This window comes from Mesoplodon bidens, assembly GCF_964165515.1.
Source record: "Mesoplodon bidens genome assembly, chromosome: 4".
NCBI classification, from domain to species: domain Eukaryota; kingdom Metazoa; phylum Chordata; class Mammalia; order Artiodactyla; family Ziphiidae; genus Mesoplodon; species Mesoplodon bidens.
Genome location: NC_138160.1, coordinates 5,820,541 through 5,963,842, shown reverse-complemented (window position 1 = coordinate 5,963,842; position 143,302 = coordinate 5,820,541). Strand labels below are relative to the sequence as shown.

The following is a 143,302-nucleotide window of genomic DNA, read 5'->3' as shown; positions in this document are numbered from 1 at the left end:
ATCTTAAAAATATTTAGGACTAGTGGGTGTTCTGAGACCTCAAGATGTTTGGAAACAGGAAAGGAACCATTTCAACTGTCAAAGCTTTGCTTTGTCTTTGTGGCCGTGTCTTCTCGGTTCTTCTGTAGATAAATTCGTCCACTTGTGCATTCATTATGCAATGACTGAACAGACCTATGTGGAGTCCTTTTGCCCCCATGGGATGGGTACAGGGTGGACAGCAGGGAATCCGCAGCGATCATCCTCCCCTAAGAAAGTCAGAATGAGGACTCGGGGGTCAAACACCTTCCTCAGTCCCGGGGAAGGTCCCACCCACCATGAGCAAAAGGCAAATGCCTGGGAGAAGGAGGTAACAGTTCTGGGTAGAAAGTCTCAGTGTGACCGACCCTGTGCACAGGGGATGGGCCATGAGCCATGTCAGAGTGAGGTGACCTTGGTGACGTTCCCTTCTGCTGCCCCGGCTGGGGACAGGGATAGTGCCAACCTGCGCACCCTTTGGCACAGCTCAGCGGGGTGTCCCATACACAGTTGTCAACAGAATAAAGGAACCGGCATTCAAGATCCTCCCAACCGGACCTCAATCTCCAGACCAGCCTTCCCTCCAGCCACTCTGCCACCTGCTGGTGCCCAGGGTCTCAGAGTTCTTTGCTCACAGCTCCTGAGCTTAGCGAGCCGCAGTCTTTCTTGTCTCTGACTTGTGTTCAGGGTGCACCAATTTTCTGGAAGTTTCTCTCAACCTCATCTTTGCCTCTCCCAGTACAGCTCAAACCTCCCAGACCCAGGTCCAGCCAAAACCTTTGCAAGGCTTTCCTGGCCACATTAACCTAAAGTGATGGAATTAGGAAGTGGAGATTTACAGTCATTCTGAACGTTACTGTAGTGATTTTGAAACGGAGTGATGGGCTTCTCCCACTGCCTGGAATTTGGCAACTGTGGGATCCCTTGATTTTTCACCCTTTTACTCGGTGTCCCAGGTGGACCATAGGCTTCATCACAGCAGGAGTCTTACCTCCTGAGCATCTGAGCCCTGCAGTGGCCCCAGCCCCTCAGCTGGCCAGCAGGAAGAGCTCAATCTACGCCGGTGTGACGTGTTTCCAGCTGCTTCTCTGCTCCTTTGTAATTCACAGGACAGGCACGGGTCCTTCTGACACTGCCTGGGATAACCCAGTATCACAGGGGAGGAAATGTCCTTAACCGCAATTGGGTACAGATCTTTTAAAAGAACTACAAAAGTTTCAAATTAACAGAAGACAGACACCATTCATCTCCAAGTGCTCCAGGCAGCAAAAGGGGGATTCTGAGGACAGAAACACACTTGAATCTGTAAGTATTTAAGGATTGACCACCGCACATCAGGGTGCCGGGCTCTGAGCTGCCCACTATCCGGAAGACCTCAACTTCATGGACAAGACAGAAGTTTTCCCACACTGGTTTGAAAACATAAGCTCTTATTAAGCAAAAATCAAAAGATTGAAACGGGTCGCTTGTAGGATTCAGTGAACTCAGCACAACTGCTGACATGGATTATCTGGGTGCTAAAATTTCAAAAAATTGTCCCAGAGTAAAAGGAGATATTCAATTTATTTTGTTTTCATCCTTAGGTCAATCAAATAATATTGCTAATATTCACTTCCAGAAGCCAGACAAAGATAAATATATGATATTACTTATATGTGGAAACCAAAAAAAAAAAAAAAAAAACCCAAAAAAGATACAAATGAACTTATTTCCAAAACAGGAAGAGACTCACAGACATAGAAAACAAACTTACGGTTACCCGAAGGGCAAAGGGGCATGGGGGGAGGGATAAATTAGGAGTTTGGGATTAACAGATACACACTATTATATATAAAATAGATAACCAACAAGGACCTACTGTATAGCACAGGGAACTATACTTAATATTTTGTAATAACCTATAAGGGAAAAGAATCTGAAAAAGAATATATAGGGGCTTCTCTGGTGGCGCAGTGGTTGAGAATCTGCCTGCTAATGCAGGGGACATGGGTTCGAGCCCTGGTCTGGGAGGATCCCACATGCCGCGGAGCAACTAGGCCCGTGAGCCCCAACTACTGAGCCTGCGTGTCTGGAGCCTGTGCTCCGCAACAGGAGAGGCCACGATAGTGAGAGGCCCGCGCACCGCGACGAAGAGTGGCCCCCGCTTGCCACAACTAGAGCAAGCCCTCGCACAGAAAGGAAGACGCAACACAGCCAAAATAAATAAATTAATTAATAAACTCCTACCCCCAACATCTTCTAAAATATATATATATATATGTATAACTGAATCATTGTGCTGTATACCTGAAACTAACACGATATTGTAAATCAACTATAGAACAATAAATTTTTTTGAAAAAATTTCCTTCCCATCCTTTTGAAACGGAATATGTGCTTTATAATGAAACACTACATTTTATCATAAAGTTAGCAAGTGATCTTGGCTAAGTTTTTTCCCAAAGAAGCTGGCTCTTTTTCAGGACAACGCACTCAGCATATTTTAGAGACACAGACCAGAGCACGTGTTTTCCATCAGGCACACAGCTATTGGAGGGAGATGGGAGAAACGTTCACCTCGTTTCTTTACCACTAATTTCTAAGAATGAGTTTGTGAAAATGTGAAGTGTCATAGAAAATATATGCACGAATCCTGTAATTAGGTCATTACTTAGTAAAGGCCTGTCTAGTAACGGACAGGTGAGTGCATTTCATGTCCAAACAATAAAATGACAAATCAATTTTTTTTTCCAGGGGAGTTAGAAAGTTTTATTCCAAAAGCATCTTGTTTGCAAAATGTCTAAAGCAAAACAAACATGCTGTGGAGACAAAGACATTTCCGGAATTCAAAAATTTTAAATTGCTGTGAAGAATTATTGCCATCACTGGCACATTACTTACAGATGTTAGTTAAAATTTTTGAAAGCTAGACATGTTTAAATCCAAATGGTGACCCCTTAGGACCCAGTCTCCTGACGTCTAAAATGTGACGTATAATTTCATGGGAGAAAAAATACTTAGGGTAAAGTTAAGCCCAGTACTGAAAAATATCTTCTACATTTGTGAATTTTTTATGAGAAAATAATTTGAGAGAAGCACATGTATACTGTTTTCAACTGGTGGATCATGAAAATAAAACAAGGGTTCAATGGGTTAGTATAATATTTTGAGAATAAGGATCAACCACAGTGAAGGGATGAACTATTCATAGAATACTTTTTCTGACTGTGAGTCACACTTAGAATTTCTTCACCCATTCAAATACATATATTTATTTCCACCATATATGTATGCGTTTATATGATGCATACACAATGGAAATAAATATATGCGTTTATATTTCACATTTAAAACTTTAATGCATTTGAATTGATTTGTGTGTAAACTGTGAGATAGGAAATCTGATTTAGTTTTTCCAGATAATTAGTCATTCAATCCAATATTTCTCTGACTACTCTGATTGTGACACACTACATTTTTACAAACACTCGAGTCCGTTTCTAAAGTTTCTTTCTGTATTGATAATTAGTCTGTCCATTCTTCAACCAGAAAAATACCGCTTTAATTATTAGATTGCACATTGGTATGTCTAATGTCTGGTAAGGGGGGCGGTTCCTCTCCAAAGTTTTATGTTACTTTACAAGAAAAAAAGTATCTTGTATGTTTCACTAAAGGTATTGTTCCAGGTAAATCTTAGAATAATTTTGTCAAGGTCAAAAAAAGACCCAATAGAGTTCTATAAATTCAAATGTATTAAATTATATTACATTTTTAGATCCTATAAATTAATTCTATTACATTGTATTAAATATATATAAGAATTAATGTAAGTCTTCCCACCCTGAAAAATGTTATGTCTCTTCACTTATTCAAGAATTTTATATCTTGGGACTTCTCTGGCGGTCCAGTGGTTAAGACTCTGTGCTTCCAATGTTCCAGCGCAGGAGGTGCAGCTTCTATCCCTGGTTGGGGAACTAAGATCTCTCATGATGCGAGGCGGGCCAAAAAAAAAAAAAAAAGAATTTTATGTCTTGAAGTAAAGAACTAGTAGTGCCTTGACAGGGACTCTGCACGTTCTGTTTGTTGCTAGTATCTTTATTTTCTTAATTGAAAATATGTAGATGATTGTTTAACTTTACTGCTGTTGCTGCTATTTCAGAAAGATATTGATCTCTGTGTATTGGATTGCTAACCAACCACTCAGTTTGAGTTTGTCATTAATTAAAATAGTTTTAATAAGTTGATTCCCTTGGGCTTTTCAGGCAGACAGTCAAATTGCCTGTAAAAAGAGATAACATTGTCTCCTACTTTGCAATACGCAGCTTCGTGTTTTTTTCATCTTATTTCATTGTCTAAAATTTTCAAATCAATGATTAACCATAGCAGTGATTGTAGGCATTTTTCTTGTTCTTGATTTTAATGGGAGTGCCCATATTTTTTCACTGCTAAATAAATTTACCTGCTTATTTCCAATAGGTTGTTAGATTTTTAAGAAAATGACATTCTATTTCTAGTTCTAGAAGCTTTTTTTTAATTCAGAAGTGAATATTATCAAACACCTTTTTTATATTTAACAAAAAATCATAAAGCCTTTCTACTTTGACCTATTTATTCATTCAAGAATTATAGAACAAGGACTTCCCTGGTGGTGCAGTGGTTAAGAATCCACCTGCCAGTGCAGGCGAGAGGGGTTCAAGCCCTGGTCCGGGAAGATCCCACATGGCACGGAGTAACTAAGCCCGTGTGCCACAACTACTGAGCCTGCATGCTGCAACTACTGACGTTCACACACCTAGAGCCCATGCTCCGCAGCAAGAGAAGCCACCGCAATGAGAAGCCCGCGCACCACAATGAAGAGTAGCTCCCGGTCGCTGCAACTAGAGAAAGCCCGCGTGCAGCAATGAAGACCCAACGCAGACAAAGAAAAAAAAAAAGAATTGTAGAACAACTTAATTTATATTAAATCATTCTTACATTCCAGCAATAAAATATACTTAGACATGGTGGATTATTACTGGAATAGACCACTAGACAATAGACATTAATATTTTATTAAAGTTTTTGCATCTGTGAGACTCACATGTAGTTTAAATAGTGACATTTGTTCCTTAAGGATTTCATGACAATGATTTGTAAAATTATCTTGTGACAGCAATGTTATTGAAGACAGATTTTTGATAACTTTTAAAATTTCCAGAGTTCTTTCCTGGCTTTCTATTTCTTATCAAATCCATCTGAGTTATCTGCATCTTTCTAGTAAAACATCAGTTTTCACATTTACATAGCATAAAGTTGTGTTTCTATCAATTTTTCCAAATAGTTGTTGCCTTTTTTAAGCTCTGTTGTTTGGTCACTGAAGAGTCATTAAAGTTATATATTTGTTCTGAACTGTATAATCTAACAATGTAAAATGACACCCCTGTGCTCCATTCAATCCGCTTCTTCTCGCTGGTGAGTCAGCATTCTATCAGGATAACAGAGCCACTGTGAGCATTATGAGAATGAGGGACTTATTTTAGGACCCAGGGCTGACAGGTGTGGGAGAGGCTCGGGCAGTGAAGGTCTGTGAAGGGAGATGGAGGATCTGAGAAGCAGTCACCAGCTCATCTGAAGCTGGTGGACATACGGGGGCTTGCAGGTCTTGCTTCCAAAGTGAAACCACAAAGGACGAGCCCTTGGTGAGGGCCAGGGATACTTCTGCCTCAAGGGAGGCACTGCCTCTGAGTACAGCCATCTGTACAGGTCTACAACCAATTGCCTGGTGGTGGCCTGGGGACATGGTTTCTCAGCAGGACCAGGAGTCAGGAGCACAAGTTGGACCCAGAGCCAAAATTTAGCAACATATAAACATGATGATATGTCAGATCAAGTTTGGGTTAATTACAATAGAAGGTTTAACATTTGAAATCAATCTACCTAGTTTACCATATTAGCATAAAAAGAAGAAAAAGCATATGATCATCTAGATAGATTCAGGGAAAAATCATTTTATGAGATTTAACACCCATTCATAATTATAAAAAAAAAAAAACCAAAAAACTAAACTCTTGAAAACCAGGTATATAATGGGCCATCTTTAATCTAATAAGAAACATCAACAAAAACCTTGAAGTAAACCTCTTAATGATAAAATATTGGGCTTCCTTGGTGGCGCAGTGGTTGAGAGTCCGCCTGCCGATGCAGGGGACACGGGTTCGTGCCCCAGTCTGGGAAGATCCCACATGCCGCGGAGCGGCTGGGCCCATGAGCCATGGCCGCTGAGCCTGCGCGTCCAGAGCCTGTGCTTCGCAACGGGAGAGGCCACAATAGTGAGAGGCCCACGTACTGCAAAAAAAAAAAAAAAAAAAAAAAAAATATATATATATATATATATATATATATATATATATATATTCAAACTCCCCCCATAAAATCAGGAATGAGACAAGGACGTCCATTGTTGCACATTCCTCATTATATGGTAGGTCTTCTGTTTGTGACAAGCCAAGCAAAAAAAGGCAAAAGAATTATAAAGAAATAAATAAAACTCATTATCTGCTGATGGCATCATTGTGTACATAGATAAGCCAAAGCAATCTACAAAGTATTCAAATTAATAATCAAATGGAGCAGAGAGACTGAATACAAAACCAACACGCACACAAAAATCAACTGTATTTCTATATGCCAGCAATAAAGAAGCAGAATAAGAATTTTTAAAAATGTATCATTGACCATAACATAAAAATAAAATACCTAGAAGTAGATGTATCAGAATATATGCAGGAATTTTACATTGAAAGTGATGAAGCATTTTTGAGGGAAATTAAAGCAGACCTATGTGAGTGGAAAGGTACATCATTTCCATAGATGGGGAAACCCAATATGCTAAGGATGCCAGTCCTCTCAAATTGATCTGCAGGTTGAATCCAACCCTAAGTAAAATTCCAGCATGTCTACTATTGTGAAACTTGGCGAGCTGATTCTGAAATGCATATGGAAATGCATAATGCTGAAACAGCAAGAAAATCTTGAATCAGAACAAAGCTGGAGTCCTTCTCTGCTTAGTTTCTTCCTTTAACTCTCAGTCTGCTAATATCAGATTTTGTAAGCATGACTCTCATGAATGGTACGCACTTACATTTTCAGAACTTTCTGAAAATTTTCTTTCTGATTCTGGGTTATTACACAAGTTATATTTTTTATTCTAGTTGATAAATAATTGCTTGCTTCTGTCTTCTTGTTCTTTGCATTTATCTTCTATGTCTTTGTTCTTTCTCCTCGCCTTAAATTTTTTTTTTCTTGATGGTATGGAGAGGAAGCTTTATATTTCGAAGTTAGATATCCTGACTTTTAATTCTGGAAATGGTTATATTGTTGATTTTTAATATAAGCTCATGAGCTAGCCTTCCCTAATTCTCAGAGTAAAGATCTAAATGTTACTTTTTGATTTACTATCTATTGCTCCATCTCACCCAATCCCCAGATACACACATGCACACATACACACATGGACACATGCACACACATACACATACACAAACACACACCACACTGATTTTCATCCTATCTTCTCCCGTCCATGTCTCCACATTTTAAATATAATCTGGTATCTTATATCCACTCATTTAATTTCACCATTTGTCACTTTCTAAAACTTCTCTATTGAGAATAAACTCATTATTTACATTTCAAGAGTCCTGTGCTCACTACATCTCGTCTGCAATTTTCTCGTTCTCAGGCCCCAGCTTTGGCTGTATGTCCCAGACAGCAGGAGCCCATCTTCCTGTAGCTCACTTCAGTGTCCTGCACTGAGAAAACCTGAGTATTTACTACACACTGGTAAAGTGCATTATGGGGTGTTTTTGGCTCTTCCATTGGCTAAAAATTAAAGTGGGATCAACTTAAAATGACATGAAATAATAGAAAGAATAAATTTATGGAAGCATTGTTTTTAATTTTAAAGAAAAACATTTTTAAAGAAAAATAATTACAGGGGACTTGTCCTTCCAGACATCAAACAACACTGTAAGAGTATAGTCTTCCAAGAAATCTTGTATCTAGTAAATTAATAAGCAAAGTAGAGAAGGCCAGAACAGACCCTGGTAGATTCGGAATCTAGGAAATGAAAAGAAGTGGTATTTCAAAAACCTGAGGAAAAGATGAAATATTGGCCTTTCCCAGGAAAAAAAAGATACCAACGAGGCCCTGAGGCAGCGGGTTCTCAAACCTCAAACACTTTGATCTCAGACTTCCAGGCTGCAGAATTGTGAGAGCATGAATTTCTGCTGTTTAAGCCGCCCCGTATGTAGTGTTTTGCAAGGCAGTCCCAGCTGACTAAGGCAGTCAGTCCTACCTATTATTCCACTGCTGGTCCCGGGAGCTTCAGCCCTGCCTGAATCAGACATTTGTGCAAACCACACATCTGTTTACGTGTGTACTGACTCATTAACAACTCCCTGTGAACGGGGCCTCCGCTGACTCAGCAAAGAAGGCTCTCAACGGATGACAGTTACATAGTGACGACTCATTAATTCTCCCTCGAGTATAAAGGCTCAAACCTGAAATATACAAAGAAATCCCGGTGGGTTCTTCAGTTCTCTGATTCCTAAACATGTCTCGATTGCTTTTTTATTTATTTTATTTTATTTTTTTACATCTTTATTGGAGTATAATTGCTTTACAATGGTGTGTTAGTTTCTGCTGTATAACAAAGTGAATCAGTTATACATATACATATGTTCCCATATCTCTCCCCTCTTGTGTCTCCCTCCTCGATTGCTTTTTTAAAAGACACTCAGCGAATTCAGGTGGCGTTGGACCCGCTCTACATCTGTAATGGTGACTTTCATCCTTTTTGGAAATGTTAAATGCCATGTTGCTTGATTTTTAATCACTTCCCCCAACTTGCTCAATTTTAAGTGCCCTCATACTATTACCATGAAATGAGTTTAAATTCCTCTGAAGAGATTTCTATGACCTTCCTAAAGATAATGTCTGATAACTCCAAGTCAAAAACACAAGAATGGAGAAATTCCCTGGCAGTTCAGTGTTTAGGACTTGGCACTTTCACTGCTGTGGCCCAGGTTCGATCCCTGATTGGAGAACTAAGATCCCACAAGCTGTATGGCCAAAAAAAGAAAAAAAAAAAAAGCACAGAAATGGGAAAAGGGTAAGCAACTGGGATTGGAAATTGTGACACTCAGCTGGGACTATTTATGTGACCATGTTATAGAAAAATTCTTAGGTCTTTCCTGCAATCGTTTTGAACCTTAGCAAACAGACGCAGGTCATTTGTGGTTTGTTCTTTACAAAATTGATGGAGGATTCTCAAGACTGTCCAGGTGTCACCTCCTCCGAGAAGACTTACATGATCCTGAGGTGTAGGAACATCCCTCCCCCCCTAACTCTGGAGCTTCCACAGCACCCTGAGGCTACCCTAACTCCACCATCACTGCCTGGCAGCCTCCCCCTTCTGACTGTGGGTTCAGGCTTCCTGGTCCTCACATCCCCAGGGCCCACTGCAGGCCCGGCCTCAGCAGGTGCTCGATGAATATGAAGGATGGAATAATCCACCGTGAAAGGAAGAGTGACACAGGTGGGGTTTAGAGAGCAGGAATCTGCCATCCTAACTGTTGGCGCCCCTCTGGTCCGACCCCAAGTACGTGGCAGCTGGCGGAAACCCAGTGAGCCTGTGTGATGATGACAGCCTCCCAGTGGGGATGGGGGGTGAAGAAAGCAGAGCAGGAGCAGGCCCTGTGCCCCGTGCCCCTGGCTCTTCCCTCCGAAGCGCCCCTGCTTTTCCGGGCCGCCTGCACCACCCTTAGCTCAGCCTCTGCACAATTCCCGAAGCCTCAGATCTGCCCAGGACTGTTATAAACTCTTATTATGAATTACTCTCCATTAAAGTTTGGTGTTATTTTAAGGACTTCCCTGCGGTCCAGTGGTTAAGACTCCGTGCTTCCACTGTAGGGGGCATGGGTTCGATCCCTGGTTGGGGAGCTAAGATCCCGTGTGGGGAGCTAAGATCCCGTGTGGGGAGCTAAGATCCCTGGTTAGGGAGTTAAGATCCCTAGCTGCAGAGCGGCTGGGCCCGTGAGCCATGGCCGCTGAGCCTGAGTGTCCGGAGCCTGTGCTCCGCAACGGGAGAGGCCACAACAGTGAGAGGCCCGCGTACCGCAAAAAAAAAAAAAAAAAAAAAAAAAAAAAAAAAAATATATATATATATATATATATATATATATATATATATATATATATATATATATATAAAATGCAGGTTTCCAAACAAGTGCACCTGTACAAGGCAAAGACTTTCTGGTGGAACTGTCTGGTTGACTTTCTCTCTCAATTGAATAAAACGTACCGGGAAATTGCTTTACTTTCTGCTTTACTTATACCTCAGAAAACCTGGCTGAGATTAAATCAAGTTGCTAGTATGTAGCTGATGCTTCTTGGCTACATGTTATAAAAAGTTTTGACAGACAATATTAAACTATGACTTTTAACTTTTTATTGCTTATGCATATGACATCGTGGTTACAACTTTCATTACTAAATCCTGTAATTTTATGGGGAAAAGTAGTATCCTTCCCTTGTTATTGGAGAGGGGTCTGCAGACCGGAGGATAAAGTCACTCTCTGAGAGGGAATCTAGGCAGAGTCATGAAAAGCAGAGGGGACCAGCTATGAGTAGATACTTCAGATCCAACATGCTTAAATCTGAAGCTGCAGCACTGTTCACAACAGCCAGGACACGGACATAACCTAAGTGTCCATCGGCAGAGGAGTGGATCAAGAAGATGTGGCACATATATACAGTGGAATATTACTCAGCCGTACAAAAGAATGAAATACTGCCATTTGCAGCAACATGGGTGGACCTAGAGATTATCACATTAAGTGAAGTAAGTCAGACAGAGAAAGACAAATATCATATGATATCACTTATATGTGGAATCTAAAAAAAATGTGATACAAATGAACTTATTTACAAAACAGAAACAGACTCACAGACATAGAAAACAAATTTATGGTGACGAAAGGAGGAGGGGGGAGGGATCAATTAGGAGTTTGGGATTAGCAGATACAAACTACTACATATAATATAGATAACAACAAGGTCCTACTGTAGAGCACAGGGAACTATATTCAATATCTTGTAATGAACTATAATGGAAATGAATCTGAAAAAGAATATATATACATACATATACATACATATGAATCACTGTGCTATACACCAGGATCTACTGTGTAGCACAGGGAACTATACTCAATATCCTCTGATAACTTATAATGGAAAAGAAGCTGAAAAAGAATATATGTATAACTGAATCACTTTGCTGTACACTTGAGACATAATATTGTAAATTAACTATACTTAAAAAAAATCGGAAGCTGCTGCTCCTCCCCAGAAAGCCCCCATTCCTTTAGCCCCCATCTTTGCTAGCAATGGCACCTCCATCTTTCCAGTTGCTCAGATCAAAAACCTTGGAGTCATCCTTTCTTCTCCTTCTGTTTCACTCTGGCCCTTCCTTCCCTGTGCACCCAGGACCCGCCCCCTTTCAGCATCCCTGCTGTGAGCACCTCAGTCCCAGCCACCGTCACCTCTGCCTTGAGTTCAGCTATAACAGCCTTGTTACATACAGACTGAATCTGTGCATCCCCCAAAATTCATATGTTGAGCACCTGATGCCCAAAGTGATCCTATTAGGAGGTGGGACCTTTGGAGATGATTCAGCCATAAGGGTGGAACCTTCATGAATGTGCCCAGGGCCCTTGAAAGAGGTGCCGGAGAGCTCCCTGGCCCTTTCTGCCATTGGAGGATGTGGGAAGTCTATGACCCAGAAGAGGACTGTCAGCCGACCACGTTGGTACCCTGATCTCGGGCTTCCAGCCTCCAGAATGGTGAGCAGTAAATTTCCGCTGTTTATAAGCCCCCCTAGGGGTGGTGTATTGGTACGGCGGCTGGCCCAGCTCCCCCTGCCCTCCCCTCCTCCTCTCCCCAGCTCTCGAGGCTCTGGCCACATTGGCTTCCTCTCCCTTCCCAAGCCCTCCAGGTTCCCACCTTAGATCTCTGCCACGGCCCCTCCCTCCGTCCACAACCTTCCTCCATATACTCCCTTGGCTCCTTGCCTCCCCTCCGTCTCAGCCAAGCCTGCCTTGGTAGCCCTGATCAGTACGTCCTTCTCTTCTCCACGACCCTGATGCCCCCAGTCCTGCCTGAGTCTGTCATTCTTTTCCCTACAGCACTTTGCAACTCCCAGCTGTGGAATTCACTTCTTTACTGGGTTGATTGTTTCTGTTCTGTCTTCTTCCACAAATGTGAGCTTTGTTCACTGATGTTTGCACAATGCCCGGAACACACACACAGTAGGCCTTCACTAACTACTGGTTGAGTGAATAAATGAAGGGTGAGTAAACGTACTTTGTACTTGGCACGGGCCTGGGGCAAACAGGGACTGTTCCTACAGCCACGTGTGATGGGTAATCAAGGATGCACTGGTCAACCAGGCCAGGAGCCAACAGGAAGAAAGGATGGCTCCAAGAGATGAAGAAGTTGGCACTGACCAAGGGAAAAGGAAGCTCCCTGGCAACCAGCCTCTCAAAGGCCAAGCGATGTCTCCTTGGAGAACACCTTCTCCCCTTTGCGCTTATTTCACATCCAACCAAGGCAGCTCTGACCACTAGCAGAGGCTTCTGGGTACCAGAAAGGGTGCTGGGACAGGAGGCCTAGTTATTTTGGCTGATGGACAGAAAGATCCCAAGTCGGATGTCTCTCGGTGGCGCTCTGACTGGTACATTGTCCCCGTGGCTGGTCCTGCACTTCCCCTAAGCAGACCTGTGGTTGTGAAATATTGCACCCCACCCTCTGCCTGCCCAACAGCCTGTGGCCTCCTCTCCACAGTGCCCGGTGGTCGGGGAAGAGCAGACACTTTGGGAGAGCAGTTCTTGAGCCCAAGCCTCTGCCACTGACCCCCTGAGCCCCTTGGGTCAACAAAGTACAAAGGGAAGCAACCACAAAGCCCAGCATCGGCCTGCATGCTAGGTTCCCTGCAGGAAGGGAGGACAGTCCAGTCCCCAGCTCCAGAGAGTTCGAAGAGCCGTTCCTTCCTTGGGCCAGATGAGGTCCCTGCAGAGCTGCAGGGGGCTGTTTGTGTGGACGGAGGGTAGCACCAGACCTGAGGTGGGCAGCCTGAGTTGTCACAGCTGAGGCCAGAACCCATTGTGCCACTGCCCTGTGTCCAAAAAGGTGGAAGGAAGGAAAGAGGAAAGAGGGGAGGAAGGAAGGAAGGATGGGAGGAAGGCAAATAATTGCTCATCTCCCTGAAATAAAAATAAGTATCAATATCTGTTACCAGTATTGAATATGAAACTAACAGCTGTTCTGTGCATGTAACTGCTGCAAACACAGAAGTGCGTGGCACGGCCCTTACAGTCACTTTTCTCTTAGGGGGAGAACATGAGAAACAACCATAGAAGAACTCACTGAATCACTCTGTGCAAATGACAAGTGTGACTTTGAAGAAGGCTAGTGAGGAGAGGTCAAGTTCACTGAAGAAGGCTTAATAAATATCAGAAGCAGGGCTTCCCTGGTGGCGCAGTGGTTGAAAGTCCGCCTGCCGATGCAGGGGACACGGGTTCGTGCCCCGGTCTGGGAAGATCCCACATGCCGCGGAGCGGCTGGGCCCGTGAGCCATGGCCGCTGAGCCTGCGCGTCCGGAGCCTGTGCTCCGCAACGGGGGAGGCCACAACAATGAGAGGCCCGCGAACCCCCACAAAAAAAAACCAGAAGCAGACCCTGAACTGGGCTGAGACCCGCCTTGCCTGCGGGGTGTCCCTGTTTTGGCTGCTCAGATACTGTCTCATTTAATCATAACAACAGCTCTGCAACGGAACTACTATCGTTCCCACTTTACAGACGAGGAAACCGAGGTGCAGAGCATTAAGGGATGTGAGGAATCCCGTGGCTGGTGAGGTGTGGGGCTGGGAGTCTGTGCAGAGCTCCTGGCTCTTACTGTAGCACCACACTGGCCTCAACCAGTGGAGGGCAAGATGTGAGAAAGGGTTTCTAACCTGGTCTTGAGGGGAGATGCTATGGCAGGCGTGCACCCCTCCCCAGGGCCTCTGATGTCCTTGCCCAAGGCATGGCCTGCAGCAGTGGCCAAGGCCAGCTCCAGGACAGTGGTGGCTACACAGTCGGTAGAGGGAGGAAAAGAGGGTGGACACACACACACACACACACACACACACACACACACACACACACACACACACACACACACACACACACACACACACACACACACACACACACACACACACACACACACACACACACACACACACACACACACACACACACACCCCGAGCAGCTCAAGGCCCAGAGAAGCCCCGCTGTTCCGTTGGTTCTCTCTCTTCCCATTTTGAAATAAATTAACTATAATGCATCAGGTTAAAAATGTTCCCCTACCCACTTACGCCCTCTATTGGAAATTACAGTTGCCAGATCCAACTCAGTGAATTCAGGCAGGGATATAAATATTTAAAGAAATTCAAAAGGAATGTCTTTGAAAAGCAAAGAATTACTTGAGAACGATCACTACTGCATTGATTATGGGGGTCACAGATTAAGTTATTTTATACTAAAATATGTCTTAAGGGCATTTTTATTTATTTGTTTAAGAAAACCTATTTCCTTTAAAATTTTTATTATTTATTTATTTATTTATTTTTGGCTGTGTTGGGTCTTTGTTGCTGTGCGTGGGCTTTCTCTAGCTGTGGCGAACGAGGACTACTCTTCGTTGCGGTGCGCGGGCTTCTCATTGCGGGTGGCTCCTCTTCTTGCAGAGCACATGCTCTAGGTGTGTCTCTAGCTTCAGTAGCTGGGGCTTGCGGGCTCAGTAGTTGTGGTGCACGGGCTTAGTTGTTCTGCAGCATGTGGGATCTTCCCAGACCAGGGCTCAAACCCGTGTCCCCTGCATTGGCAGATGGATTCTTAACCACTGCAACACCAGAGAAGTCCGTTAAGAGTATTTTTAAATCCTCTTAGAAATGAAGAGTAAATTTAAGATTTCCTTTTAAATGCAGTTAAGAAATAATTCATAGCACATGGATGCCTCAGGCATATGTCAAATCTCAAAATGGTTTTTAATATTCTCAGAGAGGTTATGGAGAGCCTTTGATGGCCAGTGACTCATCTTATTCATCAATCATTTCATTGTCTGTCTCCCATGGATAGGGGCTCAAGAATTATGGACTGTGGGCCAGTTCCAGCCTGCTGCCTGTCTTTATAAATAAAGTTTTATTGGGACATAGCCATGTGTATTTGGGCCATATTGTCTCTGGCTGCTTTTGTATTAGGACATCAGAGTTGAGCACTTGTGCCTGGGACTCCCCTGACTGGGCTGGCATCCCCATCAAGGGTTTCTCCACGTTGTGTAGAACCAACTATAAAGCAGGCATGAGGGCTTCTCCCCAGTCAACTAGACATAACAAATCTCCCACGAGGAAAATGAGGCAACTCAGCAGGGACAGAGGTCAGAGTCTGAACGACATACTTGTGCAACTTCCTTGTGCCTTCTGTACCAGCCAGGGGCCAAGCACATAGACACAACATCTACTTGGTAATGAAATACTCATGCACCCACCCACACTTGGTAGCTTAGATAGCACCTAGTCCAGAATGAGGCATTCAGGTCTCAAGGACACCGATCCTGTGGTCAAAGTTCCATAGTTTCCAAGGCCTATTACCAAGCCAGCTGCTTTTATTCAAAGAGAAGTCTGTTGCTCTGCAGAAGAGAGGTCTTTGCTCCAAAAGTGTATGGTTCTGTCCCATGATCCTCTTGTTGGGGCTTCCCAGAGAGGCCACACACAGGGAACATCACTCATCTGCTCTGTCCTGAGGCTCAGGTGGCAGGGCAGTTTGGATTGTAATCTGCACCTGCTACCGAATCTTCTCTTCCTCTGAAACCCCACTGAAAACTGGTGGTCTTTCTGGTTGTCTGTAGATAGGTTGGACTAGCATACTCAAGCGTGGTATGTGTTGCCTCCAAATTCTGAAAGTGCCCCTAAGTATTGAATCTATTTTTAGTTTTAAGTAGAAGTTGTGTGCTCACTCACACCTTTGTCCCAAGTCATGTTATTTCACTCAGAAAGTTCACCAAAACTGAAAAGTCAGCTCAATTACATTTTATTCCCATATTTTACTGTTTGGGGACTAGAAACAGTTACCTTTTGCAGCCTTACAAGTTCCTGAATTCCTGGACTCTCTGTTACCTTTCATGTTCTGCTTAAAAACAGCCAACTATTGCCTGAGCTCATCTCTCCCTTGGATCGCCTTCCCAAACAGAGCCAAGTCCAATTAGAACACGCTTCTAACATTCCATTTTCCAGTACACCCCCTATCGTGATGGGGTCTGCCTTCCAAATCTCTGCAGGTGACCCTTTGGTCAGATGATTTGTCACTACATCACATAGATGTCCAGCCACCCAGCATGCTGTTTCTTCACCCTCTCTTGCCCAACTGCTAAGAAAATAGCCACCTATTTTTTGTCACCCAAACAGCCCACTGCAAAACAACAATTTCCGGGCTTCCCTGGTGGCGCAGTGGTTGAGAGTCCGCCTGCTGACGCAGGGGGACACGGGTTCGTGCCCCGGTCCGGAAAGATCCCACATGCTACGGAGCGGCTAGGCCCGTGAGCCATGGCTGCTGAGCCTGCGTGTCCGGAGCCTGTGCTCCGCAACGGGAGAGGCCACAACAGTGAGAGGCCTGCGTACCACAAAACAAAACAAAAACAAAAACAAAAAAAAAACCCCAGCAATTTCCATGGTGTTAATTAAGTTATGCTAGCTGTTGTAAACAACATCCAAATTTCAGTGGCTCGACAAAGTAAAAGTTTCTCATGCACTTGATACCCAATGCAGGTTTTCCAGTTGGGGCACCTCCCTCAGGCAGTGACTCAGCAATCGTGGCTCCTCTGTCTTGAGATGCTGCCATTTCTCACACGTGGCTCTAGATTTGCTCCAGGAGAAGAGGAGAAAGGATCAGGTGTGCAAGGTATTTTATGGGCCAGCCTAGAAGTATCATCTCTCATATCTGCCTACCTCCCACCGGCCGGAATTAGTTTCAGGGCCCCATTTGTGTAAATGGAGCTGGTACATGTCATCCTCCTGGTTGCACAGGAAGAGAATTAAATGGCTGATAACAATGAGAATTATTTCTGCCAAAGACTAGTCTGAAATGTTACCTGCTGTCTTTGCAGAATCAGACATTTCCCCCTCCAGTTACACGTGTCTTGAACATAATTTGTATCACATACCAGCCACCTTGTGTTAAAAATTTATTTTATTGACTCCTCAGGTAACGAGTGCCTCAAGGTTGAGAAGTGTCCTGTATTCATCTCTGTAGCACCTGAGCCTGAGCTCTGCCTGCCACTTGGCAAGAGCTGAATCAATGCTTGTCAGGAGGTTGTTGAGAGGGGAGGGAGGCGAGCGGAGGAGAGTGGACCTTGAATCTGTCCTCTCTGCAGGGCAGGATGGGTGTTCTCTATTATGTGAACCAAAAGTGCCGCCTGCCATATCAGTAAACAAAGTATGTAGCAGCCATTAAGCCACCCCATTACAGTCTCCTGACCGTGAGCCCTGAGGGCGCTCAGGATAGACACAGGATGCCCGCCATCAAGCCCTCAGTCACTGCAGCCCCCCACAGAGATGCACCCTGAGGAGACTCAGGATAGGAAAGCACAGGATGCTGGCCCCAGGGAGCTGAGGTGCCCGTCACAGGAATGACTTCAGTGCATCTTCCCACACAGAGAAAAGCACCAAGTTCCTGAACTTGAGATGTCTGGTTTTCTTTAATTAACAATAACCTTTTGACATTCCCACTACCCAGTCTTTGTTGCAAAAACTCCTCTATAACCTGGCTCCCCACCTTGTCTCTTCAGAGTGACCTGAGATTCTTTGTCCCCGGCTTACGTCCTCATTTTCGTCCACCGGATTAAACAACTCTCAACTTTTAGGTTCTGCATTTTTTTCAGTTGACAGTTTGAAAGAGAAAAATTGGGAGCTATTAGAAGACACATTTTCTCATAAAAATGAAAGTAGTGACCCCTGCGAACATGGCGCTACGAGCGGCGCGGAGTGCGCCAGCCGTGCTCTGCAGCCTGCACGCCATCTCTGTGCCCAACGTGCCCTGCCCGCCGTGGCCCTGGGGACTGAGGGTGGGCGCCGGCGGGGCGCTGCGCACCAGCCCCGCTCTGCTGTCAGTGCGTAAATTCACAGACAAACATGAATGGGTAACAACAGAAAACGGTGTTGGAACAGTGGGAATCAGCAATTTTGCACAAGAAGCTTTGGGAGATGTTGTTTACTGTAGGCTGCCTGAAGCTGGGACAAAATTGAACAAACAAGAGGAATTTGGTGCTTTGGAAAATGGGAAAGCTGCTAAGGAACTCCATTCTCCTCTATCAGGAGAAGTAACTGAAATGAATGAAGCTCTAGCAGAAAATCCAGGACTTGTCAACAAATCTTGTTATGAGGATGGTTGGCTGATCAAGATGACACAGAGTAACCCTTCAGCACTAGGTGAACTAATGAGTGAAGAAGCATATGAAAAATACATAAAATCTATTGAGGAGTGAAAATGGAACCCCTAAGTAAATACATGAAAAATACATAAAATCTATTGAGTGAAAATGGAACCCCTAAGTAAACTAGTTTGAAACAACTTAATCTAGCACAGTTGTCTTAAATTAGTAGCTGATAGATTTTTTAAAAGCAACTTTTAGCAAAAGAAACGACTTGCTACAATATTGCCTGAAGAAAATACCCCTTAACTTCCTAACGACGTCAGATAAACCCTATGCATCTTTTTCACAACAGCCTATGATTTTTAGGCTAGTCTCCAGTTATAACATTCAGAATTCCTGAAATTATCTGTGGCAAAACTAGTTATAAAAATTATGTAATTCAAGGATAACCTTGTTATCTTAACCTTATATAATATTATAACTTGCTTACAGCCATCCCTGGATTTGGATCAAAATACTCAATGATATTCCCACTGGAAATAAATGGCAGTGGAGAAAAGTTTGTTAGTTGTATAGTGTCCAATGAAGAGCATTACTATCTTAATATACTTAATATACTTAATATACTGTGTTTGCTGGTACTATTTTTGTACAGTGAAGCAACAGCCTTGTAGGAAAATAAGAAACCATTTAACAATAAAATATTCAACTTTTTAAAAAAATGAAAGTAGCAGTATGCTCCTTTTCATTTATTCAAGAGGGAAAATTGTCCCCGAGCCCCACCAGCCTTGGCGTTCACTTGCCAATCTTGCATCTCCCAGTGCTTTATTCTCACCACAGTGAACATTCTTAGTAGAGACTATTATTTATATGTCTTTGAATAACATCTCTTGTCCTGAATTAAATTGTTACTTATAATAGAAAAAACAGCTGTAAAGTATGGGCATCGGACATTCTCAGGACCCACGTTGCACTCAGTACTGGGAGGGTGATGTGCGGGGAGTCTGTCCTCTGAAGATGTAGGACGGCACCCCAAGGCTTCTCTTCTCAAGGAGCCCAAGAGAGAAAACCTTCTTATTCAGGCAGAACCAAGTCCAATCAACTGGTGGAAATAAATAGAAACGTGGAACCGTAGCCCATTTTTGTGCTATTAACCTAAGAAACAAAGGACTCCTGATGAAGTTGCATGAAGGGATTCTGAACATCGTCTGTGAGGTCTCCTGGTCCCTAAGCAGGGGCGAGTGAGTGTGGAAGAGGATGCTTCCTGGGGGACAGAGGGGACCAGCCACCGGGATGGATACTCCAGGAGCTGTCGGGTGGTTGGGGAGTGCGGAGGGGGGCACCAAATCTAGGAGGTGCCATCAGAAGTGTGGACAGTGCAGGTTTGTATTTATCTTGACAGTTTTCTAGCAAATGCAAGTGTCTTGCTCTAAAATAAGAACAAGACTGGTGGTCCAGGGGTTAAGACTCCGCGCTTCCACTGCAGAGGGTGCAGGTTCCATCCCTGGTCAGGGAACTAAGATGCCGCATGCCTGCAGGACGGCTAAATAAATAACTCAATAAGTAAATAAAACGTGTTGAGGGGCTTCCCTGGTGGCGCAGTGGTTGAGAGTCCGCCTGCCGATGCAGGGGAAACGGGTTCGTGCCCCGGTCTGGGAAGATCCCACGTGCCGCGGAGCGGCTGGGCCCGTGAGCCATGGCCCCTGGGCCTGTGCGTCCGGAGCCTGTGCTCCACAACGGGAGAGGCCACAACAGTGAGAGGCCCACATACCGCAAAAAAAAAAAAAAAAAAAAAAAAAAAAAAAAAAAAAACCATGTGTTGAGTAGATAGACTACACTTAAAAAGAATAGGTGACTATTATTGGTATATAAATTATAATAAATAAATACATAATCAGAACATTGTGACAATTTTCTGACAGGTAGACGTGAAGTGTCTTGAGGAAGGGCACATTTTTATAACTTGCCCAGCCCTGGCCATCCCTACCAGCCCTCCCTCCCCAGAGCCCAGCTTGGAAAGGGGATTAGCTGTGCAGATGGGGGGCACATGTGTCCAGCTCTGGAGAAGGCACTCCCTGGCTGGAGTTAGGCACCTGCCTCTGAGAAATTCATCCAGCAGAAAGCTCTGTGAAGCAGCTCATGAGTCACCTGTCCATTTTCCCTGGGCACCTTCAGCTGGAGGCAGTGGAGCTCAGCCCTGGGAGAACCAGAGCATCAGAAGCTCAGGGTGCGGGCAGCCTCTCTTACCTACCGCGGCTCCGCCCCAGGGCATCACACATCAATCGCACGTCTGAACGGTCTGTCCGAATGGGCAAAAGGCCCTCTCCTTCCACTTAGCTATTGTTTCTTTAATTAACTGACTTTACTTTTTAGAGCAGTTTTAGGTTTACAGAAAAAAATGGAGCGGAAAATGGAGTTTCCGTATCCTTCCCTCTCTCCACACAGTTTCCCCTATTATTAACATCCTGCATTAGTGTGGTGCATTTGTTACAATTAACGATATTAAAAATATAATTTAAATAAAGTAAAACCTAAATAGCATTTACATTTAACAATTAAATTATTATTTAAATGATGAATTAAAATAAATAATTATAATAAACTAATACATTATTATTAACTAAAGTCCATAGTTTACATTAGGGTTCCCTTGATGTTGTACATTCCATGGGTTTGGACAAATGCGTAATGACAGGAGTCCGTTAGTGTAGTGTCATACAGAATAGCTCTACGGCCCTAAAAATCCTCTGTGCTCCGCCTACTCAACGCTCCCCTCACTCCCAACCCCTGGCAAGCACTGATCTTTTTCCTGTCTCCATAGTTTGCCTTCTTCAAAATATCATATATAGTTGGAATCATACAATATGTAGACTTTTCAGATTGGCCTCACTTAGCAATATGCACTTACGTTTCCTCCACGTCTTTTTGTAGACTGAGAGCTTTTTATCTCTGAATAATATTCCATTGCATGGATGTACCATAATTTCCTTATTCATTTATCTTTTGAAAAACATCTTGGGGGCTTCCCTGGTGGCGCAGTGGTTAAGAATCCACCTGCCAATGTAGGGGACACGGGTTCGAGCCCATGTGCGGAAAGATGCCACGGGGCAACTAAGCCTGTGTGCCACAACCACTGAGTCTACGTGCCACAACTACTGAAGCCCACACGCCTAGAGCCCGTGCTCTGCAACAAGAGAAGCCACTGCAGTGAGAAGCCAGTGCACCGCAACAAAGAATAGCCCCAGCTCATCACAACTAGAGAAAGCCCGTGCACAGCAATGAAAACCCAACGCAGCCAAAAATAAATAAATTAAATAAATTAATTAAAAAAAAACTTGGCTGCTTCCAAGTTTAGGCAAATGTAAGTAAAGCTGTTATAAACATTCATGTTCAGGTTTTTGCGTGGACATAAATTTTCAGCTCATTTCAGCTAGGTTGGCAAACATCTAGGAGCATAGTTGCTGGATAGTATAGCAAGAGTACGTTCAGTTTTGTAAGAAACCACCAAGCTGTCTTCCAAAGTGGCTGCACCATTCTGCATTCCCTCCAGCGATGATGAGAGTTCCTTTTGCTCCATGTCCTCACCAGCATTTAGTTTTGTCAGTGGTTTGGACTTTGGCCATTTGAATAGGTATGCAGTAGTATCTCGTTTTAATTTGCAATTCCCTACTGACATATGATATCAAGCATTTTTTCTTATGCTTGTCACTCATTTTTTCCCTGTGGGCCTAAGGGAGATATTTGTAATTCAAAGCAGAAATAGTTGGCTTGTCATTATGGGAAAAGTACTGTTCTAGACTGATAGGGCCAAACACCCCCTTAACACATCTTTCAAAAGTGATGGGAAATTATACTAATGCCAAGTAACATTTTCTTTTTTAGATGCTTTCAAATTAGAGAGTACAATCAATGTTAAAACAATGGGGAATAATTGATGCCCTCTCCAGAGGATCCTAGCTGGGAATGGAGTTTTCTCAACCATGTGGAGCCTTTGAGACCAAATCTTGCTGATTTGCAATGTGCGGAAGCAACCAATCTAGGCTGTTGAATACTTTGCAAAGAGCTAGACACGACTTAACCTGAGATAGTTCTACAATACTGTCTCCCACTTGCGTATTTTAGGTCATGCAAGCTAGATTTTTAAAAAGAGAAAGGCAATTGTCACCTCATTGAGAGAATTGGCTTGTTTTCAATTCTATCAAACTGAAGAATTTAAATTTAGTGTCTGTGCTTGCTCCAGCAAATTCTCCATGAGCCAATATTTATTAAGACATTAACATTATCTCTTAAGGACGACCCTGTCAGCCACAGTGAGAGACGCAAGGAGCAAAGAGTGGTGGCTCCCTCGTCACCTTGATGGGAAGACGGGATTCATACACAGACAACAGCCCGGACAGCAAACATCTACAAACAGGAATGCAACTGCCAGAAGTTTCAACGCCCAGCTTGGCCATGAAGCTTGAGCTCTTTCTGTCTCTAGTTTGACATTGACGATGGGAGCTGTCTGCCCTGAAGCGTGCCACCCCAAAGAAGGACCTCCTCTTAGTGGGACTGAGCGACAGAGCCCAGTGGCTGTCTGTCTGAGATCCTCAATGTGCCCTTGCAATGGTCAGTGTGTGGGCACCGTGGTTCCTAGAGGCCCCCTACTCACAGCTTGAGTTTTCCTCCTTAAGCTTTGGGGAACAATGAACTTTCAGTTCTCTGGAATGTCTAAGTCAGTGTCTCCAGGAATCCAGGCCAGACTCTTCCCCAATGCATCCAAACTATGGAGCTCGACTGTGAGCTCCGTTGCTATTCATCTTCATCCTGGCCAAGCTCTGATGAGCATCACTCCATGAGGCAAGACGGGAAGTGAGATGTCTTTAACATCCAGGGGTCCTTCACTTACCATGGTTTTCACTCCGCTCTGGGTATTACATAAAACTTTTCCAAATATTCCCTCCAAAATATAGAGCTTTAACAATCTCATTCATTCATTCTTCCTCAACCAACTCATTCATAGATACCGAAGAACCCACTCTTCCAGTGTAATCTATATAAAGCAGCTGGGTTTCTAGTATCTTCATAGAGGAAATGCAAACTGAGGGAGGTACCCTGGCAAAAGGCCGATCTCTTTGACCAGAGGGCTTCATGTATACAGTCTTCAAGAGATACCACCACCCCTTTTCCATTTGGAGCAGAACAAATGCTCACCAGGGGACTAGCTGCATGGATGATGCAGACCCCTAGTCCTCAGCCTAATGCTAAGGCAGCCCTCCCCAGCACCCCATCAGCTCTCCGTGTTCCAGGCCTGTTGAATCCATCTTGTTTCATTTCTGGTGGGCTAGAGAGTCCCATCATCCTTCCTGAAAGCAGGAGAATAGTATTTAATCCTTCCTGTTCTTCCCTATAGACAGACACCTGTCCATTTGCCAACAGACATCTAGATAGACCACTAAAGGCTGAGGGATTTTTATATTGCTTCTTTAAACATGTCTTCATTTTATGTAAAAACTGACTGCTTTAGGAGACCCAGGAATGGATGAGGTAACAATCTAATATTTCATTCGTATTGTATTTGACAAAGCTGAGGTTTTTATAAATGAAGGTGAACATTCTGAAATATTACCTTTGAGTTCCGTTAGTCAATGGCAATATAAATATGATTTTCCAGCTGCATTTTCTTCAGGGAAAAGTGGAGAATGTCATTTAAAAAAAAAACCTGAGGAAGTGGTCTGCTTTCAGCAGTTTTTAAACTGGTTCATAGTTGAATGATAGTGTTAATTAGATTCCATCATCCTGTGGACAAGGTCCTAGAAGTTCAGAAAGACTATTTTACTGGGCTTCCCTGGTGGCGCAGTGGTTGAGAGTCCGCCTACCAATGCAGGGGACACGGGTTCGTGCCCCGGTCCGGGAAGATCCCACATGCCGCGGAGCGGCTGGGCCCGTGAGCCATGGCCGCTGAGCCTGTGCTCCGCAACGGGAGAGACCACGACGGTGAGAGGCCCGCGTGCCGCAAAAAAAAAAAAAAAGACTATTTTACTGACTTAACAGTTCCATTTACTATCTTCTGACAAGTTGGGTTTTGAAATGACTTAAAGCAGGAAGGACATTTTGACCAAACCTGATGCTAGCACTGGGGTTAGAACAAACAGACAAAAGGCAGTTTTACAAGATGTTCTGGTTCTTTGTGAGGTTAAGAGGGTGTCCTGATATGTGTATATTTGTCTTAGCTGTTCTGAAAAGTTTTCCATCCTCAGTCCATTGTGGTTTTCAAAAAAAAAGCAAACCATCATACTTTTTATAATTGTATTAGTTATCTATTGCTGCATAACAATTGTACCACAAACTTTAAGGTGTAAAACAACACATGTTTATGACCTCAGAGTTTCTGAGGGTTGGGACTCAGGGGCACAGCTTAGCAGGGCCCCCTGCACAGGGTCTCACCAAGCTGCAGTCAAGGTGTCAACTGGGTTGGGATCCTATCAGAGACTCTAATTGGAAAGAATCTGCTTCCAAGCTGGTGTGGTTGTTGACAGCCTTCAGTTCCTGTGGTTGTAGGACTGAGGGCTTCAGCATCTTGCTGTGAGTCATCTGGAGGCCATTTTTACCTCCTTGTCATGTGGACCTCTCATGGGGCAGATTCCACCATGGCAGCTGGCTTCTTCAAAGCAGAGAGAGCATCTCACAAGATGGGTGTTACAGTCCTATATGTCATAATTACACATAAAAGAAATTGAATCAGTAATCAAAACCTCCCAAGAAACAAAAGCCCAGGGCTTCCCTAGTGGCGCAGTGGTTAAGAATCTGCCTGCCAGTGCAGGGGATGTGGGTTTGAGCCCTGGTCTGGGAAGATCCAACATGCTGCGGAGCAACTAAACCCGTACACCACAACTACTGAGCCTGTGCTCTAGAGCCCACGAGCCACAACTACTGAAGCCCACATGCCTAGAGTCTGTGCTCTGCAACAAGAGAGGCCACCGCAGTGAGAAGCCCGCATACCAAAATGCAGAGTAGCCCCCACCCGCCGCAACTAGAGAAAGCCCGCGTGCAGCAGCAAAGACCCTATGCAGCCAAAAATAAATAAAAATAAAATAAATAAATTTATTAAAAAAATAAAAACACCAGGACCAAACAACTTCACTGATGAATTCTACCAAACATTCAAAGAAGAATTAATACTAATCCTTCCTAAACTCTTTAAAAAAACAGAAAAGGAAAGTAATCTTTCAAACTCATTTATGGGGCCAGAATTACTCTGATACCAAAACCAGGCAAGGATGCCACAAGAAAAGAAAATTACAGGCCAATTTCCCTGATAAACACAGATTGAAAAATTCTCAACAAAATATTAAAAAACCAAATTCAACAATGCATTAAAAGGATCATACATGGACTTCCCTGGTGGTGCAGTGGTTAAGAATCTGCCTGCTAATGCAGGGGACATGGGTTCAAGCCCTGGTCTAGGAAGATTCCACACGCCACGGAGCAACTAAGCCCATGCACCGCAACTACTGAGCCCGCATGCCACAACTACTGAAGCCCGCACACCTAGAGCCCATGCTCTGCAACAAGAGAAGCCACTGCAATGAGAAGACTGAGCACTGCAACAAAGAGTAGCCCTCACTCACCGCAACTAGAGAAAAGCCAGCGCACAACAATGAAGACCCAATGCAGCCAAAAATAAATAAATAAATAAGTTAATTTTAAAAATTAAAAAAAAAAGGATCATACACCATGAACAAGTGGGGTTTATTCCAGAGATGCAAAGATGGCTCAGTATCTTCAAGTCAGTCAATGTGATATACCACATTAAACAAATGAAGGGTAAAAACCATACAATCATTTCAATAGATGCAGAGAAAGCATTTGACAAAAGTAAACATCCTTTACGATAAAAATGTTCAACAAAGCAGGTATAGAGGGAACATACCTCAAGCCATATTTGACAAGCCTACAACTATCATCATACTCGGTGGTGACAGTCTTTTCCTCTAAGGTTAGGAATAAGACAAGAAATCCTACTCTCACCACTTTTATTCAACATATTATTGGAAGTCCTAGCCAGAGCAATTAGGCAAGAAAAAGAAATAAAAGGAATCAAAATTGGAAAGGAAGAAGTAAAACTGTCATTATTTGCAGATGACATAACATAAATATAGGAAACCCCTAAGACTCCGTCAAAAAACTGTTAGAATTAATAAACAAATTCAGTAAAATTGCAGGATAGAAAGTCAATACACAAAAATCTGTTGTGTTTCCATACACTGATAACAAACTATCAGAAAGAGAAATTTAGAAAATAATCCCATTTACAATCGCATCAAAAAGAATAAAAAACCTAGGAAGAAATTTAACCAAGGAGGTGAAAGACCTGTATATTGAAAACTACAAGATATCAGTGAAAGAAATTGAGGAAGAACGCAAATAAATTGAGAGATACTTTGTGCTCATGGATTGGAAGAATCAGTATTGAAATGTCCATACTACCCAAAGCAATCTACAAATAAATGCAATCCTTATGAAAATTTCAATGGCATTTTCACAGACATTGGACAAATAATCTCAAAATTTGTATGGCATCCCAAATAGCCAAAGAAGCCTTGAGAAAGAACAAAGTTGGGGGCATCATGCTCCCTGATTTTAAACTATATTACAAAGCTATAGTAATTATGGTATTGACATAAAACTATGGATTCGACTCTAAATTTTGTGGAAGCTTGATTCGAATGAGTGTTTTAGAGCTGAAAGTCTTGTCTCCAACTCCCAACAGTAACTGCAAATCTCAGAGTATGTGTTGTAAGTATGTATCAGAAGTGGGCTTGATCTGCAGGCAGTGTCCCCGATGCTGGGCTTACCAGGGGAAGGTGAGGTAGCCTGCTGGAGATGCCTTCTCCGTGAGCTGACCCCTTGGGTATCCATCCCCTTTGGCATTTCTCTTCTCCCTGAGATGTAATATCAAGAGGGTCCTACCCAATAAGACAGAGGTTCTAGAAATGGAATCCGTGGGCACAGTGATTCAAACTGCTGTGCTGTGGAACCCGGGGCAGACATTCTCTCCTGGATCCAGCAGAAATGGAAGTCACAGGAGGAAGCCTGGCCCTGGAGAAGCATCCCCTGAGGAGGGCAGGTATAGTAAGCTCTCTGCCTTGTTGGATTTCAGATTTAGCCAGGACAGCCAGTGGATTGCTTTCCCATAAATAGCAGCAGACTGCGTGGGTAGCCGATAGCAGATGACTGAGGCCTTGCACAGTCATGGGAGGGAGGAGCCTGGGACTCAGGTGGTTTGGATGAGAAGCAGGTAAAAGGCAGAGAGAGAAGTCCCTGCAAGGCAGAGTGCCAACTGCTGCCAGGTCGAGTGAGGAGAAGCTTGGCGCTGAGCCCTGGGGGTTGCTGCAGGGATTCTGAGTCAGTGAAGGGAAGGGAGCGTCTGCTGGGGCTGAGGGAAAAATCACTTGGGGTTAAAACGAATAAGGCAGCTGGCAATTGTACAAGATGACAGCTTCTGCAGTACCGCTTGACTGCAGCCCATTCACGCTAAACCAGTCCCGTTATGTCCCGCACCTTGTGCAGCCGCAAGGCTTAACCACAGAGCTGAAGGGCAGAAAGAAAGCCCAGCTAGGCAAGAGAGGACAGCGTGGGCAGCCTGCTCCTTCCAGACCTGGGCACAGTGAGGGGAGGAAGGAGGGGCTCTCTGAACCTGCCCCCCAGGGGAGAGGGGCGGACAAGCTGTGGGAAAGGGCTTGGGCCCCTGCTCCAGTCCCCGGGCTGCCACAGCAGAGTGATTTTGGCAGAGGGAGGCCAGGTATGGGAAAGCAGGCGGCTCATAGGAGACTGCAGATGCTGAGAGGCAGCTCAGAAGGCAGCAGGTCTGTGGGCAGGGCGGCCAGCGCCTCTCCATGCGGAATGAAGAGCTGTGGGTTGGACCCCTGGATGCACCTGGTTCCCCAAGGATCCTGAACGATGAGGGAAGACTGCCCTGGCCACTAGAGAGAGGCTGGGACGCTGGTCCCCGAGGAGAGGCTACAGCCTCAGCAGTAGCAGGGCAGTTTCCCTGCAGACCAGTCTCCTGCCTGGGATCGGGGGACAGCGCCGGGGTCCAACGTTGAATCTCAGCTAAGAGTTGGTCCCAGTGTGGGTGGGAGACACATGTTCTGGTGGGATAAACAAAGACAGCGGATCCTCCCCAGGGGCATAGCGGAAGGCTGGAGGAACCAGGGGCCCCTGAATCACGCTGGAGCTACAGGCTATTAAGTCACAACTTATTGGGCAATCTTGGACTTCATCATAGCGCAAGGATACCCCAAATCTCATCCTTAGTGATGCTAGTCAAGGTTGAGTCTGTGCTTTGAGAACAAGATCCAGATAACAAAGAGGCAGACGTGAGGGCCCCAAGCTGGCCCAGGGAGGGGTTTTAGCTTCTGGAAGTTGCTTCTGTGCAAGAGGGGTCGCCAGGGGACACCCCAAGAGCCATCAATCATGTGTACCCACTCACTCACTTTCAAGCATACAGGATTCCAAGACGATGATGGGTCTAAAAATACACAGGCCAGCTGTGTCTGGCAATACACTTGAATGACCTCCAGCCAGAGGCAGCGACAGGCACACTTGTCCAGACTGTCTGTGTGAAAGCCACCAACTCCCTACAGGACACTTATTTCAGGATCCAGACCCTCGGCCCAGGTTGTCCCGTCCTAAAGCATGGAGCTTTTCTACCTTGGTTTCCTTGTTGAGTGAGAAGCAGTGTGGGAGTCATTGTTTCATTCAATAAGTGTGTTTTGAGCCCTGACTATGCCCCAGGTTCCCTACCAGGTCTTCAGGTGGACCTCAATGGATGGGCCCTGGGACAGTGCTGTCCAGGGGGGATAAAGCATAAGCTGCGGGGGCCATGCTGTGCTCACATCTAATGCTTGGAACCCAGCCTCCTGGGCACTGATCAGCCTGGGTGAACGCAACACTTGAGGTTGACATCTCTGTGTATGATGGCTGCTAGCCTGCTGTTCAGACAATCACTTGGGAAAATGCCAGAGATTTCTATCATAGGAAGGCATACAATGTCTATCAGAGGAGGATTTGCCTGCAGAAAGTGGGAAGAATAGCTAACCCCCTGCACATTAAAAGAAGTAGTCTCCTGGCAGCTGTTACCTATTTTTTTTTTTTTTTTTTTTTGGTACGTGGGCCTCTCACTGTTGTGGCCTCTCCCATTGTGGAGCACAGGCTCCGGACGTGCAGGCTCAGTGGCCATGGCTCACGGGCCTAGCCACTCCACGGCATGCGGGATCTTCCCGGACCAGGACACGAACCTGTGTCCCCTGCGTTGGCAGGCGGACTCTCAACCACTGCGCCACCAGGGAAGCCCGCTGTTACCTATTTTTGATGTTGGTGAATCCATGTTCTATGTAAATATTTATCATATAACCAACCATTTGACATCTGAATAATTTTAACGGGTTAACAATCAGCCTCCTGGTTTTGTGGCATACGTGTCCAACAGCCTCATGCACTGTCATCCCCATAACTCATTCTGCAAATGCTCTTCTGGTGTGTCCGAGAGTGATTTCGCAAGGAATTCTGAGGCATGTGGTAGAAAATCAAATAGAAAATTACTTACATCTCTTTCACTGTGGTTTGGAAGAGATGCATCTTTACAGGAAGAGGCCATTTTTGGACTAGCTTTTTAAATTAAATTTTAAAAAAGAGGGTTAAAATGTTGTCAATAAAGATTATATTCTTAGTAAGGTTTGCTTTCCTCTGGTCAAACAAATTTGCATTTTGTACTTGGAGAACCTCCACTTTGAACAGACCTAGTTTTTAAATGAAGTAAATGTAACAGTATTTAATGGGGAGAAGTAAATAAGTTATGACTTATGAATCTTACTGAGGAAAATGTCCATTCTTATTCACTACTTGACCAGCTTCAGGTCTCTAGAAAGAGCAGAGGGACACTGTGAAGTAAGGATTCTTACTGTGCACGGCATCCTTTGTGGTACCAAGCCTTTGAAAATGAAGTTATTTTTATTTATCCAATTGAAAATTTATTTTCTTTTTAAATACAGCATTTTAAGTCTAAATTATATTTTGCCTGCCAACTTGAACTGGAGTCTCTTATGGTATTACGGTCTTTACTTCGTATGTGATAAATGGTTTCCAAATCCTCTAATGGCACATTTCCAGTTCAGTATGCCATGGAATCAATACTTCTGAGCTTTGACAATGAAGGAAAGCTTTCAGTAATTTCAAGTCCAGGCAAGATAAATATTAGGAACGTAACTCCTAAAGCTTCAAGCGGTGTGCTTATTAAATTCACACTGTCAATGGTCTTCAAAGAACAAGCAGTACATTTAAAAAATTCAATCACTTTTACAGTTAACATTTCCTAAAATTCAATAGAAATTCAGCTTAACTTTCAAACTCTGAATTAAGAGCCTAAGAATAGGTTGAACCTCTTTTCATGTGCTTATTTGCCACAGGTGTATTTTCCTTAGTGAAGTTCAGATCTTTGGCTCATTTAAAAATACAGCCTTTCATGGGACTTCCCTGGTAGTCCAGTGGTTAGGACTCAGTGCTTCCACTACAGGGGGTCGGGGTTCGATCCCTGGTCAGGGAACTAAGATCCCACATGCTGTGCGGTGAGGCCAAAAAAAATAATAATAATAATAAATAAATAAAATAAAATACAGCCTTTCAACTTCTACTCCTGGATATTTATCATGCCCACCCCTCCCCCAACACCTGTCTGGTGCAGGTCCACACCTGCTCTTCCCCTGACTCATCACCAGTCTCCCTGTCCTGCCCACTCCTCTGCATCACGCTCATGGCTACCAGAGAAATATCTGGAGCCTCCAGGACTGACGTCATAGCCCCTCTCAGGCACCTCTGTTGGCTCTGAACGACGGGACTTTTTGTCCTTTGCCTGACATGCGGTGTCTTCCTCACCTGTTTTATCTTAGCCCCTCCAATTCCCCCTTTCCCACTTATTTTTACCAACATTGGACTAAATTCAGTCCCAGAAGCCTCCCGGCCTTCCACTCCTCTGGCCTCTACAGGTGTGGCCTCTGCCCAGACTGTTTTCCCCAAACTGTAAACATACTAAAGCCTCTGAGCAGATTGAGGGCCCTCGGTCCTTTTCATTTCCCATAATGCAACATCACCATTGTATTTTCCTTCTACGTTAGGCCCCAGATCTACTGGGGACACAACTGCATTGTGCCTTTTAGCCCCCTTGTCTAATTCCGTGCCTGGCCACGGTGGACCACAGGTTTCTCCAGAAAGGTACTGAGTAATCTAACCCTGCATTTCTCTTTGGGGTACAGGGATACAGTATCTGTCATCTGTTACACTTCCTCACTCGGTGTGTAGGAACTGTCATCAAATCTCAGTGGTGTTCATGAATTCCTTGTGCTGCTTCTGACGCCCCCAACAACAACAACCACAGCAAAGGAAGGTGTGAGACCCTCTGCCCTAAGAACAGGATGGCTGCCCGTGTGGAGCCCTCCATAGTCCTGTGAGTTTCCACGTGAACGGCTGCTCCAACTCAAGGCACGCCTTGCTTACAGCCCGTTTTCTCCTATCCTATTTACAGCATCCTGGCTTCACTCTCCTCACCATCCAGACTCCACTGCCCACTTCCGTATTCTTTTCTTTTTTTAATTAAAAAAAAAAAAACCCACATAGAACTGCAAAGTATAACATAGCCACCCAGCATAAATATTAATATTTGCAACATAGATTTGATATATTTGCTTAAGATCTTTAAAACAAACACGACTGGAAGCCTGAAGTAGCCCAGATTCCCCTCCTCAATTCCAGGCTCCTCTACATGCTGCCGAAATGTTGGCTTCCCTGTGCACCTAGGCCGAACAGAAATACGGAGACAGGGATTTTGGAGGAAGAGAGAGATGGCTTTATTTTTCAAGGGAAGACACAGCAGGCTAGCACCTCCAGAGCTGTGCCCTCCCTCCCTGGGAATCAGGGGAGATTTTATGTGTGGGGCTCTCGCAGTCCAGGATATATGATAAGGATCAAAGTAGTGAAGGTCTTGCATTCTTCCTTTCCTTTGCATTATTTCAAAACAGTCATAGCTGGTGTCAGGCCGCGCAATTGGGGTCCGGCAGTCTGGTAATTGCATCCGTTTGCCTCTGGTTTATCGCCCGGTGACCTTGTTTCTGAAATGCAAGACCTATCGGGGTGATTTGTTACAAGGGGCGTATAGAATGTAAGTGCCCAGACATAATAGGGAGTGAGAGGCCCCCCCGGGATGTAACTGACACAGAGTTAGGGATGATGAGTACCAATGTAAATTACACAGTGTCAGGGAGTGAGGTTAGCTTTGTAAAGTACAAATCTAGTTACTCCAAATGAGTGACAGTTAAAGTAAACCAAGGTGTGATTAACTCTTTCAGGCCAGGTTATGTTTCTTCTCTAGCCTGTTGGCTGCCCCTTTGTTTTCCTTGCTCGCTCTCGGGGGAGGGAAGACTTCATTTCTATTTTTTGCTGAAACATCCTCCTCAAAGACAACCATGATCAAGGACTTCTGTGTATCCAATCCCTGTTTTTATACTTTCTACAGATACAGTGTTTTGTTTCCCTCTCAACTTGCAAACACGGTATCATTCTCCAGTGATTGTTCTGCCCCTTGCTTCCTTCCTTCACCAGAAGGCAACCAGGGCTTCCTGTCTAGTCTGAGTCCACCTTGTTTCACAGGTCACCTTGAAGCACTCCTCAGATCAGCTTATGTGGACAGAGGTTCTTGAAATCATCCCAGTTAGGGAAGAATTGGGGAGAAGGCTTTTCTGTTATGCCCATGAGTCAAATGTGGGACCGTCTACATGGTGCTGTGTTTCCTTGTTCTTGGTCTTTTGTTATATTTTCTAGGACAGACTTGATTTTGCTTTCTACCTCTTCTATCAATTCTCGTTTTCTAAGTTCCTAGATTCGTTGTTCTCAGATAATTTCGTTTTCATAGCATCCTATTGTTTTGCAAATGTAATAACATTTTTTAAAAAAAGCTCGAGATATAAGGGACATACAATGAACTACATATATTTAAAGTGTATAATTTGATGCACACAGCTTCACATAACCAAGATAACAAACATCAGCCCCAAAGGTTTCCTCATGCCCTTTCGTAAGACCCCTCCCCCTTGCCCTCATTCCCAGGCAAATGCTTATCTCCACACAATGCAGCAGGCACTCTTTTTTATCTGGCTTCTTTCAGCCAGCATGATTTTGAGACACATTCGTGTTGTTGCTGAGATCCATAGTTTATTCCTTTTTATGCAGGATAGTATTCCATTGTATGGATACACAGCAATATATTTAAGTCTTTCCCCCCTTGGTGGACAACTGGATTGTTTCCAGTTTGGGGCTATTATAAATAAAACTGCTATGAACATTCATGTAAAAGTTTTTGTATAGATACGTGCTTTTATTTCTCTTGGGTAAATACATAGGAGTGAAATTTTTGGGTCATATATTAAATGTATGTTTAAGTTTTTAAGAAACTGTGTTTTCCAAAGTGGTTAGATCATCCCCCATTTCCTCTAGCAGTATGTGAGGGTTCCAGGGTCTCCACATCCTTGCCAGACCTTGGTTGGTCATTTTTTAATTTTAGATATTCGAAGAGATGGGCAGTGGCATCTCGTTGTGGTTTGACGGGTGTTTCCCTAGTGACTCAAGATGTTAAGCACCTTTGCATGTGCTTACTTGCCATTCAAATGTATTCTTTGATGAGTGTCTGTTCAAATCTTCTGCCCATTAAAATATATTTAAAATATCTATTACTGAAGTTTGAGACGTCTTGACATACTTGGATACAAAATCTCTATCAGATGTGGTTTGTCATCCTCTGTCAGCAGGCCACCCCTTCACATAGCTGGTTCGTATCCCAGTGCATGAAGGCCCACGGCTGTCCACTCATCTATGGATGCTGAATCACCCAGATGTTTCCATTTTTTAAAAGCATTTCCTTTTTGCTCCTGGAATGATGTTTTCTCCAGAGGCAGCTGTTTTAATTTTCACGACAGAGGCTTTTCTAAGTATCCGGTGATTCTTGGTCATCAGTTCACATTTTTAAAAAGCACCAGAAAAGCAGAGTAGGAGCCTATCACTAAGGGGACAATGCTTCCCCAGGTTCCCGGGCAGCCCCAGGCAGAAGCTGACCAACTACCATGCTACACTGGAGGGTCCCTAAAGACCAAAACGTGGAGACATTTTGTCCTGGGATGCCAACATCTAGTTGCTCGGGCTCTCCCCAGAGAGCTAATTTTTATTCATGGCAGGCCTCCCTCCCCTGCTCCCACCATGCTTTTCCCTGGGAATGAGTATACGGCTGATTTCTGGGCTTTGCGTGCTGTTTTTGGGGAGCCAGAGTGGGGTGGGGAAGGGGGCACTTGTCTGTCGCCTGCTCTGTGCAGTTGGCCTTTATATGAAGGTGCACGTTTCCCTCCCACCCTCCCATCAGCCCTGGCATCTAGGAAGGGCCATCTCTGCAGGCACACAGCAGGCTCTGTGCATCCTCACAGCCACTCTGCCCAGCTTTACCTGTCTCCACTCCCACACGTGCTGTGGATATGCTGCAGTGACCTGCTCTCACTCTCTTTATGGGGCCATCCCTCCTTAACCCTTAAATCCCTTCCCAGTGATTGTAATGGGGTCAGAATGGGGAGGAAGAAGTCAAAGCGTATGTTCAGCTCATCATATTTAACTGGGAGCTTCTAAGTGAACTCCTAAAAACATAACATCCTTCCCAAGGTGCTAAAAAAAAAAGGGAATTTTAACAATATAACTAATATGTTTGAATTAACTATAGAACAAACAGCACCAACTTTAAAAATGGTGTTGTTGGGCTTCCCTGGTGGCGCAGTGGTTGGGAGTCCACCTGCTGATGCGGGGGGCGCGGGTTCGTGTCCCGGCCCGGGAAGATCCCACATCCCACATGCCGCGGAGCGGCTGGGCCCGTGAGCCATGGCCGCTGAGCCTGCGCATCCGGAGCCTGTGCTTTGCTGCGGGAGAGGCCACAGCGGTGAGAGGCCCGCGTACCGCAAAAAAAAAAAAAAAAAATGGTGTTGTTATTTTATAAAAAAGGTCTGAGGCTACAAAGGAAAACTCAAAATCCACAAAGGAGAAATCTCACAGAAAGTGGTCTCTACCATACCCACACATGTGAAAAGAACAAAAAATGTTTAAATAAAATCCCCCCAAATGGCTGAAAAGTAAAAAGCACCATTTCAAACAAAAAACTAGTTTCCTAAAAATATTTGGATCAAAGCAAATCTAAGAAGTATAGCTGGGACTATTCAGGATCATAATTACAGGAACTTGGTTAAACGTAAGGAATTGTGGTCAATGTTACTTAGCAGAAACACAGAGCCTTAATGAAAGCCCAAAGTACACATGCTCAGAAGAAAAGAAATGAAGCACTCCTTCTCAGTAGTTAGGAACACAATGGAAAGAAAAATCTTCCCCAAATTAGAGGAGTGAAATTAGAATAGTGAAAATAAGATCAAAGTGAATATTAGCAAATTAGGCAATACAGAGGAAATGACCATAAAAAACACAGAGTAAAACAGAAAAAAGATAAACTTCAAGAATATCTAATGAATAACCTACAAGATCAGAATGTCCAAGTGGGCCTGTTCTTAGTTTGCCATCTTCTCTACGCCTGCTGGCCAACCCTTGTCTTCATTTCTGATTTGTAGGAAGTGCATGTGAAATTCTCAATAAAAAGATAAACAAAAAAAAAGCAAAGACAAGGTCCCAACGGCTAAAGCTTAAACAGAACAATAACCACACAAGAAAATGAGTGCTCAAAATAATAATTTCAAATTAGGCATTCCTGTTAAAATTATGCAAGAATCCTAGCAATCACTTCTATTATTTAATATTGCTTTTGAATTTCTTGCTAATATAAGCAGCAAACGACAATAGCAACAGCTTCAAATACTGCAAAATAAGAACTACTTGTTGAGAATGGTATGACTGTAAAGCTAGAGAACCTAAGAATAACAGCAACAAAAGGTTGGAATTCATAAAATAATCTTAGTAGCATGGCTGGATGTGACAAATATACAAACATCAATAGGTTTGATCTATCCTGGTTATAAAATGTATTTGGGGACATATTCTCATTCACATATATCTAAAAATAACCTTAAGCTGGGATGAAGTGAGAGAGTGGGGCATGGACATATATACATTAACAAATGTAAAACAGATAGCTAGTGGGAAGCAGCCGCATAGCTCCGGGAGATCAGCTCGGTGCTTTGTGACCACCTAGAGGGGTGGGATAGGGAGGGTGGGAGGGAGATGCAAGAGGGAGGGGATATGGGGATACATGTATATGTATACCTGATTCACTTTGTTATACAGCAGAAACTAACACACCATTGTAAAGCAATTATACTCCAATAAAGATGTTAAAAAAATTAAATAAATAAAAATAAAAATATCCTTAGCAGAAATGCACAAGATGTATACGAAGAATGTCACACGGCTCTACTGAGAGATAGAAGAGAATATTTAGCACTATGAAATATTAATATGGGTGGGAAAGGGATTTCAGGGCTGTCTGAACTCATAGCGTGAAGAATTGTCCACACAGAAGGGTAACAAGACAACCGAACTTTTACCAGTAATTTTATTAATCTCCTTAATTATTATAACTAACACAATAACAAACTGTCATACTTTGCTACTTACAGTTTTTAGCAAAGGGAAGACAGGCAGACAAGATAGAACAAGATTTCATCCTGTCAATCATCCACCCAGCGCATGGTAGTGAAGTAGCAACCATGCATCAAATCCCCACTTAATCCAAACTTTTGGTCACTCAAATAAAAAAGCAGCACCAACAGAAGTAAAAATCACAGTGAGCATCTCTAGCTCTCAGACAAGCATCTTTCTGGCCAGGTACACCTTCCAGAGCCCAGGGGCCCAAATCAGTCAAGACTTGCTCAGATTTTTGAGTTTTCTGGAGGAGATCCTAAATATTTATTGTTTTATGGTTTCAAGTAATTATTCAGTCAGAAAAAGGGCCAAAGTCTATTTGATCATAAAATTTCCCCACAAAAGCATTCAATTTTTAGTGAAAAATGAAGCACAACCACATCTGGAAAAGTTGTCCGTGTAATTCTAAAACCCTAAGGGACTCTAAAAACCACTAACACCAAGAACACAGTTTCTATATGAAGCCTCATGGGGAGGGAGCCCCTGGTTGGCAAGGTGAGCCAGGAGAAGGGGGGAGGGAGCCGATGGGGTGTCCAGGGGCCCCAGGGTGCAGGGGGCAGGAGGGCCTGCTCCCTACCCAAAGGTGGCAGTCGGTCGGAGGACATAGAGGACACAACGTCAGGCGTGTCCCGGAGGCCTCTGCCACCCAGCATCGTTAGCGATCACAAGTGAACACGGACTCTCTCCACTTACACCTTGCTCGGTTCCCACCCCTGCAAATGCGGGAGCAGTAGAGGTAGCGCTGTCCCAGGTGAGGGGGGGTCTGTACCACGTGTTCATTGGATTTTCACAGGGGGGCAAGAGACTCAGTAGGTAGCCTTCCAGTGGGGAGACTTCTTTTACTTATCTGGCAATAAGGAGTACAGTTTAGTACTGTCATTCATCTCCGTGGAGGTTTTCAGTGCATCTAAAATAAGAAATTCTGCTTCAAATTATAGTTTTGCAATATTGAGAGGTACTTAAAAAGAAGAAGTGCCTTTAAAAACTGCTAATTCCACCTAGAAGGAGGAAGAAAACTCATCCCAAGCCAGAGACCCCTAATGGCTCATGGCGAGCGACCCGAGATGGGAAGGCCGCCCCGCAGCACCTTCGTGCCCCCAGCTGAGGGCCTCCAGGAAGTAAGTCCCTTTCATGGGGGACACAGCAGCTTGCTCCTTAGGAATGCCTCCAGTGCCCTGTCCTGCCAGTGAAGTCACCTGGTGGTCCGGGCTGGAGCAAGGGCCAGAGGCCTTTTGCACCGGCCTCTGCTGGGCCTCTCCTCTCTCTACGCCCAGCTTCTCTGCCTGCCCAGCACCCAACAGTGAGAGGCTGTGGTGGGTGCTCTGTGGGGACCCGGGCCTCTCGGACCTAGGGGGATGAGAGGGACATGAAGACAGAACACACCTCCATAGGCGGAGGGGACAACATCACCTTTGACCTTAAACCCACTGCTGTAGGGAGTTGTGCAAGGGCTAGAGAATGTTTTGGTCCAAAGAGGCAAAGAAATGAGAGGAGGGTCAAGCTGCATTCACAGAGCTCCAGATCCGTGACCTGGTATCAGCGCCATACTTCCACCTGCCATCTCAGTTTGATTAGACTGCTAGCAGGTAGCGTACACATTTGCTACTGTTATTAGATAGTTTATCATTTACACAACCCTAGCGCACATCTTGAAGAAGGTGAAGGAGCAGAAAAATTACAGACTTAAATCCATTTCTATCATCCCGAGAGAAACATGATCGAAAAGCTGCAAGTTGAAGGTAACCCTACTGACAACGAACTTAAAACAAAAATGGAATCATAATTTTTCTGAATTTTGGATAGTCTTCAAATTTCTCATGGTACCACCTGAAATAAGACAAAGAAATACATGAAAAAAAAGTTAATTTTCTCACTGAAACATTTAACAGTTGCTAACAAAACGGACACTATTTCTCATCATAAAGGGATACTGAGCTTTTTAAAAGTAGTAACAAAAATTCTGGCATCTCAGACACATAGCTTGACTTTGTCTGTATCATGAATAAACATATCAGACTGTACAGCATGATTCACGAAGATGTGACTCATATAATTCACCTTTATATTGGCAGGGAAAATTACAGGCATGTGATAAACACGCAGATCAGGATACTGGGGTGCTATCTTTGCAGATCCTGGGAAGCAGGCTGACTGGGGGAGGGGAGAGGAACCACGTAGGCGTACCCTGAGTATCTCTTAGTTACCCCGAGAGTTTTCTCCAGTTCCCAGAAGAGAACTACTGCTCCAGACCCAGGGTCTGTGGCAGGGGCACGCAGCTACATGCCAGGTGACTCAAACAAACCTAGGAACACGTGACATGCGTCGTTCATAATTCGGCCCTGCACTCAAACAGGTATTTTCAGCTTTGATATAAATTAAATCAACAAAGGCACACTCATTCGCTGTGGGGTACTAGCCCGTTGGGAAGGGTGGCGGCTAGGTGGGTGGAGAAGAAGATTAAAAATAATTTGACACAATGGAGAAATAGGCAGAAAAAGCCTTTCCATAAGTACAAAAGAGTGCTAAACAGACTAAAAACAATGATGGAAAATAATTAGCTATTGTAGAGAACAAACGTATGGATACCAAGGGGGGAAAATGGTGGGGGCGTGGGGGTGGGATGAATTGGGAGGTTTGGATCGACATATACACACTAATATGTGTAAAATGGGCAACTAATAAGAACCTGCTGGATAAAAAAAAAAATAAAATTAAATTAAAAAAAAAATTAGCTCATTTGTTAAGATGGCAGAAACATGAAAACAACCACCTGAAAGTGAGTCAACAAACTCCTGTCAATTTTAGATCAACTCAACACTGTCATCCACAAATACAGGATTACAACATAGCAGATACCATGGTGGTCTCATGCGCTGTTCTGTATTCCCCAAAAGCACATGATGAGAAACACCCACAGAAGCCGGTCACTGGACCTCAGATCAAGCAGCACCTCCCCTGACATGAGGCCACGGTAACAACGGACTTTTCCAGATCAGTGATGTGCGTGGAGACAAGAAGGGCTACGGGCAGCAGAGGTGCCAAGAATGTGTACAGTCCACATATTTACTCACGTCAGCCTGTGCTATGGTCTGAATGTGACCCCCGCCAAAGTCATGTGAAGGACCTAACGCCCGAGGCAACAATAGCATTAGGAGGTGAGGCCTTTGGGAGGTCACGAGGTCATGAGGGTGCAGTCTCAAGGATGGAATTAGTGCCTTGATTAAAGAGGCCCCCCGGCTCCTTCTGTCCTTGAGGTTACAGCGAGAAAGCAACCCAGAAAAGGGCCTTTCCCAGACTGCCAGTACTGGCACCCAGATCTCCAATTTCCAACCTCCAGAACTCTGAGAAATAATCGTTGGTTGCTTCTAAGGCCCTGGGTTACGGCATGTTTCTGACAGCAGCCTGAACAGACGAAGACAGCCCGCTCGGGATCCAGGACACGGACCAGCAGCCAGTTCCTAAGAGCCTCCCATGGGGCAGCTTTGTGGACGGCACGCTAGGAGCGCAGGAGGCGAGCCCCTGTCCTGAAACTGCCCGGGGACCTGGGACACCAGCCTCAGATGGGCAAGAGTGAAGGCGGCAGCCCAAAGACAGCAAGGACAGGACAGGAGCTCCCGCCCACGCCCTCGGGACGGCTCCAGGCGCTGTGCAGCCACCCAGGAGACTTCTCATTTGTTTCAACACTGAGACCACAAACCCACCTCAAGAAAACATACTTTAAAGGGCTTCCCCAGTGGTCCAGTGGTTAGGACTCTGTGCTTCCACTGCAGGGGGCATGGGTTTGATCCCTGGTCAGGGAACTAATAAGATCCCACATGCCACGCGGCCAAAAAGAAGAAAGTACTTTAAGTATGTGTGTATGTATAGATACTTTTAAAAGCACAAGCAGCATATTTCTATTACTTTTCTCATTCATGTTTCTACCCCTAGAATCAAAGCTTATGTGACACTGACCAGGGCTGGATACCAATTTTTTGTCTTGATTTTATTACTGTGGAGACTGAACTAACATCTCATTGCCTTTCTGTTGAATGCAAAATAAACCCTAACCGTTTGTGTGTTTCAGGCTCAGAAACAGCTTTGTGTTTGTGAACACAGGGACGGGTCACTGACAGTTCAGTAAACACTTTCCAAGCATTCACAAATCACGGTTATGCACCCAAGTCTCATGAAATAGGCTGTGACAAGATGGCAGCATGTCATATTCGTGTGGGTCTTTTTAAAAAAACCATTGTGTCATCAACCAGTGTCTTGAAGACACATTGAGTTCATTTTTAAAAATGACATTAAAGTTAACAAATAGATAAGCATGCAATAATTTATTTCAACAGAGTCTGCCCTCAAAGACTGTGCTTGAGGCTGGCCCCAACCACCAGTGCCCGGGTGTGAACGAGCACACGCCTGAGTTCATTCTCACACAGCTGTGAAATCATGGGCAGCCACACCCTGGCCCCATCCAACAAGCATGGCTGCTGGAGGCTGGCAGGGAAGAAAACGGTGAGAAAACGTGCCCCCCTTAACCATTCCTTGAAATTTGACTCTCAAACCTGAATATCTGTTAGCTACTCGGAACAGGTGACCCTAAGTTTCTGATCTACAGATCTAATTACCAATATAACAATCATTTATTTAAATACAGGATTTAAATACTTCACGTCTACCTGTTACAGAAAGAAGTTCCTTGTAATAAAATATGGCTTTAGGAACATTGTCAGTAAGTCAAATATAGTGCAAGGACTAGTCCCAGGGATTGTTTCCTTTTGGAAGCAATTTATCTGATGGTTTCATTAGTTGGGTTGACTGGATTTAAAAAAAAAAAAAAAAGATAGGCTTTATTTTGTCCTCAGCTTGTAAATCTAACATTTCTGAACATACTTCCACTAAACCGAATTAATTGTTCAGCAATTAAAATTGCTTTCACAATGACATCAATTTCAACAGCAAATGAATGAAAAAGAGCCCTTTCAACCCGTGAATCTGCAAAGAACACCTCTGGGTTTTCTTTACAGAGGCTTTCATTTGGAAAATAGGATTATTTTCTATTTCTGTCTGTGTCACACTGCAGCCCTGAGAGGGATTTTCCTGTGCCCTGTTTTCATCTGAGAAAACATCTTTACGATTGACCTAGTGTGTGCTCGTTCAGTCTTCCTCTGTTCCACTTTCTTAAAATGTCAGGATTATCTCTTTTGCTTTTATTATTAGAAACCAACCAATATTCACTTTTTAATATCTAATATAACAAATGGACAGGAATAGCATCTCCCCCATGGCCATGAGAAGGTGGTCTTAGGCCCCTGCACTGGGCTGTGTGGGGTAGGTGCTGGTGCTGAGGTGGGGGAAGAGGGGGAGGGGGAGGGGAAGAAGGAGGGGAAGGAGAGGGGGAGGGGAGAAGAAAGGGGGAGGGAAGGGAAGGGTGGGGAGGGGAGAGGAAGGGGAGAAGAAAGGGGGAGGGGAGGGAAGGGTGGGGAGGGGAGAGAAAGGGGAGAAGAAAGGGGGAGGGGAGGGAAGGGGGAGGAGGGGGAGGGAGAGAGGGAAGGGGGAGGGAAGGAGAGGGGAGAGGGGGAGGGGAGAAGAAAGGGGGAGGGGAGGGGAGAAGAAAGGGGAAGGGGAGGGAAGGGGAGGGAAGAAGAGGGGAGAGAGGAAGGGGAGAAGGGGAGGGGGAGGGAGATGGGGACAGGAAGGGGCGGGGGAGGGGAAGGAAGAGGAAGAGGAGAGGAAGGTGGAGGAGGGGGAGGGAGGGAAGGAGGGGGAGGGAGGGAAGGAGGGGGAGGGAGGGAAGGAGGGGGAGGGGAAGGGAGGCGGCGGTGGGGGTGGGGAAGATAGCTAGCAGTTGTTGTCACTGCTGTTACATGAACCTAGTTTTGCTTTATTCGTTTTCTAGGACGTTGTTAGATACTTTTATTCTAAAGTGACAATAACATATTATTTCAGCCAGGCCTGCTGAGAGTGTGAATCTCTCTGGCTCTGAGAAAAGTGTTTCATAGGCATGAGATCTGGGGAAATCATCTAGCAGAGGAGAAAACTGAGGCCCTCAGACTCACTGCCTTTGCTTAAGGCCCCATGGACTGTAAATCATGGAAGGGCTGGGGTGTTGGTTCCTCAGGGCTGTTATAACAAAGAGCCACAAACCCAGGGCTTGAAACCACAGCATTTATGCCTGGCGGCCAGAAGCCTGCAGTCCGGGTGTGGTAGGGCCACTGCTCCCTCCCAGGCTCCAGACGCACAGGCCAGCGGCCGTGGCTCGTGGGCCCAGCCGCTCCGCGGCATGTGGGATCTTCCCGGACCGGGGCACGAACCCGCGTCCTCTGCATCGGCAGGTGGACTCTCAACCACTGCGCCACCAGGGAAGCCCGGGAGGGGCTTTCTGAAACAGGAGGGAAAGAGGCGGGGCACAACCTTTGAAAGAATGACACAGCCCGAGGACATGACATGAACTGATTAGAACCAAATGGAGCCAAGATGGCGGTCAAGTCGACTTTTTCCACTAGACCTCGAGCCTCAGTGTCAGCAAGCTCACGTTAGCACGCTGAATGGCACACCCACAGGCGCCATGACAGTTCCCAGACAGGCCATAAGGATCCAAAAGTGGGCGGTGGCCCAATTCCCGGAAATCCCCGCCCCTTCCTGCAACAGCTGGAACACTCCTCCCCCTCATTAGCCTATGAAATGACCCGCTCCCCTACCCTGGTGCCTCTCTCACTTTCTGACTTGGCCCACACTCTGTCTGTGGAGTGTGTTTCTCTCTGAATAAATGCACTTCTTACCTATCACTTTGTCTCTCACTGAATTCATTCTGCGATGAGACATCAAGAATCTGAGCTTCATGTAAGTCCTGAAACCCAGGGTGTGATCTCATTTGGAAGACTGTGGGTTTGGGCCGGGTTCGAGTCCCGGCCACGTGGGTTCAAGTCCTAATCTGGGTTTCGGCCGGGTTTGAGTCCCGGCACGTGGGTTTAAGTCCCAGTCTGAGGTGTACGGTTTCACTTCCAGCCTTTCCCAGCTTCCGGCAGCCTCCGGGGTTCCTTGGTTTGTGGCTGCATCGCTGCCACGTTCTTGGCCTTCAGCTTCCCTCTGTGTCTGTCTGCACGCAGCCGTCGCTTCTTTTGCGTGCATGTCTGTGTCCAAGCGTCTCCTCTTCATAAGGACACCAGTCCTACTGGACTAGGGCCTGACTCCAGGGTGACCTCATCTGAACTAAGCCCGTCTACACAGACCCTGTTCCTGGGGTTAGGACTCAATCCAACCCTAGACGGCGAATCATTCCTGAACGTTTGTGCGTTTGTGCCACTTCTGACGCTGTAACCCCTTTCGTGAGCCCTCGCTGGTACGGGCTTCCTTCCCACCCCGGTCTTCACAGCAGCTCCGCGATATACACGGGTCCTGGCTTTGTGGCCCTGCTCCCCTCACTGGCAGGAGGGAAGATCACCAGCTCACCAGCGCAGGGGGCACTTCAAAGAACAGAGGTGCTGCTCTCAGGATCTCAACAACTCTCACGCTTTTGCTGTAATGTCTTCAACTATTAGCTAAACAGGTATTTTTAGCTCTTCCTCATTACCTCCAATAATAATCCTCTGTGTCTTTAAATACATGGTGAGCCTGGGAAATAAACCCAGGACTTCGGACTCTAAGAAGTCTGTGTTTCCCACTGCACCGTGACATCATCTATTCTTCTGCTGGCCTTCCAGCTCTGTCCTGTTCCCCAAAGAGATGGCAAAGTCCGTGAAGCAGGACAATGATATACATTTTTTTTTTCGGTACACGGGCCTCTCACTGTTGTGGCCTCTCCCGTTGCGGAGCACAGGCTCCGGACGCGCAGGCTCAGCGGCCATGGCTCACGGGCCCAGCCTCTCAGCGGCATGTGGGATCTTCCCGGACCGGGGCACGAAGCCGTGTCCCCTGCATCGGCAGGCGGACTCTCAACCACTGCGCCACCAGGGAAGCCCGATATACATTTTTTGATGCCTCTGTGTCAGCAGCCCTGGAGATTAGGATGGAATGTTTCTGAGTGAATGAAGCCAGGGAAACAGAGCAGCGTCCTCTCAAGCTCAGAGGACACGAGCTGTCCATGTGGGCGTTGGGGAACCAGCCATGCCAAACTTCCAGCATTGCTGCGGCATCAGGGGACTGTCCCAATGCTCAGATGGTCTGCGAGCTCTCCAGTCTCAGCGACACGTGACTTCCACCCTGTCTGAACCTGAGCCTCAGTTTCCCCACCTGTTAGATGGGGAAGATGCCCTTCAAGCTCACTTCAGCTTTAACATACTTTGTTTTCTATGTTGTTGGTCAAGTGGATCACAGACCCTTTTGGGGATCTGATAAAGGCCTCACACTCTGGAAAACAATGTGACTTCGGGGTGCGGTATCCCAGGAGTCCATCAGGGACCCTGCACAGTGGGATGCCCTTGTGGGAAGGGGCTCTGCCAGGGCCAGATGCTGATGCTGCCCGAGGGCCTGCTGCCCGGTCAGCGTCCCCTGTTGTCATTGGCTAGTCCATGTCAGACCCTGAATCCCCCTGCCTGACATTCAACTTGACCACCGAGTCCAGCAGCAGACATTCAAAGAGGCTCAGAGCAGGGTGGTGCAAATGATGTGGCTGACGCATACCTGACGATTACAGCTGGGCTATTCTTCAGACATTTGTGTGGTTCCATGCTCGTTTAGCTAAAGCCTGGTCTAAACTGGGATTTGGCAAATTGGTATGGACGTTTCAAAAATCTAACGTGCAAATTGCTCTACCAAGGTCGGAGGACAAATTAGAAATAAAAGTGTTTTCAAACGTACTGGTGATGCTGCTGAGCTCTGGTGAACAGGACACAGAAGGTGAACAGAGCAAAAGCCCAGCCTTGGATGGACCAGCTGGCGAGGGCGTAGCCACACCACTCGACGACCTCTCCAAAGTAGTTGGCTGCAGTGATGTATTCAAACAAGCCCCCTAGAAGAAAACAGAGACCCAGCAGTGCGTTTACTATGAAACAGTGCCTAATGAAATCCTGACTTAAGAGATACCAGTGGATACTTCCTCGGAGAACGTACAAAGCAACTCTGGGGAAATACAACCTTTACAGAATTTTCATCCATGAGACACGTCTAACATGACCGGTTTTACTGTTTCATATCACAACTTCTGGTAGTAAGTACACGCCTGTATCAATACCTATCTGTTTGTCTGACTCTAAAATGCTACGGTTTTAACACACCTCAATATATCACCTCACTGGTTAATGAATCAAGCTGACAAAACTTAAACAAGGATGGGGAACACAGGCTGACAGTTCATGAACCAACTTGATAAAATGGACCTATAGGGACCCCTAGACAAAGAGCTGAAGAAAATAAGAATTTTCAAGGACAGACTCATTCATTCACTCCTCACATCTTCACAGATTCATCAAGTCTACGTGACAGGCCAGACCTTTCTCAAAGCACGTAGGGTGCTGTGTGGACCAGATCCCTCCCCCAACATCTGGGCCATTACACCCCAGGGTGGGGGGGGGACCCAAGGGGCAGGGCAGGGCACGGGGGCCTGGGAGTCATCGGGCCGGAGGGCAGAGCTGCACACTCCAGGGGTAACCCCAGGGCCACAGTTTAAGTCATCTGAGCTTTACAGGGTTTTTTGGTCATTTGTTCTGCTGTTATTCCTGTATGGTTTCCAGGAAGAGAAGCTGAAAGATTCCAAACTAAGTGCTGCTGTGTACTTCTCACTCTCACTCTAGTTTTAGTTTTACCTACTGATTTTTAAAGAAAATTTTCAGAAGCTCTATTGTTTTCCAGCTTGTATCTATGTTGTCCTTTTTAGAGTATATTGCTCCTTTGCTCATAATTTCAATCCCTTTTTAATTTTTTTAATATTTAAGTATTCACTTCACAACTTGTGTCTATGAGTTCTAAGATCTGAGATCGCTCACGTTCGTGAAGCTCTTGTTCATGGTGCCCTACTCCTCATGGGCTCTGCAACTTCTGACTGTGGCCCTTATTCTGTGGTGTGTGGTCTGCTGGGCTCTCGGAGGCCTGAGTTGAAGGCAGGTTCCTTGGGGATCTGGGCTTGCGTTGGCCACAGGCATAAGCGCACCACCCCCAGGAATACATGGATCCTAATTCACAGCTGGACGTTTTTCAGACCAGGCACGTGGCACGAATTTGGGCCACAAAACCAGCAGGAGGGTCAGCTAGTGGTCGCAGATTAAAACAAGATGCACTCTGGACTCTAGCACTCACTTAGATTTTGCCCTCTGATGATCACTTGCTTTCTTGGTACCACATTGATGCATTTAAATTTTTCACCCAACATTTTAAATGGTTTTCGGAGGGAGGGTCAATCAAGGTATCGATTCTATTCTGTGGCTAGAAAGGAAGTACTGGGCACCCCTTGTAGACCACAAATTCCTACGGATCTCTCTTTCCAAACACAGATATAACTAGAGCTTCCTTTCTCCTTAATAAGCGTTCGCTTAGAATTGCTTCTTCTATCATTTTAACAAAACAGTAATCAGCCACTGTTAGGAACAATAACGGTGACTCACACTGAAAACCTGCAGCTAAAAACTACTGCACTTTAGTTACGTGATCTGGCAAAACTAAAACAGCAAAGCATCATTCAATAAAATTTTAGAATAAGTTCCCCATTTTCGGTACATACCCCTTGGTATTTTATATCCAGTCTCCCCTGGTTTCCTGAGGTTCCTTAGGACATGATCTGAATGGAGGTTTATCAGCATGCCTAACAACCACAAGACAAAACCTAAAGAAAATAAGATATAAAGAAAATAAAAGATCCAAGAGTATTATGGTTAATAGACTACAAAGTTTACAAACCCAAGGCTGAATGAAGGGTATTATTGCCCTTCACATTATCATTATTGGTATAACATATTAGACATGACTGATAGCAAAAATCATTGTATATAATAAATATTGTGCTTTATTTAGAAAGATGACTTATAAGCACTGCTCTAGGCCTGCTAGATAGGGCTTTGCTTTTCTAATAATACTATTAAATTATCTAATCTATTTAAGATAGCTTGACCTGATGGCCACAATCTCTGTTTTTAGGATGACTGGTATGATTAGAAATTGGACTTATGACTAAGGCACAAGGCTCTTTTCTAGGAAGAGGTATGACCACTGTCAGTGGGTCAGCCCACAAAGTTTATTTGTCCTCTCAAACACTGTCTGAAGCACGACGCCACCTCTGGCCCCTCTGTTTGGCAGAAGAGGAGACCGGAAATCCCAGCGAGTGCTTTACCATGATTGGCTGCATTCAGGCCCCTTCAGGGGGCGGTTCTGAGGAGCTAATCTCTGGTCCTCTTCTCTTCTTTCTGTATAACCTCATTTGAACAATTTAACGCACATCCGTGGCCTCCCCCACCCCTGATTTCCTGCTCATTCATCAGTTGGTGTTCCTGGGTCTGTTCGTCCACCTCATCTCCCAACTAAATCTTCAACTGCCAGCTGTCCAGCTCTGAGTAGATATTCCACAGCATCTGAACATTTTCTCTCCAATTCTTCAAGGCCTTCAGAGGTTTCTCATCACTTAAAGGAGACTTGTCAGTATCATATCAATTAATTCCAACAAGAAAAGGCAAAATGTCAAAATAGTGTTTGATAAAAGGAATAACTTCATTTCATAAAAAGAGTTAATTTGAGGGCTTCCCTGGTGGCACAGTGGTTGAGAGTCCGCCTGCCGATGCAGGGGACACGGGTTCGTGACCCAGTCCGGGAGGATCCCACATGCCGCAGAGCGGCTGGGCCCGTGAGCCATGGCCGCTGAGCCTGCGCGTCTGGGGCCTGTGCTCCGCAATAGGAGAGGCCACAACAGTGAGAGGCCCGCATACCACAAAAAAAAAAAAAAAAAAGAAGAGTTAATTTGATTATTCTGAGATATTTTTAAAATGTGAAAGGCAGATGGTGCTTAATGGTGGTATTCAATTCAATTTCAAAGAAACGTACACTTGGAGTAACATTATTAGTTATTCATCAGTTACCCCAGTGGCATTAAATAGTTTTCCACAGTTAGAACAGGGACATACAAATCATGTTCAGGTCTACAGTAAGACTTTCAAGATTTCTTCCTATTGATTTCACTAGGCAGCTTCCTTTCTAAACAGTTTGTACCAAATTGTCTAATACATTTTGTAAGTCACTTATTGGATCCATCAATTTATGGCTAACTCACTACCTTCTTTGAATTTCACTATGTCACTTCTAGGTGATTTGGCCCCCCATTTGATGTTCCAGAAAGCATCACGTTCTCAAAATTCCATGCTTCCTTTACTTGTCTTCTAAGAGACAAGCCCCCTCTATTGCCTAGGTTTGTAGGAAACCTAATATTTGTGCTTATCTGAACTAAACATTTACTTCCATGCTTAGGGATCTTAAAATCTTTGTATAAATTCTTTTAGCTTAACCACTCTTACTTCTCCGGGAAACTTTTTGTTCAGACTTTATTACTATCGATACTTGCTTAACCTTTTCATAATAACTATTGTAAGTATCATTAATTATGTGATTTCTAAAATTATTCATGTAATTACAAAAGCTATAAACTTTATGAAATGAATATACTATCAAAAAAGTAACCCAGTTTGTTTCTCAGTTGGCGTATTTCCTCATTTTCAATTACTTCTGTTCAATCATAGAGAAGTCAAGAAGTCTGTATACCATTTATTGATGTCTTAAATTTTAGACCAATTTCAAAGGCACCTGCAGGTAACATGGTCTATCTACAGAGCTCCTTTAAATGACATTGAAATTCACAGACCAAAGGATTCTTTTGTTTTGTTGTTCATCAAAAGTTCAAACCATTCATCATAAAAACGATTCCCATGAGAATCTCAAATAAACATTTAAAACCTTTATCTTTTCGTTTAGAAAACAATCCCCTTTCTCTGTCCCTCATTGCCTTTTGTGGGCCAGTGTGATGATCTGGTTTAAACCACCACTCTGCTGTTACTGGATTTAGATCTGGGGCCAGCTGCTTAACCATATGACCTTTCTTTCTCCTGTGAAAAGGACCTAACTTTTGCCCTTTTCGGAACCTCGGAGAGGGAGAAGCATGGGTACAGCTCCTGGCAGATGGCCAAGCCTATCCTGTCTCCTTCTGAGAGTCGTGGCAGAAGAAAATCAGACCGTCAGGGAGCAGCTACATCAAGATGATATCTGGGGGCAGGGTGCGAACAAAACAATCTAGTCTGGTGTTTCGTGGAGGCACAGACTTGTGGAGCTAGAAAAGGCTCTTGAAAATGTTCGCATCCGTCCCCCCTTTGATAGATGAGGAAGCAGATCCCTTGTCGTCACAGTTCTCAGGTTTGATGAGGACTCTGCCCTGGGAGCACAATTTTAATGCACGGAAAAAAATATGACCGAGAAATGTGAAACCGCTTCGTCGACAACAAAGTACTACGCAAATGTTCGTTTTCTCTAGTATGACAAATTCATACACACGGAGAAAAAGCCAGATGAAACGTCAGGTCACTTTATGTACTTTAGGGTGAAGGGCTCTGGGGCCGTTTGAGAATTTGATGGACCAACTGCAGATTCTTAGCATGCTACCTTGGGGGTAAGCTATACCTGAATGTGCTAGAATGTCTAAACGTTGGGAGGGTAAACATATAGAAGAAGACAAGAGCTCCCAAATCACGTAGTTTTAACCTCCTTGCAAATATTTTTGATGGCTAATGTTCTATCATTTTTGTTCAGAACTTGTAAGGTTATAATTAGAACTTGAAAATGTACAGTACATTCATTGACCAAAATAAAAGAAAATTCAAAAACCTCACAAACCTCAAAGTTTAAAGTCAGTATAACCATAAAAGTCAAATTACCTTGTTGGAAGATGACCCAGTCTGACTTTCTCTTGCTTTCCAGAAGAAACCGTAGGAGGTTTAACGACTGTCTTAGATTACACAGTCAATTAGTGCCCAAATGAACTCACTCTGCATCCACTGCTCACTCTGCTGGAGCTGGTTGCTATTTTTAGGCTCACCTTAAGAACTGGTACTTGTGCTTTCAGTACTTGAGTGGGCAAGGGTGACAGGCACCTGTATCATCTCCTGCTACTGATGCGGCGCTGGGACAGCCTGACCCTCCCTCCCGCCAGTGCTTGGCCCCCTGCTAGGTCACAGACCTACGCAGACTCTCTGTTCTCTCAAGAACTGTGCGTTTTCTAACTGGACACTACTGGAAGGTGAGCACCGAAGTTATGATTAGGAGGATGCAGTGCATCACTAAGGACACTCACCTGTTAGAAATCGGGGGTCAGTGAGCCAGTTGTCAGCATATACCGCATACTGGCTCAAGTATCTGCTCTGCAAGTAGCCATTATAGGTGCAGAATATGAATGCCAGTATAAAGGTGTACAATGGCATGGGCTTTCCTCCTCGGATCAGAAATGGGAAAATCAAGGCCCTTCGGAAAAAAGAAAAATTTTATATATATATATATATATGTATACTTTTTTTTTTAAAGCAACAACGATAAAGAATCTAATTTCTGCAATTCTACTTTAAGTGTCTTGGGTTTTTAATCCTGCTTTTTGTACCAAAGTCATTCTTAGCGATACTTGCCCAGAGTACTACATCTGTTAAAAGTAGCATTTCTAGTTAAAGAATTAACCGTGTTTCAATAATGGACACCACTGTGCACAAACTCAGGATTCCAACTGTACAGAATGTGAAAGACACACTGAATGAGAGAGACTGAAGGCTTTGACAGGCTCTCAAAATTCCCACCATCCTAAAACCAGTAACTTGTTCTAGTCTGAGCGCTACGAGTTGGGGACCACCATCACGTTGTCCACCACCATCACAATGGCTCTCATTCCCTGAGTGCCCATCACAGCCAGGCCTCCCAGCTACCTGCACAGGAGACAGTGTTACGCACAGTTGACAGAGGACAAGATTAAGACTCAGAATGGTTAAGTAATCTGCTCAAGGCCACAGGGCTAGAGAGTGGCTGAGTTTCCGTGTAAACCTGGGCAATTTGACTATCATGTTCTTAGGTTATATCACCCTGGTGTAGGGGCACATTACTAAAAATTTAAAGAGGGAAAATACAAGGACAAGAAACTTGAAATGTATGAAGAAAACAGGATGCAAAATTTTATTCTGTGTTTGAATTTTCTCTTTAAAATCAGTGTGTAATACATTTAAAGAAGGGACATCACTACCTCACCTACATCCCTTAAGAGGATAATAAGAAACTATTTTCACCAACTTTATGTCAATACATTTGACAACGTGGATGAAATAGACAAAATTCTTAAAAGACAAAGGTGACCAAAACTGACCCAAGAAGAAAGTGACAACTTGAAGCCCTCTGTCAGGGAAAGGAATTGTTGTACGACAGTTCTGTATCCAGATTGTGGTGAGGACTACACAACTTAATCCAATCACCAAAACTGATCAAACTATAGACTTAAAATGAGTGAATTTTATTTATGTAAATTATAGCTTCAAACAAGGAAACATGTAAACACTTATTGTTTCCATGTTGGCCATCTACTCTAGAGTAAAAACGTAATTGATTGTTAATAGTAATAGCACGAGAATAGTACTATAATGTTGGCTATGCATCCTCAAGGGATTCTCTCCCCAACAGTCTCACTCAGCATCTTGGGAGAGCTTTCACATGAATCACAAGCAGCCTTCAAGGTTCTCATCTTATTCATGACACGTCCCCCAAAGGAGACCTTATTCAAATTTAGGGCAAAGCATCCATTTGGTTATGACATCATCAGTGAAGTAGAGATTTACCTGGAAACTATAGTGTTGACAAGCCCCTCAAAAAGAACAGGGAATCTCAGCCATTTCTCTCTGCCTCGGGAAAACATGATTCCTATCTGGCAGACAGTTGGTACAGTGGGCTGGCACTGGGGATGCAGGTTAACTGCAAACACTCACACTGCAAGATCAGGACTTGGTCTTGACTGGGGGTAAGTGTGCGTGTCTTGGACTGGCATAGGCTCCCTTAAAAACAGGCAGGGATTCTGACATGTTGTGATTGGGCACTGTTGTCAAGGTGCCTTTCTGCCTCTCCCTGTTTCTCAGCCAGGTAGGGGCCCTTGTGTGAGACCCAGAGAAAACGGTCGATGGCAGAATACAAATACGGGGTTCTCACCCTGTCCCTGAGTGCCCAGACTGCAGAAGTACCACGAGTGAGCAGCCCCGTTTCCACAGTCAGTGTAGGGGATTCTCTAGCTGTGGGAAAGTAGAAAGGGGACAGACAGTATGGTGAGAAAGTTAGGAAAAACCTCCTTGAGGAGTTATGGTCTCAAGGAAATTTCCAGGAGGCAAATTGCAGGACTGAACTGAGAAAGTGTTAGAATTCCAAGTTTGGAGAAACACGGAAAAAAAAGGAGAGAGAGCAGGATACAAGACTTGTGGGAGATGCAGGGGTTGGACTTGGTTTAGAAAGATGCCTGTGAACATGTAGAATGCTCCGTTCCTGAAAGACTGGGACTGTTGACCTGAACGGAACATGCTGAGTTCAACACAGGCTAATAGAAACGCAGGGTCAGAGAGTGGAGGGAAAAACAGTAAGCTTGGAATAGGAAAACCAGGTACTAAAAAATGGTGGGAGGCAAACTTCTAGGCTAGATGTCACAAATTTCTAGATTATAGATGTATGAAGTGTTGAAGAAGCAGCTCTGAGGAAACATTCTGCAAAGGTGGTAGACGTTTCTGTACAGCAAACTTTTGATGGATTTCTCCCAATCTGGTTTCAAGTTCAGGGCTGAATTCTGAACTGGCAAACGTTGGCCGGCACACTGTAAAGGTGAAACCCAAACCTCTCTTTTGTTTTGCCTTCACAAATGTTCCTCATCTGTCACTCATGTTCTATGCCTGTGATATCAACGTGAGTCTGGATCAGGTGTCAGCCAACACAGCCCCTGGGACAAATCCTGTCCGTCACCTGTTTTTTACGGTCTGTGAGCTAAGAATGCTTTTTACATCTTTAAATATTGGGGATAGGGGAATCAAAAGAATATTTCATGATGCGTGAAAATTATATGAAATTCAAATCTCAGTGTCCATAAATGAAGCAGTATTGGAACATGACCATGGTCCTCTGTTTACACGTTGCCTGCGCAGAGTTCAGGAGCTGTGAAAGAACCTGTACGTGGCCATCTTATCACTTTGCACTGCTGCTTGGTGTGCTCGCTGCCCAGCACCGTGATGCAGTGACCTGAGTACCAAGCACAGCACTGGGCTGTGTATGACCAGTGCATACCCATCCTGTCAGAACAAGAAAAGTTGATGGCCTCTTCGTGCTTTGAAGGTACAGTGGAGTGTGGGCTATTTTGTTACTTCATCAGATGGCAAGGCATTCTTTGGGATGCAATGCCACTATAGCTGTGCCAGGAGAATATAACAGAGGTCCCCACTACCAGGCTGAGCCGTCACCACAATGTCCCCAACTCCCAGGAAAGCAACGATCAAAAAAATCAGAGAATTTAAAACAGCACTCCCTGACAGAATTTCTTTACAAAAGAAATGAAGATGAGGCTACGGACCCACAGGCAGCTACCAAGCAGTTCATTTTGTTAGCCAAGCAAGGAAAACCATATGCCAATGGTGAGGCAATTAATTACAGCAGCCAAAGGAACATGTCCAGGGAATATAAACTTGTTGTACATTATTATTAGCCTTTTGGGGAGAACAGCGCTTGAGGAGTTAGGACACCAGGAGCGACGTCTACAGTTAAAAAGTGAGGCAGAAGATGCAGCATGTGAGCATCCTTGGCTCTTGTTGTGTCCACGGACCTGGATGCTATTGCTCAGCTGTTTATTCTAGGGCTCAGTGCTGAAGCTGGAGTGACTGCAGGCTCAGGCTCTCTAAACAGTCTGCGTGGAACAACTAAAGGTGAGGATACTTCCAAAGAGGCTGAGGAAACACTAGTTCAGGACAGCCTAAAGTGGAATCAGCTAGGATGTTATTACTCATGGTGGCAAAAATGTGTGGGACACACAGATAAATTACAAATTTACAAAGTTTGTGAAAATGTAAGGTGTTTAAAGCTATGCCATCAGGTACTCGGCAAAACAAACAAAATCTATTGTGTATGACTGAATCAGTAGTGTCAACAATGCATGTGACATTCCCTCCATGGACCTGACCACTATTTTGAGCTCAAGACAAATTTTCTCATTGAGAATAATTGCTCTCAACCACTACTACTGAGTTGTTTTCTTTTTACTAAATTTATTTATTTATTTATTTTTGGCTGCGTTGGGTCTTTGTTGCTGCACGTGGGTTTCTCCTTGCGGTGGCTTCTCTTGCTGCGGAGCACGGGCTCTAGGTGTGCAGGCTGCAGTAGTTGTGGCTCGCGGGCTCTACAGCACAGGCTCAGTAGTTGTGGCGCAGGGGCTTAGCTGCTCCGTGGCATGTGCGATCTTCCCGGACCAGGGCTCGAACCCGTGTCCCCTGCATTGGCAGGCAGATTCTTAACCACTGTGCCACCGGGGAAGCCCAGTATTACACTGAGTTTTAAAGGGTTTGGAAATTAGCTTTTGCTGCAGGCTCGATTCACCTGCTTAGTGAATCCACCTCAAACTGTAGGACAAAAATCACTTAGTGCAAAATTTACACTGTGTTAGTTATTTCAATGACAACTGACACTGTTTGAATCACAAGTCATGTCAGACTGCTCTATATATTAATACTTTCCATGCTGTTAAAATTAAAAGCAGCAGCAAGATCTACTTTCTCACATCAATGTGCAGTGGACACACTTTCTAAGCCCAGACTAATTCTACCAGTGCTTCTCAAACCTTGGCTTCCATACTTCAAAATCCACTTAGCTGTGTAATCGAGGAGCTGCCACCTGATATTCAATCGGAAGATATTAATCTACAATGTCATGACCCACTAAAAGGCAGATATCAAGAGAGAAGAATGAAATAGAATTTCATGGGACTTCCTTGGTGGCTCAGTGGTTAAGAATCCGCCTGCTAATGCAGGGGACATGGGTTCAAGCCCTGGTCCGGGAAGATCCCACATGCCGTGGAGCAACTAAGCTCATGCGCCACAACTACTGAGCCTGTGCTCTAGAGTCTGCGAGCCACAACTACTGAGCCTGCGTGCCACAACTACTGAAGTCCACGTGCCTAGAGCCTGTGCTCCACAACAAGAGAAGCCACCGCAATGAGAAGCCCGTGCACCGCACCAAAGAGTAGCCCCCGCTCGCCGCAACTAGAGAAAGCCCGCGTGCAGCAACGAAGACCCAATGCAGCCATAAATAAATAAATACATTTATAAAATAAAGTTTAAAAATATTTCACAAAAGGCTTTCAAGCCAGGGTTGTGTTAAATTAAAATCATAAACTTGTGGACTGATATGAATATTTGGCAGGACATACCTGTGTGAAAGGACATTTTCAAAGATAAAATGTCATCGCAGTAAGAGGTAGACACTTACAAGAGATTATGATAAGAAGGTGCCCTAACCCTGATGTCCAATTAAGTTAAATGTTATTCCTCAACAACAAAAAAAGAACCCCATTCTTCTCATTACACCTGTATTACCAAAATTGCACTAAGGTATCATATTTCAAATTTTGTCAGTACAACTTTTGTGAAATCTTGTTTTCTCTTTTGTTATAAATTCCTACACCATGTACCTTATTTTGTCCTTTGGCCCAGAAAGCTTAACATATGCACTATCTGGCCCTTTCCCAAAAAGTTCACAGCCCTTGGTCTAGATTAAAACAGGAGATCTAACCTAGAGCCATCACTTTGATTTTCTTAGAAAACACTCCTGCCTGTGGCCCCGGCATTTGGACTTCGGGCAGCCGCTGCGTCCCGGGGCTCACTGTGGCTTGGTGGCTGGCAGGGACTGCGTACCTGTGTCCTGTTACCTGACCAGGCAGGAGAGGTGCACTGACTTCTGCTCCTATGCATGCCCTGGGGGGAACTTGGGGAAGACAGTCATAAAGGACCTGGGGAGAGGATTTACCTCTTTGGTCTCACGTGAATGTCAGTAAAGGGGCAAGGACTGGAAACAGGACCTTATAAAGGCTGACACAGGCCTCTTCTGTTGCTCTCTGCTCTCTGCCCTTGGAGGGGACAGCAGTGACCCTGATGCCCACAGGCCTGGCCATAAAACCACCGAAGTCAGAACAAGCTATGCTGAGCAATGCCACCTATGCCTGCAGACCTCTAGGACTGCCTCTGAGGACATGCCGGCCAGGGTCTTCAGGGGCCAGATGTCCAAATGCAACATGCCTTCCAGAGGGGAGGGCTCCCTCTTGGCATCTTTTCGATTATTTTTCTCTTTTTGGGTTATTCCCTTTAGCTTTACATCTTTTCCTTGGAAATCCATGCAGCTGTTGTCAGCAGTGTTTTCCTTTGACTTGGGCCAATTAGGAACCAGAATGGGACCAAGGAGTGGTGGCTTCTGGGCATGGCTTTCATCTGAGTCTTCATCCAGACTTTGGAGGGGCAAGAGCAGCTCAAGGATTGCCGTGGACCCCAGCTGTTTATCATGGTGAAGGATCCAGGCTCAGACAGTAAGGAAGGCAGGTACACCTGCTGGATGGAAATAGCACCAGTCACATGCCAGGGTCTGGGACCCAGCCACCCTGGTTACAATAGACAATCGTCTTCAAAAGCTCTTCTCAGACATCGCCTCATCTTCACACTCACCTATGGGAAATGAATACCACCCCTCTTTAAAATAACGGTATTAAGTCAGAGGTTGAAAATTCCTTAACATAGAAATAATCTTTTGAGAAACTATGAAGCACTTGGACTTAAAAGTATTTTATTTAGGTACTGGGTTATAAAGCCATTTTCTCTTCTGGATACACAGTAGCCAGGTCCCAAGGAGCTAGGAAGGAATTCTGTTTCTTGTATCATCAGCAGATGTGGGATTGAATTTGACACTTTGTTCTTCATTGTGTTAGTTTGCTTATTTTATTTTCTTTCTGTTCCATGTAAAGAAAGAATATGTACTTTCCATCAAATTGTTTTTATTACCCAGGGAAACTTACAGAAGTTTGTGTTTGTAGGACAGTCAGGAATGCAGGGAATGTTTGATGACTGGATGAACCAAAAGCCCTGAGATGTGGGAAACTCCGTGAGCTTTGATGCTCAGGGCAGTCTGCCACCTGTTTACGTTTTGGTCGAGTTTCCATGCTTAGAAAGCATAAAAGTGCTTCTTGTAGTTCCTGATAAAAATGTTCCCAATAATTCCTAATCCTATACAACATTTTTTTTATACTTTCAGAGCTGTTACTATTTACCCTCTTTAACAGATCAGGACCCAGAGGCTCAGAGGAATACGGTGCCCTGGGTGACGGGGAGAGACAGTGGGCTAGGAAGGGGCAGGCTCTGAGGCAACGTCCCAGGTGTGCCATCCAACACAGCGCAAGGTGGTGGCGAGAAACAGGACCAGGCAGGGCTGGCTCTGTCTATCCACTCTGAGGCACATTGGTCTTTAGAAGTCATCTTCAGCAAGTATTTCTACTAGGCCAGTATAATACTTATGTTAAGGGACAAAAGTGGGATATAAGGTTTTATGCGTGTTTATACGTGTTATCTTTACTGCTTAGAAAAAAAAGTAATCAAAAACTTATTAAAGACAGTGAAGGAGATATGCCAAAATATCGTCAGTGTTATCTCTGGGTGATGGAACTACAGGTGGTTTTTATTTTCTTCCTTCAATTCCTCCACGTTTTCTAAGCTTTCTACAGGAGCACACACCTCAGTTGTAGGTTCTTTTGCATGCAATACGCACACATGTACTTTAAGTCCTGGAACCTAATGCATTCAGAACAGACCTGATGAGTGAGAGGGAGAAATCTGATTTCTTGGGCTGAAGACTTGCAGTTGCTTATTGGAAAAGGCTCAGAGAGAATCAGGCAAAATTAATAAAGCAAACCACAAATTTTTCCTTAAATTTTTTCCTGAATTCTAAGGAAACAAGAAAGTGTCCTATTAGCACTCATGAAGGAAAATGGATGACAGAAAAGATCAAAGTCCCCAGAGCTAGCCCACATTTCTACTCACTGCAAAGTAGCGCCCAGAGACCCAAGCTTCTCATCCTCCCAAGCAGCTCTCACGTGCCTTCTTGAACCACTCAAGCCAGTAGGGTTAATGCCTACACGAAACCCAAGTAACTGGCAAATAACCACTGCGCCCATCGGCTGGAAAGACTCAAGCGAAAGCATTCCTTTCAAAGGTCAACATGCCAGCAACCATGTGGAATGACAAGTCTTTAATCGTTGAAAGTTAAGATTTCAAGTTTTGGGCTCCCAGACACAAGCTCCATGACTGCTTAATTTGCATAGTGAAGTATAAGAATTCTCTCTTAAAATGTTTTCCCAATTGCAATAACAGCACTGCAGTTTTCTTGCAACGAGAAATAACACAATCATTCAGCAAATGATTTGACTCTGGAAATGGAAGCAGTTGGACATCATCTCCTAGGACAGCCTATAGTGTCGCCCACCCAAGTTTGGGAACACTAAGTAACCGACGTGGTGATCTGGCAGTAATTTAGGTAATGGTAGATTTAACCATTTTTAAACGTTTACAACTGAGAGTGGTTGTTGATTTTAATATCTGACTGTCTTACTTTTTTCTCCACAATTTGACATCATTGAAATCTACAGCACTTCCTAGATTTGGATCAGTTCCCTTTGCTTTTTTTCCTTCTGTAAAAGACTCTTTCCCGGTAGTGATTAAACTGCAGTAAAGCTACATACTTACACTTTGCCCTTTCAAGGCAAGGTGACAGACACAATGAATACTTTACTTTCTGTTATTCTACACTTTGACATAAAAGTTTTCCTTTTCTCAAATTATTTGAATCCACAAGGCAAGGGCCAAGGATTTGGTGTGCCCTTCACCCCCTCCAGTCCTCTGCTGTGTTTTAGTGTTATACATGCTTTATGACACAGTTAAAAGAGAGGCTGGGCCAGGCTCTCCCCAGACCATCAACAGGCCCCAGCAGGAGGAACGACGAGCCTGAAGTAGGTGAGGTGCTTTGAGGCATTGCAATCAAGGATGACAACAGAATCAAGATCCCACAAGGTCACAGATCTGGTTGAGCGCAGACCTTGGGGTGGGTGTTTGAAAGTCTGCATACTTGGCGGGGGGTGTTTGGCACCCTTCCTCTGGGGCCTCAGGGTGACTGCGGCCCCAGTGGTAAAAAAACAGCTCAGCACTCAAGTGGGACTTTGGTTTGTAACTATTGCTAAACAGATGAGCTGGTAAGAAATATAATCAGTGACTCACTCACTCACTGCTGAATGGAAAGGGAAAATCTGTGACACAGGTACCCTGGGTTCGGGTCATATTGAATCTCCGCATGGCTGGACAGAAAGCAGCAGAACACAAGGTGAGACGGGGTTGAGGGAGCCACACCTGGGCTTCTGACAAATGCAGAGCAGCTCTGAGTTGACTTGAGAACAGGCAACTGCCCATTTCCGGCATACACTTGCCTCAGGTGAGCAGGCGAGAGGTCGGACACGCCGCCCCCCCCCCACAAAACCAAGGGCGGTGTGAGAAGATGCGATGGTGCCCTTGGGAACTCAGAAGCCCGTGACCAACAGGAGGTGACCTCAGTGCAGACAGGATGCAAAGGCCGCCGGCCGCTGGCGGGACAACCATGTGGTTTGCCATAGATTAAAAAAACCTTCCTACGGGGACTTCCCTGGTGGTCCAGCAGTTAAGACTCCATGCTTCCACTGCAGGGGGCATGGGTTCGATCCCTGGTCAGGGAACTAAGATCCCACATGTCACACAGTGTGGCCAAAAAATTTAAAAAAAAAAAAGTTACTACAAACATCCTTCACCATCCCTGGGGAGCTGGTCAGGGCCCTGGTGTGTTCTGTCCAACAGCTGTCCCCTCCTGCCCTCCTAGGCAGGCCTTCCCTCCCATCCCTGGCTCTCATGCCCCAAAGATCCTGTTGATTCTCCAGTCTGTCCTGTATTCATTGACTCAAGAGAACATCTCAACTCTGCACGCCCAACGGTGAGTAGAATGCCAAATACATCCAACAATCCGTAGTCAGTGTGTGCCGAACGAAGAGCTAAAAACACACAGGCAAACACCCCTTCCCACAGACCACGGGAAGCCTCCTTCTGGCTTCAGTCCTCAAGAGGCTCAAGCTCCCCTAGGGCGGGGCCCCGCCTCCCTCCTGTGTCAGCCCACGTCTTAGCACAGGGCCTCGGCACACGTCTGCCAAGTTCTGGAAGTTGCTGCCCACTCGGTCTCATGTCTCCCAAGCATGTCCCATGGTTTGTGTTTCTCCCGCCACTAGCCTGACTCAGGCTTGGATTCACCTGTCTCCCTTCTTACTGTCTTGTCTGGTCTACAGAGCCCTGACAAATGAGGGGCTGAGGAAACAGCTTCTGGGTCAAGGAGTTCAGTGGTTTGGAACAAGCGCTCAATGTGGTTTGCACTTCCGTTCTCGTCCAAGTGCTCACCGACTTAGGTCAAATGACCGTTTAATAAATTAGTTGCTTGGGTAGAATGGAAGATGTTTATCTTTTCTATTTGGAAAAACTTAAAGGCCCCCAAACCACATGGGCTATGTGTATAGTAACATGAACGACTTGGGGAAAGAAAAATAGCCCAGCAGTTTAAAAAGCTACACGTGCCCTGGCAAATCCTTCGGAGCAGAGTTTTTGAAGCCACTGGTCTAGAGACCGAGGAGGCGGGCAGGGTGTTAGTCCCGGCGATCGCTCATCCAACAACCTTGGCTAAAACACCTGAACTCTGTGGCTCCGTGGCCTCATCTGTATGAAAGGATCTATTCCAGTTCTGTCTGTAGAAGCGACTTCGGCCCTCCGGCAGGCTGCACCCAGTCTCCCACTAGAGTGAGCCCCGATGCAATTACACATGACACCTTATGTCAGAAAGCTTCAACTCCAGGCTGTCAGACAAAGCTCCCTTCACATCTTTCCAATGCCTTCAATGTCTTCAGATTTTTTTCTTGGCACCTGAAGCTGGCTGCAGCGTGCACAAATGTCACGCAGAGTGTGTACGCGGATATGCCCATTTGCATGGTGATATAAAGTGGTGTTATTTGTCACCATTGAGCATTCATATTTCCCAGAACCTCACAAGCACTTTACAGAGTTGCCTTTAGTATTTAATACACATGCCAATCCCACTGGTGGGTAGCTGGTACCGTAGCTATGCCAATTTAATTGATGGGGCAATCTGCTGCAGAGCAGCTTAATAACTTACCTCACCAGTCACCAGTGATGCGGTTGAGATAACACCTAGCAGTCTGACTCCAGAGCTTACTTTTAGTTGTGCCAAAAACAGACAGACACAGGTTCTGGCATATTTATGGAGAAATGTACGTAGTCATGAGAACTCTATTGATATGCAAATTGCGGTAATGCTCAATCACATTACAGAACCTCCATGAGTCTGGTAACAACTTTGCTTACTAGAATTCTCTAGGAGTGTCAGAAACAGGGCACCCAGAAAGCCTTGTGGAACACTGACTCTGTCCACTTCCAGTGCCTGCTTAAAAGCAGATGGGGACACAGCTGTGCCAGGGACTCAAGAGAGGCTTAGAGACACCCACACTTCCTTCCTGTCCCACTTTATGAAGTGGGCATAGTGGGGTGGGACCCACAATCACAGAGGTCAAGTAACCTGTCCAAGTTCACAGAGCAGGTGAGCCCAGGTCTTTCGCATGCAGGGAACGCCCTTTTTAACTTGGCAGCCTTTTGAAGTCTGAATACACATTTTCAAATTCTGATTTTAAACTTTTGTCCAGCCATTTGGTTTAGCGGTGTAAAAGCCAAAACCTAAGAGCTGGAGAAAGTCCCAACTTATTACGAGACCTGAACAGTTCAGACACAGCCATTGAGCATTCTTCACAAAAACGAAACACTTGGAAGTCAATGTAAAGACCTTATGTGTGTTTAAGGTTATTTCTTGGAAAGCCACTTCCACAGGTGCGGGGGCCCTTGCGTAATGTGGAGGTGAAAGTCTCTGAACATGCTCCATTCAAGCCCATACAGTCGGTGCATTGTAAAGGGGAAGTCACAAGGAGTTTGAGGAAACCAGGCTCCCAAGTTGCAGGTGACCATTTGGCTGGGGGAAGAGAGCTCCTCCACCCACAGCAAAGAGCCCAAAGTGGAACTAGAAAAGTAGACAGAGGATGCTGGGAGAGGGAGGGGAAGCGCAAGGAGAGGGCGCCAGGCCCTGCTGCACAGGCGGAGGGAGCCAGCCTGGGGTGGAAGGGAGGGGACAGGGCACCAGAGGTGGCAGGGAGAAGGGGGCGCACCAGGGGTGGCAGGGAGAGTCAGCGCATCAGGGGTGGCAGGGAGAGGGCAGCGCATCAGGGGTGGCAGGGAGAGGCGCGGGGCCGCCCGCCCTCACCTTTGCGCGTAGTGGACGAGGAACATGGTCAGGAGGATGCAGTTGGGCCAGCGATTGAGGCGCTCGGCGGGCGCGCACGCCAGAAGCGGCACCGCCAGCGAGGGCAGCTCCTGCACCGCCCAAGCGGCCCGCGCCGGCAGCCGAAATGCGGAGCGCGGCGACGCGTAGCGCCCGTAGGGCGAGCCCACCAGCTTCAGCAGCACGTAGCACAGGAAGCCCAGGGCGCACTCCAGGTAGGCGAGCGCGTCCAGCAGGAACCGCTCGGCCAGCTCCATTGTGGGGGACGGCAGGCGTGCTCCATGGCCCGGCAGCCGCGACGCGCCACATATAGGGCGGCGGCGGGGGCGGCGGGAGGCGCGGTTACCTGAGGTCGGGGCCCGCTGTCAAAATCCGGGGCCGGGATCCACGCCGCCCTGGCGGCCAGGAAGCAGTGGGTACGCTGACCCCGCCTGTTCCACCAGTCCAAGGGGCGCGCCGCGGACTGGGCGGGAGGCGGGTCTGCCACTCGCCCCGCCCACAAGCTAGAGCCCTGCCCACTCCGGGCCCGCTTCGCCCCCCCGTCGCCTTGGTGCGCACGCGTGACATCGGGCTGTCCGCATCTCCGCCTGAGCCTGCGCGGAAACCCATGCCCTCGGCCAGCAGGCGTCTCTCGGCCTGCTCTCTGGAGCCACTTTCCCACTCAGGGCTGTCCCCGGCTCCTCCTGCTCGTCGTTTTGCGGGAGCAAGGGTCGCGGCGCTCTGGCTTGTTTCCTGAAGGGTCCTGCAGGTCCGGGAGAGGCGCAGGCGCGGACCCGCGGGGTCCTCGAGCTGCAGCCCGGAAGTGCTCGCGGCCGAGGGTGGCGGCTCGCTGTGTGCGGGTGGTGTGCGCTGCCGCGTGGGCCATGGGGCGGCGGTCGCGGGGCCGGCGGCTCCAGCAGCAGCAGCAGCAGCAGCGACCCGGGAGCGCGGAGGACGGCGCCGAGGACGGCGAGAAGCGCAGTGGGGCGGTAAGAGCCGGGGCCCCGCGGGGGCCTCCCCGATCCCCTCCCCGATCCCCAGGCCTGCGAGGCGGTGAAGCGGGGGCTCTCCGGCCCTGGGCACACGTCCCTCTTATTCCTCAGGGCTGGGAAGGCGGGTACCCCGAGATCGTCAAGGAGAACAAGCTGTTCGAGCACTACTATCAGGAACTCAAGATCGTGCCCGAAGGCGAGTGGGACCAGTTCATGGAAGCGCTCAGGGAGCCTCTCCCGGCCACTTTAAGAATTACGGGTTACAAAAGGTAGGGGGTCATGCTTTTCGTATTTCTTGGAAAGTTGGGGTTAGAACGCCCAAGGTTTAAAACGCGGGTGTTATTTTTTCCCCCAAGAAGCGCATGTCAGCGGTGCGGATTGGAGACCCTGGAGGCCTTGAGGGGAGGGAGCAAAGTGTCCTACGGCGCAGGGAAAGGAGGGATTGCAAGTTGGGAGGCTAGAATGAGAAAGGAAAATGCAGCCTGAGGAAGGGTTGACTCCTGGGAATTCGTGAGTTGAGGATGCCCACCCTTTGGAACACATGAGAATTTGTGACATTACCGAGTTTAAGTGAAACGGACAGTGTTCTCTTTCCTTAAAAAAAATTTTTTTTGTAGTCGTGTAGGTGAGCAAGTGCTTGCCCATTGCCCGCTGCACAAAGACCAAATACCGAGGCAAGGGGCTTTTGCAGAGAGTGAAAAGGCTTTACTGCAGGGCAACCAAGCAAGGAGACAGGAGGCAGTGCTCAGCTTTCCCCGTCAGCTGTTGAGTGGGGTATTTATCTTGGGGGTGGGCAGTAAGAGGAGGAGGTGGCTCGGAAATGATGGGCGGAAAGTTGGGGGGAGTTTCAGGAGTTCCCTACAGGTTCTCGGTTCTTCATGCCTGTTTATGGGTCACATGTGCAGATTCGGGGTGGGGCGTTCTGTCTGTTACATGCGGTGGATTTTCAGCCTGTGATGTCTAAAGTTTACCGTGGGTTATTTTAGTCCCTAAACGCGCCTGTGCCACGCGAAGGGGCCTTTAGCACGTTGTTTCCATGTCTGCACATCCCCGGTCTTTGGCAAAACAAGCTTAGAGGTCTCAGTTAATCACTGTGTTTTGCCTTATGGGCCTTGAGTGTGTAAGTTACAGGGTGTGGTTTCAGTTATACCTTTTGAAGATGATCTGCAAAGTGAAATTGGAACTCGAGGAATATTTAGGAGGGAAGGAACTCAGTAGTATTGTATGGTCAGACAATGAGGATTGTTAAGCTTTGAAAGAATAGAGTAAAAAGGCAGTAATTAAAGAATGTGTTCTCTCCACACAACGATGGTTTTAGTTTTAAAACAATCTTGAATTTACAAAGAGGTAAAATTTATTAAATTAGCTTTCCAGATGGATTTGAAACTTGCTTACTTTTTAATAGCCACGCAAAAGAGATTCTCCATTGCTTAAAGAACAAGTATTTCAAGGAACTGGAGGACCTGGAGGTGGACGGGCAGAAAGTTGAAGTTCCACAGCCCCTGAGTTGGTAGGTATAACAAGGCTTCATCCTATTGGATGTTTCTCTGAGGTTTTAATCTTTCTCACTTGAATGTATTTCTCGGTAGTGCGTTTGCTGTTGGCATGAAAGAACCTGAATATACTTTCCGGGCATTCTCCTGGTCTTCTTCCCAGTGCTTTTTTTTTATCACTGTTAGTTCATGCTGGTGTGCAAGTTTTCCTATGTGATTTGCAGCGTAGTGTGTTGAAGTCTTGATTTCAGTTAATTTTTCCAAGTCAGTCCAGCCTTTTTCCTTCCTTGACGTTACCATTTCCACCATTTCCATCATTTCCATTTACACCCCTTGTCTTCATGTCAGAAGCGTTGCAGACTTAATGTTTTGTTGCAGGGCCCAGCGGTTAGGCCAGGTAAGAATCGTGGCGTGGGAGGTAACACGGAGGGTAGCCGATATTCAGTTTGTGAATCGCTCGGTTTATTGTACACACCACACTGCACAAGAGAAGGTAATCATGCACCTGAGGGAAGGAAGGGGGTGACGAAGGGGGCGTCTCAGCATGAGTGTTGGTCCCCTTTCCTGGGTGTGAGCGAGCGGGAAGTCCTTGTCTGCTCTGAGAGTGCCTCCAGCAGCATCTCCGTCTGTCTGAAGCAGCCCCTCCGCCTCAGAGCCTCAGGTCCTGGGACGATGAGCCTTCCAGCCACTGGCTCAGTGTTTTAAAGAGTTATGCACCTGGGGTTCTCTTCTCTATCTGTCGCCCCTTCTGTTCCCATGCCGTCTTTCTGAGGACGTTACCAAACACGGGATGTTTCCGAACGGTCACCACGGAGATTCACGCTGGTCACTGTGACTCCATTTCAGACTATTCAACGCCGCCGAAAGTCATACAAGAGAGTAGGAATCGGGGCTTCCCTGGTGGCGCAGTGGATAAGAATCCGCCTGCCAATGCAGGGGACACGGGTTCGAGCCCTGGTCCGGGAAGATCCCACATGCCGTGGAGCAACTAAGCCCGTGTGCCACAACTACTGAGCCTGCGAGCCACAACTGCTGAGCCCGTGTGCCACAACTACTGAGCCTGTGCTCTAGAGCCTGCGAGCCACAGCTACTGAGCCTGCGTGCCACAACTACTGAAGCCGATGCACCTAGAGCCCATGCTCTGCAACAAGAGAAGCCACCGCAATGAGAAGCCTGCACACGGCATCGAAGAGTAGCCCCCGCTCGCAGCAACTAGAAAAAGCCCGCGCGCAGCAATGAAGACCCAACGCAGCCAAAAATAAAATAAATAAATTTATCTAAAAAAAAGAGAGAGAGTAGGAATCACATGACTAGAAATCACAACATAGCCCTTCACCTGGCAAAGGCTCAGCAAGGCCGCCTCAGCCGTCCTGTGTGTCTGCTGTCTCCAGGGCCCAAGCACACTCCTGCCCTCTCTGCTTACCGCCCTTTTATCTTACTGTCCCGTAGGTGTCCTGTGGCTTACTTGTTTCTCAGGGTCCAGTTCAGGGCTCAGGTGTGTGAAGGCAGAACGTTGTCTAGTAAAATGTCTGGAGTACTCGAGCACAAACCATAGCAATGCCCTGGACTAATTTATAAACAGAAAACTCGTTACATTGCTGTAGTTCTACATTTCAGATGATCAAGTTTGCGGTATTGAGAGTTCTCACAAAACAGCAACAACAACACATTTTAAATGATTGCTTTAAAAAGCTGAATTTAACCAGCATTTCCTGGCAACCTTTGACTCTTCAAGTATGTGATGTTACCTTTCATTTTTACCCTTGTGATACCCTTTAGTGATCACAAACCAAGGTCAGGTTCTCATTAATCATGGGCTGTGGATTTGCTTGCTTTTCATTCTTTTGTTGGCCGTTGGGATTTTCAGTGTCTGTATCACAGATGTGCACATCATCCACCTTTAGAATGAATGCTGAATGGCCAGATGCTAAAATCAGATCAAAACCAAATGTCAGCATTATAGAATGCATTTCTGGGACACAGGACTAAACCTTCAATATTAAGCCAGAACATTTCATGATGGTTTTTTTCGTTAAACGATTTTAGTCAGAGTTTAAAAGCTTGACTGTTAGAGGACAGAAAAGGACTCAGGTGCTAGGTGGCTCTTGGTGGTCACTCACTGCATGTCCGCTGTCCTGAGGCCAGTGGACAAGGAAGATGTTTGTCCAGTTGCTGTACCTACAGCATTGCCGTGTGAGGTAGCTTCACGTGGTGAGCTGCTCTTCCTCTCAGAGGACCTGGGTTATAGACTTAACTCTCCCGTGCCAAGGTTTGGAGACGTGATTGATGTCCTGGCACTTAAGTAGGGGTCATCTGATGTTTTCAGAAGCAGGTTTAAGGTTGTCTTTGTGCACGTTTCTATTTCTAATCATCTTGCCTGCATTTGCTGCCTCTCGCAATCACCTGAAAACATTTTTATTCCTTCAACCTTATGTTCAGAGGCACAGCTTTTCGGATGCGGAGGTCTCTGAGCGTCCTCTGGGTCTGAGCAGTAAGAGGAGGTGAAAATTCAGCACGTGCTCCTGTGGGAAAGAGGTGCCTCTTCTGTGGCCTGTCCCTGTGGGATTTTCCTCCACAGCTCCAACAAATACGGGAATTAGTCTCGCTGTTTTTTTTTTTTTGCGGTACGTGGGCCTCTCACTGCTGTGGCCTCTCCCATTGAGGAGCACAGGCTCTGGACGTGCAGGCCCAGCGGCCACGGCTCATGGGCCCAGCCGCTCCGCGGCATGTGGGATCTTCCCGGACCAGGGCACGAACCCGTGTCCCCTGCATTGGCAGGCGGACTCTCAGCCACTGCGCCACCAGGGAAACCCTAGTCTTGCTATTTTTATTGTTCTCTGCAAACTGTGGTCATACTTTTGTTTAACCAGCTCATTGAACATTTAACGGCTATTTTTTGCTGTCGATTTTTGAATTTGGGGTATGAGTACAGGACCAGTCTGTTCCCAGACTTGTTGGAAAGGCTCTGCAGGTATCCTGTGGGTGAAGAACACAAGCGAGTCACTCCAGTAACAGCCAGGCATTCTCTGCACATTACTGTTTGCTTTAATTTTCTGAACGTGGCTGAAGGGTGTGAGCAGCATGTTGTAAGATTTGGGTTCCTGATATTCAACCTTTTTCCATTATCAGTGACAGTTGTGTGATAGTTTTATTGTATAAATATTTAATCAATCAAGTTTTATTGTATAAACATTTAATCAAATTCACTTGTCAAGTGTGGGAAACCCATAAATCAGTAAGCAAGTAAAGCAGAAACTTAAAGTACTTCTGGTGGTTTTCTATATTGTTCAAAATGAAATAGATCATGTATTCTTTTAACCTTTTGGGACATCGTGGGATATAATATAGGAGAAATGTTTTTGGGAACCAGGTTTTCTAGAAGGTATAGGACTTATTATGTATAGGACTTATAGCTTGGGCAGATTTTATTTTTATCCATTTCATAGACTAGGAACTGTAAGGAATTATCCTAAAGCATTTTTTAAGAGACCTTGTTTTGACAATCAGTTGTTGAGAACACACCTTATTGTCTTGCTGTTTGTTCTTTTTAAATGTCTGGGTTGAAGATGATTTATCGTAGGTGTTGTATATACTTAGAGACCGTTTTTCTTAAGAATTTTTTAGGGACAAAGGGGACAGTGGTGCTTTTAATTTATCCTTAAAATATACGACAAGTTTGCAAAATAGGACTTTAAAGACTCAGTAGCTAAATTTGAATTACATAACTATAAATTAAATACATTTTTTAAAGATTGTTTGATGTTGAAATCTGTGAAGATTTTCCTAAACATTTGTTAGCTCAAAAGAGTTGTTCCTAACGCTATATAAGAAACCTACTTTTTCATTTTAATTGTCTGTCTTTGTATTTAACTGTCTAAAAGTTCTTAAATATTTTTCTCGTATGAGTAAGAGCTTTCACAATCGTAATAACTTACAGTCGAATTTTATTCGTGTAATAGTAAATTTACATTTTAACTACTAGAAATTCAACCTGTAAGGCACGTAAGGAAATATTCCCTCAAGTTATATCTAGAGACTGATGTCTCTATTTGAAAATGAAACTTCAGCGATGTACAGTAAATAGTGGCAGGCAGCATTCACATTAGTGGTGTTTGGTGGCTTGGTAAAGTAGTAACTGGCATGAGGACTGTCATCAGTCACAGACAGTTTGGGGTTGCCAGTAGACGTTTGTTTGTCAGCCAAGGTAGCAGTGGGTCAGCAGGTTTCCTTCAGTTCTACAGCTGGAGCCAACCTGAGTGAACCCCTGCCATTCACCTCTAGTGGGGCCAAAGGGAGTATTTAAAGCTAAACTTTTTGAACTTGTCTGATAAGTATGATTGCATTTTGGTTCTGTAGTTTTGAAACAGGTTAAATATTGAAGAGAGAAGCAGGCATAAGAGATAGAAACAAAGCACCGGGACATGTGGAGGGTGGCCGTGAACAGATTCAGCCAGTTTAATCTTCATTATTTGGTGGAAAGTATGTTTCAAAAGTATCTCATGGAAACAGGACAGTTGAGCAGTGTCTTCGGATCTTAAGCCTGAGTTTGTGTCTGTCAAGTAATCAGAGTCTCAGAGCAGTCAGATGTGGTGTTGTCCAGACGTTCCGGCCTCGTTTTCATGGCTGTCACCTTAGCCACAGTTTGACACGTGGAAGCATTGTGACCCTGCGTTGTTAAGTTGAGCTCATTATTGTCCCTCAGAGTTAACAGTGAGTTCAGTATGATTTGTCACCGAGTGCCACGTTATGCTGAGCGTGGCCCCACGTGTCCTATCTGTGTACTGACCTGTGCAGTTGGAGCTCAGCGGGTGGGCAGGTACCAGCCGCGATGAAAAAGCACACACTTCCTAATCAGTGGTGGCGTGATTTATAGACAGTTCACATATATTCCCAGAAAGGGCAGGAGAAGCTTCATTCTTAGGTCTGTATAAGCAGCGGCCTAGGAGCTCAAACTAATGCACTGGTGATTTCCAAGGTTTTTTGGTATGTAAAACATTTCAGTACATTATTGCACTGATTTGTTTTGGAAATAGTGAAGAACATAGTAAAAAGGATTGTAATCAAACGTTTGTCAAACATTCTAATACCTGCCCTACGGCATCACTTTGATTCTGTGTGACCTGTAAGTAATGCGTCACCTCGTGTCCTCCGTTGGCCCCCGCGCCGTCACGTTAGCTCAGCACAGTGGGGACCAGCTCAGATCGTGGACACGCGTCACCATAACTTCTCAGTGGTGTCGTGTGCGCGTGTCTCTCAGAGCGCCCAGGCCGCCTGGGCCGGGGCCGCGGGGCAGTGAGAGTGTGCCCGTGTGTCCCAGAGCTCTCAACGGGGCTGCTGGCCGTCAGCGGGGACGGGACTGAGCGGCCGGAACACAGCTGCCTGTCTCGTTTGGCTCGTGACCTGTATAAGCAAGAAGTTGTGAAGAGGCCGCTTTAACATAACCCATAAATGTTTTGCTTGTTTTTCGGTCAGGTATCCTGAAGAACTTGCCTGGCACACAAACTTAAGTCGAAAAATCTTGAGGAAGTCTCCACAATTGGAAAAGTTTCACCAGTTTCTGGTTAGCGAAACTGAATCTGTGAGTAGATACCCCTACATTTGCTGGTTTCCTTGAAACTTTCAATGGGCCTTAGTATCAGTCCGGTAGTTTTTTTGTTTGTTTGTTTGTTTTTTGCGGTACGCGGGCCTCTCACCATTGTGGCCTCTCCCGCTGCGGAGCACAGGCTCCGGACGCACAGGCTCAGCGGCCATGGCCCACGGGCCCAGCCGCTCCGCGGCACGTGGGATCTTCCCGGACCGGGGCACGAACCCGTGTCCCCCGCATCGGCAGGCGGACTCTCAACCACTGCGCCACCAGGGAAGCCCCAGTCCGGTAGTTTTATTTTAACCATACGTGCCTCTGGGAGTGACGAGGTGGATGAGGCGGGGAGAACAACCCGCTGAAGCGTGTGTGCGCCCCCTGAACTTCTGGTAATTTACGTGGTTGCTGTCTCGGCGCCTCTGATCGTGAAACGTCCGTGTGATCGTGAAACCGTCGCACATGCCGGCGTGGCTCCTTGTTTCTGGCCGCTCCGGGTTGGGGTGGCCGCAGCCGGGGCGGGGGTGGGGTGGGCACAGCGCCCTGCTCCACGGGCCTCGCTCAGGAGCAGCTGCCCCGTCTGCCCCATCTCCCACGTCCTTCCGAGGTTTGCGTGCCACGCGCCTTTCCCGCTCTCACGCTCTCACGGCCGTGTGTATTTTATTAAAGTGTTTTCCCCCGCCTTTGCCAGGCAGACAAACAAGACCTAAATGCGACAGCTTTGGTTCTCGTAGAACGACCTCGCCTTCGCCCTGTCAGCCCCTCAGCCTCCCCAGGTTCCCTGATGGCGGTTCAGTCACTGGACTTGTAACCTTTAGCCTCACATCTTCCCCGACAAAATAGCTGTTCCCGCGTGTAACGCGTGATTGAGTGAATGCCCATAAAATTGGGATGCTGTGAGCGTTGCAGTTTACTTTCCGTTTTTTTGACATTCTTAATAGTCTCACGTTTAAAATCAGAAGCTGCCCCTTCCGGTTTTCTAATCTCCTTTTTCTAGCCAAGGAAGCCTCTGTGTGTCACCAGATGGTTTTTATTTCTTTTTCACCCGGAGCTTCTGTGTCCAGCTGACAGGATTATCGTGCTTCCCATGTTTCTTGCCTTGAAGCCATAACCAATTTAGAAACCTTTCACCTCGCTCCTTTCTAGTAGCTACTCAGTCCAGGGTAGAGCTGTTCCCTCTTGAAGCTGTTAAAATAGGGTTGTGATTGACACAAGTGCTGGATTTCACTAAGAAACTTGTCTGAATCTGAACAGCTGTACATTTTAACGGATGTCCTGACCCACGAGTGAAGATCTAGAGGATGGCTGGTTTAGTGAGGAGTTTTAATTCTTCTCTCTCTTCCACAGGAAACATGGGGGCAGTGGTTGATAGGGACAGTTCTCAGGAATACAGAGCAGGCGTGGGCTGTTCTGGAAACAGGAGAACTAAGAGATAGAACTTACAGTTTCAGCTATGAAACTTCTAACGGGGACTTTCTGTCCTGTCCTGTGCTCGTGTTATACTTGAATTTCTCATATTCTAATGTTGTTTTGATATTTATGGTCATCCTTACTTAGTCTTTTGGTAGCAACCATTTATCCACTAGTATAAAAATCTGTCTTACTTACTGTCTATGTGATAGTACTAACTTTTGTGTTCTGTGTATAATTATACGGTATTTTCCTGTTGCATTGGAAATAATGCCCAGTATTAATTTTTTTCTGCCTTTCTTAATGCCATTGCTGATTTTTTAAAAATTTTATTTCCTAAGGGAAACATCAGTCGTCAAGAAGCCGTTAGCATGATTCCACCACTGTTGCTTAATGCTCACCCTCACCATAAGGTATCGTGCATTGAATAGAAAATTCTGGTGGGTAGGCTACTATCAGTGTTTGCGTCTCTGTTCTGTTGAGACCTTTTTTTCTTTATATAGTTAATCATTTCTGTTTTTCTTTTCACTTTGGGTAAAGTGGAGAATGACGTATATTTTATTTTAGGTTCTTTTTGCAATTTTTACAACTCAGTTTCTTTACTTACTACTCAGATAATCTTCAGTGTTCCTGATTGACTAAATCGGTTGAAAATCATAGTGAACATGTATTGAGCACGTGTTGAATGCTGAGGATTGTTCTGTGTTCTTTTTGTGAATCGCTTCACTTTATTGTCCGCATACCCTGTGAGGGTAGATGCTATCACTGTCCCCATTTTTCCAGATGAGGGGAAGGAGGCAAAGAAAGGTGGAGCCTGAAGTCACAAACTAGTCATCAGTGACTGAGCTGAGACTTGAACCCAGCTAGCTCTGCCTTTCAGCATTTTGTTATACTGCTTCTCGCACTTAGCATCTTTACTCATCGTCGCTAAATTTATTGCTTTCACTGGTGCCTAGTGCCATTTTGTTCCTATCCCCTGTGGAGTAAGTATCTTTATCCTTCTGTGGTTTGGGGACATTATATAATATTAGGCCCCTGGAAGTTCAGTGTAACATGCTATAGATTCATTCTATAAATAAATGTATTTGGGTTGTGAAATAGAAATGAAAAACTAGTTTTAAGTCATTCTAAATTAAATGTAGGATGATTGATTTATTAAAAGAAGAACATCAGACATTTTCTTGCTTTTCAGTAGATTTTAGATATGTGCGCAGCACCTGGATCAAAGACCACACAGCTAATCGAAATGCTGCATGCTGACATGAGCGTGCCTTTCCCAGGTATGCACTGGGCTGGTGTTTGAAGGGTAGGGGTGCTACTTTGGTGGGTTGTAGGCAAGGAAAAGAGCATAACACAGGAGGCATCAGGCAGATGGGTTTTGTGTCTCTGAAAGTAGAGCTGGACGCTGTGCACACCTGTCACGTGTCCTCAGACCCGCACGTGCACTGCGGGGAGGGCCTTTACTTTAGAATTATGTGTATTTTCTATAAAAGCAAGTGGTGTTTCTTTTTAAAGCCATAGTAGGTAGATTGCCCTTTGAGTTTTCGGTAGTAACAGTCTCACATTGGGGTTTTTGTTTCCTTTTCACTGTTTACTACCTATGTGAGAGGCAGGAGAGTGTAGTTGTTCAGAGCTGCTGTCAGACTCCCTAGGTTCAAATCCCACCGCCATTTAATAGGTGACTTCTGTGACATTACCAGACATCACATACGAAATGGGACATCTGTCTTGAACTTGGAGGACCTTATGTAAGATTGCAAAGGTCAGAGTCTCCCAGGGAGCGGGTTGACTTGACCCTCAGGAGCCTCGGCCCCTCCCCAGGAAGCGGATTCGCAGGGTCCAGAATGGAGGCCCAGCACACGCGCACTATTTTTAACACTTGTTGGGGGATTTTGTGGCTTTTTACATCTTTCTCCCCTCACCTTCCTTTTTAGTTAATCGTTAATAATGGAAACGTTACTTTTGGCACAGTAATTGGTACAAAGTGAATAATCGTTGAACAGATGAATCTTGAAGTTTTGACATTTTGCCGAGCCACCTGGTTCCTTTTTCTGGACCACTTCCCCAGTTCTAGCAAACCTGAAGCTCGGTCTTAAGTTTGCTCAGTTGCCAGTCTCACCTGCCAGCCTAGAGGTGACACATTTCAGGAAATTGCTCCATTTATGCCACCTTTCACCTGACGCACAGTTTTATGTTCCCAGAGGGGTTTGTCATCGCGAATGACGTGGACAACAAGCGCTGCTACCTGCTTGTGCATCAGGCCAAGCGGCTGAGCAGTCCCTGCATCATGGTGGTCAACCATGATGCGTCCTGCATCCCTCGGCTCCAGATGGATGTGAACGGGAAGAAGGAGATTCTCTTCTATGACCGCATCTTATGTGACGTCCCTTGCAGGTACGATTAAGAGGCCAGAAAGCCCAGAGTCCACTCGAAATCACATCAGATACAGTCTAAAGTGAATCTGCACACGGTGCGTGTGCAATTGCACGCGTGTGAATCTTGTGGCAACTGGTTTGAAGAGAGAGACACTGTGAGCGTAAATCAGAAGCCAGAAACTCAATTCTAGTGATAAACAGAACGAAGAGATCAGAAAGGGGGTGGTTTTGATCGTCTTAAAAAGGGACACGAAGAAGATACCTGAGAGGCAAGCAGCGTCATCATAAAGCCTCGTTAACAGGCTTTTCAGGATGTTAGTGCCAAGAGCGATTTGCTTGTGCTTACTTCCGGTGAGTATGTAGGATACTTGTCTTAGGATAATACGTGATCACATTGGGCTTCTGTGGTGAATCTTATGTAGCACAGTGAAACTCAGGGGTTCCAACCTTTGGGAAACTTGTGTATTTGTACACATGACTTTCTTCAAATTTTACAAATTTTAGATTTTTAGAGTTTACCTATAAAAGAATCTCATGGCATAGCTGAATAACTGAGTTTTTCCAAAAAGAAGAGAATGAAACTTAAAATGTCTGTTAATTTCCTGGAGGCAGTGACATAGGCACTGGTGTCCCACATGTCTAATACCTTCTGAGCACGACTTCGTTGAGACAAAGCACAAACTGTCTCAACAAAGTTTAGTACAAACGCTGCCACAGAACTTTGTTAGCACTAAACACAGTGTTTAAATAGGACACATCGGAATTAAATCCTGTCTTATTTAAACAAGGGGCAGATTAGTGCTGGTGGCAGAACTCATTAGCACTGAGTGTGACTGCCTGTCAAATACTGAAAAGAATTCTCCTTCAAAAAATTGAAATAGGTCATGAGCTACGTTCCTTTCTTTCCAGATTGCAGCTTTTTAGTTTTCCTTTGGGTCAGGAAAACTGATTTTTCCCACCCCTGTGTTCTTTCGATCACAAATATCATACAGTAAGAAAGATGTGACCTCATGAGCTCTGAGTTGTAAGCTGAGGGAATTAGAATTTAAGCCACCACCATACAAGCAAGGGATGTCATTTGAAAGCAGTTATATTGTATAGGACGTTTCCATCCTGCAGACCCTTTGCCTCAAGGACATGTGACTAGACCATCAAGGAAAATTTAATTTTACAGAGAAAGCCAGCAGACACAGGAATTACTCAAATTCTGAGTAGATAAAATTCGACATAGACAGAAAGATTAATTGATCAACTCTGTATTATGGAATTTACATGTAAATGATTTCCATTAAGTAAAAGCAGAAATTAAAAAATGTTTAAATGTGATATATAGAAAAATCTTGGGAAAGAAATTAAATTGGCTTAATTGAATTTGCTGTGGAAATGCTTTATGAGTGTAAGTTTATCATTATTCTTGTAATTCTGATTAAAACGTTAACTGTTGATTAGCCAAGTTTCTTTTCTAAGTAGCAGGATCAAAAGGTTCTGTGTCCTAGGTCTGAAGATTAGTTTTGCTAGTATTTTTTCTCAAATGGAAACAAATTACTACCTTTTTGTTGAGAGAGGTGTTTGTTCTTTTCAAATCTTTATTTCCTTATCGCACTGAAATGGAAGTGCAATTAGTTTATTGTACTAGAGTGTCCCCAAAACAAAAATAGAAAGTTTATTGTAGCTTGTGAGAATTCAGATCGTTTTCTAATTGGTGTTTATAATAATAATAATGATACCTATTTTGTGATTTATCTTGAACATGACATATTTGTTAAGCTGTGATCATCTTACCGGTACAGAGTTTTAAGTTCTTAAATATCTTTCTTTGCAGTGGAGATGGCACTATGAGAAAAAACATTGACGTCTGGAAAAAGTGGAGCACCTTAAACAGCTTGCAGCTGCATGGGTAAATAAACTGTGTAATTGGTAGCCCTGTGTGACTAAGAGATTAGTGAAGGTTCATGGTTGAATTACCTGGGCATCCAGAGCTTCAGTCCACTGACTGTAATCCTCAGAATGTTAATGGCCACCTTCGTGCGAGTTTGCTTATTTGTCAGAAGTAGTTGCTTTTAAAACCTCTCAAGAGTAGGAAACTGAAGATTGTATACATTTCAGGTATACATTTATTGAGAATGCCTTTTATAAAAGTTTCCTGTAACATTTCAAACGTGCTTTCCATGAAATGACCATTTCTTACTAATATTTCTCCTCTCTGTTTTCAGTTCTTTTGTGTTGAATTATTTTGCTTAACACTTTGACCTCTCAGAAATATGTTTTGGTTGTCTTTAAAGAAAATTTGGGAAGTTCCTAGCAGTGAAAGGAAAGAGAAACTCTTATAACTCAAAGATATGCCTGGTCATGCCTGGTGTATTACGGTGTTTTTGCATTCAGAGGGATTTTTAAAATAGCTGTTTTGATTGTACTGTCTACAGAGCTTTGCTTTCTTTTTTTCACTTAACATTAAAATTATACAAATATAGAACTATGGGTGATCTGGAGGATACTAATGAATATTTACCATAAATAACTTCAGGAAATTTTGTTTCTCTGTTAAAAATTTACTACTGTTTTTGTGAAACAGGCAATTGGGATTATAATGTACTAAGAGATACAAACTGCTCATGGAAAGAAAAAGCAAATATTTCTATAAGTATGGAGACTTTAATAGTGAAATTTAGCTAATGTATTGAATTCAGTTGTTAATCAGCTTTATGCTTTGCTTGTTGGCATGTTGGGAAAGGTTAACAGAACAGTAACAACATTGTAGTAACAACATATAGTAACAACATCTATAAATAGGTACTTTTTAGATAAACAGGGAACATCTTATATAGGGTTACTCTAACTTCGCTTAAAATCTTAAAATTTTTGTTGTTATTTTTTTCTTTATATGGGAGTTGCTAACCTTACACAGAGTATTTTATATTTTATTATGTCTGTCATAAAATTTGTAATGAATATGTGCTACAGTCAGTGCCTCTGACGTATGTGCCATGCGGATGTGCTCGGCACATAGGGTGACCTAGTCTCCGGCCCTTAGTTTACAGCTGCGGATTGCAACTCGGGGTGCTGAACAGCTAGTGGAAGGCGGCAGGATGGTGTATTCTACGTGTTCACTAAACCCCATTGAAGATGAAGCAGTCATAGCATCTTTACTGGAAAAGAGTGAAGGTAAGTGCATGATGATCTTTCAATAAGAGTATGTACTTTTCAAAACTTTATTGCTATAGTGTATTTTTCTGTAGGCTTTTTCTACGTTTGCTTGTGTGATTAGCCTATAAACCCTAAAATGAGGTATCCCTGATTAAAAACATGCTTATATAATGGGTTTCTTGTATTTCGTGAATTATGCAGTTGGCCCTTTTTGTTTCTCTGAGTTTGAAAGGTTATGTCAGATCCTTACCACACTGTTGCATTTTTTTAAAAATTGTGGTAAAACTTACATAACTTAAAAATGTACCATCTTGGGCTTCCCTGGTGGCACAGTGGTTGAGAGTCCGCCTGCTGATGCAGGGGACGTGGGTTCGTGCCCCGGTCCGGGAAGATCCCACATGCCGCGGAGTGGCTGGGCCTGTGAGCCATGGCCGCTGAGCCTGTGCGTCCGGAGCCTGTGCTCCGCAACAGGAGAGGCCACAACAGTGAGACGCCCGCGTACCGCAAAAAAAAAAAAAAGTACCGTCTTAACTATTTAAAAATGTATAGTTCGATAGTGTTGACTGCATTCACATTGTTGTGTAGCCAATTTCCAGAGCTCTTCACCTGCTAAACGGAAACTCTGGACCCATTAAACAACTCCCCAGTACCCCCTCTGCCCCCCGCCCCCCCCCATTATTTTTCTGTCTCTGTGACTTTGACCACTCTAGATATCTCCTTTGAGTGAAATCATTACAGTATTGTTGTTTTGTGACTGACTGGCTTACCTCTTTTCGGATATTGTACTCAGAGTTTACCCATGTTATATAATATATCAGAATTTTCTTCCTTTTTAAGGCTGAAAATATTCCATTGTATGTTTAGACCATATTTTGTTTATCCATTAATCTGCTGATGGACACTTGGTTTTGCTTCTGCATTTTAGCTGTTGTGAATAAATGCTGCTTTGAACATGGCTGTACCAATAACTCTTTTAGACCCTGCCTTCAGTTCTCATGTGCATACACACAAGTGGAATTGCTGCACCAGATGGTAATTCTGTGTTTATTTTTAAGGACCCACCATACTGTTTTCCACAGCAGCTGCACCATTTTATATTCCCACCAGCAGTGCACAAGGGTTCCAATTTCTCCACATCCTCGCCAGCACTTGTTATTTTGTTTTTTTTGTTTTTTTTGTGGTTGTTGTGGTTGTTTTTTTGTTTTGTTTTTTGATAGTAACCATCCTAATGGGTGTGAGGTCTTATCACACTGTTTTATACTGAGGGACCAGACAGGTTGTAAGAACATTTCATAATGTTTTCATGTTTTTGCTGAAATGTTAACCTTTCTGTCAGTTTCTCCTTAACAGAAATAATTGGAAATTTCAAACTAACTACATTTCCAGAATAGAATGCTTCCGAGTTTTCTACTTGTGTATGAAGCAAGTTGAAATGCAGATGTCAAAACAGGTGTGCATTTCCTGAGGCGGTATCCGAGTCCGTCTAGGCTTCCGTTACATTCTTAGTGGCCGAGTGATCTCTGTGCTGTGTGGTCAGCCCTCTGATCGTTCGCACCTTTGGGGTCTTTTCGACCTGAATTTACTATGTTGTGTTTATTTTGTTTTGCTATAGTTACATAAAGATGTGATTTCTGAACAGTGTTTCCTGCATGGTTATGAGCTCTACATTTTTGATGGTACTTTATTTTGAAAGGCATTGGAGGAGGAGAGCTGTGAGTGATGTAATTTGATAGTAAATTTAACTCTTAGTGTCCTGTTCTGTAATTACTCTCTAACCAGGCAGGTGGGTTTCCAGTCTCGGCTTTGCTCTCACAGCCATCTCTGCACGTGGTTGCTACAGACCACACTGTAGATGTCTCATCCCCGTCCTCCATCATGTGTAGACGTCACGTAGAGGCATCATGTGTAGACGTGGCTTCATCAGACAGTAGGCCTTGGCTGGACCTTGGACTCGGCAGTTGCTGGGGATTTTGACTGGAGAGGCTGTGGTCCCCACCTGGAAGTCCTCAGACTCAGCTGGGGGAAGGGTGGCCGATACGCATTCAGTCTACACGCGCTGGGCCATTGTTGGCAGCTTCTGACCCAAATGGTGGCAGAAAGTCACTGCTGAGCCCAGGGCAGTGTTTGATTGAGAAAACCAGTTTTCGTACACTTGCACTATTATTTAGTGTTGGCTTTTAAAAGCCAGACTATTTGGATGTACTAGTGGAGGTCAGTATGATGCTTTTGTCAAAGGTTTCTTACCGTTGGACTTCCACCTCGGGGATTCTTTCGCTCTATTTTCACGATTGCCTGCATTTTTCATAGCTTCCAGGGAGCTTATGTTGGATTTTCCTCTTCCTGAGACCGTCTGATCTGTCTGTGGTCTGTGGATGGTAGTTCATTTGAGAGGTTTCCTGTAATGGCCCTAACTTACAGCTTCTTGTAGTAGTGCTACTGTAGACACTGTGTTTTTTTTTTTTTTTTCTTTTTATAAATTTATTTTTTTATTTTTGGCTGCGTTGGGTCTTTGTTGCTGCGCACGGGCTTTCTCTAGTTGTGGCGAGCGGGGGCTACTCTTCGTTTTGGTGCGCAGGCTTCTCATTGCGGTGGCTTCTCTTGTTGCTGTGGACTTTGTCTCGGACGTGGTGTGGACTCTGCAGCTCGTTATTGCAGCAGCTTTACTGTGCTCTCATTTACGCTCGTAACATTCACTTGTTCTAAGTGTGCAGTTCAGTGATCTGTAGTGGCTTCACTGCATTTTCGAGAAGAGCTCATTTGCAGTCACTCCCTGTTCCCACCCCCGCCCGCCCCAGGAACCACGAATCTGCTCTCTGCCTGTGTGGATCTGCCCTCCGTGGACATTTCCTGTAAATGGGATCATACAATATGTGATCGGGATCATACAATATGTGATCTTTTATAATTAGCTTCTTTCACTGGGCATGATGTGAATTTTTGTTTTGTTTTTTGTTTGATACATAGGTGCCTTGGAACTTGCTGATGTGTCCTCTGAGTTGCCAGGACTAAAGTGGATGCCTGGACTCACACAGTGGAAGGTAGTCTTTCTGCAAAGACTCTGACTCAGAAAGGCAGACAACTTGATAGACCTGTTAGACCTGTGGATGTTTTAAAGCACCCACAGTTGGGTAACTTGAATAAATAGTACATTTGGTTATGCAGCTTAGAATCAATTTCAAAATTATGTTTAATGACAAATGGTATGATTATGCAAATATTTCTCTCTGGCACTGGAAAAGTTTTCCTGTCTTTATTCTGCAGTTAGAAGTCAGCTTTGTTTATTCTCATCCCCATAAGTATAGTTTTGCTTTTTTTCTTTTAACTGGCTGGAATTCAAGCCTTGTTTCCAATATGAAACAATTCACTTTTCAGTTTTAAACGAGGAACAATCTGAGGCTTGTTTTAAAAGAGAAAAAAAAAACCCACATGGAAAATGAAAATGCTGCTTTATAGAATGATTGTCCTGTTTCATGGAATAAAAGGTTGTCTCATTTTTATTTTTGCAAACAGTCCTCGCTTTGGAGAGAAATGAGAATCTCCCACTTTGACTTTTCCTATTGTTAGGTGGGGCTGGCTGGTAATCTAGAATCCCACCCTCTCGTTCTGCAGGTGATGACGAAGGATGGGCAGTGGTTTGCAGTGTGGGATGATGTTCCGCACAGCAGACACACCCAAATCCGGCCTACCATGTTCCCCCCGAAGGACCCCGAGAAGTCACAGGCGATGCACCTAGAGCGGTGGTGAGCTTGTGGGGAGGTGGGACCTCTGGCGTGTTCTGCGTGATCTGGGCTGCGCCCATGGCTGACCCCTCTTGTGTGAACTTTTCAGCAAATAAGGTTCTCAGGGCCTGAGCTGCAGGCGTTGAGCATTTGTAAATAACAAAAATAAATGGCTTGAACCTGATTAAGTAATACTTGGCCACTACGTTAACTTTTTACACATCACACGTTGACGATTCTGTCAGTGAGGGTTGGGTGAATATTTACAGCAAAAGAGTGTATTAGGATCAGTTAAAAAGGGTAAATTGTGTGGGTTTTTTTTTTTTTTCTTTCAGTCTTAGGATATTACCACATCATCAAAACACTGGAGGGTTCTTCGTGGCAGTATTAGTGAAAAAGTCTTCAATGCCATGGAATAAACGTCCCCCAAAGGTAAACATCTTCCAGAGCAATGTAGCATACCGTGTGGTCTTTTTGTGCAGTTGAGGCAGAAGCTGTCCGAGGTCAGTGAAGGGTTTTTGTGTGTGAGGTGGTGATGGTGGTGTTCTTAAATTTAAATTTTGAGTTTTCCAGAAAGCAGCCGTGTCTTATAAGGGAGGTGGAAAAGGCGGAGTTGGGAAATGCATTTCTTCTTTATCTTAAATCCAGTTCTTTAATAAAAATTGGAAAGTCATAAAGACGACTGCTCTGTGGTTTAGTATCAGAAGGAACCCCCGCAGGCCGGTGGTGTCTGTGTCTGCCTTCCTGTGGGTAGTTTTCAGTTGGAACAACTCTGCCAACCTCAGGCCAGCCCGTCTTTGTCTTGGCCATGAGAGGTAATGACAGGCTGTCCAGGCCTGGCTGAAGTGGACGTAGATAGGGCCTGACCTGCCAAACGAACCTCAGCCGCCCCCTGGGTTATGCAAGGGAGGCCATGAAGCCGAGGGGTTTGGAGAGGGCAGCCTTGAGTCTTGACACAAAGTTGCCATGTGATGTGCTCTCCTCCCCTTTTCAACATGAGGAACTTTGTTAGCGTGTCCATTAGCCTTCCTTCCGTTGCCATGGAACGTGGCCTGGAGTCACAGTCAATGCTGGAAAACGAGGACAAATAATGCTTGGCCTTTGGAGAAACAGAAAGGAAACCATTTTCTGGGGTATGGCTAATCCAGACGAATGCTTGGGGCACAGACTCACACTGAAGCGATGTGGCATTTGCGGGCCGTCGCCACGGCGCTTGTGAGGTTGGAGAGGTTTTCCCAGAGGCGGAGCCCCTGGCTGTCACAGCCCCTCACTCCCAGTCAGGAGTGGGGCCACGGGGCCTGGAGCAGTGCTCCCTGCCTGACACATGAACGCCGGCCACATGGTAACTTAAAGTTTCTTGCAGCCACATTTTAAAAAGTAAACGAAAAAGTGAGATTAATGACATTGTATTTATCACACTATAATAAAATGTGATTTTCATGCAATTAAAGTAAGTTATTAGTGAAATAATATTCATGCTTTCATTCCGAGATTTAAAAACAGTGTGAACTTTCACTCTAAGAAGCATCTTACGTAGCACCGGTCACATTTGACATGGTCAAAGTGCACGACTGGTGCTGTACTACAAGGGTACTGGTCAGAGCCTGTCACATATGTGAACTTCAGATTCACTTGCACTTGGGGCTGTGTTGACATTTTTGTCTCATAAGTGGTTTTGAGCTTTTTCTTCAGTGTGCCACCTCTGATGTGGCATCTTACTTTTTAGAACTACTTGGTATCATTTGCTCATTTAAATCTTACTGCTGCTTCTGTCTCCTGTGAGTATGTCAGTTCCTCATTCATTTAGCTGAGAAAACCTGTTTTGGCGGCCTGACCTGTGAGCTCGCCCGGCGTGACTCTGCTGGGGCCACATTGATAACTCAGATTCTCAGTCTTCAGGACGCCCTTGTCTAGTTGAAGTGATGGAGCTTGTAAATACAGTCAGAATTGGAGCCAGAGAGAGAGCCATGCTGACAAAGTGCTGTTGGTATCCTTGTGAGGGGGCGGGATTAGATCTGGGTCATTGCGATGGAACAGAAAAAGCCTCCTGCACAGAGGGGCGTGGGAGACAGGCTCCGACCAGCAGGCCCAGGTGGGCATAGAAAGGATGCGTACCATTGCTAGCCTTGTCAAAGGGTTTGGGGGTTTGTTCTTTTTTGCCTTTTTTTTTAAAAAAAAAAACAATTAAATAGAGTACGTTTTCTGGGAGGCAGTGTTGCCTAGTGTTAATAGCTTTAGAACCTTACCAACTTATCCACTGAATAGCTCTGTGAACTGAGGGACGTGTTGAACTTTTCTGTGTTCAAGTGTCCTAATTCGTAAACTCACTTCATAGGGATTGAGAATTATCACTTTTACCAATCTTGTGACCTGTTAGAAAGGACGTGTAGCTTTAAAGAATTTTATTAAGTTGAGGTGTAATTGACATACAACATTATATTAGTTCAGATGGATGACATAATGATTCTGTTTGTATATACATAGTTACAGAATGTCTTTCCTTATGGTGAGAACTTTTGAGATCTGCTCTCTGAGGAAGTTTGAAATATGCAACAGTGTTATTACCTGTAGTCGCTGTGCTATGTGTTACGTAATAGTTTTCTAATATAAGATCTTATATAAAATATACATAAAAAATTAATGTAAGTGAAACGTTTTGCACATTCTTAAAGCCAAATTTATACTCTTATCCCGGATCAGAAGTTCGTTTTTCTACAGGTAGTTTCTCGGTCCCTAGAGGTGCACTTTATCTTTCTTCTAATCTCCACAGCGGTCTATCCAGGGGTCCTGGGAGAGTTCCCACTGTCCTTTATGTATGTCGTTGTCTCCTCGGCCCCAGATAGTATGTTTGGGGCAGCATGCGACTCATCACGCAGAGCAGATGCACGGCAGCATTTCTGAGTGAAGACAGGCTGGCGTTGTTGGCCTTTGCTAGGAAACAGGAAGTTAAAACTAGAGTCAGTGCCCATGAATTCTGCTTAAAATAGCAGATAGATTTAAGACACTTGTTTTAAAAAAAATTCTGTGGTCTCTCTTTTGTACATGAGATGCTGTATTCATTTGGATGGATTTTGTGACGTTTTGAGTTCCTTCTTTTCCTGTATCAGGGCAGAGGAGGTGGTTGTCTGAGTTTAAACAAGCTTACCCCCTGTTCCAGCTGCAGGGTGAGTCTGCAGAACCGCGGGGGCCTGTGCAGCCGGGCCCCGCAGATCCCATGGGAAGGAGCATTTCCCACCCCTTGGAGCTGGAGAGTAAACCGGCCGCTGGTATTAGCGACACAGGAGCAACTGAAAGAGCTGAGAATTTAGAGAATAATGGAAATAAGAAAGATGGTGTGTGTGGGTAAGAAACGGTTGTGTCTTTATTTTATTTTTGGCTGCGTTGGGTCTTTGCTGCTGCACGCAGGCTTTCTCTAGTTGCAGCGAGCGGGGGCTACTATTTGTTGCGGGTGCGGGCTTTTCATTGTGGTGGCTTCTCGTTGCAGAGCATGGGCTGTAGGCATGCGGGCTTCAGTAGTTGCAGTACAGGGGCTCAGTAGTTGTGGCTCGCGGGCTCTAGAGCGCAGGCTCAGTAGTTGTGGCACACAGGCTTAGTTGCTCCATGGCACGTGGGATCTTCCTGGACCAGGGCTCAAACCCGTGTCCCCTGCATTGGCAGGCAGATTCTTAACCACTGAGCCACCAGGAAAGCTCAATGGTTGTGTCTTGATCCTCACGTTCTTGTGTCTCCCCAGCCCTCGTAGATTAAACAGGAACCCAGAGCTCTCTCGGGGGTGGTTTTGCAGGGGTGAGAAGGTCCTTGCTGTATAGGACACGGTTCAGTGCTGATGACCCCCGTGGTGGATGCCACTGGCTGTCCTCCGGAGGGAAGAGACCTACTTCCCTCCAGAGCCCGGGCGGCACGGAGCTGGGATGAGGGCTGGGTGGGAGGAGGGATGTGCTGTTGGGATTTAGTGGTATTCCTCCAATGACAGATTACCTCGTCTCCATTCCCTTCTCAGTCCTCCTCCATCTAAGAAAATGAAGTTATTTGGATTTAAAGAAGATCCATTTGTATTTATTCCTGAAGACGACCCATTATTTCCACCTATCCAGTAAGGATGAATTCAACGTTTTAAATTCTTCTTTTAAATTTACCGTAGGGTTCAGTGCACATGTGGTCACATTTAACTGTAGTTTTTCACTTAGCCCCTTTTTAACAACGCATGTCAGAGCTGGATGAAAGTTTAGAGGGTGTTTACTGAACCCTTCAGTTTAAGGTGAGCAGTAATCAGAGAACCTAAACCACCCAAAGGTGTAGATGATAGAGAGATGGAGAACTCTGGACTGCGGCCAGGGCTCCCCGCCTTGTTCCCGGCTAGGAAATGAGGAGCAGTGGGTCTGGGTGGGATTTCCAGGTGGAACAAGGTGCCCAGGATAACAGTCTTGGGTTCATCTCTTCCTTGTTTGTTGAACTTAGTATCTTTAAACCGGAGTGGTCACTTACATTCATCGTGTTGTAGATAACGGGTCCTTTGCCGGTGTTTGTAAAAATCCCTCCTGAAAAGCCCATGAGGCAGGTGGGTGCTCTCGGGTGTGGTGTTGGAGCAGCAGTTGAGGGGAGAAGTTGCACCTGTTGACGCAGGTCCCAGGTCTAGCTGCTCTCAGGCGAAGCTCCTGGAGGCCCAGGTGAAGCGGGTGCAGGTGGGCGTCCACGGCAGAGCGCCAGCACCCGTAACCACAGCAGCTTTGAGAAGTGGGGTCTGTCGGGGAGAGCAGGCCGCCGAGAGGCATTCGTCACATTCTGAACGGAACTCTCGTAAGCAGCCCTGTCTTTTTCGCAGGAAATTTTATGCTTTGGGCCCTTCCTTCCCAAAGATGAACTTGTTAACTCGAACCGTGGAGGGGAAGAGGAGGCAGCTCTACATGGTGTCCAAGGAGCTGAGAAACGTGCTGCTGAACAACAGCGAGAGGGTGAAGGTACCGCTCGCCCAGCCCCGGGGCCCGTGCGCTCAGCGTGCCCTGCTTTCGCGTCTGCCCGGACTCGGTCGGGAGGGGCCGACCCTGATGTGGCCCTGCCAGTTTGTCCGCCGTGGGCAGAGGCGAGCCAAGCTGCCCGGGGGCCTCAGCTGCTGCCAGGCACAGGCTGCCCGGCCACGTCCAGTCTGCCTCGCTGGGCTCATGCCGTCTGCGTCACGGGGGACCGACGTCTGCCTGCTGCTCCTGTGGGCGCTTGGCTTTATTTGTTTTTTTCCATTTTCCTTAGAATTTTTCCACTTCTGGACCCTCTTTTCATTTGCTTTACAGTTTTCCCAGCTCATTTCCCTCTTGTCTGCTTGTTTAATGCAGCTCATCTCTGCGTGGTCTGGAGGCCCCCGAGGTCAGAGTGTTCTCAGGACAGTGCTAGGCCATGAGGTGCTGTCTTTCCTGTCCTCTCTTGGGTGTCCACTGGGGCTTCCAGGCTGACGGTGTCCTTGCTCCCGATGGCCCGTGGAATGTGTGCTGACCTATTCTTGTGTTCTCAGAGGTTCCTGGTTTTAACGTCTATTGTAATGATCAGTCCGTATAAGGCACAGAAACCAAAGCCATGTGGGAGTATCGTCGGGCCAAGAGAACGTCTGTTTTCGTCAGATGACTCTTGAAGTACTTCCCACTCCTTTTTTCCTTCTTTTCCGCAGCTACTTAGAGCCCTGTCTCCTTGTGCTAGAAAGGAGTATTTTAGTCGATTATCCTGACTTTCACTTACGTGCATTTCATCTGATATTTTCCATCCCAGGTTATTAACACTGGGGTTAAAGTCTGGTGTCGAAATAACAGCGGTGAAGAGTTCGACTGTGCTTTCCGGTTGGCGCAGGAGGTAAGTGCAGCCGGTGGGGCGGCGCGAGCCGCGGAGGCGTGGATGGGGGATTCTGAGCCGGCCTGGCGGGTCAGGACCACTGAGCACCGGGCCGGCTTCTGCCAGGGGGGCTCTCGAAGACACTGAGCTTTTCCGGGGCGCCAGGGTGGGGCTGTGCTTGCTGGCGTGTGTCCCGTGTGTGTCACTGGCGTCCCGCCTGCCAGGGGCTGTGGAGAGGGGAGGGGCTGCCATGAGCGGAGGGCTCGCCTCACGTGCATGGGTGGTGATTGCTGCCATTCGTAATGGCCACCTCTCTTTATTCCCACAGGGAATATATACATTGTATCCATTTATTAATTCAAGAATTATCACCGTCTCGATGGAAGATGTTAAAATTCTGTTAACCCAGGAAAATCCATTTTTTAGAAAACTCAGCAGTGAGGCATACGGCCAAGTCAAGGACATGGGTAAGCAGTTTGACTGGCGCAGAGACGTAACTTGTCCTCATACACATAGTGAAGATGTAGGTGTTCCTGCTTGATGGAGCTTTTCCACCTTTATGTGTGTTGTGACTCTGTTCTTGGTGCCTGTGTCGATTTCAGAGGGATTTCTGGAGACACCTGACAACCCCTTTCGTTGAGGGTCAAGGGCATTGCTGGAGCTGCTCTCCTGCCCCGAGCCAGCCTCCCACGGTCACCTGTGCAGGTGTCAGGGCCCAGCCAGGCCACCTGCCAGAGCCCCAAGCCGCCCGCTGTCACTCGGGCAGCCAGAGGGCAGGTCCTCACACTCGGGTGTGTCTGTGTCTTGAGGCCAGGAGAGATGAGCACAGGCTGTTGGCTTGGTTTGACACCTTGACCAGCCCCCAGCGGTAGAATGTGCATCCTTATTCCTTGCCCAAGGTTCCTGCTGCTCTGTGGGTAGCGGTCACATCCTTGCTTTTCTGTTTCATAAACTTCCACCTCGAATCACTGAGTGACGTTTCCTCCTAAGAATACAAATAATTCCACCTGGGACTCTAGTTCTGTTTTTCTTTTCATTCTTGCTTGCTTTTTTATAACTTATTCCTTACTTCCGGCTCGATTGGATGAAAAGGGCACAAATCAGTCATTGAAGTTACGTGGTCTCATGCCTCACGTTCCGGCCTGAAGCCTGAGCAGTCGGAGCTCGCCGTGCCGAGGCATCCTCGTCTCCCCAGGCAGGGCTGCATTCAAAGTAGGGATTGCTTTAAAGGATGAGGGGACATGTGTTCTCTTTCTCTTTTAATCCTACATTTGGACGACCACAGCATAATTTTTGACAGTTTTTGATGTGGTGTTCCATGCTCTTTCTGGGGGTTGGAGCAGGTATTTATTTAGTCTTGAGTTCTGAGAATTAAGCAGTAGTTAATCCCGACCTCCCTGCTCCTGAGAGAGGCTTGCTGAGTGTTGCAGTCTCTCAGTGGTCTGACATGAGCCTCTCCTACACTGTCCCCGTGACCCCACTTGGTGCCTGGCTTGCGGATGGCGTTGTGAATTTAGACGGAAAGCCCTCTTTTCTGCCTCAAGACCCCTGAGGCCAAGAGTCTAGATTATTGCTCTCTGGGCACATAAACATGCACAGCAGAGGTGTCCCTGCTGGCAGAGCTCGACCAGTGTGTGCCTCTTTCTCTTCCAGCCAAGGGCAGCGTCGTCCTGAAGTATGAACCGGACCCCACGTAAGTGAGATGTTCCAGCCATTGGAGCTTCCGTGTTCTTGGCGGTGGGGGGATGGTGGGTGGTCTTAGAAGCCTTTTATGATGTTCCCCTCAAACAGTACTGTGCAAATCTTAGAACTGGAATATTCTCGTATATCATGAAGATACTCTTGATAAAACATTCCCTTTCAAGCCACGTGTATTTTTATTTAGAAGATAACATGCAGAGTCCTATTCTCTGTGCCCCAGAAATCTAATTCTGATTTTTACCTTAAACAGAGGAAGTGTACAGATAGGACAGTCAGGAGAGGTTGAGTTCTTCCACCTCTGCTGTTGGTTTGGCTGGTGTTTGTGGATCACCCGTTAGGTATCAGGCAGTGTTGCTCTGGGCTGGGGCATGGCGGCCCGGCCCCCGTAGCTAGACTGACAGCCACCTCGGGAGCACGGGACCACTGCTCTGCGACACCCCTCACACTGGGAGCAGGTCCCGCGTGGTCAGCACTTGCCAGAAACAAGACAGAGGACTTGGGTGTCGGGCCCAGGGGTCCTCAGCAAGGGGGTGGCAGAGTCAGCGTTGGCATCCCCAGACAGGTTTACATTTAACAGCTGCCCCTGTCAACTAAAGCACCATTTCCGAAGGAGGAGATAGAACAGGGTCTAGGCTGGAGAGGGGTTTGGGCAGCTTCTCTGGAAGGCAGGACCCAGCTGGACAGCTGCCTGGGTGGAGTCTGCACAGGAGGCCAGGTCCCGGCACCCAGCATCGTCTGCGGGGAGCAGCCTGGGGGGGCTGGGACTAGGAGTAAGACGGCAGGTGGGTTTTAAGGTAACAGTGCTCGTGTGGCCCACGTAGAAAACTGTAGGCTGTTTTAAGATGCGGGTCCGCTTTTCCACGTACGCTGGTTTCTACTAGTTGAAGTACACAAGTTAAAAGACAGGGGAAAAGACAGCTTCAGGAATTAGATTTTTTAAAGAGGAAGACAATGGGAGTATGGGAATTTTCTGGTGTCTTCCTGTCATCGTTTTTTTACCAAACCACTAAGCAAAGGAGATGTGTTTCCATCTCCTTTTCTTAGTGGTTTCTCTCTTCCTGGTTCAGGCCTTTCTCTTCTCTTTTTCTGTTTGTTTTTTAAGAAATATGATTGAAATGCTTGTTTGTTCCTTGCACAGCCTGTGTCACTGATGCCTGGCATCAGGTAGGCTTGGGACACATGTTTACTTAAATGAGGGCTTTAGGAGCCTAAAAACTAGACCAGAGTCACGTTTGAAAGAAAGTAAATAACAGTATGCATGGTACACGCTGATACGCACAGTGCTTGATAAGGGGCACGTGCGTAATACAGACAGTAGCCGCCCTCCCAGTTAGGAAAGGGGAGCTGATGCCACCTGGGAAGCCGGTTGCTCAGGCAGGGTGTTTGGACCCGGATGGCACTGCTTGCCGGACACAGGCAGGCTCGGTGTGCCGGGCGTCAGACTGTTATGGGGGTGGGTGACCAGACCCAATTCCGGGAAACACTGTGTCTGCAAAGAATGGTGGTCCTGGCTCCCGGTTCTGGCGCCCCACGCGGCTGGCGCTGTTACTGTGGGCCCAGTTACCCGGCCTCCACAGGGCCTCAGTTTGCTCACCTGTAGACGTGGGCAGGAGCTGCAAGGAGCCATGAGGGACAGGACAGATTCCTGTTGGTGGGTAGGGTGGGCATACAGATAGCTCTTCACATTGGCGAAGATGCAAGTATTTGGAGATTCTAACACTGAAAGTGTTTGAAATCTGCAGATTTGGGGGTTATTCCACTGTGAGTTTTTAGAAGGAAAAACTGACCAACCTGAGGGCGTTGATACTCTTCAGGACAGGAAGAAGGAAGCTGGTTTTCCTTTGAGAGAAGCCTCCATAGAATCACAGACTAAAATGCCTTCCCCGTGGCTTGGGGGTATTTTTGGGGAGCAGTTGTGTGTCAGTACTGCCTACGGTGCAGTTAGGAGGATGTTTAACACTTACCCGGAGCCGTTCTGTTCACAGGAAGCCGGACACGCTCCAGTGCCCCATCGTGTTGTGTGGATGGCGGGGAAAGGCCTCAATTCGAACTTTTGTGCCAAAGAACGAACGGCTTCACTATCTCAGGATGATGGGGCTGGAAGTGTTGGCAGAAAAGAAGAAAGAGGGGGCTGTTCCAACGAGCGAGAGTGCAGCCAGCCCTGGGGCTCCGGAGGACAAGGTGGGTGCTGAGCAAGGGGCAGAGTAGCCGGCCAGCTGGATGCCGCCACAGGCAGTGACCCGGCGGCTGGCCCGCCCCAGTGCACTGGCTGCAGGGGCCTCCACCTTGGCGTCACCGCTGAGACGAAACCCAGGACTACTGACTGGTGAGACACACGTCTGTAAAGACTGGGAAGTGACGGAAGGTTAGGTCTGTGAATGACCCCCGGACTCTTTCACGTGGAGCGTATGGAAGGTATTTTTTTAGCTTGTTAGAATTTCCCCATTTCTTTGGCAAAGTTGGGTCCAGTATGCCTGTTGCCGGTAATAGACTTTCATTGTTAAAGTCTACCAAGAAATATAACTGCCCTGGCAGAAAATTTCAGGTCCCTTTTGTTATGCCTATATTGGTCTTAAGGCCTAGTGCTTCTTTTAGGCATTTTTTTTTAGAGAGAATCTGTAACTATGTGTGGATTGTTGGAAAACTGTACTATCAACTTTAATAATTGTATTAAGTTGCCCATTAGTGCGACATTAATACGCAGTGGGGTTAATATCTGAGGTCTCAGATGACTTCTGTGCCTTTGTAATAAAAGGTAAAATAAACTTTCTCACAGTAAGAGCTGTACTGTGAATTGTGATATTAGTCATGAGGGTTTTATGTGCTTTTATTGGAGTACCCTGCAATTTTAATTTTTAAATGGGGTTTGGGATCCTTGGAAAGTTTAAATAAAGAGTCATTAATGAAAATGGGTATGTGTACGACTCTAGTGTTTACTCCAGTTCATGAGGCAGAAGGAACTAACTGATTTTGGGGTAAATGGAAACATTAGGATTAAAGCCTTCTTAGCTGGTGGAAGGAATTTTAATGTGAAGACAGTTTTTGAATAAAGTCAGTAGTTAGGCCTGAAAGCGCTTGAAGGGCTTTCTTGTGGGTTTACCTTTTATCCTCCAGAGGGCGGTATTGACCCTCCAGCTACAGTGAGCCTGATTTGGGTGGGTAAAGGGTTGCTTAGCAGCTTGGGAACCATCTCCAGCGCTGAATGGGCTCCCTCGGGCACCGTGCTGACCAGGCAGGAGCTGCGCAGCCATTTCAGTTAACCACTTACCAGGTCCCTGCTATGTGTCAGGCGGGGTTCTGGGTGACACATCACGACAATCAAAATTTCAGAAGAGAAGAGTATGGTGTGGTGAACCTTCATGGCCCTGTCATCTGGCTTTCACAGTGAATACAGTCTTATTAATACCCACCTTTTTATATTATTTTGAAGTAAGTCGTGTCTAACATTTCAAAAGATAAGGACCCTTTTTCTTTTTAAAAAATAACCTTGGGACTTCCCTGGCGGTCCAGTGGTTAAGACTTCGCCTTCCAGTGCAGGGGGTGTGGGTTCAATCGCTGGTCTGGGAACTAAGATCCCACATGCCTCACGGCCAAATTACCAAAACATAAAACAGGAACAACATTGTAACAAATTCAGTAGAGACTTTAAGAATGGCCCACATCAAAAAAATCTTTTAAAAAATAAAAATAACAAATAACCTCAGGGGCTTCCCTGGTGGCGCAGTGGTTGAGAGTCCACCTGCCAATGCAGGGGGCACGGGTTCGTGCCCCGGTCCGGGAGGATCCCACGTGCCGCGGAGCAGCTGGGCCCGTGAGCCATGGCCGCTGAGCCTGCGCGTCCGGAGCCTGTGCTCTGCAATGGAAGAGGCCACAACAGTGAGAGGCCCACGTACTGCAAAAAAAAAACAAACCTCAATAACTTCACACCAAAAGCAGTAACAATTCCTTAACGTCAAATAACTTACATGAAAATTCTGTATACTGAAAACTATTAAGACATGGATGAAAAAATTGAAGACACAAATAAATGGGAAGATACTCCATGCTCATGGATTGGAAGAATTAATACTGTTGAAATGTCCATACTGCCCAAAGTGATCTTACAGATTTGATGCAAGCCCTAAAAAATCCCAACGGCATTCTTCACAGAAAAAAGAATCCTAAAATTTGTATGGAACCACAAGAGACCCTGAATAGCCAAGGCAATCTTGAGGAAAAGGATAAAACTATAGGCATCATATTCCTGATTTCAAACTGTATTAAAAAGCTACAGCAAAACAGTATGCTATTGGTAGAAAAACAGGCATGTAGATCAGAATAGAAAGCCCAGGAATAAACTCATGCATATATGGTCAATTTTTGGCAAAGGAACTGAGACTATACAATGAGAACAGGACAGACTCTTGAATAAATAGTGCAGGGAAAAGAGGATTTGCCACATGCACAGAGCATGAAACTGGACCTGTATCTTACACATATACAAAAGTCAGCTCAAAGTGGATTAAAGACTTAAATGTAGACTGAAACTCTGAAATTCCTAGAAGAAAATATAAGGGGTAAGCTCCATGACATGGCTTCTGGCAATGATTCTTTTGGGTATGACAACAAAAGCAAAAATAAACAGGTGGGACTACAAAGGAAACCAACAAAATGAAAAGGTGATCTATGGGATGGAAGAAAATGTTTGCAAACCATATGTCTGATAAGGGGTTAATACTAAAATTTAACCTGTTAATAGTAAAAATACAGGGAACCCATACAACTGAATTAAAAAAAAAATCCAATTAAAGGGCAAAGGACTTAAGTAGGCATTTTCCCAAAGAAGACAAATGGCCACAGATACATGAAAAAGTGCTCAGCATCAGCAGTCATCAGGGAAATGCAAATCAAAACCCCAATGAGATGTCACCTCACAGTTTGTTAGGATGACTATTACCTAAAAGAAGAAAGGCTGGTGAGGGCATGGGGAAGAGAGAACCCTGGTACACTGATGGTGGGAGTGGAAAACAGTCTGGAGGTTCTTCAAGAAATGAAAAATAGAACTACCAGATGATTCAGCAGTCTTCTGGGTATTTATCCAAAGGCAATGAAACTTATCTCCAAGAGATATCTGCACCCCCACGTTAGTCATAATGTCATTTACAATAGCCAGGGTACAGAAACGGGTAAACCTAAGTGTTCATCAACAGATGAATGGGTAAAGAAGTGGCGCATATACATACAATGGGATATTATTCAGCCGTAAAAAAGAGAGCAGTCCTGCCATTGTGACAGCATGGATGGAGCTCGGGCATTGTGCTGAATGAAATAAGGCAGAAAGACAAATACGACAAGGTGCTGTTTATGCGTGGAATCTAAAACAGAAAAGTTGAACTCAGAAAAAAGCAGTGGAAAAGTGGTTGCTGGGAGATGGGGAAGAAATAAAGACCAAAAAACCCCACAGATAGCTCAGTTAATGTTCACATTTGCTTATTCTCAGTTTGTTTTTAAAATTGGTTTGGACAAATAGACCACACGCTGTGTTTGGTTGATTTGTCTCCTAAGTCTCTTGATTTTGAAATACTTTCCAGCTCAGTAGTGTGAAGAATTCCTATTTACCCTTCACCTAAATTCCTGTGTCTGTGTGTGTATAACTAATTTTTTTTCTGAACCATTTGAGTTAGTTGCAGACATGTTTCATTATCCCTTAGTACTTCAGCATGTCTTTGCTAAAAACCAGGGCACCAGGAGCATATCAAGAGGCTCGTGATGTGGATTTGTCGCTTCCTAGTTAAGTTTTACTTGAGTAAAACTGCCTCCACATTTCTTCACTTAAAACCATAACAGGTATTTTGCAGGGAGATGCTCTGACTATGTATCTCTTTGTTGTCAAACTTTACCAGCTTTAGCATTTCTTGGTAATTTTTTCTGAACCAGTATTTACCATGAGATCTGCAAAATGATAATTTGCGATTTTATCACTCCTCTACATTATTAGTTTGCATTCTACACTAAACACTTTTCCCCTCTCCCCTATTTACTTCTTTATTCATTTATATCATGTGGACTCAAGGATTCCAATTTTATTCAGTAAGCTATATGTTACTGTCATTGTCCCAGGATATGCTGATGGGGGCTGCTTCTAAGTCGGTTCTAACATCCTTCCACATGTCCCCATCATGCTTCTTTCTGGCACAGTGATGGTCCAGTCCTGGAGCCACCCCGGATCCTTTTAGTGGAACCCGGTAGTTAGAAACCAACGTCTGGTATTAGGTGTGCTCACGGCTACTGGGGTGTTGTTTCTTACAGACCCTCTCAGCAGAGAGAGCTAGGAAGTAAATGTGTGTGTGTGCACACACCTTACATTTGTACATCTGTATGCGTTACCTGTACATTGTTTAAAACCATGTCACACCAATACCTCTGATTCCAACCCAACACCTGGTTCTGTTGTAGTCCCCCTTCCATATTTATCTTCCCGTTTTTCCCACATAAGCAGCATAGCCCTGATTCTCCTATTTCTATTTGTTCAACATTTGAAGGTACTAATCCCCTCTTTCACTGGAGCTGAAAGCCTCAGACCCTGGCCCTTCCAGTTCCCAACGGCTGTGCCAGGGCCAACTTCACCAACCAAAGGGAAGGGGGAGCTCTTAGTTCTGTTCAAGTTTCTCCGGAGCTTCTTTAAAATGCAGATTTCTGGCCCTATTATTGGAGACTCTTTTTTCTTTCTTTTTTTTTTTTTTTTTTTGTGGTACACGGGCCTCTTCACTGTTGAGGTCTCTCCCCTGTTGTGGCCTCTCCCGTTGCGGAGCACAGGCTCCGGATGCACAGGCTCAGCGGCCATGGCCCATGGGCCCAGCTGCTCCGCGGCATGTAGGATCTTCCCGGACTGGGGCACGAACCCACGTCCCCTGCATCGGCAGGTGGACTCTCAACCACTGCGCCACCAGGGAAGCTCGGAGACTTATTTCTTACGACCAGGTGGAGTCTAAACTCCATATGGCCTGACTTGTGATCAGGTTAAGGACCATTGGTTTATATAACCTTAAAGGCAAATGAGAACCCTTGCTGTTTTCTTTGCGGTAAAGATGGCTAACATTTGTTCAGTTGAGGTACTGTACAAACATTTTGTGTAGCTGTAGTCTCTATTGGCATGGTTAGATTGTCACGACCAATATTAAATGACAGAGCCGTAATTCAAACCCGGGTCTGTCCACACTGCATCATAGTTACGGTGGGCCCACGCAGTCGATAAAACACCCTTGAGTATTTAGATCTCATCCCAATTTAATGTATAAGCAAACCAAGTCCTAGGTAATAACAGTCATTTAACAGGACAGTGTCGGGCCTTTGCCAATGATATTGAAGTGATTTACTTACACTGACTCGTATCAGTCAGGTGTGACCAGGAGAAACCACATAGTAATTTGTGGGAACGGGAAGTTTAATAGGAAGGATGGCTTACGATAGTGGGGTTGGGGTAATGAGGGCTTGGCTGGTGAAAAGTAAAGAGAATGGTGAAGGGTGTGGGAATGACAGAAGGAGCAGCTAGCCCTGCGCGAGGGCACCTCAGGAAGAGCCCGTCACTCCTCACCCTGGGATTTGTGGAGGAGGGTGTGACCGCAGGGACATTGCTACGGCTCTGCGTTGGTGGAACTTGCTGGAAATCTGCCCTCTAGGGTGCTGGGGAAGGCTGCTGGCCTCTGGGCGCTGCTGACCATTGCACCCCGCAGGAGCTGGACATGGGGCAGCTGCACACAGTGGGGCAGCTGGGGAGCAAGGACACCAGAATCTTGAGGCCAAACCCCTTCTTCCTTGAGTGTCTCTCTAGTGCCCTCTAGTGACAGAACTGCCAGAACTGTTTCAAGGACCCAGATCCGTTTTGGCTGAGAGGGCAGTGATGGATGAACCTGGAGCCATGAGACAATAAACTGACAAGTGATATGTGACTCATTCAATATAGCAGCCTAATGGGGGGGGGGGTATTATCACCCCTACTCACAGATAAAGAAATTGAAGCAAAAATAAGTAACTACCAGACATCACACAGAGTAAGTGACAAAGCCATGATTCCAGTTTTTTTGTTTTTGTATGTTTGTTTTTTCTTTAAAACACAGTAGTTTATTTTTTTATCACATTATGAGCAGCCTGCAGGTAGGCTGTTTTGATAAATACGGGAACTTTAGTTACCAAAACATAAAATAATTCAAATTTAAATTTGAATTTGAATTTCCCCTGATTCCCTAATTAGGGGTACAACAATTGGTATATAACATTTATTATTATTATTTACATAAGCAAGGCTTCATTACCTTTTGAAAAAATAAATTCAGTTTTTTTTCTTCAGACCTCCTGCTCCTTCCCTGAATTAACAGGATTCCAATTTCTAAACGAGTCTTGACCTACAGGAGCACAGCTGGCGGTTCGGTTGTGGGTGGGGCCTCTGTCGCAGGACACCTCCCCTTTTAAGGGATGGCTGCATTGCAAGGGCTGCTTTTTAGTGATCACATTTTCATGGTTTCAGCAGCTTTTCAAAATGGCCAGTAAGGAGTGAACCTCCAGAGGAATAAATGTGATATATGAGTATATGTTTTCTTGCTTCTTTTAAAATTAAGGCTATTTAAAACCTCTAAGCTTTTTTGTCAGATGTAAATTTACGAGCTTTTCTCGAAGCAGAGGATAATAAGGAGGGTTTGGTTTGAGACATGGATTGAATCCAGGCATCTAATTTCACTGCCCCCCAAGCCCTAGTAAAACTACAGTAACCATATTTTAACAAACAAAAACAAAGAGAGGGCAGTACAGAAGCAACACAATTTCAGAAGCTGGAAAGCAAACTGCGAGGTAGTAATAAGAGAACTGAGAGAGTGAGCCCTGAAATCAGTGGTGAGCACAGCCGAGAAGCAGTCCGCTGTGCAGCCGTCCACAGGTGGCCCTTCCCTGGGTTCCCGAATGTTTGGGGCAGCTGGTCTCCCCATGGGAGATTATTGGAAGACACTTCTCTGGAACCTGTCCAGCTCCAGGGGAAAAATCTAAAGCGTGGCCTCAGGGTTCCCAGAGCTGGCCGCCCAGAGTCCCCCCTCAGGTGGCATTCTCCCCAACAGTGCAGCTGAGACGCCTTGGAGCCCTCGCGTAGTCAAGAGGAGACAACCAAGGATTCCCCAGACACCTGGAAACAGTCTCTGTCATTGAATATAGGGATCAAAGCAAACAGGACAAAGCAGCTAGGAAGAAGCACAGACTCTACAGGGAGAAGAAAGCTTCTTAAAAAAAAAATCCCTTTTATTAAAAATAAGCTAGAGGAGGATGGTGTATGGCTAAGCCTGATGAGCCGTTTAAAAACCAAAAATAAAAATTGACAAGGATGTTCTTAACATGAACACTTACACTGAAGGTCTCTCTCCAGTTCTAATCAACATTTGGTGAGGGGTTTCAGCTCTGAAAAGAGGGCGTTGCAGGAGAAAAGACCGATCTGGCTGAAGAACGAACGTTTTCTTGCCAGGACACAGATACCGCTCGTATTTGCCTAGAGGGCATCTCTGAAGGAGACCCACACGTCCAGAAATAGCGGTGGATTGGTTGCAGGTGAGGCAACCTGGGAGACAAATTTTTCACTTAAAAGCCTCTGTTTCCTTTGAGCTTTGGAATACCACCTTAGAGAAGATGATAAAATAAAGTTCCTAAAAAAGAATGACAAATATACATAACTCTGACCCAGCAAGTCCACTTCCTGCACTTGCAAGTGAGCAAAATGATGTGTCTACATCATGCAATGCAACATCGTTTATGGTAACAAAACCGGAAAGACCTGCAAAGCCCATGGCAAGGGCACTGGTGAAATTAATGATGCCTAACCATGCAGAGGAACACTCCCGCCATCAAAAAGGCGGGAGGAAACCAAGAGTCCTCTCCCAGTGGACTGGGAGAATCATTCAGCCAGTTGTGACATACGTGTGAAGTGCTGTCCACCAGGAAGCTCATCAGAGACTCAGAGCCCAAGGTTTGTACCAGGGCTGGTCATGTAGGCACCCCCTGCCTGGCACATTCAAAATCCCAGCCTTCCACAAGGAAAGCAGGTGTTCAGGACATTGCATAAACAGTCGAGGCACAGAAACCCTCCCAATCAGTTAGGGTGGGCGGAACACTCCCAAAATTCAAGTTCCCAGAGGCCAGCCTTGCATTCAGGCCTTTCTGAGGACAGTGGTCTCAGCCCTGCTGTGTTAGCTCTTCCCGGCACACCTCTGCCCTGGCTCACTCACTTTGATGACCTGAGTGCTGTGTTGAAGGAGCAAAGAGCTGAGGGCCCTCGGGCAGCAACTCACACGGCACTGAATCCTGCCAACAGCTGTGTAGGTGGGCCTGGAAGCGGGTCGATCCTTAGTCAAGTCTTGAGATGACTGAGCCTCGTGAGACACCTTGAAGACGGAGACCCAGAAAAGACCCAAATTCCTGATCCACAGAAACCACGAGATGACAAATGTTTCAAGCCACTAAATCCTGGGGTGATTTGTTATGCAGCCATAGATAACTGATATAGTCACTTACTGACTGATTGACTGACTGTGTGAGCCCGGGCAAGTCGCTTAACATCTCTGGGCCTCCATTTCCTCATCTGTGAAATGGGCATAATGACAGCACCCACCTGATAGGGCTGAAGTTGTGACAGAGTGGGACACACTGGGGACAGCACTTGACAGCAAGTGTTTCAACGTGGAGGCTGATTTTTTTAGGCTGCTAGGACAAGGCATTCACTGCTAAGCCCTTGTTTCTTTTTTCTTTTTTTAAGATTTAATTTTATTTATTTTTGGCTGCATTGGTTCTTCGTTGCTGTGCGCAGGCTCTCCCTAGTTGTGGCGAGCGGGGGCTACTCTTCGCTGCGATGTGCGGGCTTCTCCTTGCAGTGGCTTCTTTTGTTGCAGAGCACGGGCTCTAGGTGTGTGGGCTTCAGTAGTTGTGACATGTGGGCTTCAGTAGCTGTGGTGCACGAGCTCTAAAGCGCAGGCTCAGTAGTTGTGGCACACGGGCTTATTTGCTCCGTGGCATGTGGGATATTCCCGGACCAGGGATGGAACCCGTGTCCCCCTGCACTGGCAGGCGGATTCTTATCCACTGCACCACCAGGGAAGTCCGTAGCCCTTGTTTCTTTTCCCTCTTGGATAAAACCTTTTGATCAGGCAGACAGAGATCAGCTGGGGTGAAGTACATGCAGCTTAAAGTGTGGTCTTGCTCCCAGGTTCTGTTGCTGCAAAGGTCCTCAGTCTCAGGAGTGACTAAGGCAGTCAGACACGGAGGGAAAGCCCAGGAACCGCATAGCACCACCTGGTTCATACGCTTCTGCTCTCATTTCTTTTCATGGGCTCGGGGAGGGGGTGTTTCATGCCATGGGTAGCAGCTCAGGAACTGGTCTCGGCAGGAAATACGGAACTGTGTAGTGGACCCCATTCTTTGATTTTCAAGCACCAGTTTCCATCACCAGCTCTCCCATCCTTAAAGTCAAACTTCAGTATTGAAGATAGTTTTAAAATAACGAATGAGAAACTCTTAAAACCTGGAAAACATCGGCCTTGCATTAAAAGTATCCAAGCACCTGGGAAATTATGCACATTTGTGTTCCAATTAGATTATTTATAAGATTGTCATTGGTGTCAGGAGAATGGCTACACTTTTTAAAATAAAAATAAATATCTGTGGTTTGTTTTTCCAGGTGGATTTTGGTTGCAACAGATAGCATTTCCCAGTAACAAAATGTCTAACTATTTAAGCCAGTTGTAAACAATGACAAGTACAAACAGTAGAAAGGGTCCAGAGCATGCACTAATGGGATGCAACCAGCGCCAACGTTCAGATATGCCTTTTAATAACCGATCTCTCATTAGTAGCGTTGGACCGTTTGCGTGGCCCAATCTTTGGAAAGGCAGAGACATAAAGTACATATAAATATAGAAGTGGGCAGCGGTCTGCTTCCCAATGATAATCAGCAAGTCAAGTCCAGTGGGTGAGGGAAGGTTGAGGTGTGCTGAGGGCCTGTCCTGCTTGGGAGGCAGGTGACAGTTCTCTAAGGCTGATTCAGCAATGCACGTTTTAGTTAGGTTCCCTGGGAAACAGCCCCGGGCTGGAGATCTGCATGCAGGAAGTTTGGATCAGAACGCTAGGCCCAGGGAAGGAAGCAGGGCTGGGCTGTGTGCCCAAGCATGGTGCATCCCCTACACAACTGACACGTGTTTGTCAACATGGTAGAGACATAAAAATAGGAGTTATGACTTCCCATCCACTAGAGGAAAAAGGTAACAAAATTTTATCAGCTAAGGGGGAAAAGGATAGAAATAACAAGAAAACACAAGAAACACAAAACAGCTCAAACAATTGAAACGAGACGGACACAGGCAAACACTAACCAAAGATGGAGGTGTGGGTGTTTTACTTTAATATTATTTGGAAGAGTCCAACATTTACAGCGTTCAGTATTTGAGGGGTTCAGATCAGCAAGATGCCTCCCCCCACCCTCACCCGGCCCCCTTTCTACTCCATGGCAGCCACGAGCATCAGTCATTTCCTGCATGTTCTTCCAGAGATATTCCATGCAGGTATTTTCTCCCTTTTACACAAATATGACTGCTATACAGAATGTTCTGCTCCTAGCATTTGCTTTTATTTAATAATGCAGCTTGGAAATGATTTCATATCAGTACATCTGGAGCTTCGTTCTTTCTTAGCGGGCAGAGGATCCCCCATTTAGCCAAAACCTTGTGAATAGACACTTGGGTTGTTTCCGATCCTTTGTTACTACCCCAAAAGCCTGCAAGAATAACCTTGTACCTTTCATTTCAAATACTGCGTGGCATGTGGGTTAGAATAAATTCCTAGCAGTGACATTTATTGGTCAGGGAATATGTGCATTTTAAATTAGGACAGATATCAGGCATGTTGATATTAATATCAAATAAAACAGAATTCATTGTAAGACACATTAAATGGGAAAAACAGGAATATTTTATATATTTTATATTTATAAAAGAAAGAATCTACCAAGAACATATAACAGCCTTTAACCTTAAAACACCTTACAACAAAATACTAAAAAAGCAAAAAATATTACCAGTAGAAGAAGAAATTGACAAATCCACAGTTATATTAAGAAATTTTAATAATAACATCTATCAGAAATTGACAAGCAAAGTAGAATATAGGGATTTGAGTATCAATTAACAAGCCTGAGCAAACACAAAGTAATGACATAGAACACATACGCATTAGGGGTGACCGATCATTCAGAAGCTTTTGGAAAGACCAGTAAAACAGGCACATCTCTGGTAACTGCTCAAGGAAGAAAGAGACAGTGAGAGAAGGCACCTGCGCTACTGGAGAGACTCGTAAGTGTGCAAGGACACATCCACCCCCCTTTGTGCCAATGGGCTGGAAGGCATGGGTGAAATGAAAACATACAGGAAATCACCAGATTTGTTCCAAGACACGGAGAGAAACAAAGGGAAAGGGCGGTTGGAGACGCACCCACCTCCTCGCCCCAAACAGGCACGAGGCTCAGGGGCAGTTCCAGGTGAGCTTTGCCAAATTTTCCGGGAACACCTCTTTCCTATGTTAACTTCACTTTACAGAAAACGTTAGGACATTTCCCCCGTCATTCTATGTGGGCGTACCCAGGAGGCCCCAAGTGGTCAAGGACACATACAAAACAGGGAACCCTGCTGCTGATACATCACTGCCACAGATGTGAAAAGACCTGAGGAAAACAGTAGTGAGACGAGACAAGCCGGGAATTAAAATAAGGGATGTGTTAGGATGTATGCACGGGGCATAAGGAGTACATTCTCTATATAATTATATATTTTATTATATATACTGTAGATATTATTTATTATATATTTACATTATAAAATAAACGATGACTGTATACATTTAATACAGCTACATAAGGAATCATAAGGAGAAAAATTAAAATCAAAGGAGAAAAATTAAAATATTGACTTAATGAAACTCAAGACTCATTCCTTACCTTAAAAGTAAAAATAAGCTAAGAATAGAAGGGAACTTTTTTAACTTCATGAAGGGTATTTATCAGAAATCCTGTATCAAACATCATACTTAACGGTAAAAATATTAGAAACCAGAACTGACTAACAGATATTGTCCACTATTGTCTCAATTAGTCCACATCGACAGTCCTGGTCAGTACAGTGAGGACAAGGGAAGAAATGAGGGAAAGAAGGGATCAACACTGCCATCATTTGCAGGTCAGATAATTATCTATGTATGAAAATCCAAGAGAATGAACTGGAAAGGTATATAAAAAACTTTTATTTAAACAGTTCAGTGATTTGATAAAGATAAAAGACATCATAAAGATTTTTACAAAGTGACACACTGAGAGAAAATATTGGCCGTATGTATAACAGATAACATCACCTCCATGCTATGTAAATAGCTTCTTCAAATCACTAAGAGATGAACAATTTGAGAGAAAAGTAGGCAAAGGAGAGACACAGGTAATTTGCAGAAAAAGATGTGCAAGAGACCACTAGACAGCCCCACGCAGACTTAAGAAATGAGAAATGATAGTGTCAAGGAGTTTTGAGGATTCACTCCTCAAAGGGACCAAAGTTAAAGGGAGGGGTGAAGGTGGTGGGCAAATGGGTGCCCTCAGGTTAGTGCCATCATCTTGGGAGGTGGGCTTTCCCTGTGCTTCCAGTTAGATTTCAGGAGAGGCTGTGTTGCTGGCACCACTGACGTGACCTCGGGTTAAGTAGGTCTGCGTTAGGGGCGGGGATCTCCGTGGATCTCTGTTGCTCTAGGACTTGGGTCCCAGGAGTCGGATGGATGAGGCTCTTCCCTATTCTCTCACGGGGCTGAAGGGTGGCCAGGTGTGTCTGTGTGGGTGTTTAGCCTCTGCCTGGCTTTCTGTGACCCTCTCGGGGTGACGGTCCTAGTAGAGGTCTTCACTAGCATGATGTGCATAAAAGCCACAGCGGTGGTGTCAGGTGTCACCCAGAGTCTGGGAGCTGAGATGTCTCCCAAGCCCTCTCTCTCATCATCTGAAGCCGCGGGCCCTGCCCAGATGCTCACCTGTTGTCATAAACCCTCACGGTCGCATTGGCACCTGCGCTTCCACGTGGCCTCTAGCAGCTAGTGTGCTTCGCTCTCTGTCTGCTTCCCTCCCTCTAGACAGCAAGCTCCACCAGGACGGGAAGGTTTGCCTCTCTCGGCAGGGCCTGGTGTTGGTGAGCAAATCCCAGCAGCAGGCGTCCTGCGTGATGGATGCCAGCCTCTCGAGGGGACACTGGCTTTTCTGTCCCTCCCTCAGACTTACGGCTTGGGAGGAAGTGAGACTGGCCCTCTGGTCACCTGTGTGTGTGTGTGTGTGTGTGTGTGTGTCTGCTTTGCCCAGCTGGTCACAGGACTCAGGGAAGGGGCTAAACAAGCCCCCATCCCCCCACCCCTGGGACACCAGCGTATTGTGAGATTCAAGGAGCCGAACCTGAACCAGCAGGTGCTTGGGAAGCATCTACCTGGCGGGCGACTGCCACGTGATTTCCAATTCATCTCCTAAGCCAACACCTGCTGGATGCTTGTGCCTTGTTCCCACATCGAGACATGATGCCTGGTGGGCGGGCATCACTGCCTGGCACGTTTTAGGACGAGGAAACGGGAGGAAGCTCTCAGAGGGCTCTACCCAGGGACAGAGCTGGGGTTTCTCTCCTGCCTCGCAGGGCAGCCTGCGGAGGGAGGAGAGACCCCTCGTGCAGTCTTGTGTGGATGGAGCTTAAAAAGCATATCTATTCAGCATTATGAATATGAAATTTACACTTGGAACATGACACCAACAGCATTAAAAAAATCATTAACTGCAGAAAATTAAGCTCATCTGAATCTTGGCAGGCGGAGCTATGTAGAAGACCCCCTTCCCAGCCTGGGGCCCTCCCAGCACCTCCCAGCACCTCCCCCCATGTAGGCATAGTATCAGAATCTCCAGGAGGGGGAGTGAGAGGAGAGATGCCAAGTTTCAGCCACAGGATTTTTTTTTTTTTTTTTTTTTTTTTTTTTTTTTTTTTTGCGGTACGCGGGCCTCTCACTGTTGTGGCCTCTCCCATTGCGGAGCACAGGCTCCGGACGCGCAGGCTCAGCGGCCATGGCTCACGGGCCCAGCCGCTCCGCGGCATGTGGGATCTTCCCGGACCGGGGCACGAACCCGCGTCCCCTGCATCGGCAGGCGGACTCTCAACCACTGCGCCACCAGGGAAGCCCCAGCCACAGGATTTTAAAAGCTCCCCTGGAGCTGCAGGACCAGAAGGCCGGGTGGGTCTCAGACGTCCCTGAGCCCTTGTGCTCCTCTCCCTCTTTGCCATCAGGAAGGGGCAAAAGGGGGTGCATACCTGGAGGGCAAACACTTCCACGTTTCTGTGAAACGTGCTGCCCTGGCGGGGGGGCGGGCGGTCCTCCCTGTAACTGACGTGCAGAGACCCGCTGCCTCACCCCGCTGATGAGCATGTCTGTGCAGCTGTGACTGGTGCATCTTCAAACCCCGGATCTCTGGGGACAGACGACGCACCGGCCCCAGGAGCTGCAGAGGCTGCCCACACCGCACGGGCGAACGCGCTGCCGACTCCGGTCCCCGCATGGCTCGGCTTTCCCAGGCTTGCTGGGCTCCCGGGCTCTCAGCCAAGGGGACAGCAGGGGGCAGCTCTGAGTCGCTGTGGATGGGCTGGATTGGAGGAGGGACCCGGGCGCCCAGATACCTCGGGCTGTGCCTGGGGACCGAGGGATGCGCCAGGAGCATGTTGGTTCCCTTTGCCTGGGGAGGGGTGGGTGGGTGCATTCCGAGGCTCCTTCGATGATGGACGAGGGTGAGCATCCGGTGTCTGGGATCCGCAGGGCTGGCGGGGACCGCACGGCCCTCGCCTAGGAGGGCACCCAGGTGTGCTTTCCTCGAGTTCTTATAAGGGGCTAACTCCTGCGGAGGAGGGCCAGCCACAGGCCACAGGGCACCCCGATATCTGTGAATAATAAAGATCAGGCCAGTGGTTGATGTCGGCCTCTGAACGACCCTCCCCTCCCCCCGCCGGGCCACACTGCCCCGCCCGCCTCCCATCGCATTTTCACCTTTGCTGCCCCCTGCTGTCCCCTTGGCTGAGAGCCCGGGAGCCCAGCAAGCCTGGGAAAGCCGAGCCATGCGGGGACCGGAGTCGGCAGCGCGTTCGCCCGTGCGGTGTGGGCAGCCTCTGCAGCTCCTGGGGCCGGTGCGTCGTCTGTCCCCAGAGATCCGGGGTTTGACGATGCACCAGTCACAGCTGCACAGACATGCTCATCAGCGGGTCTTTGCACGTCAGACTCGCCAGGGGGAGTCACTAAAGCCCTGAGCTCCCCGACCTGCTCACAGAGCCCAGCTCTCTCTGGGGGTGGCTCTGCCCTCCCTCCGCTAGAGTTGGGGTGCTGTCCCCACCCTCTGAGCCCTGGGCCCCCAGGATTTACAGTGGAGCAGAAGGCCAGGGATCTATTTGAGATCATGTATTAGATGGTTAGAGAGAATTGCTCTTTGATTTAGAGCCATTGGGAAGTGAATCGTCCCCGTGGGATGGGTAGTAAATGACTCGTTTTATAGACGAGGAAGAAAAGCAAATCAGCCACTTCCAATCCCAGTGGGGGAGCTTCTCTTCGGTGACCCGTGGGCTGGGTCCACCGAGCAGCCACAGTTAATCCTCAGCGTCCAAAAGAGCTTTTGTGGCCACTCTCCCTCCATCCCCGCCCTCTGGTCAGGTGCCCGGGCATCTTCCACCGGGTGGGTTCTCCTCAAGGGCTGCGCGTGGATGGGCGGAGTGGTCCCCCTTCCGAGCGCCTCATCCTGTACTGTTCGGTGTGTCATTCTCCGGGGGAGCCACCGTCAGGATGGGCATTTTCAAGAACGTGTTTTTCTATCTCCCAGAAAAAGGATCGGCAGGAAGAAGAATTTCTTCGCTTTGCTCCCTGGAATTCTACCTGTATCTTGAAATTCCTACCAAAGCCCCCAGCCTAAGGCATTGTATGATTTAAATATCAATTGAATTTCAACCAGAAACACTGTGAATTTTATAAATGGAAGCCACCCCTCAGCTCTTCTCCTGGTTCCCTAGAGAGACTGGGCCTGGAGGCGGGGTAGGGCTGGGCAGAATCCAGGGGAGACCGAGGGTGGGTTCCCTGTGGCCAGTGCCCACGCAGCCACATGGCCAGTTGCCAATGGGACTGCAGGCGGTGATGGTCACCACAAGCGGGTCTCAGTTCCCTCACTGCTGAAACAAGGGGGCCAGACCTGTTGACCTTTGATCTCCCTCCAGCTTAGAAGATCAGTGATTCTGTGGGTGGACATTAAGCAGTGTGACTGCAGTAGACTTACATTTAATACAGTGTGTGTGTGTGTGTGTGTGTGTGTGTGTGTGTGTGTGTGTGTGTAGGGGGCGTTTAAAGTTCAACTGATTTTTACAGCCTTGGGGTGGGGAAGGTTTTAAAAAATATGACCCCAAACCCAGAAACATGAAAGAAAAGATTCAAAAATTCAACTACATAAAAATCCCCTGTATGGAAAAAAGAACCTATAAAATAGTCAAGACAAAAGATAAATTGAAAAGCATGCCAAATCAAAGGGCTAATTTCTTTCTTTTTTTTTTTTTTTTAAGAAGATGTTGTGGGTAGGAGTTTTAGTATTTTATTTATTTATTTTTGCTGTGTTGGATCTTCCTTACTGTGCGAGGGCTTTCTCTAGTTGCGGTGAGCGGGGGCCACTCTTCATCGCGGTGCGCGGGCCTCTCACTGTCGCAGGCTCTCTTGTTGCGGAGCACAGGCTCCAGACGCGCAGGCTCAGTAGTTGTGGCTCACGGGCCTAGTTGCTCTGTGGCATGTGGGATCCTCCCAGACCAGGGCTCAAACATGTGTCCCCTGCATTAGCAGGCAGATTCTCAACCACTGCGCCACCAGGGAAGCCCCAAGGGCTAATTTCTTTAGTAGAGCGCCTCCAAATCAAAAAGAAAAAGATCAACACCCAGAGAAACGGCAAAATCTATAGATACTAATAGCCAGTAAACATCTGGAATATGCCCAGTCTTATAAGAGGATGCAAATTTAAGCAATGGGATAGTTTGTCTTTCCCCTGTAACACTATGAGCAAGGTGCCCTGGCACATTGCTGGTGGGGTGCACAGTGATTAAGCCTCTCTGGATGGCAGTTGGACAATCTCTGTCAAATTTAAAATTCCCATAAGTTTTGACTTGGTAATTATACTCCCAGGAACTTATACAACAAATATTTTGGTAAGTGGGAAAAGGGTGTGTATTCAGTTTAATTACCATGGCATGGTCAGAGCAAAGGATTGGAAACCAGCTGCTAATAGGAGATCAGTGAAATAGATTGCTGTATGTCCACAGTGGCATAAAACTTGCTCAAGGAATAAGGCAGCTCTATATTTACTGATGTGTATCTCTAACATACATCGGTAAGTGCAGAAAAGCAAGGTGCAGAATGGCCCACGTGGCCTGCCAGCTTTTGCACTATTTATATGGCTATCTCTGGAGGATGCCCATGGAACTTGTCACTGCACTTGTCTCCGGAGAGGAGACCAGGTATCTGGGCAATGGAAATCAGAGGGAAATGCATTGTATACTTTAAAATTTTGTCCTGTGTATATATATTACTTGTTAAAAATCAATGGTGGGCTTCCCTGGTGGCGCAGTGGTTGAGAGTCTGCCTGCCAATCCAGGGGACATGGGTTTGTGCCCCAGTCTGGGAAGATCCCACATGCCGCGGAGCGGCTAGGCCCGTGAGTCTTGGCTGCTGAGCCTGTGCTCCACAACGGAAGAGGCCACAACCGTGATAGGCCCACGTACCACACACACACAAAAAAAATCAATGGTACACAAAAGTAATACGGTTGCTTTGGACTGAATGTTTACATCCTCCCAGAATTTACATGTTGAAACCCAAATCCCTAATGTGATGGTATTTGGAGGTGGGGCCTTTGGGAGATGATTAGGTCATGAGGGTGGGGCTCCCAGGATGGGATTAGTGTCCTGATGAGAAGAGACAGAACAGCTGCCATCTCTCTGCTCTCTGCCACGTGAGGACACAGCAAGAAAGCAGCATCTGCAAACCAGGAAGAGAGTCCTCACCAGAACCCGACCTCGCTGGCACCTGATCTTGGACTTCCAGGCTCCAGAGCTGTGAGTAATAAATGTCTGCTGTGTAAGCCATTTGAGTTACCAAGACAAGAGCTAACCACCTCGTGTGACCAAAGTGATGCATGGTGCCAGGTAGGAGGTAGACAAAGCTTTTGTCTCCCTGCTGGAGCAGATCACTCCTTCTTCACCTGAGCCTCAGGGAAGGAGATGCTCTGGGGCTGAGGAAACACGTCCTCAAACCCTGGGATAACCTCCCAGGCAGTTTGATGCCCATGTGGGGAGTTAGACTCCTTCTCGCCTCCCCTGCGCTCGGGCTGGGTGCCTGCTCGTGAGCCCACGGTGGGTGGAACTGTGCCTTGCCACCCCACCCCTGTGCCTCTCCAACATCCTGCCCCAGGATGGGCTGCCTGGACCACTCAGGCATCAGGCTCGTCTGTGGCCAGCCCAGCCCAGAAGGTGGTGGCCCTGCCCTCTGAGGCTGCGGTCTGGCACCAGACAGCCCGGCAATGACTCAAAGAAAAGTGTGTCCGGAAGCCATGGAAGAGTCATCAGTATCCCTGAGCCGGGGCCCTACCCTCCCTGCTGACCCGCTGCCACGGCACCTCCACATCAGCTGAATCAGCAACGCCCATCAGCCTCACACCAACGACGGACACTGGCTCTCGTGTGTGGTCCTCCCTCGTCCCAGGACTGGCAGCCACTACAAATCAGGGAGATCCTCCTCTGTCTTGAAGATGCATCATTCATCTTCCGAGGATGAATACATGCTGAGGTTTCAGTAGCTTCCCAGACACGCGTGAATGTCCCGCGGGGATCAATCTCTTTGGAAGAGAGCGCAGTGGCTCTAAGGAGTACTTGCAGGCCTTTGGAGAACCCCCTCCGTGCCGTGCTTCCCCATCACGGCATACAAGGCGACACGAGGTGTCTGGGGCCTTTCTCCCCCAGCCCCCATTGATCTGCGCCTCCAGGACCATCACTGGGGGTCAGCCACAGCAGGGAACTCGCAGGCCGACCCCTGACCGTAGCAGAAGCTCTCTCACCCCGTGACTGGGAGAGCCCGGCACAAGCACCACAGGTGTTTTGCCGGAGTGCATTTCTAGAAGCGGTTAGAAGGCAGGCAGTATTTCCCCAAGGGAACAATGAGAATAAGAGATGGTATGAAATGGGGGCGAGCTGGTTGTCGTAACGAGGACTCAGCATCAAATAAGGCAGAGCTAAGACCAAAAAAGTTGTCATGCAAACAAAAATATGATTACAATAAACTTCCATAATCAGGGGCGGGAATATCATCACCCACCAAGATGCAGAATTTCAGAGCTTACTCAGCCCGCCCGGCTCGCTTATCAGTGAGGAAATGGCGTTCCGGATGGAGAAGGGTGTCACCCAAAGTCACAGAACTGGAGGCACAGGAGCCCCAAGACTGGCAGGCCTCCTCCTCCAGAGCAGGAAGCCTGAAGTCGCCTCTCCCCGCAGCTGGGCCTGAGGGCTCCTGTCCACCCCCTGGCTGTTTGGCGAGGGAGCAGACCACATGGGGTGCAGCTAGGGCCCGAGCCCTTGTCTCCTGAGTGGGGCCCCCTGACCCCTCCACAGTCCGTGTCGCATCAGATAACTGCCTCACTTTCCCATCTCGATAGGGGGTCTCGCCAGATACAAACCTGCTGGCTGCCTGCTTGCCCCATCAAATTAGGTCGCCTGAAGGGCCTTTTACGATGACTGCTGTTCAGGGTAGCCCTGCCCCCTTAGGGCTTTGAGGACACGGCCACAGCACCATCACCAGACGTCAAGATACGGAAGCACGTGCCCCTCCCCCCCATCCTGGAGGTGGCAGTCCAGAGTGGAAACCAAAGCGGGTGACAATCTTCCAGTCGGTGCTAGTTCTCAGGTCCCGGCTGCTGCCATGGGCCCCACAGTGCAGCAAACTTTTTAGTTTCTTTTAAAAATAATGCTGGTATTTGAGGACAAGATAAATATCAGCCTGTAGCTAATCGTAGCGTCAGACTTTTACTGTATATGGTTTTTTGGAAACACGGCTTGATTTGCTGCATGTAAAAAAAAAACGGTAAGCACAAGCGTGCCGTCATGGGGTCCAGGTATAACTGCGAAAATTTCCAAACCCAATTCTGAGACAAGTGTGTAGTGACCGTGGGTCCACGATTCATGGATGATTCATAAGGCAACGAGGGGAGTGGCAGGAAGGTGAAGCTGGTTTGATGAGCATTTGAGGGACGGACATAGGTGCCGTCAGCCGGAAAGGAGATGCTGGAATAAACGTGATATGCGATGCAAAATTGGGCGCTAGCCCACGGGGAGCTGTGGCTAACATGTGGGGTCATCCTTTCTACCCGACCGATGTCGCTGGGGGTTTATCGAGTTAACAGCCAGCATCTCCGAGTGTGGCTCTGATCAAGGCACAAGCACGTGCGTTCCAGGCGCAGAGGTAATCGTTGGCAGGTGAGTTGAATGATGCTCTTGCATTTCCAGGCTCGGAGCATCTCTTCTCAGGGGGGTCCTCCCGCCTCGCCCTCTTCCCAGCTCACAGCCTGGATGCCTCAGGGGGCAGAGGGGGAGCTGTGTTTGCTGCCTGTGGTCACCTGGATGAGGCGGGCACCCAACCACACGATGAGGCCAGAGTGTGGGTCCAGCCCTGCTGTGACCTCGGCTTCCCCATCTGAAATGGGCGGAATCACGATCGCACGGTGTCAATTAGAGGATCATTCGTGACACGTATGTGACTGTGTGACTCAGGCAGCCGGCAGGGCCCCCTCCCCAGCTTCGGGGGAGCGCAGAGGTAGTGCAGCTCCCGCACCTCCCTGGGTGCACATCAGCGTCCTGAGTCTCTGCGTCCTTCTTTGAAATCTTGGGGGCGTAGAGGTCCTGCTGCCAGAGGCCATTCTTTCTTGTCCCAAGTCATCACCGGGCTGGGGGAAGGGGGGGTAAATGGCCACCTGGGGAAGCGCAGGGTGGGGCCACCAGCCTTCGAAAATAAGAACACGGGACACACAGTCAAATCTGACTAGCGGATAAACAACATGTGTACAAGCTGTCCTCAGTGATATCCTGGGTTCGGTTCCAGACCACCACGATAAGGCGAATATGGCAATAACGTGAGTCACAGGAATGTTTTGGTTTCCCAGTGCATACAAATTTATATTTACATTATACTGTAGCCTATTAAGTGTGCAGCAGCAGTTATGTCTAAAAAATGTACATGTCTTAGTTAAAAAATAATGCTGTTGGAAAAATGGTGCCAATAGACTTGCTCAACACAGGGTTACAAACCTTCAATTTGCAAAAAAAGGCGATATCTGAGGAGTGCAATAAAATGAGGTATGACTGCACATTTTTTTATTTTTTATTTTTGCGGTACGCGGGCCTCTCACTGCCGTGGCCTCTCCCGCTGCGGAGCACAGGCTCCGGACGCGCAGGCTCAGCGGCCATGGCTCACGGACCCAGCCGCTCCGCGGCACGTGGGATCTTCCCGGACTGGGGCACGAACCTGTGTCCCCTGCGTCGGCACGCGGACTCTCAACCACTGTGCCACCAGGGAAGCCCATGACTGTATATTTTCAAGCATAAATATGTCCCCTGCAATATTTGGGATATACTTATACTAAAAAATTATTTGTTGTTTCTCTGAAATTCAAATTTGACTCCCATCTTGTATTTTATCCAGTAAGCCCAGTCCAGAGACCAGCAAAGGCAGAAAGGGGAACAGGAGGGAGCACGGACAGCGGGGTCAGAAGTGGGAGGAAAGCGGCCTGGGGGTGAGGGCTGTAGGAATAAAAGAAGGCCCGCCACGTGAGGAAAGCAGGGGCTGTTTGCTCAGAGCCGGCTGTGGCGAGGCATTCTGGCAGAGATGAGGAGTGGGAGAGCTTCCTGGTGGAGAAAAGCGACGGCTCAGGTGGCCCGGACGGAGGCTGGGGGCCTGGGGGCTGGAGGCCGGTAACCTACGTGACTGATTAGGGGAGCACATCCGGCTTTCTCTGGCTGCTCCTAAGTAGGAAGGGGCAAAAAAAAAAAAAAATAGAGAAATCATCAGTTTTTAATCAAGTGTTGTCCACGTGAGGATGAGATTATTGTTTTGCTTCTGGATTGTCACTAAATACTGCTGGCAGCGTCCTGGGCTGGTTACTGCAGATAAGGCGTTGCTTCCCGCCCTGGTTACTGCAGGCTGTGGGCCAGAGTTCTATTTTTATAAGTCCTGTGTGTTTCTTCCACCACCCCCTTCAAGGTTCAGTTCTCCTGGACTGGTTTGAGTCCTGCATTTTCAATATTGCAGTTCAGCAGTCCAAATCCCCGAACGGTTTCTGTCTTCTTTAAAAGGTCTCCAGTGTGGAATATACCGTAACTTCCTATTGATATAACGAGCTTCTCCCTCCTGCCCTGCCCCTCCCCTCCCCTCTATCCCCCTCTCCCTCCCTCCCTCCCCCTCCTCCCTTCCTCCCACAGTGTACCCTTACGTTCCCAGCGCCATGATGTGTGCTCAGGACGGCTGTGAGAGAACAGCCATGACCTCTGCCCCGTGGGATGACCGCTCAGCAAGCTCTTCAGCGTCTCTCACGCGGCTCACCCCTGATCCAGAATAGAAACCTCTCGTCTCCTTTGGGTGCCACATGGAGAAACAGCCAGTCCCATCCCGGTCCACACCGTGCACGTCTGCGGTTTGCCTTTGCTCCCCCTGCTAAGACACTTCTGTCTCAACATCTCCACTCTCTCCATTGTTTACATCCTTGGGAAGCAGGGATCCCCAGATGGAAGCATCTTCTGCAAGGGCCTGACCAGACCTGGAAGGAGAAGAAGAAATCAATTGGTTTATTTTGGTTCTGTAAATGCCCAGCGATTTTTCAGGCACTTCTCTGCACCATGTGCTGTTCCAGGCGCTGAGGGTGCAAAAAGATGCAGACCTGGCCCCGCTGTCCCGGAGATCTTGGTGGAGGGGGTCCTATCCAGAGCGCTGTGTCTCTCTCTGTCAGGAGCCCACGGCCAAGGCAGGAGCAGGTCCCAGCCATCCCAACGCAGGATCTCGCATTTGTGTCAGGTCATAATGCACGTGGTTCCCAGGTTCAGGGCTGTGACAATCTCATGCAGCAGCAGTGCTCCGTGCCGCTTTGAACTCCGCTGTTTCTTCTTAAGGTAACTTGTCAAATTTTAATTGATGGGTTACTCTTTTGTCTCTTGGTTCATCAGATTAATTTTGTTAACTTTTTATTATGGAAAATTTCAAATGCAAGAAGTGGGGAGAATGGTACAATGAACCCTCCCTATGCAAACATCGCTCAACTCTGACAAGTCACATTGGGGCTTATATTGTTATGTCTACAGACCCCGCCCCCTGACACATACACACACGCGCGCACACACACACCCACACACACACCTGCCCTAGATGATTTTAAAGCAAATCCAAGACAGTCTATGATCTCATTCATAAATTTCCAGGAGAAAAAGATGTGCCTTCTCTTAGCACACCATGATACAATTATCTCACCTAAAAAGTGCAAGATCACAGAGTTGAATCCTGTTGTGCTCCAGTTAAAACACACACACACACACACAAACAGCCAGGATCTGAGCAGCTTTGGGGACACATCGTGTTGCTGCTGTAGGTGCCCAGGAGACCACGGCTCCATGAGGGCCGTGCTGAACTTGTGCACAGTGGGCTGTGTCTCTGGCCCCGTGAATCCTCCTCTGACTTTGGACATCCTGGAAACAAGCCATCCCTCCCCCATTGCACGAAACCAAGTTCTTTCTAAGCTGTATCCCCATTCCCTACAGGGCTCCAGTTCTTGCTCTAAAAAGCTGGATACGCTTTCATCGAAATCAGCTTGGTTTCTAATTGTTATCTTATTAGGACGTGTTCCCCAAATGATTATCCAATCTAGTGGTTCTCTGCCTGGGCCACCCGTTAGTGCCAACTGAGCAGTGCTGAGAATACACAGGAGAACATGATGTGATCAGTCTCGGTGGGTAGGGCCCAGGCACTGGTTTCTTAAGGGTCCCCAGGGGCTCTTATGGGCAACCTGGGTGGAGACCACTGTCCAACCCCCTCCAAGCAGTGACAGCGTCTAGAGCACAGACAGGATGGTCAGCAGGCAGAACTCTTTCACAGGCCCAGAATCATTTCATTTGACCCTGATTTTTTTTTACCTTCAAGTCCAGGCAACAGACTGTTAAGCCAGCAAGCACAGCTAATTGACAACCACAAGGGGTTCTCTTCTGCAGAGAGACGGAGCGCCTCACACTAACCGTTCCAGCTGCCTGTGTCTTGCAAATGCTGCTCCTGAGGTCTTCAAAGCAGGCTGGCCCTGCGGAAGGGTACAGACTAATTTTTCATTCCTTCTGTGTCTCACAGTAAAACCTTCTTTCCCAGGAGGCTCTACAAGCCAAGCAGAGAACCTCAGTGGAACCAGCTGGTTATTGTAGGTTAAATCAGATTTAGTGGGACTTCTAATACACATGGGCAGGTGTGGTAGCAGAACTCTAAGACGACCCTGAGATTCCCATCTCCCGGTGGGCATGCCCCTTATAATCTGCCCCCTGGATTGTAGGCAGAAGCTGTGACTGTGATGGGATATCATGCCTGTAAGCAGGTTACTAATCAGTTGACCTTGAGTTAATCAAAAGGCAGAGGATCCCGGGGGGGCCTGGCCTAATCAGGTGAGCCCTTCAAGGAACTGAGCCCTTCCTGGAGCAAGAGGTTGGAAGTTTGAGGGGCCCATGGAGGGGGCCACATGGCAAGGGCCTGAGGGTGACCTCTAGAAGCTGAGGGTCATCCCCGGCTAACAGCTAGCAGGACAATGGGAACCCCATTTCTCCTACGACTGCAAGGAAATATGTTCCACCACCAACCTGAGGGCCGTGGAAGGTGATCATTCCTCACCTGAGCCTCCAGATAAGGACACAGTTGGCTGACAGCTTGATTTCAGCCTGGAAGTCAAGGACCCAGCTGACATGTGCTCGAGTGCCATGGAAACCATGAGATACATTTAGGGGTTTTGTTTGTTTATTTAGGTTTATTTATTGTAAAATATGCATCATATAAAATTTACCATTTTACTCATCTTTAAGTATACAGTTCAGTGGCATTAAGTACATTCACAACGCTGTGCAACCATCACCACCACCTCCAGAAATGTTTTGCCATCCCAAACTGAAACCCTGTGCCCATTAAACACTAACTCCCCATTCCCCCCTCCCCCTGCCCAGTTACCTTTGCCCTACTTTCTTTCTCTAGGACAGTAAAGTCTGCCTCTTTCTGGGCTCGGTTCAGAGCCTTGAACGTGCTCCTGTGTCCGTGGATCCCAGGAAGGGCAGACGGGGCGCTGCCCTCTCCAAATGCATCCCCCCCAAAGCACTTGGCAAAGAGCACCTCCTAGGATAACGTTCTACGACCCTGGGACACCTGGTGGCTGGTGATGGGGAGCAAGGGAGGGGCTCCGAGCAGGGCCCGCACTGTCAGGTGGGCAGTTGGGAAAGGTCTCCACGGTCATCCGGACCACGTGGGCCTGAGGCAGTCCTGGCATCTCAGAGATCAGCACTGTCATTCAGAAGAGACCTGGGCGGTGGCTTTGGAGGGGGACAGATCGAAAGGGGTGCAGGCAGTGGAGTGGGGGTAGTGACACCCCTCACGGATCCCGGGGAGCATGGGCTTGAGGGGAGAGACTGGGCTGTGCCCTGGGGAGGGGGCTGTGCCTCACGCCCCTCATCTGAGGCCACAGCAGTGGCCTGGGTGGGTCAGAGAACTTAGCAGGTCAGCAAGTGCCACGGCCCTGGTGCCTGGGCTTCGGCGAGCGCTCAGTGAACAGCCTGCACAGACTAGTGGGATTAGAGTCCTCAGAAAGTTGGAGAAAATCTCGTCTCTCCTGTGGGTGCCCATCCTTGTTTATGTCGACGTGTCCAGCCTCTCTGTCTCCTCGGGCCATGCTGGCCGGGGCAGTTAGGTCCAGGCTCATGGTGATGGCAAAGATCGGGGTGGCTTCCCCCCTTCCAGCCTCAGGCTCTGGAAGCAGGAAGGGCTCTGGGTCCTGGTCCTTCCAGAGCAGGCCGTCCATCTGGCTTGCCAGGGGCCCATCCTTGCAGGCACCCTCTCCCCTTCACACGTCAGCCTCCCTCCTCCTGGCTCTGCGGGATGCTGAGGTTGGTCCACGCTGTTGTCCCCGCAAGCCCCAGAATGTCCTTGCTGCCCTCTGTCCCCCTGGGCCATGCTGAGGTTTAATCGCACATCTTCAACAAGTAATAATTACACTCGATGTTTTATAGTGAACATTAAGGCAACAGGTACTTTGCTAGAAATATGTGAGGTTGTCCCATTATGTCTCTGTTTATAAATGACCAACTAAGCCTTCAGGAGGTTTAGCAACTTGCCCGAAGGGATGGCACTGGATTCAAAGATCGTGTGGTCATGACTAAGTCCGAGGCCCTCCACGGCAAGCTACAGACTTGGGCAGATGGGACGTCCGGGGAGACAGAAGCAGGAGCAGGTTCTGAGACAGGGAGGGAGACAGGAGTTCGGAGAAGGGGCTGCACCTGAACTTTCGGGTCCTGGCTCTATGCCAGCTTGGCGTCATCTTGAGTGTGTGTGTGCTGCATAAAGAAGCTGGAGCTGACGTGACTGGATTTGTCCTTGTAACAAAACTGTCTTAAATAAAATAAGATATTATGTAGCTGTCTCATTATATTTTACATTTATCTTTTTCCTTTTGCCTAAGAACTTCCTATGCATTTCAAACAGGCTAGGGGAAAAACCCCCCATAAAAGCAAGCTAAAACGATTCCTACTGGCAACACAGAGCAATTAACGAGGTTATTTGTTGCTTATCCATGCAATTTTTCCTCTCTCTAAATGTTTTATGAAATGTCATGATCAGTACCTACTGATTTATAATCTGCAGGAACTCTAGATCACTGACATCTCTGTAGAACTTTCTTTGGGTGGCTACATAGATTTCATTGAATAAAAGAACCATAGTTTATTCAATCATGAGTTGTCGAGTGTGAGTGTCTCTGTTGTTTATGCTGTGATCAGCACCATTGTTACCACTAAGAAATATGCCAGCAAACACTCTATTAATAAGATGAAGATCTGTGATACTGCTTCGTGGAAAGGAAAATCCAGATTCTTATGTGCCAGTATTTCCAATCCTGGCTACAGGTTAGATCCACTCAAGAGGGCTTTTAAAAAATGCAATGGCTGGGCCCAACCCCAGAAAGTCTAGTCTAATTGGCCTGGGTGTGCCTGTCATAGGCATTTTTTTTTTTTTTGCGGTACGCGGGCCTCTCACTGTTGTGGCCTCTCCCATTGCGGAGCACAGGCTCCAGACGCGCAGGCTCAGCGGCCATGGCTCACAGGCCCAGCCGCTCCGCGGCATGTGGGATCCTCCCAGACCGGGACACGAACCCGTGTCCCCTGCATCGGCAGGCAGACTCTCAACCACTGCGCCACCAGGTAAGCCCCATAGGCATTTTTTTTAAAGCTCTCCAGGTGAACCTATTTTGCAGCCAGGGTTGAGAAACACTGAAATAGGCTGTCTTTATAAAACATGTTCTTGTTCATATCCTAATAACTTGTTAAAATGCCCATCTTGTCTCTTTTTGAACTCCTTCCCATCTTGCTTACTGAGCTGGCCCTGTTAACTTGAAAATGTCAACAAGGAGAGATAGAAAATTAATTTATTTGAGAAAACTGGCTTTTGCTCATTTTATAAGTGAGGTATGACCTTGAAACCAAGGATAGTATAAGAAAGCCAAATTGTTGGCCCATCTCACTTATGAAGATGTATCCCTAACAAAATATTAGCAAACTGAATCCCAGAGTGTATGAAAATGATAATAACCAACACCTAAGAATTGCCTACAAATTCAAGGAAGATTTAATGTTAGAAAATCTGAAAATGTCATTGTATTGAGAGAGAAAATCATCTCAGTAGAAGTTAAAAAAAACCTCTTATAAAATTAACCATTCATGATGAAAAATAAAAATTTCTTATTAAACTAGGAGTAATAGTACATGTTCTTCACCTAATAAAGGGTACTTAAAATATACACAATGAATCATTCTAATGATGAAACATGGAAGCATCCACTTTAAAATCAACAACAAGGCAAAGCTGTCCCATATCTCTATGCTTCTTTTTGACATTACATATAAAAAGGAATTAATAGCATAGGATGAAAAAGAGAAACACTTGTCATTATTTGCAAATGTGCAAATATTAATATCTACAAATCATTATTTGCTTACTGAGCAAATACTAATTATTTGTAGATATTATCTACAGTGATAACACAAAAGTCTATAAATTATTAGAAAAATTGGGTGTTTAGCAAGGTGGCTAGATGAAAAATTGATTTTCAAAAGTGAATAGTGGACTCCCCTGGTGGCGCAGTGGTTAAGAATCCACCTGCTAGTGCAGGAGACATGGGTTCGATCCCTGGTCTGGGAAGATCCCAAATGCCACGGAGCAACTGAGCCCGTGCACCACAACTACTGAGCCTGCACTCTAGAGCCCATGAGCCACAACTACTGAGCCCACGCACCACAACTACTGAAGCCTGCGTGCCTATAGCCTGTGCTCCACAACAAGAGAAGCCGCTGCAATGAGAAGCCCGTGCACCACAACGAAGAGTAGTCCCCGCTTGTTGCAACTAGAGAAAGCCCGCGCGCAGCAACGAAGACCCAACGCAGCAAGAAAAAAAAAAAGAAAGAAAAGTGAATAGCAAAAAACGTTATAGTAGAAAAAATCTGTAAGTTTCTTAGAACAAATCTAAGAAATTATTTGTAAAACCTCACACAGAAAATCTGTACAGACTATGACATTAAAGAAGGACCAAAGACATCGCTGGATATCGTGAACAGGAAAACAAAACGGCTCAAAAATACAAATTCTCGGGCTTCCCTGGTGGCGCAGTGGTTGAGAGTCTGCCTGCCGATGCAGGGAACACGGGCTCGTGCCCCAGTCCGGGAAGATCCCACGTGCCGCGGAGCAGCTGGGCCCGTGAGCCATGGCCGCTGAGCCTGCACATCCGGAACCTGTGCTCCGCAACAGGAGAGGCCACAACAGTGAGAGGCCCACGTTACCGCAAAAAAAAAAAAAAAAAGTACAAATTCTCTCTAACTAGATCTCTAGATTTAAGGCAGCTCCATTCAGAATCACAACAGGGTTTTCATGAACTTGACACCTGATTTCTAACACGTGTAGTGAAGATCAAAGGACTGAGAAAGAGCCATGTGTATTCTAAACAAAAATAAAGAGAAGGAGGATTTGCCTAGCAGACGTCAAGTATTATCCTGAAGTTATAGCAATTAAGACAGTGTGGTGTTGGGCTAAGGATAACAAATCAGCCAATGGGGCACAACAGAGAACCCACAAGCAGAACCACTTGATACATGACTGAGGTGACATGGGACATTGCTGGTTGAAGGGAGATTGTTCAGTAAATGGACCTAGAAAAGTGGTTTTTCTTCGTCCATACAGAAGAAAGTAAAATGGAATCCCTGTCTCACATCAGACACAAAGGTCAGCTTTACATGTAGGAACATCAAAACAAAACTTTAAAATGTTTAACGAGAAAATATAGGTGATTGATTATTTTTCTGACCTTGGGGTAGAAAAAGCTTTCTTAAATAATACACCAAAAGCCTGTACTATGAAACTGATGAGTTTGGAAAGCTAGAATACAGTATTAGCAGCACACGTAACTGACACAGACCATAAAACAAATTTCTAGAAGTTAATAAAAAAAAGACAATTGATGTGAAAAATGGGTGAAAGATATGAACAGGCCTTTCAGAGAAGAGGGAATACAGGGGCCCAGTAAACTATAATAAACTTCATTAGAAATCAGGGACATGCCCATGACATAATGAAATACCATTGAACACCTATGTTTGGCAAAATTATGGAGCCCGACACTGCCAAGTATTGGAGAGGAAGCAGATCAAGAGTATACTTTATACATTGCTGGTGGGAGCGTTAAGTTGTTAAAACTACTCTGGAAATCAGTCTTTGAACATTGTAAATTTGAACATTAGCCTACCCAACAATCTGGCAATTCCAGTCCTAGAAACCATTAAGAGAGATGCTTACAGTCGTGTATAAGAAGTCTCGAACAAGACACAGGTGTAGAGAACAAATGTATGGACACCAAGGGGGGAAAGTGGCGGGGGTGGTGGTGGTGGGATGAATTGGGAGATTGGGATTGACATGTATACACTAATATGTATAAAATGGATAACTAATAAGAACCTGCTGTATAATAAATAAATAAAATAAAATTCAAAAATTAAAAAAAAAGAAGTCTCGAATAAGAATGCACATAGCAGTGCTGCTTCCAATAGCACTGGAAAAAAACTAGAAGAATCCCAACTGCCTATATAAACGGAGTCCACTCACACATAGACTACTATACAGGGGTGATAGAGAGTGAACTACAGCTAGATTAAAAACACAATGCTTCACAGCATCATAAGGTTGCATGAAAAAGCAAGTCCCAGAAGACTTCATATAGTATGAGAGACTTTTAATATTGTTTTAAAAATGCACAGCTACACAAAATATTTAGGCCTACATGTGTATGTCATAATAGTTTTCTTTAAAGCAAAGTAATGATGAATCCCAAATTCAGGACAGTAGTTGCCTCTGAGGAAAGAAGCAAAGTGATTATGGGAAAAGAGCACGTATGAAGGTATTAGTTATCTGCAGTGTTCTCAGGCTTGAGCTGGCTGGTGAGTTCAGGGTGTTTATCATGTACAGACAGATAGACATGCGTGCCTAACAAAGACAGCCATACATGGACCAATGGTTGTATTATAACCTGAATCTAGGATTATGCACAGATCCCAATTCTGCACATCTGAGGTCCAATTTTTTTAAAAAAAGAGAGGAAACGTGAACAGAAACCTTACTTTCCTTGAGCTACCACATGTCAAGAAGACCAGGAACAAATGCAGTGTTTATAAATCTTGTGGTTTGGCTTCAGTTTCCAAGTCCATCTTCCAAGAATGACAGACACTCTTGGCTCAGGGGTGTATTGGGAAAGATTGAAAGGGGCTGTAAGGCTGCAATTACCTCCGGATTACCTCCACCCCAAGCAAATGCACCTTCTGTTCCGTGCTGCTCTAGAACCCAGGTGTAGAGTCTGCATGGAGCCATCACGCCCCTGTCAACAACTTCCTTGAAACTGTCTTGGTTTGGTCCTTCTAGCACCAAAAGTAGCATTGTGTTCCCAAGGCTTCTTGTAGATGAAGCCAAAGCCTGTGCTCTGTAAAGACTCACTGTTTGAACAAGTCCCTGATGACATGCAGAGAACTTCCTTCCCAGGCAGTAAACTGCCCTTGAACCTTCCCTGCTCCTTACCCTTGGGTTCTGATGCCCACACTACTTTGTGTGTGCCCTCCAAGAGTGGAGCCTCTGTTTCCCCATTCCTGTCGAAGTCCTGCAATTAAATCCCGCTAGACTTCAAAGTCTGAGTCTCTGGGAATTCCTCCTCCCATTGCCAGACCCCCAGGTTGGGAAGCCTGACATGGGGGTCAAAATCTTCACTCCAGTGGGTGGACTTCTGTGCTATGATTGTTCTCCAGTTTGTGAGTCACCCAACCAGTGGTTACGGGATTTGATTTTATTGTGATTGCACCCCTCCTACCACCTCATTGTGGCTTCTCCTTTGTCTTTGGTTGTGGGGTATCTTTTTTGGTGAGTTCCAGTGTCTTCGTGTCGATGATTGTTAGTTGTGATTCTGGTGTTCTCCCAAGAGCGAGTGAGCGCATGGCCTTCTACTCCACCATCTTGAACCAATCTCCAGACAAGATGGCTTTTGATGCATTAATTCAACAAATGGCAGTCTCTCATGACTGAGTGGGCCCCCAGACAGCCTCCTCACCCTTGAGAGGCTCGCTGGGCTTGGATGAGTGGACCACACCCAGAAAAACTAGAAAGAACATGGTATAAAGTAGGATGGGTTCAAGGTTGAGTTCAATAGAGTAGAACTGCAGAATCAGAGGAGGACGCTAACACCTTGGCTCCGTGTGCTCGCAAGTTCATTGTCTGCCTGGACCATCATCTCCACCGCCGCTGCCGCTGTGCTGGGAGCGCTGGTAAACCCATTCACTTTTATTCATGCATTTACCTTGTGTTTCATTCTACCTTATATTCTATATTAAAGTTATCTAATTATCAATTATTAAAGCAACCTGTTCCTGCTCAAATATTGGCTCCTTGAGCAAACAGTTTTATGCTGCTCAGAGAGAGAGCCAGGCAGAAAATACTGTCTTAATGAACAAAGGGAGTTGCTTCTCTGAGGCCTTTTTTATGAGTAGCCTTTAGGGCCCGCGTTGCAAATCGACATTTTAAAATTTAAAGATCCGGCCCACAATGCAGGTGATATTTCTCAAAAGAGATTCAAAGTGATAAAAAGAGCATTCTGCAGTTTTCCTAAGAAGAGCTATGACTCATTTGTATGGAATTTAACAGCTCAGAAGGCTGATTCTAAGAAGGGCAGGGAAGGAGCTATTATTTCAATTTTATCAACACTTATTAGTTGACCATTTCTTCCAGTTTTTACTGCTGAATATCCAATCAGCCTAGAATGTAGTGGCTTAAAGCAAAGACAATAATTTTATTACTTTTAAATTCATATTATTGCCCCTCCCGTTCCTCCTTTAAGGAGCTGACCGGGGTCTCTTGCAGGATTGCATCCAGTGTCATCTCAAAACCATCCTCATACATGTCCGGTGGCCATTGCTGGTTGTCAGCTGGGACCTCAGTGAGGCTGTCGGCCAGGACATGCCCATGTGGCCTGGGCTTCCTCCCAGCATGATGGCTGGGCAACATCAAGACCCAAGGTACAGGATGTGGAAGCTTCCTCTCCCTTGAGGCCTGGACTTGGAGACAGGCACTAGGGTCATGCCAGCTCTGTGGACAGGACGTGAACTCAGGAGTGAGGAGACAGGTGTGGTCCTTGGAGGCATGTCCGCTGAGGCTGAGATGTCCAAGGGCTCCAAAGTCAGCAGTAAAAGGGAGACCCTGCTTCTCCCTGCTGAGTAACTTGAAGGCTGGCCTGGTGTTTGGGGAGGGGAAACAGGAGCCACGCAGCAAGTGGTTCTGGCTTCAGTTCTTCAGCGAGTTTAGGGCGCCATTTTTTCATTATTCATCCACTCCCTCCCTCCCTCCCTCCCTCCCTCCCCACCTTGGGGAGTATTTGGTGAATGTGTCCACCAGGCCCTGTGCCGGGGGCAGAAAGCAGCAGTGATGGAGTGGGGAGCTGGGCCTGTGGCCCTCAGTGGCCAATGAGTGAGAGGACACTTCTGCATCCCTGTATCCTTGCTGGAAGAAGTATGCAGGGTGCTCCGGGGTTGGCGGCAGGGGCCAACCTTTCCAGGGGGACCTTGACTGGTGCTCAGCCTGCAGGGTCATCAGCTGATGCCCCGGTGCTGCCTTCTGAGGCTGGGTCCTCCTCAATTGGTCTCCTGGCATCTCCATCCCTGTTAGCAGGCTTGGGCCCCAGATCGACGCTAGAAACTAGAGATTATTGAACAATAGGTGTCCAGGTAGTCAGTTAGATCAATGTGCCAACCTGAAAGTGACAACCGAGGTCTCGTTATTGCCTCATGAGGAGTGTGAGAGGCAGGGGAAGTCATCGGCTCCCATGTTTCACGTGCTCCCTGGACAGATGGCGCCAGGTGGAGGTCAGGAGGACCAGCACAACCTGGGAACATTATCCCACTGCCAAACCTAGAGGGCTGGGGGGCCGTGGGAGGGAGGGGGGAAGGGCCAGGAATGGAACAGTGTTGAGTCACAGTGGAGACCAGAGACCTAGATAAGGTCCCCAGTGAGAGCTCTCCGAGCGGGGTGGCTGGGTGGGGAATTCATGCTTGTGCAAGAGCATGGCTGGCTCACGGGGGCCCCCTCCCCAGCAAGCTCCTCCCCCAGCTCAGTGTGACCCTCACTCTTACTGTCCCAAGAAGGCAAACAGCCCTTCCTGGGCCTCTAGGTACTGCTCTTTCTCTCCTATTCTCTGTTTGCAACCTGAGGACATGGCCTGACCCACTGTCCACCCTTCCCGGGATCCACTGCCCCATCCCTGCAGCAGGGTCACTGGGCCCCCATTTCCTTCTGTGCTTGGGGCAGAGCTGCTGTTTGCCCGTCCCGTGTTCACCTCTGCCTTCCTTACCAGGGGAAACCCAATGTCATCCAAGACAACATTACCTCCATTGAAAAAAGTCAGTTTCCAGAGCCCCTTTCAGCTAAGGTGGGAGGGATGTGATCACCCCATGCACAGCCCCGGGGAGAAGAAGCGAGGCCCCCTGGGTTCCTTCACCAAGTGCCACCAGACGTCGGGCCCGAGCTCTCAGCTGGCAGGGGTTTCAGCCCAGTGCTGCAGGCAGCGACCCCTCTGCCAATATTCGCGTCCATCATTCGTGGAGGGAGGGGACGCGGTCCCTGAGGGAGTTTGGCATCTGGTCGGGTTTCATCTCCTCGTCTTGTTGCCCTCTTGGGCTGTGAGCCAAGGCATGAGTCCCAGGGAAACCGCGCATCCGAAGGCTTTGCTGGAGGGAGATCTTGCAAGCGAGTGTCAGCATCCATCGCCCTTCAGAGTGTTACCGGCCAGGCTGGGCTGCAGGAAGGCCGTTCTCTTTCATCTCTGCCAAGAATGTCACAAGCTCTTTTAGAAAAACAGCTCTTCTTGGCCAGAGCCCTGGCATCTAGACTCCTGGGTTGCCAAGACGCAGGACCTGCATCAAACGGAACGAAGGAGGTGGCAGAGAGCTTTGGATCAGGGAGCTGCCCTCGGTACTGATTTGCCCCAGACCCTCCCAGGCAGGAAAGGCGTCCTGGTGGGCTGCCTCGTCTCCAGGGAGGTGGTGTCCTGCATCCATCTCTGCTGGACGCTGGCTCAACAGGAGAGAGGTCTGACTCCCAATGTTAACGGGAAGCTTCTGGGCACGGAGGCTTATTCTGGGTTCAGCCAGAACCGGCATTTCCCGGAGCCCCCAGGGTCTGGAGGCTGGCTCCTCAAGGAAGGGGCACGGTAGGAAATGGTCATTCTGTGGGGTTGGGAGACAGACAGCAGAGAAGGCGGGAGTGGGTCCTGGGGACGGGGCTCCATCCGCTCCCCAGCTGCCTGGGCTGCACTCAGCTGAGGTCACTCTGTGACCCTGCAGGGACAGGCCTCCCGCTGCTCAGAAGGCCCCAGTGGGAGGCTGCTTCGTTTTGGCCTGCAAGGAAGTGGGGAAGGAGCTTTGCCCACAAGACCCCAGTCCCTCTTTCTGGGGCTGACCCATTCCTAAGGCCTTCCACAATGTCCCAAGCAAGACGCAGAGCTACCTCAGTGAGGCTGTTTGCAGGGTTAGGACAAGAGGCCCCACTCTTGTTGTCCGAGGGCCACCCATGGGCAGAGGGCCACCTGTGGGTGGAAGGCCGACTCACAGCTGGCACAGGTCTCAGCCGCACGGCCTTGTGCCCGTGGTCAGCTGCCTGCAGAGCTCCGGGGAGGCGCGTGTGGTCCAGGCAGGCTCCCCTGAGCAGTGTCCCCTTCCACCCCCAGCCTCTGGTTTGCTCCCAGGAGAGGTGGCCACCACGGTCCTCGGCCTCCAGACTGAACTGGGAGGGGCTGCAGGAGCAGCTGGAAAGTTCTAGAAGGAGAGTCGGTCTTGATCATCCTTTCTTATATTCCTCCTGGCACAGAACACAGAGTTGAGTAGGGACGCTGTGAAATGTGAAAAAGCTCACTTAGAAATGAGTTTTCTTGGACAATTTGAAAGTGTCCCAGACACAAAGCATTAAATATTTTATTTACGTAACCATTAAAATGTTAGTGTTAAATGTAATGCTCACGTACAGTTTTCAGACTTGTCTAGAAGTAATGAACTGTAGCTTCTCTTAGGGATTTATTCATTATTTCCTAAAAACTAACCGGCAAGCCTCTCTTATGTACCAGATGGCTTGCTAGATGCCCCGACTGCCGGGGTTCAAAGTGATCCAGGCCTGATCTCTGCCTCCAGGAGTCCAGGATCCTGGGGGAGGGGAGGGGGAGAAGCAGAGAGTTGGTTGTGAACGAGCACAGCCGTCACGGCATTTACCCCAGTGGGGATGGGTTTGGGGGGGATGGAGGAGACCCCGAGTTCTGTTACTGCCTGAGGGTCTGGGTGGCCGGAGGAGGGACCAACTGGACATGGGTGAGGAGGGGGCGCCCGGTTCTGCTGGTGAGGGTGAGGAAGGGTGGCCCCCGTGACGGGCACCTGCTGGGTGCGGGAGGTGAGTTGTGGGAGAGGCAGGCCCGGGAATGGGAACAATGGGGTGTCATCTCCCGGGAGTTCAGCGGCCTGGTGGAGCCGGGGCAGACGGGCAAGAGGTCGTGCAGAGCCTCAAGGACATCCCGGTGTCACTGGAGGAGCGCAGCCGGGAGAGGCACAGGTGGAGGGAGCTCACCTCCGAGGGGCCGGGAGGGCAGGGGTCCCGGGGGAGAGGAAGGCCCCAAACGGCTGTCAGCATCCTTGGTGATAAGGCGGAGGCCCCCGCCCCCTGGCTCTCCCTGGGTCTCACTTCAGCAGGGGGCCTGGCTCTTCCCTCACTCTCTCCCTGGATGGAAGCCCTGCCTGAGGCCGAAGTCACCACCTCCCAGCTCCCGCTGCCATGTCAGCGATGCCCCGCCCCAGAACGTGTGGCCCGCCCTGCGCCACATGCAACCAGTTCCCTCCCTGTACGCCTCAGCCATCAGCACGGCTTCACCCTCCACAGCCTCCTTCCCATTCACGCCCGGCTTGGTGCTGTGCACTCGATGTTTGTGCACCATCAACACTTAAAGGCTGAAGCCCCGGCCCCAGTGGGATGGGCATTAGGAGCTGGGACCTTTGGAAGGTGACCAGGTTTCCATGAGGTCCTGAGGACGGGCCTCCACGATGGGATTCAAATCCTTATCAGCAGAGGAAGAGAGCGCAGCGCTTCCTCTCTCAGCCAGGTGAAGACAGAAGCGGCCATCTGCAAGTCAGGAACAGGGCCCTCACCGGGTCCTGACTGTACTGGTACCTTGGTGTCCAACCTCTAGGTTCCAGAGCTGTGAGGAGTAAAACTCTCTTGTTTCAGCTGCCCCGTCTGAGGCATTCCGTTACGGCAGCCTGAACTGACTAACGCCTAAGACACCCTCGGCCACAGCCCTGTCCTCCCACTGCCAGAGCCGTACACCTGAAGCCCTCCCTGCCCTGCTCTGGACCTCACATCTGCACGGGGACGGCCATTAGCAGCTCGGGCCGCCATAACAATGGACCACGGCCCGGACGGCTGCAACAACAGACTTTCATTTCTTGCAGTTCTGGAGGCTGGGAGTCCGAGATCAAGGTGTTGGCAGGGCTGGTCCCTCCTCAGGCCTCTCTCCTTGCGGTGCAGACGGCTGCCTTCTTGCTGTGTCCATCCATGGCCTTACCTCTGTGCATACCTGTGTCCTAATCTCCTCTTCTTAAGGTGGCACTAGTCCTGTAGGATTAGGGTCCCACCTTTATGACCTCATTTAGCCTAGTTACCTCCCTAAAGTCTCCGTTTTCAGATACAGTCACATTGGCGATTAGGGCTTCAACATAGGAATTTGGGGGGACACATTCAGTCCATGCGAGGGATGCTGCTCTCATAGTGACCCATAGGAGGCGCCCTGCCCCTCGGCACCAGCCCCACCACTTCTATGCCAGTGGCCTGGAGCCTGCGTATCTGGGGAGGTCCCTGGAGGGATGTGGGGGAGGCTTCCATGTCCCAGCAGGGTGGCACTTCGGCCAGCCAAGGGGAGCCTCTCTCTCCATTCAGGTTCTCACTTCCAAACTGGAAATCCTCGCCTCACACTACAAGCACAGAAATCAGTCAGAGGGCAAATTGACGGGCATAACTACCTTTTTGCCCTGAGGTACAGGCTGAAAAAATTGACTTTTTTGTTCCAAAAAAGATGGGAATGATCACAGTGTTATACATAATTACGTGACTTAAATTTGCTCCACAGAAGAGCCCGTTGATAACATCCACCACCTCAAGGGGTTCTGGGAGGTATTGTCGACGTACAAGCAGGTCGTGGTTGGCAGTGCTGCCATCTTGTCACTGAGAGAAGAGAGGGATGTTATGGGCTGAATCACGTTCCCCAAAAAGATGCATTGAAATCCTCACCCCTGGAAGCTCAGAATTGTGAACAGATTTGGAAATAGGTCATGGTGGTTGTAATGATAAGTTATGATGAGTGACACCACAGTGGGTGGCCCCTCATCTGATGTAACTGGTGTGGTTATAACAAGAGGGGAAGAGATACAGACATGCACAGGACGACGTGTGTGTTGGGGCAGAGACTGGAGCAGACATTAGGGGCATGGGGACGTGGGCACCACTGGAAGCTGGGAGAGGCGAGGAAGGATTCCACCCAGGGTCAGGGGAGCACAGTCCTGCTGACACCTTGACTTTGGACTTTTGGCCTCTAGAGCATTGAGAGAATAAATTTCTCCTTTATGAAGCCACCTAGTGTGTGGTATTTATTATAGTAGCCCTGAAAACCAGCCCGAGGAAACCAGGGATGCTGACCCTTCTTTATACCCAAGGTAACCGAATTAGTTGAACGCAGAGGCTCTAAAAATACCCACTCCTGGGCTATAAGCAGCCCTGGGGCAGTTCGAGGCAAAGGGAAGGATTTTAGAGCCTTGACAATAGTGTGTGCAACCAGCCGGTTGGAGGGGCTCAGCTGTGACCCTGTCCTGGCTTTTAGAAACTTCTATGTGTCCATGCACACATGCTCCTGCCCTGCTCCAGCTCTGACTGACCTCTCCCCAACCTGCTGCACCCTCTGCTTTCAAAGGGGGACCCATCACCCCATCCTGCACTTCCTGCAGCCACAGGGGTCTAGATTTGGGCTAAAAGGGTATCCTTTCAATCACAAAACACCCTTATCTGTATTGAGCTAAATTGATCATTTGTTACATTTACCTGGAACAAAACTGCCAGAAACACAAACATCAGAATAATCTAAAAATGAAAAAAAAAAAGAGTGGGAGAAGCATATAACCAATCCAACGACATGTTTAAATTGTATCCCATGAACCCCACGGGTGTCAATGTTAATCTCCAAGTGACAAGAGGCCAAATGTCCAGGTAGCTGGATGTGTAAAGGAGACGGACCATGTCCTACTCAGAGGCCACTGAGCAAAGAGCCAGGTCCAGATGGCCGTGGAGTCTCGGGGGGCGGGGAGCAGACCGACTGTTGGCACAAAGGTGACAGAGACAGCAGTGATGTCGCAGACGCAGATGGAGAAGGACAGAGGGGCCCTGGAGTGGCCAGCGGGACGGGGGGGTCCTGAGCAGAGACCCTGAGGATGCCTGGCCCCGTCATCAGGCTGTGAGCCCCTGTAAGAGGAGGGGCGTGTGTGGCTGTGTGTGACAGGAGCCCGTGCAGCCCAGAGTGCCTGGGGGACCCGTGACACCCACGGGACCACGTTCTTACTCTAAGGTGATGTGCGTTCGCACGGGGATAGAAGGAGGACACACATCAGCCACTGAAGGGCTGGTACCTTCCTGGGGTGGAGGTGAGGGTCGAGGAGAGGTGTGCTTTCGCTCCTTATGCGTCTTTTGTACAAAATATTTCTTCCCAATGAGCTTAAGTTTCTTCCATAAGGAAGAAAAGTTCCAAGTTTGCCAAGAGTTTGAGCTTTTCTCTAGGGCAGATGATGCTAAGCTGGGTGATCCTTCCCTCCTGCAGGGCAACCTCTTCAATGTTTTATGAAAACCAGGGATTCAGTTTGGCTGGGAGAGAAGATTTCAGTGACCTTTATAACTGCTCAAATCTGCTCTCCCATAAATCTATGAAGTAGCAGTTCTCAGGCTTCAAGCCCTGGGAATTATTTTCTCAATTCTGAGGTGTATCCACTCGCTGCCCATCAGAACCTAAAAGGGGGGTGGGCTCTGAGCGACCCTGGAGATCTTGGGTCCAGAGACACCACTAGGGCCAAAGGCCGGCCAGGATGGAGTTCGCAGGGGGTGTTTAGAACCATTGCCCCCTTCCTGGGCCATGAAATTTCCCGTCGTTTAGTCCCTGACCCCAGCACCCACACCACTGCCTCTCCTTCCCTGGCCCGTCTTGCCCCAGACACAGCCGAGCTGCTTGGGCTACCACCTGAGCAGCACATCAATGTGGGCCTCCATTTCTGGTCTCTCAGTAACCAGCAGGCTAATGGGGGCAGAAACAAAGGTGAACGGAAGGGTTAATGACTCGCGGTTATTGCATGCGCTTCCTCCTCTGGTGTAGGTTATACTGAGTCCCCCCAAAGGTATGGAGAAGTCCTAACCCCTCCCACCTGCGCAGGTGACCTTATTTGGAAATAGGGTCTTCGCAGAGGTCCTCAAGTGAAGGTGTCACACTGGATGATTAGGGTGGCCCTAATCCAATGGCTGGTGTCTTTATCAGGAGAGAGCCATCTGGGCACAGATACCCAGGGGGGAAGCCACGTGAAGACAGAGCAGAGATGGGAGAGATGCAGCCACAAGCCAAGGACCGCCCACCACTGCCAGCAACACCAGAAGCTGGAAGAGGCAGCAAGGCCCCTCCCCCAGAGCCTTCACAGGGACTGCAGACACCTGATTTCAGTCTCCAGGCCTCCAGAACTCTGAGACAATAAATCTTGGTTGTTTCAAGCCACACAGTGGGTGTGAATTTGTTTCAACCTCCCCAGGAAAGGAGCGCACACTCTGAGATGTCATTGCCATTTTAATTACCATCTTCAACAACCTTCAGCAAAAGAACAAGTAACACGAGAACTGGGAAAACCTTGGGGGACATGGAGCCTTTGGTGCCCGCGGGGACGGTCACACCAGCCATAAGCATCTGTGCGGGTCCCCGGCCAGCACAAGCCCTGTCTGACTGGCTCTCACGCCCGTACCCTGAGGCACCTGCTTCCCCATTCCCACTGGTGCCGGTCTGGGGTGTTCAGGGCACTGGGATGGATGTCCCTGCACCAGTGCCGATCGGCTCTGTACAGACAAGCACCCGAGTCCGGAGAGGCTGGTCACCTGCCCGAACGCTGCTGGTTGCTCATTCTCCTGGCTTTTCCAAGCCCCTCCCTGAGCCCAGGGCCTCACGGGCCACCAGCAAGACCCTCTGTCTCCCGGACCTGTGCTCTGAAGCTCCCGCCCCACTTCTCTCTCCACCTAAAACCCTTGAGGGCATCGCCTCACCTGGACCCTCTGCTCTCCCCCCTCCCAGTTGCACTGGTGCAGGATGGCGGGGGTGGTGGTGCTGTGAGGACCCTGCAGACCCCTGCCCCCCTTCCCCTCTCCTCCCAGTTTCGGGAAGCTCGTGTCCGCACTGCTCACCGCACCCCTGCTGTAGCCCTCCACCCCCGCTGCTGAAGTGGGGTCCCTGCCCCAGCAGTGTCGGCCTTACCTGAGACCTGTTAGAAACGCCCGCTGTCAGGAGGCCACCCAAGACCTGCAGTCTGCAAGGTCCCGGGTGATCCGCACACATTTCCCTGCAGACCCCAGGGCACACACCTTTTACTCCACACTCTCACCCGCATCCTGTCTTGCATCTTGCTTCTCTCTCTTTGTTCTCACCTGTCCCATAGGAAGTAGATGGGGAGCTGGCCTTCAGGCATGGCATAGAGCAGACATTGTCTATGTGCCCCAGACCAGCGGGTCCCTCTTCCTAGATATGTGAGGAGAAAACAAGGTAGAAAAATGAAAGCGTCTGCTTTTCTGTTTCCTGCACTGTTTCTCTCCATAGCGGAGGTCGTGAAGATATTGATCACTGCTGGGCCCTTCCCCTCCACCCCTGTCAAAGTGGGGTAGTACAGAAATAATAAGATAACATCTAAAGACAGCCGTCTCCCCAGGAAGAAATGTTCTTCACTTGACTAACTAAGCTGCATTCATAGCTCCAACAGAAAAGGAAAAATATGCAATTTGGAAGATGCCGAGGAAAAATTTCCTACCTGTTCCAATTGTTCAGTTTTTAATAAAAGTTTTCGCTCCTTTCATCTTCTGCTGCTCTGAAAATTGGAGCGGGCCCAGCGGAACTTGGACACGGCCATTTTATTAACATTTTTCAAAGTCTTGACAGATACAAGTGGTTTACAATATCTTTTTTTTTTTTTATTTTTTTTTATTTTGCGGTACGCGGGCCTCTCACTGTTGTGGCCTCTCCCCTTGAGGAGCACAGGCTCCGGATGCGCAGGCTCAGCGGCCATGGCTCACGGGCCCAGCCGCTCCGCGGCATATGGGATCCTCCCGGACCGGGGCACGAACCCGTATCCCCTGCATCGGCAGGCGGACTCTCAACCACTGCGCCACCAGGGAGGCCCTACAATATCTTTTTTTATTGCATTCTTAGTGCAAACATGTTTCTGAAGATCTGGGTCTGTGACCTGTGATGCACAACTGAGAAGGCTCTGGCGGAGGAGGGGATGGCTTGTCCCACGTTGCAGAATGAGCGGTGACAGTGGTCCCTCCCGGGCTCTTAATCCACCTGCAGCTTTCAAAGTGCTTTCCTGCTGAATCTGGAAAACACCTCAGACTAATGGGGAGGCCTTGAGATGCATGCACTGAACACTCAGAGGCCAAGGGGAATTTCTTCTCCCTCTAGCTTTCAAGATGCTTGAATTCTGCTTTCAGAGCCTTAGTCTCCCTGTAACTGACAGCGGTGCATCGTTATGTGTGTGCACTGTGGACTCACTAATGCTGCCAGGGCCCGGGCTGTTCCTTGCTCCTTCTCTTCTCCCCTGTTATTTACTGAGGAGCCCAGGGGGCCCACAGGACCCCCTGGGAACAGACGAGAGTTGAGACATGAACAGGGCAACTCCTGTGACCAGTGGGACTCCCGTTCCCTCTTTTTTATCTCCCATATCCGGTCTTTCACATGAGTCTGCCAATGCTTCCATTGAAACGACTTTTTAAAACAGCTTTATTGAGGTAGAATTCACATACTATACAATTCAGCACTGAAAGTGTAAAATTCAATAGTTCTCGCATATTCAGATGTATGCCACCACAATCACGGTTACCTCATTTCACAGCCTCAGAAAGGAGACCCTTCAGCTCTCAACTTCCTGCCCCTCCATCCCCCCTGCCCCAAGCAACCACGAATTGGCTTTTGTCTCTATAGATGTTCCTATTCTGGACATTTCATATAAATAGAGTTATATAATATTTGTCCTCTAGTAAAAGCTTATTGCATTTAGCATAATGTTTTCAAGGTTCCTCCATGTTGTAGCATGTATCAGTACTTCCTTCCTTTTCACGGCCAGATAGTCTGCCATTGTATGGACAGGACACGTTTTGTTTGTACATTCATCAGCTGATAGACATTTGGGTTGTTCCCCTGTCTTGGCTATTGTGAAGAGTGCTGCAGTGAATATTCATGTACATGTATTTGCATGGACACGTTTTCATTTCTCTTGGGCATATACTTAGGAGCGGAATTGCTGGGGTGTAGGGTAACTCTATGTTTAATCATTTAAGCCACTACCAGATGGTTTTCCAAAGTGGGTGCACCATTTTCCATTCCGACCAGCACTGTATGAGGGTTCCACTTTCTCCATGAAGTGACTCTTAGTCACATCAAATACTCACTCCCTTTGCCAATATCTGAGTCACAGTCCTCCAACCTCATGATCTGAGGCTAGTTCTAGGGCTCTGCTGTCCTGGGCTCAGCGTCCCCCTGTGGTCCAGGCTCTTCTCCCAGCAGGGCTGCTCCTGCCTCTGCAAGCTCCAGCACTTGACCTCATTGGGTAAAATGGTGACCAGCCAATCATGAGCCTCTAGAATCTAGGCCAAGTTCACCCCCAAAGCTTCCCTCCCCAATGTGCCTCTTCCCCAGCCCAGACCTCCACCTCTAGCCCATCCTCACACTCCCCACATCGTGCCTGTTGGCGCTGAAATAGTTTTTGGTCTCCTATTTCCCATAATAACCCTCTTGCAGTAAAGACTGTGTCTTGTGGAAACTTTCCTCCTGTCATGGTGATGCAAAGTGAATATGGTAAGTCTGTGCGTAATTCATATTTATTGAGCTGGATTTCACCAAATTACACCCAACTGAACTGAATGTCATATGGAAGAGCCCCAGATAGCACACGTCAGAAGTTAGTAAAACAACCAGTAGCTGATTTGAAAGACCCTCCAACAGTGGGGTGGTGTGGCAGGGCCTCAGATCCGAGTTGAACCCTCTCATATTTCCTGTGGGGCTGTGGCCCGGCTTGACCTCAGGCTTAGCTCGGGTCACACAGAGATGAATCGTAGCTCACTGTCTATGCCCTGCAGGAGCTCAGGACACGCACTAACCCTCCCCTGGGAGCCGGTCCGGTCCATCCATGTCTACTGCCCACCCTCGGACCCACAGCATCTCCTGCACTTGCACATGGCAGAGTCAAGTCCGTGCTCGTGGGACAATGAATGATTCTGTGAAGGACACCCACCCCTCACTGCACCAACTGCTGCAGCGATTTGACTCCTTGAAGGAAGAGCAGGTGAAGCAGGTAAGGGCTGAGAAGGGCCATGGCACTCACAGCCACAGCTCATATCCGCTGGATACCAGGCACGTGGCACTGCTTTATGCCAGGGCTTACACGGATTAACTTATGTAACATGCATGGTGGCCCTAGGCAGTGGTCATCTCAGCTGGTTCTTACAAATAAAGGAACTGAGGCTCAGAGAGGCTCAGACACTTGAGCAGGTCACACAGCAAGGAGGCAGTGGGCGGGCCTTGCCCTGCTCCCTCCTCCCCACTTCACTTCTGCCACCTGCTTCCTTGTTCACGAACTCCTTGATCAAAGCATAAAAAGCAGCAAAGACTCAGGAAGCTACCTGGTCCTCATGTTGGTCTCAGATGGCGTCATGCAACTGCACATTAGGCGCTTGGGTCAGTTTCCAGCTCTGCATCTGTGATGCTTTTTCCTTTAGTCATTGGTTAGAAGCCGACATTCTGCAGGTGAGGCTGGCAGACACCTCCAATGTCTGACACTCTTGCCTTGCCGTCCTGCAAGAGTGATGCCCCTGTCCCCGCTGGCCCCTGCCCCCAGGCTGCAGGTAAGACGGGAGACAACAGCTCTGTAAATGCCCAGACCTGTCCTGTCCAGCACTGCCGAGGGCTGTGTCCACCCGATGCTCTGATGCTGAGGTCCACGGGGTTTTACCTTTCATGGCTGTGCGGTGGCTCTTTGCAGAGGCGCTGTGCTTATGGGGACCAAGGTTTCAGCGTGTTGGTACCTGCCTCCTGGGCACAGGTGCATCCTGAGTGCAGAAGCCACGGAGGTTGACTGGGAAGGCAGATTGTGGTCGCTGCCCCGTGGGGCGGTGTCTATGAAGTCCCCATGTCCCTGCAAGGTCAGGGTGTGCAAACCATGCCAGGGGGAGCTGTGGACCAGGAGTCAGGACCAGAGACCTGGTCCCAGCCGCCCATCAAGCTCTTACCCTGCCTGAGCCTTGCTTTCTCTATCTGTGCAAAGGCTGGTGTTCGCACCACATGTTACAGCCACCGAGGAGCCTTTAAAACATCCCCCCACCCCACACAGAGGACCTGACTTCATGGCCTGGAAAAGTCCTGGGCATCAGCATTTCAGCCGGGGTCTGGAACCACAGGCCAGATGAGCCCTAGGGCTCCTCCAATGCCACAGTTGGATGCTGTTCTAAATTTTCTCTTTTTTTCTTTTCTAAAGATTTTTTGACGTGGACCCCCTTTTTTTTTTTTTTGCGGTACGCGGGCCTCTCACTGCTGTGGCCTCTCCCGTTGTGGAGCACAGGCTCCTGACGCGCAGGCTCAGCGGCCATGGCTCACGGGCCTAGCCACTCCGTGGCATGTGGGATCTTCCCGGACCGGGGCACGAACCCGTGTCCCCTGCATTGGCAGGCGGACTCCCAACCACTGTGCCATCAGGGAAGCCCACGTGGACCATTTTTAAAATCTTTATTAAATTTGTTACAATTTTGCTTCTATTTTATGTTTTTTGGCCCCAAGACATGTGGGATCTTAGCTCCCCGACCAGGGACCGAAACCGCAACCCCTGTGCTGGAAGGCAAAATCTTAACCACTGGACCGCCAGAGAAGTCCCTATTCTAAATTTTCTATCTGGAAAAACAAACGGGTTCCCCGAATAGCTGATCTTGTTTGGCAAGGGAGAAACATCAATAAACTTGTTTATTCAACAAATATTGGTCAGCTGTCTCTTACAAGCAGAAGCCTGTGCTGGAGCCAGGGCCGGGAAGGTGAACACACGGGGCCTTCGAGGGCCCAGCAGGGTGTCAGTTCATCCCCTGCCACAGCCCTGAGCCCGGTTATCACCTCTCTGGGAAACTCATCCCTGCCAGAAAGGAGGAAACCCTGCAGAGTTACAGGGCCAGCCCTGAGGGGGCCTACGGATGTAACCCCTGTGTCAGCGGCCCAGAGACCCCGGCAGGTCTGCTCTTCCCCCACCAAGCGCTGACAGCTTAGGAGAAAGAAAACAGTTATTCCAGAAGACTTACCAGAAATCCAGGGGGTGAGAGACCGGACCCTCCAGTCCTTCTGGGCTCAGTGACTCATTCTGCAGGAAGGGCCATGGGAGGGAGGGAGGGAGGGATGGTAACTTGAGCAGGCCTGGCAGGGTCACTGTGGCGACAGCCAGCCCCTCTAACAGCAGGAACAGGAGCAGCGGGGAGTGGGTCTCGCACTGAACAGCTGCCCCCTTCAGGGGGCAGAGTGGCACCCCCAGCTGGATCTGTAAAACTCCAGGCATCCCAGCAGGACTCCAGCCAAACCCCGCCCTGCCCCCAGCACCCAGTCCCCCAGTCCCCCAGTCCCCCAGTCCCCCAATCCCCTGCCCTCCTCCCCCAGCTTTGGAAGCTCAGGGCTGTGAATGAAGCAGAGACTCTCCAGCCACATGGGCTTCCCCGGGGCCCTCGCCCGCTCAGACCTTAGGAGTCCATAAGTTCTGCTTCACTTACTGATGTCCAAAACGTACAAGTTGCTTTTCCCATCCAAATCCTGAGCCTCTCTCCCAGGACCAGGCCAGGGCCCCTCCCCTGGCTAACCCTGAGGCACCTGGGGAGAACTCAGCACCGCTTTTGTACAGGAGGCTGGGAGTGCCCAGGGGTCTGCCAGGGAAGACGGGCCACGCTGGTCCCCACAGGACACTGTCCTTAAACTATGCCCCTTTCCCCCAGCTTGGGGGCCAAGTGCTTCCCTCCCACAGCGGAGGGTTCGTTTTGTCGCTGGGCCCTGAATCAGCCTGTGCCTGGCAGGGGTGCTTCTGAGCATGTGCTCGGGGGGTATGGGCCTGGAGCCATGGGAAAAACTGTTTCGTGTTTCACTTTCTTCTAGAAAGCAACAAAGCAGCCAAAACAAGAAGTAATACATCATGTTCGCAGCACTATTGTTCATAACAGCCTGAAGGTAGGAGCCACCCAAATGTCCACTGACCATCAGTGGGCCAACGGACAAATAGAACGTGGTCTGTCCACACAATGGAATATCATTCAGCTATAAAAGGGACAGATATCCTGATACAACGTGGATGAACCTTGAAAGCATTGTGCCCCGTGAGGGAAGTCAGACACAAAGGGTTCTGTATGGAATGATTCCTTCTACGTGAAACATCTAGAACGGGCAGGTCTATGGAGGCAGAGAGTAGATTAGTGGGAGTCGGGGTGGGGTGTGAGGGGCTGGAGACAAAGAGCACAGGTTTTCTTCTGAGATGATGAAAATGCTCCAGAATGGACGGCAGTGATGATTGCCTATCACCGCGAATACTCCAGAGAGCATCAAATTATAGACCACAAGTGGGTGGATGGTGTGGTATGAGGAGTATATCTCAGTACATGTTAAAAAATGAAAACAATGGCTGTCTTGGGTCCTGAACTGTCTCTGCAGCTCAGTGACATTCCTCAAGTTTCTGTCTATACCACCAGAACCACCAGTCCTGTCAGTCCTCCCAGGACGCAAGAGGATGAGGAAACTGCCTAGGAGGTAGGGGTGAGCCTGCCAGCCCCGTTGCCCACCAGCAAGGGCAGGCTTGAGACTCGATGAGACCCTGGAGGCTTCTGCTGCATTAAAGATCATCTTCTCACCTTCACCTGCTCAGTGAACCACCATCTATTCAGGGCCCACCTGGACCGGGCACCCACCCTGCGCCGGCATTTTGTGGCAAACCTTAGGGTCTGTAAGTTAGTTGTACAACTCAGTTCCCCAGACGGCTGCCCAAGGCCTCGGGGGGACATGCAAGATTAGACCCCAGTCACCCTCCCTGTCCCTAAAAGTAAATTGGAGAGCTTGGTCACAGGCACATTCTCTGAACAGTTCGATTACAGCCACGAAAAGGAAATACAAATAAAACGGAGTCAATAGTACATGATAAACTACATGAATAACAGCACCAGGCAACTCAGTCACTAATTTAACTTGACTAAATTAAACAATTCCTGGGAAAAGGGATATGGGTGAGGGAACAGGCAAGACGCCTGGGGAAAGGGGTCCTATCAAGGCCGGCAGCTGCGATACGGCCACCCCAACCCTGCTCCCTGTCTCTGGAGAGAAGAGCTGAGTGAGGCGGGCCCCCAGCTGAACCCCTGAGGCTCCAGACCTGAGGCGGAGGCAGTACATGGAGGCGACAAAGAAACACCTGCCAGCTTTACACAGTGGGAATCACCAGCTGGGGGTCCACAGTAGCACCTAATTCCCAAGGTGGGAGGTACAGGCCAAGGTGGAGAATTGGGGTGCGTGAAGGCAGGGGGAGCGCAAGGCTTCTGGGAGAAGGCGGGTGGACCTGTATGGGTGAGGCGGGAAGCAGAGGAGTTTCAGGGAAAGAAAAGAGCAGAACAGCCATGGCAGCAGGAGTGTGCCGGGGGTGAGACAGGCCTGGGGCAGGCAGGTCTCGTGGCTCAGCAGTGGGGCCGGGCCTCAGAGGTGAACAAACATGCCCAGGATCACAGGAAGACACACACAACAACTCGCTCTGTTATAGGATGAGTCATCGCTTTCCCCTCTCCGATGCAGGTGGGCAGAGGCATGAGCAGGGGTGCCTGGCCCTGAGCTAGTTAAGGACACTGTTGCTGCTGCTGTTGATAATGACGCTGCTGATGATATTATGTTGGTGCTGATGCTGTCCAGGCTGATGCTGATGATGCTGATGATGCTGATGTTGATGCTGCTGATGTCGATGTTGATGATGCTGATGATGCTGATGTTGATGCTGCTGATGTCGATGCTGATGATGCTGATGATGCTGATGTTGATGCTGCTGATGTCGATGCTGATGATGCTGATGTTGATGCTGCTGATGTCGATGTTGATGATGCTGATGATGCTGATGTTGATGCTGCTGATGTCGATGCTGATGATGCTGATGCTAGGTTGACCATGATGCTGATATTGAGGATGATGGTGACTTTGATCTTGTTGATGCTGCTGCTGCTAACGATGGTCACCTGCTGATGCGCATTTACGCATATGTGTATTTTTTTAATTAATTAATTTATTTATTTTTCTTTGCGGTACGTGGGCCTCTCACTGCTGTGGCCTCTCCCGTTGTGGAGCACAGGCTCCGGACGCGCAGGCTCAGCAGCCATGGCGCACGGGCCCAGCCGCTCCACGGCATGTGGGATCCTCCCGGACTGGGGCACGAACCCGTGTCCCCTGCATCGGCAGGCGGACTCTCAACCACTGCACCACCAGGGAAGCCCACATATGTGTATTTTTAACATGGAAGAGTCCACGCAGCTTTTACTCAGAGCCTGTTTGTGACTGACGTTTGGTAAATTTCCTATTAATGTTGCAAGCTGCTTTTCCAGGCTGCCACAGGCTGGATGCAGAAAATAAGAGTAGGGCAGAGGAGGTGGATTCGAACCCAGAGCTGCAACATGACACGAGGTCCCCAGATCATCCAGAGCAGACCAAGAACTCAAAAAGCTGTGGCCACCTGTGTTCCCAGGGCAACTGCCCTGCACGCAGCCACATCACTGGAGGGTGGGATTTGGGTGGTGTCGGGGCAACCGGCCTTCCTAGAGCTCACACTCAATCCCCACAATGTGTAACCAGGGTCAGAATTCTCCATTCAAGAGTATGGCTGTGAGTATCCATGTATTAGTGCTTACATCAAACACGTCTAAATCCCTTAGAGTTCTGTCTAAACATTATTTAAGTTTTTTTTTTTTTTTGGCCTGGGAAACCACTTCTGTGTCTCAGCTCAACCTGCAATGATGTTGGAAAATAAAGGGTCATGGAAGGTGAGCTCAAGGGCTGGTATAGCAGTATAAGTCTAAGGTTGACCTGGTCAGTGTTTTGTCATGAGGATTCCCTCATGACCCCCCGAGGGGCAGGTGGGCCAGCATTGTCCCAGGAAATCTCGGCTGCTGACAATCCTTTTTCTCAGTCAGACTGACTCAGAAGATCTACACCAATGGGTCCTGAATTCGGTGTTTACTTGGTTAGGACTGCGTCTACACCAGAACATAGCCCATGTCCAGTCTCTGTTCCCCTGTGTCCCCATTCTCTACCTGTGTTACAGAGTCATGCACTTGCACACGTGCACAGCAGCACACACGCATGCCAACCTCTGCTGTGCTTGGCAGGTCCCAGCAAGATCTACTGAAGATTCCAGCACTGATTTGAATGACCAGAGTATGAGTATGGAGGAAAGAAAAAGGGTCCAGAGTAACTGGATTCACAAGCCACCCACACGTCTATCCATCATCTATGTATCTATCTATGTATCTGTCTGTCTGGGGAGAGATTTATTATATGGTGCTGGTTGACATGATTATGGAGGTGGGGAAGTTTCGCGATCTGCCACCTGCAGGCTGGAGACCCAGGAGAGCCCGTGGTGTAGTTCCAACCCCTGCGAGCCAGAGGGCTGATAGTGCAGACTCCCGTCTGAGCCTGAGGGCCTGCGAGCCAGGAGCCCAAGGGCAGGAGAAGGTCGATGTCCCAGCTCAGCCGGGCTGAGAGCCAGTGAATCCTTCCTCGGGCCACTTTTTTTGTTTTATTCAGGCCTTCAAAGGATTAGATGATGCACATTAATATTGGGAAGGGCACTCTAGTGTACCACAAACGCTCCAGATTCAAATGCTAATCTCAGGCTTCCCTGGTGGCACAGTGCCTGAGAGTCCGCCTGCCAGTGCAGGGGATGCGGGTTCGTGCCCCGGTCCGGGAAGATCCCACGTGCTGCGGAGCGGCTGGGCCCGTGCGCCATGGCCGCTGAGCCTGCGCATCCGGAGCTTGTGCTCTGCAACGGGAGAGGCCACGACAGTGAGAGGCCCGCGTACCGCAAAAAAAAAAAAAAAAAAAAAAAAAGCTACTCTCTTCTGGAATCTCTCACAGACACACCAAGAAATAATGTTCAACCAGATACGGGTAATGCAGTTAGGCTGACACATAAAATTAACTGTCACGCCATCCATCCCCTCATCCTTCCACCCAT

At 47.2% G+C, this 143,302-nt stretch overlaps 3 protein-coding genes across 7 annotated transcripts; 2 read left to right on the top strand and 1 right to left on the bottom strand.

The window, feature by feature from the left end:
• Positions 1-18,098: 18,098 nt before the first annotated feature.
• On the top strand, positions 18,099-18,620 carry LOC308615861 (glycine cleavage system H protein, mitochondrial-like; the record flags this gene model as incomplete). The annotated part of the gene is made up of 1 exon (XM_081231733.1): positions 18,099-18,620. The coding sequence occupies one exon, from the start codon at positions 18,099-18,101 to the stop codon at positions 18,618-18,620; it is 522 nt and encodes a 173-aa protein (XP_081087859.1).
• Positions 18,621-32,395: 13,775 nt separating this feature from the next.
• Positions 32,396-64,022, bottom strand: SRD5A1 (steroid 5 alpha-reductase 1). 2 transcript variants are annotated; one of them, XM_081231802.1, is made up of 5 exons: positions 63,561-64,022; positions 51,451-51,617; positions 47,851-47,952; positions 45,996-46,146; positions 32,396-32,667 (listed from the first exon to the last, which is right to left on the bottom strand). In XM_081231802.1, exons 1-5 carry the CDS (start codon positions 63,833-63,835, stop codon positions 32,550-32,552), a joined length of 813 nt encoding a protein of 270 aa, XP_081087928.1. In that variant the 5' UTR covers positions 63,836-64,022; the 3' UTR covers positions 32,396-32,549. The 2 variants fall into 2 exon arrangements, with proteins under 2 accessions (XP_081087928.1, XP_081087929.1); XM_081231803.1 differs by lacking the exon at positions 32,396-32,667 and adding an exon at positions 37,577-39,041.
• Positions 64,023-64,194: 172 nt separating this feature from the next.
• On the top strand, positions 64,195-92,704 carry NSUN2 (NOP2/Sun RNA methyltransferase 2). 4 transcript variants are annotated; one of them, XM_081231799.1, is made up of 20 exons: positions 64,195-64,546; positions 64,661-64,818; positions 65,955-66,059; positions 71,515-71,620; positions 73,372-73,443; positions 74,226-74,310; positions 75,232-75,424; positions 77,228-77,302; positions 78,437-78,567; positions 79,475-79,546; positions 81,514-81,587; positions 82,159-82,289; positions 82,604-82,700; positions 85,426-85,610; positions 86,269-86,361; positions 87,091-87,226; positions 88,023-88,103; positions 88,411-88,549; positions 89,736-89,775; positions 91,769-92,704. In XM_081231799.1, exons 1-20 carry the CDS (start codon positions 64,442-64,444, stop codon positions 91,989-91,991), a joined length of 2,301 nt encoding a protein of 766 aa, XP_081087925.1. In that variant the 5' UTR covers positions 64,195-64,441; the 3' UTR covers positions 91,992-92,704. The 4 variants fall into 4 exon arrangements, with proteins under 4 accessions (XP_081087925.1, XP_081087927.1, XP_081087926.1 ...); XM_081231801.1 differs by lacking the exon at positions 77,228-77,302; XM_081231800.1 differs by lacking the exon at positions 79,475-79,546.
• The last annotated feature ends 50,598 nt before the right edge of the window (positions 92,705-143,302 follow it).

Excerpts from the sequence above, each read along its gene's own strand:
- NSUN2 (XM_081231798.1), top strand. The coding sequence starts at position 64,442 with ATGGGGCGGCGGTCGCGGGGCCGGCGGCTCCAGCAGCAGCAGCAGCAG. Across the intron at positions 77,303-78,436 it reads AACAGCTTGCAGCTGCATGG|TTTACAGCTGCGGATTGCAA; the intron begins GTAAATAAACTG and ends TCCGGCCCTTAG. Across the intron at positions 85,611-86,268 it reads AAGAAAGATGGTGTGTGTGG|TCCTCCTCCATCTAAGAAAA; the intron begins GTAAGAAACGGT and ends TTCCCTTCTCAG.
- SRD5A1 (XM_081231802.1), bottom strand. The coding sequence starts at position 63,835 with ATGGAGCTGGCCGAGCGGTTCCTGCTGGACGCGCTCGCCTACCTGGAG. Across the intron at positions 51,618-63,560 it reads CTCGTCCACTACGCGCAAAG|GGCCTTGATTTTCCCATTTC; the intron begins GTGAGGGCGGGC and ends TTTTTTCCGAAG. Across the intron at positions 47,953-51,450 it reads TGACCCCCGATTTCTAACAG|GTTTTGTCTTGTGGTTGTTA; the intron begins GTGAGTGTCCTT and ends TATTTTCTTTAG.